Source organism: Taudactylus pleione, unplaced genomic scaffold (genome assembly GCF_031769625.1).
Source record: "Taudactylus pleione unplaced genomic scaffold, aTauple2 ptg000642l, whole genome shotgun sequence".
Lineage (NCBI taxonomy): Eukaryota > Metazoa > Chordata > Amphibia > Anura > Myobatrachidae > Taudactylus > Taudactylus pleione.
In genome coordinates, this window is record NW_028285044.1 from 3,793,738 (window position 1) to 3,937,916 (window position 144,179).

The window sequence follows — 144,179 nt, forward strand, 5'->3', positions numbered from 1 at the left end:
ACAAGAACAAGACAGGTTAAAGCAGTTCTGTAGACCATTGAAGTCTGAGAAGTGTCAGAGCAGGGCTATATTCGGTAAGAATGTAATGTTGCATGAAGTACAATAGTCAAATGCTATGTAGAGGAGGCTTGGTTGGGTGTAGACGAGGTGAGTTATTCCAGAGAGGACTCATTATTGCAGAATCATCTATTAAAGAGGATGCTCACTTGCAATAGTCCCAGATACAAAGGGAATATTTTAGAATAGTACTGCAGGTGTTCTATCTCTGAAAGAGAGTACTTTGCCACATTCTGATGCCCAGAACAGGACTCAGGACTCGCTCTTTTCGGACAAGGGGCAGACAGGGTTAATGATCCTGCTATCTGCTTCAGGAAAGGTTTTGCACATAGGTGCACTACATGGGCCTGATTGCTTTGTAGTGTGTGATGAATAAAAGTATTGTGGGATCTGGTGGGCGGGGCTTTCCGACGCTGTCTAGCAGCAAGATGATAGTTAGGGCTGGTGGGGCACAGCTACTGTGAGGAAGTATCTCATGTATATGAATGTGCTGTTATAACATTTGTAACAAGAAGCCATCTGACTGAGAAATCCAATGTGCAGAGTGGTTTGTTTGTAAGCAGATTCTTACAATACATATACAGCATTTATCATGTGTGAAGCATGGCAAACAAGCATTAAGCCATAAATTGTTTGGTTGAACATACCCAGAAGCCATCCCCTTGCCAATTCTTCCTTCGCAAACTTATATGAGGATGAATGTGTAAGGATATATAAGCGTCATGACAGGATAGATGGACACAATACTCAAGATCTGCATGTTTGCTTCATACATCACATTCAGGGAGTGGTAGTAGTGACTTCTCAGAAACACTGGGGGAGATGTACTAAGCCTTGAAAAGTAAAGTGGATAATAATAAAGTACCAACCAATAAGCTCCTAACTACCATTTTTCAAACGTGAAAGTTGACAGTTGATTGGTTGGTACTTTTATCACTCTGCACTTTATCACTTTCCAAGGCTTGGTACATCTCCTCTACTCTGCCTTGACCTCAGCACAATATGGGCCTTATCCTGAGTCACACTCAACCATGCTGATGATCACGTAGTTCAGAAATTATTTATAACTGCATGTGCAAAAAGTTCTGAAAACCCCTACGAGGCATGCGATGCACAGATTGTACGGACAAAGGTGCTGTTGCGATGGAAAGGCAGTGAAAAGTGATGGGTGTTCCTTGGCGATGACTGGGAGATTGTGTTAATGGTCAATTCAGTGGGTTTATTATGGGAGTTCCACGGACATGTCAATGCAAGTGGCTGCATTCTCAGACGCACAGCTGCAAGCATAGAAGGCCGTGGTCAGAGGAAGTGCACCTGCCATAGGCAGGGCCGGATTACTAATGGGCCGGGTGGAGCTCCAGGCCAACCATTCAAATAGGCCCAACGCAGTGCAGACAGGAAAAAAAAATCCCTGTGAACACTGTCTGCACTACTTTGAATCCGACATTGCAGTGATGGAGGATTCGAAGTCTGGTCCATTCACCCCCCTCCGTGCATCGGCAGTCCGAAGCTCCGTCACTGACTGTCCAATTTCTCTCCCTGGCCCTGCAGTCTGAGGCTCTGCCCCCATGCCGCCCGAAGCTCCGCCCCCATGCCGCCCGAAGCTCCGCCCCCCCGGTCGTACTAGCTTCCCTGACCATGTGAAATTGGCTCCGGTTCCCTGGGTCATCTGAAGCCCAGCCGTTTCACCCAAGGGGCCACTACTCCCCTCCTCCCTGCGCAATGAAATTAAACTATAAGGTTAGCCTTTTGAGCAGAGTGCAGAGGCTGAGCTGCTGTGAGAAGAAGCCAGCATGCATAACCAGCGTTCCTTCCCACAGGTCAGTGTAATGTCTGGCATCTATTAAGTGTGTGTATGTGTGTGTATGTATATATGTATATATATACACAAATGTGTGTGTATGTATATATATATAAAATGTGTGTGTGTGTATATATATATGTATATGTTTTTGTATATGTGTGCACATGTATGTAAATATATATATGTATATGTTTTTGTATATGTGTGGGTATATATATATATATATATATATATATATATAGATCAGTTGTTGAACCTGGCACTCCCATACTCGCAGTGGTGTATCTATAATGAGTGCAGTGTGTGCGGTGTGGGGCCCCCGGGTCCAGGGGGGCCCTGCACCGCACACACTGCACCCATATTTTTTTTAAACTTACCTGTCCGAGGTCCCGCGTCGGGGGTCACTGCTGCTCAGAACACCGGAAAAATGGCTTCCCCGCCCATTTTCCGGCGTTCTGCGCATTTGTAGTAGACTCCGGGCACACTCTAGTGCCCGGAGTCGACTAATGCTCCAGTGGCTAGCCAGCCGCGTCAGTCGGCGGCCAGCCACCAGGGAGAGAGGAGGGGGCCCCGCACGAGGAGTGCACACGGGCCCCCTCCTCTCTTAAAACGCCCCTGCATGCTCGTAAATAGAATTTGCGCCAGTGTCCTCCTTTATTGCCAACTTCTGCAATAGGTTGGCATCCACACAATTATGCCAATAAATGCGACCCTGATGGTGATTATGGACCACACAGGACATCCAATTGCTTTCAAAATACAATAACTCTTTACTTAAGCTGGGTACACACTGATAGATATATCCCCCATTTCACTGAACAGGCGATATATCCATAGTGCATCACCGTGTGTGTACAGCGGATATGTCTGTGAACGACATGGTTCACAGACATATCCGATCTGCTGTGCAGCTGTCAAGGCCGGGTCATCGGGCAGATGATTGGCAAGTGTGTATACACTGAAAAATCAGCAGGTCGCGGGTCAGTCCAACATCGACCTAGTGTGTACCTGACTTTAGGTTCTTTCATGATTAAAGAACCTAAGTAAAGAATTCTGAAACATTGAAAGCATCTTGGGGGTCTTGTGTGATCCACAATTGCAGTCAGAGTGTCGCCTTCACTGGTATTGGATGCGGTCATTATACCGACAGTCGGGATTCCGGTGCTTACAATGCCAGCGCTGGAATCCTCATACCTGTCAGAATCCTGGTCCCGGCCTCCTGACCGCCGGCATTCTGACTAAGTACCGGGCTTAGGGTTAAGCATTAGGGGGAGGGTTGGACACTAAGTAGAGAGGGTTAGGTTTACGGGTGCAGAGAGGAGAGGTTAGGATTAGGCACTATAGGATTAGGCACTAGGGGGGAGGGTCAGGATACTGACCAGCAAGTGTTGTTATCCTAACCCTGGCGGGATGCCGGCGCTGGAAACCCATACCCAACCCATTGATATATATATTAGTGTTTATATACAGTGTGTGTGTATATATATATATATATATATATGTCTCTGTGTGTATGCATATAGGGAGCTGCTGCATCTATGAGGGGTGATTATGATCAATCATAACCTCCAGAGGTGCCGCAGGCCGCGGATGGCAGCTGTGTTTGCACTTTCACAAAAGAAACAAAACTTTTTTGTTATAGCTCCACTATAAATTTGTTAAAGGTGGGCGCAAGTTTTGCCCCCATGGACATAGCCATGCCCCCTGTGTAGACCACATCACTGGTCACACTGCCACAGAAGTTATCACACTCCTCTGCAGCGCCACACAATAGGCCATTCATAAATTTCAGCTCCAGGCCCATGTGGACCTTAATCTGGCACTGGCCATAGGGCTGGTGCAATTTTTGATTGTAGTGTATAAGGATGTACCAATCAGTATTGCAATGTACACAGGCTCTAACTGTAGGTGTCTAAGTCCTTGCACATTCGGCCTCATGAATGTACACCAGGGAAAGAGTTTGTAGGCTATTTGCATAAACTTGCAGATGGGTGACTGCCAATACATGCTGCTGCATTCGCTTTTGCTTGCAAATCAAATCAGACCCTATATGTGCTGCCTATAGCTCCTAAAACATCAGGTATTCCTGTAAGCTTATAGAATGCTATCTTGTGCAAGTCTTTAACACTTATGTAAAGTGCCCTGAAAATGTCGTCTGTGTGATGCTCACAAGTCTGGACATCACAGACTGAAATGAGCCTAAGGCCATAAAATGCACAGCACACATTCATTCCTACAGCACAGACAGTGTAGGGAAGCATGATGTTACTGTACTATTACCTGCTCAGAAATATTTAGGAGGTTGCTAGGGTTGAGGAAAAACATTTGCATGACCTCCCGATATGAGACGGGGTCCAACGTCTATGAAAAAATACAGTGTGCCCATATTCTTAGAAACTACCATTTTCTAACGTTGTAGCCCACATTTTTATGTCCTTTATTATAGTGCGCCTATAATAAAGGACATAAAAATGTGGGCTACAACGTTAGAAAATGGTAGTTTCTAAGAATATGGGCACACTGTATTTTTTCATAGACGTTGGACCCCGTCTCATATCGGGAGGTCATGCATCAGTCCTAGCCCAAATAGCTGCATTTTGTCAGACTTGTCTATCACAACCATCTATTTTATGTCTTGTGATTTCTTTGAGTAATTTAGGTGGTTTTCGAAGACTGACAATAGATACATTTGGCTGAATTTTTTTTCTTTTGGTGAAAAGTTAATATTGCAATGTGTAGTAGTGTTGCTTTGTAAAACTGCTGATTTCTGGCAGTTTTCTAGCTGTTTTGCTTTTAGCGAATCACGTAGTCTTCACAAACCGACGTCGTTCACAGACATACAGTATCTGCTGTACACACTAGCAGATGCACTATAGATATATTGCCTGTTAATAACAATTATACTTACCTCTCTGGGGTTACATGTTGGCCAGCGCTGTGGACAAAAGTCACCAGGAAAATGGCGCGGCAGCCATTTTTCCAGACATTTGTGCATGCGCAGTAGAGAAGTCTCCGAGAACATAGCGCGGGCGTCTTGTTCCCAGAGACCTGCGCTGTAGCCTCTGGCACAAAACCAGAGTCTTCCGCACTGCTGGAGAGGAGGGGGCCCGCATGGAGGCTGCACATGGGCCCCCTCCTCTCTTAAACTGCCCCTGGTCTCTGCATCCCATTTTATTCTTCCAGTAACACTTTATTTCGGGTATCTCCTAAATGCCAGCCTGGCCATGCTTGACACCGGTACTGGTGGCAGATTCATGGACATCACCTATACACAGGATAACCATTTTGAATCAAGAGATAAACAAGCCCCTGTAAATTTGGAAACTGTAGATGGGTCTCCTTCGTCTTCTGGGCCAGTAGTTCATAAAACTATTCAACTCCAAATGATTATAGAGCAAAGACATGTGAAATTATAAGCTTTTATTTGATCACTTTGCACAAATTTCCCATTATTTTTGAATTTCTTTTGTTATTAATTAATCAACTCGTATACTTTCACTTTATTTGCATCAGAAAACCAGAAGGCTTTATCAATCTGGTACAATCAGTATTGGTTTAATGCAACTTACTTTGGAAGTGCGGAGTGTTGCTGAGTGAGCAACTGATGTGGCTGGCAGGAAGTGATTGACAATGGAAAGACAGGGGTGTTGGAGTACTGGAGGTGAATAAGAGTAGTACCAAGACATGAAGTCTAGGTTGCATTATTAAAAAATGGCTGACAGTTTTGGAGGTACAGTATTGGGATACTGAAAAATAGCAGACTGCCATTGCTGATTGCTTGAGGCACCAAGATACTATACAATAGCAAGGTGATAGAGCTAGAAACACGAGGCACTTGCATACAGGACAATAGCTGTACTGATAGAGCTGGAGGCATGAAGCACCAGAGTATAGGATATTAGAGGAAAGAGGCACTGGGAACAGAAGACTGTATACCAGGGCAAAATCACATGGTTCCACGGAGCAGGCATCTGAGAGGTGCAATCTACCACAGAATGAGGGGAAGGTGGGCCATTGGCAATATGGTCAAATTTAAAAGGAACCATGTGTGCACACTGGAGTCCCAGATAGTTGTGCTCTGGAAGGACTGGCCCTTCAGACAGCTCATCGGACCCTGGTAAGTAAGCCAGAAGGTCAAGTGTGTGACAATATCCATCTGAGTACTGTCAACTTAATTGTCATCCAAGGACATTATTCTCTGGAATTAAACAGGTCCCTGAACTGTCTTCCTAAAGATTTACTTAACTTGCTAGTGCACAGGTTCTCAAACTCAGTCCTCAGGACCCCACACAGTGCAAGTTTTCCAGGTCTCCTCACAGAATCAAGTGATGTAATTATCTCCACCTGTGGATCTTTTAAAATGTGTCAGATATTAAGGACTACACCTGTGCACCTGCTGGGTGACCTGGAAATTATGAACTGTGTGGGGTCCTGAGGACCGAGTTTGAGAACCACTGTGCTAGTGCAATGAAAAAGAACGCATATACTTCAAATTACCTTTACAACTCACTCTACCATTGAGCTGTTACTGGAAACACCCAATACCTGGATACATATTAAAGGAAGGGCTTTATTAATCATTCCACTTTTCCTGCTTGTGCAACTTTAATCTTCGTTAAATAGTCAATAAATTCCTGTGGTGACAATAGGGAGTTACGTAAGATTACAGGTAAAAAAACTTTTTTCACGCCCTTTAACTCTGTAATTGCTTGAGAGACTACAGAATGTTAAGGCTTTTTCAAAGCTCAATCTAAGTGCTGTTGATCATATTTGACCGGGTAATCAGTGAAAAATTGCCTTCATGACCAGATATGGACATATTAGGCCTGAGTCAGATACATGGCCAAAAGCGAATGTCTCATGTGATTATCAGCAGAGAGCACATGTGCCGAACCATGCATACACAGCTTGACCAAGGATGTCCACTCCATGTCGGATCACTCTGTCATCAATTAAATGGTTATTTCTGGGCGGGTACCTTGCAAACGCACAAAAAAAATCGGTGTCATGGGAGTGTCGTGGGCATGTAACAATTCTGAACACGGCTCGATTTCCAAAAGTACTTTGCCAATAGTTTCATCCAGCATTAATTCAGTATTTCCCAGTTTCCACACCGATTCCAGATATGAAGGGTAGAATCACTACTTTACAGGAAAGTCAAAAAAGGGTAATTAAGACTAGGAACATTTTAAATAAGCCGTAAATAGATACTTATACCCAATTTTCAGTTTGGAGACCAAGGCTGTCTCTCCACTGAATACGTTAGGCAAGCAATATCTTTTGATTGTTTCCCCTCCACTATACGGAATTATACTGTATACTATGGGCATATTGGATAAAGGGAGACCATGTTTTTTTTTTTTTAAACATGCCGAATTTGTCTCACCCTACAAAGTGCTGGGTATTACATCTGGCAATTTGGAAGGCCATGAGACACGGCACCTGCAAAGTCGCACATTTCCTCCTATGTGTTATGCAATAACCACACACATGGATACTACAAGTAAACATTTATATTGAATTGAAATTCAATTATTTATATCTATTGTATATTTTTAACAATACAATTTAACTGTAATTAACCAAACTAATTGGTACCAACTGTAGTTTGTATAATCAGTTTGTTCAGATAATTGGACCTGTAGGCTAGATGAGAAGCCTCATTTTCTGTCCACAGCAGAGTAGGTTATCCAGTAGGGGCAGGTATTTGGTATTTTTTCCCCCCTTAATACACCAATATAGGCAAATGCAGTATACAGTAAATTCTATAGATTGAAATTATTATTTTTGTGCTTTGGGTGGTAGCTCCTATTATGCCCCCATCAGTTCCCGTTCTCTCCTATGCTAAATATTTTCATGTTTCCTTGTGTCTATTATCTAAGCCATTTTTAGTGGCACTAGATTATTACATTTACTTTTTTTCTCTTTATTAACTTTTTACTAAAATGAAACATCAAGTTATTACAGTACATATTTTGTCTCCAGGAAGAACAAAGTCCATTACACATCAAGCAAGTCATGGATAATAGAACAATACTTCTAGTCATTTTAAAATAATAGGTATTAAAGTTCATAGCTATAGAAATAGCAATCAGTTTCTTGTCCAGGGGCTTGTGACATGTTCCAAATTATATAAAGTGATCAAATTGTGATTAGGGGATTACCTTCTAGGATTCGCAATTTATACAATAGAGTTAAGCTGGGTACACACTGGCCGATCAATTGACCCCCGGCCAGCGGCACCCGCAGCTGCCTGGAAGATGATGGTCATTCAGTGTGTATGAACGACCATCATCTGCAGCTAAATCTATGCAGTGTGTACCCAGCTTAAGACTTTGCTGAAATTGGGGTTGCATTGCAGGGGGGTGATGTAGTCAGGATGTTGACATCTTAATGTCGACATGATCTGAAAAAGGATGTTGTTATGTCCAGAATGTGAACATTATGAATGTTGAGGGACAGAATGTCGACACATTAAATTAGGGTTAGGTTGCAATTAGTGTTATGCTAAAATACAAGTTCTGGTATTCTGTTTCTCAACATTCATAGGGCAAAATTTACTAAGCGGCAGGTTCTAAACCCCAGTGGTTTGGTGGTGGTTTTGCTATTCGCCAAAAGCGCTGCAAAACTGCTGTCAAAACAAATTTTAGAATAGAATAGAGCAGGGCTGTAATTTAGAACCCGCCGCTTAGTAAATTTTGCCCATAATGTCAACATTTTGGACATGTCGGCATTACGTCAGTGTCGATATTGTGAATGTCGTCATGTAGAGAATCTGAATCTCTCCACATTCTGGAAGTTGACATTTCATACAACACACGTAGTGGGTAATGTGCCAATATAACTTTCCAGCACATTCCCCTATTAAACATGGTCTCTACCCAATCCATGCGGAAAATGTAAAATACTTTTTTTAATATACATTTAGAACACAACTGGTCCCATCTGAATCCATAGGATAGGTTTTTTTTTTTGCTGCTGATCTGATAGCCAATAGAAGCTTATTTATCATGGGGCAGGGGCAGATTAAGGTTTGTGGGGGCCCCAGGACAACTAACTTGTGGGGACCTATTCCTACCAACACAATTGTCAATAGGAAATGCTGGCGATATTAAAAATGATCTTGCGCAAATACTCCCAGCACCACAAATGTGTTAAACACACTGTAGTGGCCCCAGTTCACATTATTCCATACAGAAACCCAATTCACATATGCCACAATGCCCCCACATTGGTGATGTAGCTATGTTCGAAGGGGCCCTCGCCCCATCGTTAATCCAGCAATGATGGGAAGGCACCAAGTATCAACCATTATGGATTAAATGGGACACAATTTACCAGTTGAGTTTCTCGCCATCCCGTCATACTTGTAACCAGAATCTGTGTACCATATGTGTTTTGTGTACTAAGTTTCCCTGCGCCCAGCTTCAGCATTACACCACATATGTATTCCTGCACCATTCTGCCATTTCAACCAGTATTATACAACGCCTACAACAAATCGATGGGTTTTTAGGTTGTAATTTTAGCCTAAGTGCTCTATTTATTACAATCCGCATCCAAGATGCAGATGGGTTGTGATAATATCGAACAATTTCGCATTGCGATAACTGATTACAAGGATGTATCAAATATTGCATGCAGGGACAGAGCTTGCGAGTAAGCGCTGTCTCTGCTAATCCTATCCACACACTTTTCAGGGTATTTAAAAAAAAAAAACAATACCCTCATGCATGCGCCACCCCCCCCCTCCCAGGACCAACCCATTAGCCGCTAGAAATGGCATCAGCTGTTGACATTGCACATCCACCGTACTGGGCATGGCATTGGTCCACCACAAGGTGATTGCCTTCTCAGTCTAGACAGGGAGAGATACTGCTCAGCATGGCAGTATACCAGTCCACTTGTAAAAATGGGCAGCTCTACAATATTGCATTGGGTCAATTTCAACTTATGGCCCTGGAGTCCCCATGTGAGTGTTGCTGTTACAGTGTGCCCTGATGTACCTCGTCATTGCTAAGGGTTCATTGTGCCGTTGGTGGATGGGGTATAACGCGGCCCCATTGAGTCCTCTGCTGTTATGCACAACAAGTGTGTGTGAGAAGGGTTGGCTAGTCATTCTCCACATGTTGTTGGCTTGTCCTGCTTTGAGTGTGCTGTTTGCTTTCTTTGCAGTGTATACACTGATGTTTTCGGTCCACTTAAGATTTGAAAAAGACTGTCACCTTATACTGCAAGACTTAAAGTGTAGATGGACTGCATTGGACTTAACCCCTCGTCCTGTGGCCCTGAGAGCAGTGGTTCTGCCTGGCAAGCAACTGAAGCAGCTCTGGCTTGGAATGGTGACAGCCTCCTTGCATTTAATACCTGCCCCAACTCGCCCACCTCTCACCCTGCTGCTGCTAGTCTCCTAAACTCCTAGGTGTAAAACTGAGGACAAGATCGCCTGTTCTTTCTCCACTTCAACTGGCCATGCCTTGGGAGCTGCTCAGTGTCCATATGCCCCTTATAGGTTTTTGCAGCCATTCAGTAAACATATCTTTCTCCATTACAGACCAACATGAGAAAACTGTGGAATTACCATAAAAATGTTTTTTTCTTTTTCTTTTTTAAATCCACTCTGGATACATTTTTAAATGAGCTATTAACTTTTATAGTTACAATTGCTATTGTCTTCTATGTTGGATTATTTCTATAGAAACTTTCCACCAATTACTCTTAACACTTCTAGTTGCTCTTTCTTAAACCTGGTAGGAAAATCCGCTTAGTGAAACATTTAATGACATGTATGAGACAGAAATAAAACACGCAGACGGGCAGAAATAAATTACTTTAAAACTTTTTTTTTTTTTCACTTTTCTACAATTTTATTAATAAGATCTCTTCCTTAAACATCCCTTTAAGGGTGAAAATAAATAGAACCATTTACAAAGAAAATGATTTGCAAGTATTCATAATATATGATTATTAACATTAAATCATCATCACAGGCTTGCGAAATATTGCTGGACTAACACACAAATCAATATATTCCTTCTTTAACAAAATCATTTAAATCCCTTTAGTTGCAAGAGAGCTACAATATTCACTGGTCAAACAAAGGGTTAATTAAAAGTAAACACATGGGTTACTGAAAAAGTCGATATGGAATTTGTTCCCAATTTACATTTCCAGAAACACATTTATATTTTTATTATTGCTGCAACCAGGCAAGCTTGCAAATAAATCCATCTCCAAGAGGCTAAATTTCTTCTCGTTATAAGTGCAAACTTTTTTAAAAAAAAAATCTGGAACTCTGTGCAAATTCATTTGGTTTGAAACCCCATCTCCAAAAGCAGCAAACAACAGTCATTATGTATAGCCAGTAATATTTCCAAGAACTGGACATTCCAGATTTTTTACCCATTAGCACTGAAATTAATTTCTGCATTCTAGAACAAGTGGTAGGCAGAAGAGGCAGCTGCCTTTGGTGTAAGCAAGTATGGCAGTTGGGGCCTAGCAAAGAGTAGTTTATCTCCAGTTATAGAGCACAGATGGCAGATAATACTAGTCACAGAACATTCCGTATTGATGTTATGCAAAAGCAAGAAACATTTTGGCAATTTTTGTAAGAACACCTTGCCCCAACAAAAATACCTAATTACAACTTGGCTTATTGTATAACCTTCTCCAAACCTGTGGTAAATGTGGGGTGGTAAAACACTTTTGCATTTAGTCCTCCATAATAAACCCAAGACTGAGGGCTCATTGACACATATGCGTTTAGGAAATAACACACACATGAAAAGTAACATGCGCTTTAGATGCAGTTTAGCAATGTGTTTTGACTGGTCGGACTGGTTTTTTGGTCGGAATCGGCAATCAGTGAACCCAATACATTGCAGATTTTTTTACACAATCATCTGCAAAACAGGGAATTGCCCCAATTGGTTGCTGACTTATGGGCCCCATAACACACTTTCAGAAACATATGGTGCTACATGTTTGCAGAGGAATGCTGACATGTTTGTTACAGTAAACTGTAGATAATGTACAACAAGCTATACAACTTGTAGCATTTTGTTAGGAAGTGCTGCCTTGTTAAGTAACATTTCATTCTATTCGAATCATGTTTTATATCATACACATGATCTTTGACTTCTGCCAAAAGACATGCTAGGTTTTCCCACTCTTTTGGAACATTGACTAGAAGAGACAATAAGGTATACAGATAAACCTAGTCCATGCTGGTCTTGTCACTTAAAGCTGCACAACCACCTAAGGGAATATTTTTCCTAAGAAGGCTCCTAACCCTAACTGGAGCCCTGGGTCTGCTAATTGCAGCTGATTTTACCATGGATGTTCCGGTTCTGTAATACAGAACAAATTGATGCTGTTGACCAACATTAAATGATGAAGAGGAAGTACCAATCACTAGCCATGATCTCTTGAGTGTGACTTGTGATTGGTCTCTCCGGTCTGACTCCCCTCCACCACTTGATTAAAAAAAAAAAGTAATTAAAAATAGGTTCCCCCCTTTATAGTCTGCCATTCAATTCTAACATTTTTCCACTGAATTATTAAAGTACACACCCATATCTGGGCAACACTAATACATTTCTAATATAGATGGCAACATTTATGGATAGGTAAATCATTTTTGGTGGAAATTTTTCATCCAAAAGGGTCCCATTGAAGTTGATTACAGTGTGTTTTGTAATGATATGATTAAAGCCCAACAACCATATGGGGTATATTTCCATAAAAAAAAAAATCGCCATTTGTCGTCAGTTTTGGCAATGACATTTAAAACCCTGGAGTGTTTTACATTTAATATTATTGCCCTTTTAAATCCTACAGCCAGAAAAGCTGACAAGCTGCTACTTAGTAAATATACCCCTATTACAGACCTAATATAATTTACAAATATACTGCAAATGTTTATTTTTTTTGCTTTTGTAGACCAAAATTATATGGTATTTGAAACAAACATTAAAATAAAATAAAAAATTGGTCAAATTTAAATCAATGGTAACTTGTGTGTCTCAATTGTATGTGATTGTGCAGAAATGCAATCCTTTATTTAGAAACATAAATATAAAAGAAAATATACCCACCTGTCCTGCTTTAGACCATCATAAACAAGTCCAAGTACTTACCTCAATCCTCACCGACCTTCTTACAGAGTAATATAATTTCCAAATCTGTGTAATCTAGGTGAATTAGCTCAAATAAAAGTGTGTTATTTTAATTACATATAATGCATTAGTAGAATGTGTCATTTACTCATAATGTTGCCTACTACATTTGTCTAGACATCAGGGGGTATAGAAATGGAGGTGTTGCCCATAGCAACCAATCAAGATTGTACTTATTTCTCTAGCACTTTCTAGAAGATAATCGCTAGAATATGATTGGTTGGCAACATCTCCACTTCTATAAACCTGCACTTTAGTAAATATACCCCCTAATGTAATCATTGCTATTCACATAGACAAAAAAGGTTTAGTAAATGACTAAAGCAACATACAAAATTAGAAGGTAAGAAAAATAGCTGCAATCAAAACACTTTTCTTATGAAATACATTTCATGTATATTTTACACCACATAATAAACAGCCTATGTACTTTGTTGATCCTCTCAGAGGCTGATAGGGCAGGCTTGCATTTGTAGTGCATGAAGAGCAGATTGTTCAGTCATTTCAGAGCAAACTAGAGCAGACAGTATTGCTGGGCATAATGGATTAAGTAACAAACATAAGTTAATTCAGATACATTATTAAGCCTGGTGGTACACAACTTTGCTATAGACCAATTTCTAATTTACAACTTATTTAATAGGAAACAATGTAACATTTGCAATGTAATCACTGTATGGATTTATCTTCTCAGTTTATACTTTTTGGAGTGCAGTAACATCCAGATGTCTCTGTTGCAACTACTATCAACAGAGAACGTGGCCGCTGGCTAGAAGCTGTACGTACAAGCAATAGTGACACAAAAAATTATTAAGAAGATTTAGAAATTCTTGAAATGGCCAACTCCCAGCCATGGTAGTGCATTTATTGTAATCAGCAGAAAGAATGCAATAAGATCACTTGTAATTACTTTAGCTAAAAACTAAGAAACATTACACAAGTCATCATGGCCATTTTCTTTGGAATGATGGGTAAAAAAGCAAAACAAAAAATCCAGCAAACGCATTCACACAACACACTCAGTGATGATATAGTGCAGTCTTCAGACTGCAGCCAATCAATGCATCTGTTGACTACACGTTGTGGTTCCCAGTAATAAGGCTGATGTAGAGTGAGTACTACGCCAGTTGTCACACTTTGCATGCCCAGATAAGTGGGTGCACGCATATGTGCCCAAATAGCTTTTTTTATATCTGCCACTTATACCAGCTTGTAGGAACAGGGCCAAGTACCGTAAGGTTGTGTTTGTGCAATTGCAAACATATGCATACTGGGCAAAAGAAGTATGCACAATTGGGAAAGCCATATTATTTTTGGGCGGTTAGGGGAAGGTGCAAGTAGTAGTACGATGATGATGATGATGGGGGTCACCAGCACTAGTGAACCAGTTGTGATTGGTGGTTAGTAGATGCTCTGCTGATTGGTGCTTTCTTCAATCTTTAAATGTGTGACATACTATAGATATCTGAAGTCCAATCTACAGCAAGACGTACTGTATTGTACACAATAATAAAGATACGAGGCAACATTCATAAATGACTAATTTTCCAGAGTGATCAGGAGAAGGCCGGACTGCAGAGAGCCCAGGAGATCCTCTGGGATTCATGTGCAGTTGGTACAAACATCAGGAAATAAAGAGGTTAGTTTAGATGCTTAGCTGGACATATCGCACAACACTGTTATATACACCAGGTTTAGGTCAGTGGTAACAAGTGTATCGTATAGAAAGCACAGCGATGTGGCTTAACACTGTAATTAGTAAATGCGCAAGTCACATTACCCTATTTGTATACAATGTCATTGTGTAATGCAGTCGTATTTATAAAAAAAGATTAGTTTCTGAACAATGTTATTAATAAATGTACATTTACCATGTAAAAACCTAAAAGTACAAACACAAAACAAATTGTGAAATTAAATAAAATTATCAATTATTTTCCCCTTTAAAAATCTTCCCTGCTGAAGTCCACATTGAAATATCTATTAATGAAAATAAATGGCTTTGACTTCATATAAAATATTGCCCACAGTACTAAATGAAGTAGCAGCTGGAGAGGTGAATCTATAAACATCCAAATATTGCTGCTGATAGTCATCATCATCATCACATCTTGTTGTAACAGTGATCCAACATCTGTATCAGACGTTAAGGCAGGTGTGTATGTATCTGCCTACAGGTCTCAAAAACGTGAACACACTCTTACAGTACTTGATGTACGATTGCCGGCCTCTTCCCTCCTGGTTACACCTCTCCACTTGTAAAGAGTTGCAAGAGTAAATTAAGACCAAATCTGCATACTCATATATGCATGTGCATTTTTGGTGCTCATGCATAGTATGTAAAAGTTTATTTTTTCGCTAATAAAACAGACGCGGGTTCAAACCTGCAAGAGGTCCTCAATGTTTATACACATAGGGACTGATTCATAGTTTTGAGCAGTGTACCCTTGGCAAAACCAGGTTGCATGGCAGGTGGAGCAGATTTAAAATGTGCAGAGATTTAGATTTGGGATGAGTGTGTCTAAACTGGAATTTAAATCGCAGTGTAAAAATAAAGCTCTCCAGCATTTGTAGCGTACTTGATTCAGGGACTCTCCTGAATCTTGGGTGGCTCTCCAGGACGCCCAGAAGAGCAAGCAAGTCTCATGGAGGCCGCCAGCCACCCACCCATGGCAGTCCGCTTCCCGAGTGAAGTAGGTGGTCTGTGCGGCTGATTCTCATGTCATCGTGGCCCTGGCACCGCCCCCTGCGTGATAATACTGGTAATCATGCCACTGTATCGGGGGCAGTACCATCATGACGCGATTATGCTGTCACATCCCATGTGTCGCCCTTTTGTTCCACCATGCCCCCGCATTGCCCACTTTCTCACGCCACATCCCCTGCATAGCTGACCTAGCTGCCCTTTCCTGAAAGGCTACCCCATCCAGGAGGGGATATCCAGAAAGTCAGTAAGTATGATATGTGGGCTACATATATAAGCAGATAGTAATTGCCCAGCATGTAAAAAATAATAATAATAATAATTGTATTTGGATCCCTGCAGTGCATGTAAAGTTCCTCTTTTTTTTTTTTGCTTTCCTCCCAACTCTGAATCAATACAATAATATTTACACAAGTTTATAATACTATTAATGTTATGTATATATAGTATGTTCATGAAATCCATTATCATAATTAGTATTTTGTCTTAAGTAGGCTATTACAAGTACATACCCCATACTATAGACCAGGTATAGAAATGTTTTTTATTTGTGTGTCAGATGTACAACATTACAAACCAATAAAACTTCCGAAGTACTAAAAATGTTAGTGGCTCCCTGTACTTCCGTTTTTGAAGCTAGTTTGCTCAGGTCAGTTTAGTAATTTGTACTCTGGAGATAAGGACATGCGTCAGAAATTTGTACTGTTATTCGACTGAGCAGGACTGACTCACCAGAGTATGCAGGCCACACAGTTTAGAGATGGTCTAGCACTAGGGATGAACATTAAATAGCTCATAATCTTTGGATCCATTGATGGTGTCATTGCTACTTTCCACTGATGACAGGACGCCATTTATGGTTTAAACCATCCTTAGGCGGCACAATGGCAGACACGTAGTTTTGCGGCAAGCTAATCACAGCAGGGACGTCTGACAGGAGGACAGGGTTATGCAACATACGAAAAACCTGTTGTCATGTCTCAGGAAGCAGACCATCGATGTTTGCAAACCATTGGTGGTCTATACCCAACCCTAACTAACACTCAAATAAATGTCTCCATGAAGGAAGAAGGTGGTTTGTTATAGGAGAGACACAACGCAGTAGGGGAGGGATTGACCCTACTTTAAACATCCCTGAGTGCCACCTTGTGGCATTAATCATAAAGGCTGCCTACCCCTGCTATAGACTACATTTTCACTCTGGAATTCCATGACCAGCAACTGTGTATATGTTCTCTAACGTTCCTTTAATAAACAATGGAGTATACCGTACATTATACGCTATGTACTGTGAAAATTTTTCACCATTAGGGGGAAGTCAGATACGTTTAGTTACACAATCAAAACTCAAACAACTGTTGTGCAAGTGACAAAACCATGGCAAGAGAATGCAAGTCATCTCCCCTATCAACACAGTCAGCATGAGAGGGAAAAAAGTACACGATTCAGATGTTTACTCAAGATTAGAATATTCTTTTCTGACATGCTGTGATAGTGGTGCACTGGCACGAAGAGGTACAGCTATACATACTTGTTTACATATGATACATAGCTATGTTTCAAAACTCAAACATCAGTAAATACTTTAATTAGAAATAGTGTGAATAAATAATACTATCAAAGCACTTTACATCTCTTACCCCACGTAATGAATACTGAACATTCAAATTATTAGCATTCTTTGTAATGTATATAAATGTATGTGAATGTTCAGACAAACAAAATAAAGAAGAAAGCAGATGTATGACTGAAATGCAAGTTTCGGCTCACAGCATATCTTGAATACAAAGAAAGGAAGTTTGCAGTTTAAAGGGTAAGAAAATGCTTATCAGTAAGAAATACATACTTTGAGTCATTTTTTTCCACCCAACTATTTACAAAGAATTTGCAGTCTCTTCGAAAACAACTACATGTCTCAATAAACATTTGACACTTGCCAGTGGATGGTGTTTACTGTTAAAACAAATACATTCCTTTTATGCAATAGAATGTATTTTTTTTTATTTTTTAAAGCTGCAGTTCTACCTTGGTAAATGTTTATCTAAAGTTGCCCCTCAACACTAGCCAAAGCCCCAGGGGGTGCTGCATGCCAACCTTTTTCTCAAGGCTTTAATTACAGAATTAAGTATTGCTAACCAACATTAAATGGAGGTAGAGAGGGAATGTGAGCACTGAGCAGGATGACCAATCGAAAGCTGCCATCTCATGATTGTTGCTTGTGATTAGTCCTCACTGTTATACACTCTCTGGGCAGCTTTCAACTGGGGCTGTGGTTGTCTGGGGAGGATATCTTATACCCCTTTTAGACCGACCTAACAATCCCGGGTCAACCCGGGATCTTTGTCTGTGTAAATGGATCCACCCGGGTCCGGGGATCCAACTCTGGTACTTTGCAGGGTTGGTCACGGTCATTCCCGCGGCACCCTGCAATGTAAACGTCGCGATCCGGGTCACGATGACCCGGATCGTGCTACATACGGCACGATTGGCCGGCTTTAGTGGATGATATAATCTCCAAGCGTCCACTGCAACGCCAGAAGAGCGTCCACTGCAGATCCTGCTCCGGAGTGAACAGCGCCTACTCGGTAATAACCTGGGTCGGCGCTGCAGTATGAATGGGGCAAGTTCCGGGTCTGATCCGGATTGAAACCCTGTTCCAACCCCGGGTCAGTCCCAGAACTTTGGTATAAAAGGGGTATTAGTAAAATACTTACCTCTGTGATAGCACAGCTTTAAACCAAACCAAGATCTCAACTAGTCTTTATTGTTCAGTCTTCCCAGATATACGCACAAAGATTTATCAGCTGCCTAATACAAGTAGTCAATTAATATGCTCCTCACATCAGCAGTATAATGATATTATGGATGGCATTATGTGATTTGCAACAGATGTTTATGTCATATATATATATATATATATATATATATATATATATTTTTTTTTTTTTACTTGTATGAATTATGTTTTTTGCTATTTATTTTCGGGTGCATTTAATACATTTTTGTTTTTATATATCTTACCCTGTTTTGCTATTTTGGCCTATTACATTATTAAATGTTGTCCATTGATCAATCTGTCATAGTGTAGTTGTTTAGTAAAAGAAGGCAATATGCAGAGGAATAAGGTGCTCGGCAGATAAGGTTACATTAATACATGTAGGCAAGCTAATTCCTATTCCAAATCTTTAACCCAATACTTATTTTTCCAACTATTTAAACCCAAATTAAAAGAACAAGTTAGAGTAGCCCAAATTTCTATTTATATTATTAGGGGCCAAAACGGAAGTAAACTTTATGGCCTGAGAAAAGTTTAGAATACATTGGTGTACAGATTTTTCATTTCATGAGACATAAATGTTTTGCAGAGCTCAGTAGCATCTAGAGTTTTGTTTCAAAGCTTAATTTTCCAGAATAGCTTAACCATCTGGGTTCTCTGTTATGAACTTGAAAGTTTATGGGACTCAGGCCCTGATCCAGACCTGCTCGCAGCTGCTGGCTGCTCGCTGGGTCTGTGGGAGTTTTTTTTGTCCTCCGGCTGCTCGCACCATTGCGATAATCGCGACCATCGGCCTTGCGACGAAACCCTGCGGCAGGGTCTCGGCTTCCGCAAGGCCAAGTGGACTTCCTGCTCTAATAGAGCAGGAAGTCCACTACTGACATCAGTAGTGATGTCAGTTTGCCCGCCCTACAAACGCCAGGCGTTCCTAAGGGAACGCCTGCGTTTGTCCAGCTACCCCCCCTACCCACCCACAAAACAGGGCGAACTGTCACTCACCATCGATAGCCGCCCTGTCTTGTTGCGAGCCCCATAGCGACTGAACTTCAGTCGCTGAGCGGGGCTCGCGTACGCGCAGTGCACAAACATCGGGCTGCTTGCGAGCACACAGCGTTTGCGAGCAGCCCTGAATCAGCTCCTCTGTCTCTCCAGGTCAATGTCATTCAGAGAGGTGATTGTACAGGAAACCTGCATAGGCTTTTATGCTCACATTGGGTTCTAAAAATTTTTTCTCACACTGGATTACAAAGAAAAAAGAAATTACCATTGGATCATGAGGAATCAAGAGCAAAGAAAGATTAAATTTTCAAAAAAAAAAATTGATGAACAAGGGTTTGCGTGTATTTAGTCAGATAAACTAAATTGCAAATATGCAGTGTTGGGACAGCTATTTTTGTTTTTACTATTTTTACATAATGGATGAGGATATTAAGGACCTCTATGGGGTGGCAAAGTTGCCTCTCCAGTGGTCCCCATCTTTTTCATTATCCCGGTCTTGTAGAAAAGACTGAGTGCAATAAAAAGCACCAGTAGATCACATATATCACAATTTATTGCTGTTAAATACAATACTTGCACTTCCAGAAACACAATACATAGAACCATTTACAGGATTAACCAAAATAGGGTCCTCCTGCTGCGGTTTTTGAAGATGGGTTCCTTCAACAGACAATTGGAGAACACTACACGGATAATTTATTTGGAATACATATAGATTATAGGTGTTCCGATAACATTTGTGCTTTATGTGTGTGAAACATTCTGTCCCAGAATATTTTCACAACCATATGTATCCGTAATTATATTTTCTTTGTCTGAGAAAGTATGTGAACCTCTAGAATTCAGTAACTGGAGTGATCCACTTGAGCAGCAATGACTTCACCAACCACAAATGAAGAACATATTTAAGATGACTTTAAATGATGTACATATAGTACTGGGGTCAAGGTTTGTCTCCAACCTATCTGTGTAGTACGGGAGTGTTCTCCCCATGCTTGTGTGGGTTACCTCTGAGCCAGTTTTTAAAAATGACTGGAGCTGCTTGCATTACATTATAACTCACCACTTGGCGATCAATTGTCAAAATGACAATTATTGACAAAGCTGCAGTCATTTAAATAGGTCTCAGTGTATTCTGCTCCCTAAAAGGTTGTTATAAAGGTTGCATGTTAATTTACTTGAAACTGATGTTCTGGCAAAACTTTATTTAACAACTTCCCTTCTGCAAAATTAACAAACCTGGAGTAATATTCCACAGGCAGTTACTTTACTGATAGAGCCTGATTACTGCATAGTGGTGCAGATGTATGAAGCTCTGGGAAGTGATAAAGTGCAGAGTGATAAACGACCAGCCAATCAGCTCCCAAATGTCATTTTTCAAACACAGCCTGTAACATGACAGTTGGGAGCTGAGTGGTTGGTCGTTTATCACTCTGCACTTTATCACTTCCCAGAGCTTCATACATCTGCCCCAGTGGACTGGATGCTATTCTCAGTCTTTAAGTGTGTGGCTGACTATGGGCCTGATTCAGACTTGGGAATAGAGAGAGATATCTCAGCTGATCATCTTGGTGAAACCATGCTGCACTGCAGGTGGGGCAGATTTAAAATATGCAGAGAGATTAGATTTGGGAGGAGTGTTTCCAAACTGACATCTAAATTGTAGAGTAATAATAAAGCTGTGCAGTATTTGTGGGCTACATGCAAAAGCAGCCAGTATTTACCCCACATGTAAAAAAAATTTATGTATTTACACCCCTTGCATTGCAATATGGTTTGTTCAGGTTCACAGTTGAGAGATATATCTCACTCTATTCCCAACTCTGAATCAGGCCCTATATCCCCTGTGTGTGAGTGACATGTGAGAGGTGGGAAACAGAGCTATAGGGGAGATGTATCAACATACTTGCCAACATTCTAAATCCCCTCCCGGGAGAAGCCCCGGAGAGGAAATTCTGTGACATCTTCGGAGGGCGGGGCCGGACTGTATACGTCATTAGGCCCTGCCCCACTGCCGGAAAAAGGGCGCGATTCACGGGTCCACGAGCAGGGGTTGGGGCTAAATGACGCGATTCGTGCCAATTTTAGCCCCGTCTCTACTCGCGGAGCCGAAAATTCCCCGTAAAATCTCCCCATCCTGCCCACTTCACTAGGAACTGGGTGGGATGCGGAAGATATGCCTACTCTTCTACGGGTGCAGGGGGTTCACCGAAAAATTGGGATGACTATAGCACTACATATCATTTTATAGAATGTACTTGATAAATGCTATCGAGAAGCTTATTGATTGCTATAGGCAACTTCTCCACTCTTTAGGAGGCTTGATACATATACCTCATACTTGAACATGCCTTTTAACATTATTAGTCATACTTCCTTACTCTACTTAAATCAGGGCAGGACTGGTTCTCTGTCATTTCTGGCAAATGCCAGAAGGGCCGATGGCCTCAGGGCCGGCTCGAGGAGTGCGGTGTCGCTGCACAGGGCGGAAATCATATGCCCGACTCCGGAGGTGTCCCAGCCCTCTACCCCGAGCTGGAGTTCATGGTATGAGCTCATGGGAAGGGAAGGGGTGGCGGCAGTGCAGCACACGGTGCACATGATGGGCCGGTCCGGTCTTAAATCCTTGCCGAGCTGCACCGCCTTCCGTCGCTCTGCTCGGCCAAGATACTAAGAGACGGGGGTGTGCCGCGAGACCAGGCCCCCGTGACTAGCGGCACGCCCATGTGAAACTTAACCACGCCTCTTTTGCTAATGCGCACAGGGGGGGCATCTAAGTGATTCCGTGATACGTACCACTGCATAATAGGGGTGAGGCAGTGATGATACAATTATCCCTTTTTATACCGCGCTGGCCATCTGCTAAGTATGCTATCAGTCACGTATAACATACACTCTAAATGCCATCACTCTGTATTTGAATTGTAGTAAATACATTTCTACTTTGCTTTGACATGTGTGTGTGTGTGTATATATATATATATATTTATTTATTAATGACTAGATACTATAACCCTCTGTACCACATACTTTAAGGGTTAGTGATAACACACTAAAAGAGGATATGATGCTATATTTAAGTTTTGTTTGTAGCATTTATATCTCACAAATACAATATTACCACAATAAAATCTTGCCCACACTGCTTGGCTTTTGCAGCTCTGAGATAGAAATGTTTGTGACCAGAGTGTGCTCACTTCTTTGTGGGGGAAGGGGCACAGTGCTCCTGTTTTCACACAGGGTTGGGTCTGATGGGGAAAGGGCGACCTTCCCTTTCCTACAGGAAACAGGCGCAGAAATTGTATCCCCGAGGCCTTGTGTGTAGTAACAGTTGGAAAGGGTGAGAGACTGCAATGCGGAGCTTGGCTGCAGCCATCAATGCTAGTAGTATACAAAGTAACTGTGGCCTCTCATGGGCTTTAGAAGACAAAAACTTTAAGTAGCTAATTATTGCTTAAAGTAAATCAGACACGGATAGGAATAAGATCAGTTTTGTTCCAATACTGCTAGTCAGCTTATCTACACTACAAATAAACATTTTTTTAGATCAACAATTACAGAACTGCATATCTCAACAATTAAATGAAATGTACATTTTCTCAATGCACGTGACACCACATGTGAAACCTGTATTAAATTGGCTAAGCAGCCAACAATTACATCTGTGGTCAGGAGTTCAATGAAAGCAAATATGAAATGAGTAGGTACTGGCCAAACGACACAGTTGTGCTGCAAATCTATTATTAATACTAGTGGCTAACTGCCCCTAAAGCTGGGTACACACTAAATGATTGTGTACCCAGTGATGAGACCCATGATCCCAGCACCGACGGGCCGACATTGCGGCAGTCCGTACACACTGGGCGATCCCGGTGCTTGATCGCCCAATATGCAGGCCCATGCCGCATAGAGTTGCATGGGATCATCAGTTGGGGGGGGAGGGGGGGCACTACATGATGTAGTGTGTGCACAGTGCACGATATTGACGATTAAATCCAAATTGTTATCAATATCATGTAGTGCAGTGGTTCACAAACTGTGCGCCTCGGGACACTTACAGGGGTGGCTCAGATTGTTGGTCCAGCACCAAATCAAATGCTTTATGGTCAATGTAATGTAAGCGAAAACCTGTCCTCACCACATAACTGACCCTAAGGATGGCAGGTAAGCACAATTTACTTCATTAAATTTTTTTCTGAATTTCTCAATAACAAATTTTGGCTTAGGGGTGCCATGAAAACAATGCTGATACTCAAGGGCGCCGTGATTCAAAAAGTTTGGGAACCACTGGTCTAGGGGCCTTAACAGTCATTGCTAAATTACCTTATAAATGTATTTGTGGCTATATCAGTCGCATCTGGTTTATTGATTAGTTATGTAAAGTTTATAGCAGTGACACATGCTAACATATAGTACTTAGGACATAAGAGAGGTATTCTACAAAATAAATCAAACCATATTTGTATGCAATGCATGTCTGCATCATATTCAACAAGAACATTTTGATGATATTTTATAAACAAAAAACGACTGTGAATTTCCGTTGTGTGGACCCATTACATACTGTACATGCACGTATTCTGTTCAGATGATTACTTTGCAGAAAAAAATTACTTAGCAAAACCTCCATGACGACATAAGACGTCAGCTGTGGGCTGTTTGGGTTATGATGCTGCAGTTTTTCAGCTTCCACTACCCTAAAGGGCAAGTTAGGACACATCACAAGTCAGTCATATCTTGGTTTATCTCAGGAATGTGGTTTGAAGCATTTATTAACTCATTATTTATTTTATTTCCACAGTGCAGGAATACACTGGTGATGCAGCAGGTAGGGTGCTCTTTTTACTTTAACTGTTGGAGACTACAATGGTGATTAAAAGGATTACATTGTTCAAGATGGGATGGGGGAGGGGGATAATATCAGTGCTTAATTTTTTCACATCACATCCAAATAATAAGGACTGAACAGTCAGAAAATGATGGAGAATAAATGAGGTGTTTAAATTATTTCTATGGGGTATATTTACTAAGGTGCGGGTTTATAGAAGTGAAGTGCAACCCATAGCAACCAATCAGATTCTAGATAAATGATAAGTAGAATCTGATTGGTTATTTTGGGCCTCACCTCCACTTCTATAAACCCGCATTTAGTAAATATTACCCCTCCATCTCTGGAAACACCTGAACTCCAGGCCAAAATAGTCTGCACTATGTAGGGTTCTTTGTAGTTATTTTTCCCAGCGCTAAATATTGGCAGGATTTCCAAGCCTATGAGCCAGAATCAAAATCACAGGTTGTCATGAAGGGTGGGTAGCTATGATCCATTTTCTGCAAACTAAAGGCACACATCCACTAGACGATTAAATTGATCGATTGAACGATAATGATATCGTTAAATGGTTCAATAATAGTTTGCACTTCGTTTAAAAAAATGTCTAAAACGACCAGCAATGCGCGCTCCTGCTGGTCGTTTAGACATCTGTCATCGGGTAAATATGTTGTATGATGATTGATGTGCCTACATTGAACGACTGCCCGCTCAGTGTAGGCACATCACAGACTGACAAACGACTGCACGATTACAATGTCGTAATCGTGCAGTCGTTTTCATGTCTTCTAGTGGATGTGTGCCTTTAGTGATGACGCAAATCAGCTGCATACATGGCCGCAGTTTGTGTTCAGATAAAAATGTGGATCTTCGCCTCTATTTAGAGTTAACTCCATATGCTCGTAAAAGTAGCCATCATGAGTCTGAGTGCGCGTTGTACTTGCGCTCAACAATTACTATCCCGCAATTACACCTATATGCCCTCAGAACACCTATCCTAGGTGTGAACACCCAACTGTCGCTTAGTTACGATCATTCTCCCGCACATGGAGATTCATACTGTACTACTCCTAACTGCCCGCAGTTGCTCAGAGTTGCGCATGCTCGGCTATGGAGCATGCACAGTGCAAAGACTTGTAACATCCATCCACAAAAACGACTTGAGTGCAACTCCGGATCAGCTCCTAACTGTGTATTGACGAACATAGCACCAGTCTTTTCCTTCAAGTAAACCATGGATAATTAACAGATAAAATACAACTCTTTTACTTCAACGTATTAACGGAGTCCAGAAAAGAGTCGATGACATGTTTGGACGCATACAAATATAGTATGTGAATAAAGGATTAAAGGTCTGGAATGTAATTGTGCAATAATATCTGCAGAAATGTCATGTTTAAGTCAGAACTGAGCAGAAATTGTTAGCTTCTTTCCAGATAAGAAATTCAGTGAATCAAGCAATGTGAACAGGGATTTTTCAAAACAACTGTATGCATATATTCACTTTGCAAAACTGAAATCATATATAGAATTGTGTCCTAGCCACACGCAGATAGAAAACCCTTATTGTAAGTGAGATCAGTGGCTATTGTATGGTCACTTCAACACGGATGTTCTTTTCAGTAGGTTGTATGTATTTTACATACAAATAGCATAATTTTTCACTCTGTTTTGAACTACAAACAAATTGCTCCCCCCCCCCCCCAAAAAAAAAAAGTCAATGTGTACAAGCTGAAACTGGCCTTGCAGAACATTTAACATCCAAAGGAGACTAAAGCCATGCCTGTCCAATGTCTAAAAAAAGTAAATCACCAAAAGGAAAACCTTACAGAGGCTCATGTAGAGTTGGACACAATTTGCATCTAAAATGCAGGCGTGAAAACCACAAAGAGAAGATACATTTTGCAGAACTTGCATAGCTAGACACATTTTTACCAATGGAGCATATATGTCAGTTTTATGCTGGAAGACAACTGGGTAATGTGCCTGCTTTATGTCGGGAGACAATAGTGGTATATTTGCTGGTTTATGCCAGGAGACAACAGTGTTATATGTGCCTGGTTTATGCCGAGAGACAACAGTGTTATATGTGCCTGGTTTATGCCGAGAGACAACAGTGTTATATGTGCCTGGTTTATGCCGAGAGACAACAGTGGTATATTTGCCTGGTTTATGCCGAGAGACAACAGTGGTATATGTGCCTGGTTTATGCCGAGAGACAACAGTGGCACATATGCCTGGTTTATGGCGGGAGACAACGGTGGTATATTTGCCTGGTTTATGCCGGGAGACAACAGTGCTACATGTGCCTGGTTTATGCCGAGAGACAACAGTGTTATATTTGCCTGGTTTATGCCGGGAGACAATAGTGGTATATTTGCCTGCTTTATGTCGGGAGACAATAGTGGTATATTTGCTGGTTTATGCCAGGAGACAACAGTGTTATATGTGCCTGGTTTATGCCGAGAGACAACAGTGTTATATGTGCCTGGTTTATGCCGAGAGACAACAGTGTTATATGTGCCTGGTTTATGCCGAGAGACAACAGTGGTATATGTGCCTGGTTTATGCCGGGAGACAACAGTGTTATATGTGCCTGGTTTATGCCGAGAGACAACAGTGTTATATGTGCCTGGTTTATGCCGAGAGACAACAGTGGTATATTTGCATGGTTTATGCCGAGAGACAACAGTGGTATATGTGCCTGGTTTATGCCGAGAGACAACAGTGGCACATATGCCTGGTTTATGGCGGGAGACAACGGTGGTATATTTGCCTGGTTTATGCCGGGAGACAACAGTGCTACATGTGCCTGGTTTATGCCGAGAGACAACAGTGTTATATTTGCCTGGTTTATGCCGGGAGACAACAGTGTTATATGTGCCTGGTTTATGCAAGGAGACAACAGTGTTATATGTGCCTGGTTTATGCCAGGAGACAACAGTGTTATATATGCCTGGTTTATGCCGGGAGACAACAGTGATATATTTGCCTGGTTTATGCCGGGGAGACAACAGTGGTATATTTGCCTGGTTTATGCCGGGAGACAACAGTGTTATATGTGCCTGGTTTATGCCGAGAGACAACAGTGTTATATGTGCCTGGTTTATGCCGAGAGACAACAGTGTTATATGTGCCTGGTTTATGCCGAGAGACAACAGTGGTATATGTGCCTGGTTTATGCCGAGAGACAACAGTGTTATATGTGCCTGGTTTATGCCGAGAGACAACAGTGGTATATTTGCCTGGTTTATGCCGAGAGACAACAGTGGTATATGTGCCTGGTTTATGCCGAGAGACAACAGTGGCACATATGCCTGGTTTATGGCGGGAGACAACGGTGGTATATTTGCCTGGTTTATGCCGGGAGACAACAGTGCTACATGTGCCTGGTTTATGCCGAGAGACAACAGTGTTATATTTGCCTGGTTTATGCCGGGAGACAACAGTGTTATATGTGCCTGGTTTATGCAAGGAGACAACAGTGTTATATGTGCCTGGTTTATGCCAGGAGACAACAGTGTTATATATGCCTGGTTTATGCCGGGAGACAACAGTGATATATTTGCCTGGTTTATGCCGGGAGACAACAGTGGTATATTTGCCTGGTTTATGCCGGGAGACAACAGTGGTATATTTGCCTGGTTTATGCCGGGAGACAACAGTGATACATTTGCCTGGTTTATGCCGGGAGACAACAGTGATACATTTGCCTGGTTTATGCCGGGAGACAACAGTGTTATATATGCCTGGTTTATGCCGGAAGACAACAGTGGTATATGTGCCTGGTTTATACCAGGAGACAACAGTGGTATATTTGCCTGGTTTATGCCAGGAGACAACAGTGTTATATGTGCCTGGTTTATGCCGAGACAACAGTGGTATATTTGCCTGGTTTATGCCGGGAGACAACAGTGGTATATGTGCCTGGTTTATGCCGGGAGACAACAGTGATATATGTGCCTGGTTTATGTAACTTGATAGTGGTAGTAGTAAATGTAAAAGCTTCCATACAGAATTCATACACAATATAGTACTATAATATAGTAATCATGTATAAAAGTATGTGTATGTCTAAGTCGCATCTACCATGTAAAATCCGCAAATAAACATTAAAGTACTATGCAAGTTCAATTACAAAAACAAATACGTTGCCTTCCCCTTTAAAAAATCAAATATGAATTTGCCTACCTGCTGTGGGCCATTGGCAAATAGCAAAAAAAGTAATATGAATAGATCACAGCATTCACAGTGGGAGGGATCAAAACACTACCAGCCAGCCAGAATGACTGCTGACTGTCATCATCATCACTGCGTATTTTGCACCAGATTTCGAACATCCACAAGTGACACACCTTCTGTGGCCTGCATTTGTAAGAACACGCTTACTGTACTTGGCTAATGCTTGCGCACCCCTTTCTTCCTAAGAGGATGCAAAAAAATACATCAAAATCTTCATAGGCATGGATGTGCAGGAATTTTTTGTGGACATGCGTAGTACAAATAAAATATAACATTTGCATTAAAGAAAAAAAAAAATGCTCTTACTCCCAATTCTACATAAGCCCCACAGTGTTTAAAAGACCTGCTCATCTCACACACAAAACATTAAATATATGACAAATATACTCAGTTTGTAACTATTCAAATGTTCACGATCTTTATTTACATATAGCGACTTGTGTGTCTGTATCATTGAGAAATCAAAAATAGATTTTTACATATATCTACACATATACATTATGTACACACACCACTTATATTACATGCAATCATATATATGTCATTTTTTTGATCGCTGAACAGAAACTTTTTTTTTTCTTTTACATAATTTACATTGTAGGATTCTTCCTGCTGATTAAGATGCCAATTGCTGAGAGATAACATTCAAACGTTAAAGTGCACCCACGTCTGACACAGAGTGGAGACAGCTATTTTCTGTGCTGAACCACTATTCATAAGTCTGCAGTTCATTCATTCACTATGAACTAGTAACATCACTGAGCAACATGGCAGCTTCCACTGGGTGTAGGTGATGGGTATCCTTTATTATTTTGGCTAAACGAGGTCTATGGCAAACTATTACTTAGCGTCCGTCAATAACAAGGACGTTGGAGTCTGTAAAATCAGCCTAGCTTACCTACTGAGGTGGATGAGAATTTTAACGGATGATAAACAGTATTTCTCTCGAATGTGGTGAATTGAAAAGTTAACATAGATTTTACACAGCAAATTAAAACAATCACATTTTCATGACACTGTCCCTAGAATGTTTGACAGCTTTACAAAGAGGGTGTGAAAACTATAAATGACAAAACATAGTGTTGGAACTAAAGACCAAATGTGACGACATACAGTATACACACTGCTATTGTTTGGAGCAGGGCAATTGGAACGAACAAAGAGCACTTTGGTTGTTACAGTTCATTTGATAGGTTTGCAGAATTTCTTCAATTTTTTGGCAGATATCTGTAATACTGTACAGTTCCCTCTGACAAACATAATAAAGGTTTCTTTTGGATTCAACAACACCGTGCGTTTCCACACTACCCTCATCTAATAGAGAGCTAAACACTTAAAATGAAAAATGATATGTGAGGATAAGCCAAGTGGAAATAGCAGCCTTTCAGCCAGGAGTAACTTGAATCCCTACCTGTAAAATGATAGAACTCCCTTTAATAATGGTTCATATTATTGCCACATAGCTTTGGATTATAGATGCTGACAGCTTGACCGTGTAATCAGAGGTGAGGTTGAATAGTGCCTAAGCATTATCATAGGATGAAACTATAGTGCCAAACTCTGTTGGGGCATTGGTGCTATCAGCGAGTATATGTGGCACAATTAACAAGACAATTTATACCTCTATGGTGCTTTGTGCGCAAATGTGCTGTTACTTATAGCAACCAGATATTTGCTTTCATTTTGATACACTAGAAAAAAAACACTAGTTAGAATGTGATTGGATTACATGGGTACCTGCACATTTTTGCACCCAGCACCATTAAATAAGCCCCTATGTGTTGAATCTATAATGGATTCGTGATTAGGTTGGCAACACACAAACTCCCAACATCCATCTGCAGCTCAATACTAAATCAGCACTTGATAACACTGCAAAGACTTCGCGAACATAAATAACAAATATCCAACTATGGATAGAAAATATTTTCCTGGAATTAGCCTAAGCATGTATCTTCTGCCTTTATTGCATGGTAATCTACTGTCATAGGGCATAATTTACTAAGCGGCGGGTTCTAAACCCCGGCAGTTTGGTGGTGGTTTTGCTATCCACAGATTTACTAAGGCCAAAACCACTAAAAAACCACCGTCAAAACAAATTTTAGAATAGAATAGAACAAGACTGTCATTTAGAAACCACTCACAAACCCCCAGGGTTTAGAACCCGTCGTCAAACCGCCACCAAACCGCTGCGGTTTAGAACCCGGCGTTTAGTAAATTTTGCCCATAGGCTTAGATGAACGGTCATACAAGCATGCATTGATGTATGGCATTAGTGCATGTTTTTGTAGTTAGTTTGCTGCCGTGTTACTATATTCATGATATACTGTAATTTATATGGAAAACATTATTCATATTTCCTGTGTGGTTAGTGAAGTAAAGCACATTTGTTTTTGTTTTTTAGCAATATAAGACAATGTCATTAATTTGATTTAAAATTTGTGTTTTGAAAAAACGTACTAAGGTAATCTTGTCCTGCTGATGGAAATAGGTTGACAAGAGTTCATAAGTTCTTCATTTCAATTCAGAAGTTGGCAGAAAAATGATAACAAGGATTTGCAAATCAATTATTGGTGCCTAACTTTTTCCTTAAATGGTGGAAATTCCAGAAGTCATCACAAATGAATACCAAAATCCCTTGACGTGTCAATTTTCAATTAGAAAGCATGTTTTGAAAGGTGGAATGCAAATGACAAAACTCTTAGAAACCAATAAATGAAAGCTCAGAAAACAAATGTGAATTTTAAATCCAGACACAAAAATGCAAACGGAAATAGATAAGAACAAATGGCAGGATGAGACGCTTCATGTTAAGCTAACTCCTTCGCCTTGTGACATCCCTACTTAACAGTGTACATAGTAGTCAATAACACATCTAACACCACGAATAATGCCCACATCTTATCACTTCCAATTTATCATGACATCATCACTTTTCTCTCAAAGTTAAAATGCATTTTCTACATATACCAAATTGTCCCTTTCTTTTTGATTGTGGCTTCTACTGTTTAGTGATTCTGGGTGAGTTTTATCAAACCTTCCAAAAAGTGGAGGCATTTCCGTAGAAAACCAATTAGGTTCTAGCTACTATTTTCTAGGAAGCATTAGATAAATGGTAGCAGTAATCTGACTGGTTGCTATGGGTAATACCTTGACTTTTCATGTTTAGAAGGTTTGATAAATCTCCCACTATGTCACTCAAACCTGGCAAAATAACCTTTGCAACCAGAAGCATTATTCTCACCCATGTATTGGCTCTAATATGAGCAAACTGTCATATAATCGCAAATCCCTTTTAAATAAACCTATAAACGTGCAAACCAAAGATTCCCTTTGCAAGCATAGAATATAATATTATCTTTACTTAATCCACATTGATGCTGGACGCAGACTCTTCTATTATATTTATAATAATTTCTAAAAAGTGCCAAGTGACAGAGATATAACTTCCCGTACTGTCAAAGCTGCCTATTCTGACAGTCATATATTTAAAGGTTATTACAGGGTCATCGGTCTGGGCTCTGCAGGCCATGTAAACCAGATACAAAACGCTAAATCTTTCAGCTTCAAATGCGAAATTCAACAAACGCTTTAGAAGCGGCAACAAACTTGAATTTGTGATGTCATTTTTATCAAATGTAAACTGAAACTCGGAGTCCGATCTGGTTTTCTGCTTGTGTTACTACAGATGATAAGGTTGCTATAGAACAAACAGCAAGACCCATAAAAGACAAAGATTTCTCTATGTCAAAATTACATAATAACTGCAGTACGGATCCCTCCTGTTCCCCCTAAAATATGTTTATATTTTGATAAGGATTTGTACATAATGTACTCTTCTTATTCAACATTTGGCAGAAAACTAATGCAACAAAAGATAATCGCCTTGTGTAGGACAAAAAGGCAGTGAAAAAAGTGCACTATCCTTCCATATTTACCACTACACTGCCATTCTTTCCATCCCTCAAGGCCTGCAATGCATTGGCACCAATGATGATGAAGCTGGAGAAATCTAGCAACCTTTTAACTTGATCATGTTGCAGTAAAGTATAACAATGGATTTCCAGGATCTTGCTGCTAAGGGTTAATAAAATGTAACCCATTTGCTTCCACAGAGTGTCTAGAAACTATAGAGATTCTGGAAAATCCCCAAGGTGTTTCTAAAAGCAGGTTGTTATGTGCAATAGAACCTGGAAGTCCATAGTCACACACAAGTATATAGGTCTGGCAAAGCATTGAGGACTCCTTAAGACGAAAGAGTTAACAGGAAAGATATGTAAACATATAATGTTGCATAACAGATGCACTGACAAACAAACATTAGGTTGGAGTATTACTGTTGAAATACCGCTCACTTGTTGGGTAACTATTACCACCATCAATCTCCTGAGAATTTAACCCTCAGTTACAACCATACAAAAAAAAAATGTCGCCAGCCAGCATACCACTAGTCTCACTGGGTAAATAATATTACGTTCCTCTCTGGTTAGTGGCAAATCTCCTTTCCAGTGGATCCACGAGGGAGCAAATGAAGAAACAAACATAAGAAACCAAGTGTAAATTTGAAGCGGCTGAAGAGAATCGTACCATTTTCAGCATTATCGCTTTCTCAGCCATCTCAGCTATAAGGGTTTTTAAGTAAGTATCCAAAACGCTGGGGGTTTTCCATGATAAATTTTGGGGCATACATGTGCTCATGTGGGTCAGCAGCTGGATATTCTTGTTTGGTCCCATCAAACCAGCCCCCTGTCTTTATGAGCCATCTGATGTAGTTTAGGTCTCTTTTGTCTTCATAGTCCCCCCATCTTGGAAAATCCCCATTTTGTGCAGAGACCAACTTAAAATAGATTCCTTCTGGTGGGAAACACCAAGAGCAGTGCCAGCCAGCAGAGTGTACTTGGCTTCCCAAAGACCACTGAACCAAAATGTGCCCAGTTTTGTTCTCATACTGACGGAAGTTGGGCATTGTATAGTACTCCCGTCGGCGCAGGCGGATGCCGTCTGTGCCATACACGGAACGAAGCATTCCAATGGTGCAGCCAGAAATCACTTCCAAGGTACCCGGCTGCTTCCAAAAATAGCCATAGAGTGATTTGCGCATGTGGAAAGCAATGGGCTCTGTCCACCCATCATAAAGCTTAAGAAATAGTACTCCCTCTCTGCTAGGAATCTCATCAGCATCATCTATGATGAATAGGTCATCATCTCGCAAGTTGCGCAATCGATCAATACCATTGCGAGTCAGAAATGTCCGCAGATAGTCATCAGCTATCCACCCATCCTGCTTCCCACCCTCTGGGAAATGGTTTAAGAAAATATAGACCACCTTGGATTTAATATAGTCCAGGGTTCCATTTAGGAGCATTTGGCGAAATAAAAGAGGACGCGCCTCACCATAGGCTGTAAAGTTCGATTCACATATTAAAAAAACATCCACTGCCCCCTCCAGCTCATGGAACCGTGTCTCTAGAAGATCAAATTCATGGTTGATGTTAATGGCATTAATAACACGACGTGGTTTTAGACGTGGTGTTAGCCGGTCCTTTGTGGGAAGATTAGAGTGCTGAACAACTGTGGGAACCCCACAACTAGGTCCGTGCCAGCCAGGCAAACACACACACTCCACCCATTTCCTGCGCCGCTGTGTTTGCGGTTGCTGCTGCCGGGCAACACCAGGTGATACCTTACGTGGAGAATTTTTTTCTGGTTTCTCAGAAGGTAAGCGGTCCAGTGACTTTGTTCCTTGTCTGAAACATACACCGCCTGATTTAGTTCGCACAAAATACTCTGCTGTATCTTCCTGCAAAACAAATTCTTTCAGATGCAATTCATCTGCGTTGATAGCTTCATCATGTCTTAAAGGTGGTGACTTGGGTTGCTGAGGCAAGACTTGAGGAGGTCGGTAGTAGCCAGCAGTGCGCAGTGCCTGGGTGCCATCATCGGTCCTCTCTGAATGATGAGGCATCAAGGGGCGAGACTCCCAGAAGAAGCCAGATATGAAGTTGGGACTTAAAGCAACCAATTCCCGGGACACGGAAACGTAAGACAGGGCTTTCAGGAAGTGGAGGACAGAGATCACACACAGGCCAGCCATGCAAAGCAGCAGGAACATCTTGTGCCACCTCATCTTCATCCTGTGCATGGAGCAGAAATACAAAGATTTAGTAAGATCATAAGTAGCATAAGCACATCACACACATAGTTAATACTTCTTGTATACATTACTTTGAACTTAAATTAACATTTATTTCTGCCAAACTAATAATAGGTGACACTTTATGCTTGCTGAAGCACAGGCAAGGAAACTACTGCTTTAGATTTATATTGTTTAGCACACAGGTTCTCAAACTAGGTCCTCAAGGCCCCAAACAGTGCATATTTTCCATGTCTCCACACTGAATCAAGTGGAATAATTAGCTCCACCTGTGGACCTTTTAAAATGTGTCAGTGAGTAATGATTACACCTGTGCACCTGCTGGGTGACCTGCAAATGTGAAATGTGTGGGGTCCTGAGGACCGAGTTTGAGAACCACTGGTTTAGCAGATGCTCAGCATGGAGTGTCCAAAGCTGGGACATTGAAGCAATCAGTATTTGATAAGGGAAACTGAAATGGTTAAAGTTATGAATGAAATTTTTAAATCTTGGTATCAGCATAATCGAAGTATAAAAAAAAATAATTTAAGTAAAATGACATTTATCATATTGTGCTTGCCTGTTTCTGCATTGCTTTGCAAATGATAGAACAAGAAAAGTGAGGGGAGCTTAAATTCCACAGCAATGTGTTAAGGCAGAAACGTGTGTAGAGGTTCTATTGCAGAAGGTGGATCACACAGTAAATAAATTACACACATATGTTTGTGCTCTAATTTCTACTATGCTCTTGTACTGCACACAGTCTCCTCATAATAATCGCTGTTGGATCACCAATCAGAACAGTAATGTGTAGTTCAGTCAAACTAGATGTGTCAGCGTATCCAAACTCAATTAGACCTTGCTGCTATTTAACCAACAATATCTGGACATCAATTTATACTTAATATATAGAGCAAATTATTGCTGAGCCATGTTATTCAGACACAAAGCATAGCTGCATTTCAATGGATTTACTTATATGCAAAACACATTCTGCCATTTACTCACAAAAGCCTTCTGTACTATACTGTACTAAATAGCTGGTCTGGCAGCCCTACTTTACATACATACATTAGATCAGGGGCGTAGTGAGGGTGGCTCCAGTGGAGCACCTGCTCCAGACGCCTGCTCAGGCCAGGGCGCTGGAGATCAGCCATCCAACGAAGGGCAGAGCACCTTCTGAGCGTGAAACACATAAAGAGATCAGTGCCTCCAGATAGGGGGCATGGTGTAGACAGAGCGGTGCTTGTGGCTCTGACCACAGCACACCCCCAGTATGGACGCACTGATCTCTCTATGGACTTCAGGCTCAGCTCATCAGCAGGTGATTCCCCCCCCCTCCCCCAGTGGAATGGCTGATCTCCGGTGTGTGTGAAAGGAGAGGAGCTTTGTTAAGTGGAGGAGCTGTGTGTATGAGTGTGCGCGGGGGTTGGTCTGTGTCAGGAAGGGAGATCATTGTAAGGGGGAGAACTGTGAGCCATATTCAATAAGAGGCGAAGTTTTGTGAAGAGGGGGATCTGATCGAGGAGAAGGAGAAGTGAGGGTGGAGCGCTGTGTGTGTGTGTGAGAGGAGGCTGAGTGAGGGGGGAGAGTTGTCAGACATAATATGAATAAGGGGCACTACTATGGCATAATGTGAACTATGGACATTACTTTGGCATAATATGAACTGTGGGGACTACTGTGTAGCATGTGAAAAAATAGCCAAAACTGTGGCATAACACAAATTACTGGGCACTAATATGTGGCATAACGTGCATTGTGGCCATTATTTTCTAACAATGTGAATAAGGGGTACTACTGTGGCGTAACACGAATAAAAGACACTATTGTATGATGTAATGTGAATAAGAGGCACTACTGTGTGGCATAACATGAATTGTGGGTACCACTGTGTGGTTTATTTTTAATTGGTGTTATTACTTTAGTGGGTTGGAATATATCTAGCCCTCCATATCCCAATTTGATACTGCCCCTGTTTATTTCCCTTTAATTTGCCCCTACATGCTGCACATGCCCACTACCTGGCACACTTGCTGGGTGGGGGGGCGGGAGCACACACATGCTCTGGTTGCCATGGCTACACCCCTGCATTAGATGCCCATGTATGAGGGTAAGATGGTCAAGGAGACTGTAGAACAAATACTGTAACATGACAAGTTTATGGTAAAATTATAATGTGCTTTATGTTTTAACAAGACCTTTATGGGGAAATAAAAAACAGATGGTGTTTGAATAGAATAAATAAGAATCACTTCTTACTAAATAAGTTTAGGGGGTATATCTACTAAAGTGCAGGTTTCTAAAAGTGGAGATGTTGCCCATAGAAATCAACCAATCAGATTCTAGCTATTATCTTCTAGAAGGTGCTAGATAAAGGATAAGTAGAATCTGATTGGTTGCTATGGACAACATTACTACTTCTAAAACCTGCACTTTAGTAAATATACCCTTAGGTATTTAGCTAATTATTAGATAAAATAGGGAAACCTTTACACAACACACACAATGTGTCCTAGTGCAAGCACTCACAGATGTTTGCTACATAATAAGTGGATTTTAAAATCAATAAAACATATAATTATAAATCACTGCATTATAAAGCTATAGGAAATCAATACATTACACTTCTCTCCCACAGAGTTTTCATGGTACAAATATTTTAACACTTACACTAAAAGTCAACCAAAGTTCGGTAACACCTAAACACAATATTCACTGCATCCAATCCAAATAAGCCATTTAAACCTGTGACAGTCAAACATTCCACAGAGTGACATTAAATCAAACAGTAATTACATGGCCTTACATGGAGGCTCTTTGTGACCACCAACATTTCCAATTTTCCATTGTACTCCTTAGAGGTGAGCAGGAAAATTTGGTGATGTTTAGGTACCTTACTCTATTGAGATGTGTGCAGCCAAAATTAGCGGAGAATTGAATATGGGTTAGTAGTAGGAGGGGAGGCTCTTTAGAAACTGGTCAACATAGTGCAGCCACTATACTAAGACAAAACCAATGTGAGCATTTCACATTTATAAGTCACCTCCTGTTTAAACTCCCATTGCCTGGTACTGACCTCAGTTCTTTGCGATTCAGTTTACGGTTTTCTTTTCTTTAAGTGTCATTAAAACCAATATAAATTAAGTAAACAGGGAGACGAAAATAAAGAGTGATATCCAGCAGAGGTGTCAATATTTGAAAATAAATCCCAGAGATGAAGTTTCTGAGCATTTAGACATGTACAATACACAATACTGTAACTATGTCAGACATACACAATACTGTAACCATGTCACACACAATATGTCACAGAATAGTGTAAGCATGTCACGCACAGTACTGCTTGGAGTACTATAGCCAGTGTTATAGATTTTGTAATTGATTATAATTTCATTTTTTTTGTTTTAAATACTTTATAAAACTTATAAAGTCAAGAAAATAAGAATAGAACAAGTGCACCCACTATAGTTGAGATATTGAACATTATTTTTATACTTTCTAAGCAGCCAAATGAAACCTGGGAGAGGTTGACTGAACCGTTCTCAATGAGATTACTGCAAGCCATATTTGTCTAAAACGTCCAGAAGAATCACAAATCCCCATGGATTCCAGGTAGAGAAGGTCACTCACGGCATCCTGCCCACTTCCTAGTGAAATTGACAGGAAAGGCCTTCTGTGCAATGGTCCACAAATCATAATCAGCCCAGCCAATCGCACTGGCCACCTGAAGAAGAGTAATGTTGTGTGCAGGAAATATCTCCCTCCACAATCACAACCTTCTTTTAAAAATCTTAAATTTGTTTAAGCTCATCAAACTCTTCTATATAAATGACCTAGCATCATGGCCAGATTAACAATGGACCTAATGGGACTACAGTTCCAAGCCTCACATAAAAATAGGCCCATCATCAAGACAGCATGATCATAAGTATTACCATTCTATTCCTATTTTCCTCACAAAATTACGCATTCTACTTTTACGTATTTAGGCAGACATTGGGCCTGATAGTGTAGGGGTGGACAAGCCCACATGGCACTGCCCACACTGCATTGGTCACAGCTCCTCTGCTTCTTCCAACAGGACCCTGCTCATTTTCACCCCCGGGCCCTTGTGGCCCTACATAGAAGTTTAAGATTGGTGGTCTTTTAATGTGTTATTATTGTGCACATGATAATCCCCACCCTTACTACCACCAGAATACATTACCTTTGCTAACAAAACTTACTCCCTGTCACGCTTTCTATATACGAGTAAAACAATAAAACTATATACTTATATTCGGTTGTACTAAAATACTTCAGTGCTTTCTTTTATTGCAGACTTTAATTTTATAAGGAAATCTTTGAATCTTGTTGTTCTTGCTTGAAACAAAAGGGAAAATGGTGGGCTGTTGTTGAAAGCTGGACTGTCTGTCTCCATTGAGAATTCATTTAAAAATGCATTTCCAAAACATTGACTGGTGTGAGTTTTCCATTGCCAGAGTGCTAGGACAGACACTGAAGGAAAGTAAAGATCACCACTTGCCTACGCACATGTCAGTTAGCTATTATGTGAATTGAAGTGATTCCCAAAAATGCAGCTTTTCAATTCACACTAACCCAGTGACATCACTGACACACGTCACAACCAGCATCTACTGGTACATAGGCTATAGGTTCCATTGTGAGCAGAGTCACCCAATTTCCCGAGACAGGTTTTTAAAAGATGTGCCTCTAAAAAGCAAATTCTTACCATCTATTCTTAATCTCTAGGGTTTATAAATTAATATTTAACAGTGGTATATAAAGTGCTAAATAAGATATAATTAAATTCAGTAGACATATTTTCAGCTAGAGATTGTTTCACAAACTGCTCATATGCTGCAGCCGTCATACAGTATGTATCTTATAACAGGTACGAGCGACTCTGAGAACACAGGAGGAGCGATACTGCAAGGGGTGGTTTGTGAAGGCTCAGGGGTAGATTTACTAAAGTGCCGGTTTTTAGAAGTGGAGATGTTGCCCATAGCAACCAATCAGATTCTACTTATCATTTATCTAGCACCGTCTAGAAGATAATAGCTAGATTCTGATTGGTTGCTATGGGCAACATCTCCACTTCTAAAAAACCACACTTCAGTAAATATACTCCTCAGTGTGTGTGAGAGCAAAAAGACCAATCAGAATCACAGGCTTCTGATCCTCCTGCTTACACCCACATCTGAAGACATTATAAAGAAACAAAAATGAGCAATATTATTAAGTAAGGTGCCGCAGGCCTTTTGTGGAGCCATATAAAGGATAATAATAATACATATTAAGTACGGGCCGGTACACCTGTAAGAGGACAAAAATACTCCCCATCCTCCTATTCTCAGTGATGACCCAAAAAAGAGGGATAAACAGAATGCCAATGACATATGAAGCAGCACTTGTCCCCTTTCCCCACTCCCACAATCCATTCTGGCACTTCTCACTGGTGCAAAGCACTGACATGAATCATGTAAACTGCAATCAAGGATTCTAGAGAACTTCAATTTATTCTTACCAGAATCTGTAAAAATAATTTCCATGAAGCAAGAGTCCTTGGATACATTATAAACATATACATGGCATTTAGAAAAATCAGGTGAAAGCAGTCTTTAATCTCAAAACTGATTTTCTGGAATTCATTTATTACTAAATTATTAAGCAAACTGGTGACTAGGCCAGTCATAGCTACACCAACACCACAAGAGTAAAGATACTTAATACAGACTTCATATAAAATGAAATACGTTTCATAAATGTCAGCTAGGAATAAATGATTAAACTTGTTAACGACCCACTTATTTTGAGAGCCTTTATTTATATGCTTAGCCTCCTGTGAATGAATGACTGACATTTATAAAAGTTCAGTGTTTCCAAGTACTAGGAAGTGTTCGCAGCGAGCCTATGTTCTTGTTGCCAAGACAGTGTAACGCAGTAGTTCCCGAACCTTTTTGAATCACGGCGCTCTAGAGTATCTGGATTTTTTCTACGGCACCCCTAGGCCAAAAGTTTCTTATAGAGAAACTCCACAAAAATACGGAAATTATTCAATTAATTAAATTGTGCTTACCAGTCATCCGTAGGTTCAGTTATGTGGTGATAGGGTTGTGCACCTGTTTGTCCACATTGATTGGTAGCCACCAGTAATGGCTTTATTTTTTCACACTGACCATAAATAATTTGATTTGATACTGGACCACCAACCTGTGGCAGACCTGCAAGTGCCCCACAGCACCCAGTTTGAGAACCACTGGTGTAAGGGTTGCCAGGATTTTTAAACAGGAGCGGTCTATTTAATGAGGAATGAAAAAAGCAAAACACTTTTTAAAAATCTTTGTAAGAAGCAATAATTCATACACACATGCAAGAGCCTATAGACATAGCAGGGCTAAGGAGCACAACGATAAAGAAGATCCTGGACCTATATACAAGAGTGGATCAATAAATAAGGTAACATGACCTCTCATTGCCTAAATTTATTCAACTCGTACATATACGTATAATCAATAGTATGGCCTTGGTACAGATTATTTTTCCACATCGTCGCCATACCTGTCTAAGCATATGTTCCAACCAAGGCATCTGTCCCAGCATAGAAAAATCAGTGTTAAGCGTCTAAAGTCAGGACATGATGTCTTGCTGAACTTCGCCGTTGGTTGCGAATCGCCTTCCACCCAGGTGCTTCTTCAATGATCCAAAGAGATGGAAATCACTCTGTAGCAAAGATGATCCAATACCTTCCAATGGCAGCCATAATAACTCACGCGTGCTGTTGACTGAGTGGGGCCTGGCATTATCGTGCAACAATACGATGCCTGTTTGCAGCAACCTGGGTTGTTTTCGATGAATTGCCCTCCGCAACCGGCTCAATGTGTCACAATAGCAGACAGCATTTACAGTATCTCCCTTGGTGAGAAAATCAACAAGAAGCACACCCTTGTGGTCCCAAAACATGGTCGCCATGACCTTCTTTGTTGATGGAGTTTGTGTGAAGTTCTTTGAAGGTGGGGACGATGCATGTTTCCATGTCATGGATGCATGCTTCATCTCCCGTGTCCCATGATCCACCCACGTTTCATCACCTGTAACAATACACTGCAGGAGCTGCACTCCCTCCTCATGGTACTGCGTCATGTGCACGATAGACAATCCAATCCTATTGGTTTTGTGAACTTCTGTGATTTGCTTCAGTCCCCAGTGTGTTACACTTTTTCCTGTACCCCAGTTGCTCATGGATGTTACTGTGCACAGTACCCACTGAGATGTTCAGTTCATCAGCAATATCACTAACACGAATGAGTCTGTCCTCCTGAATCAGACCTTCAATGCAGCACAAATTGTCATCTGTGGTGGACATGCTTTGTTGACTGGATCGCAGCTCATCTTGAACCCCTGTCCTGCCATTAGCAAAGAGAAACCTTTTTCTGTGACATGACATTATCACCGTACACCTCGACAAGTTGGCAAAGAATTTCAGCTGATGATGTGCCCTTCAGATGCAGAAATCTGATCACACTACACACCTCAGTGTTTGACCATGTTTTCCGCCAGCCTCACCATCTTACAACTGATGTTGGGACAGTATGACTGATATGAGGCACAGTCTAATGGCCATGAGGGGAAGCAGGGGTCTACCTGCTATGGTCTGGCAGAAAATTCGAATGAAATAGAGAACATTACACACGAGAGGTCTTGTTACTTTTTGAACCACCCTGGTACATATGTGGTAATGACCTCCTCAATCTGTCTACAAAGAGATTTAGTAGCTACAATAAATAAAAGGAATATATATAGTTCAAGATCCTGTGTAGGACGGGTGATTATGGATCAGGATGGAGCATCACTGGGGAGCTGGGCTGCCATGAAAAATCACGGGCCTGATACTTTCAGAGAGCTACTCATGTGGTGGCATAGACATGTGTCATTGCGCATATTGAGCTCCAATGTGGATGCCATGCCACAGAAAAGCAGTGGTGAGATTCTGGGATATGGCGTAGACACGCAATCTTGGAGTCGTTGCTACACATCCATGGCTTGAGGGCCCTCGGAGAGGCATGGGCACATTTGTATTGACCCTAACCCCCCTTGCTGGGGAGTGGTTTGGCGATGCTTACACTGGAATTTCTAGTTGTTCCGTGACATACATGGTGACTGATAGCAAGACAAATGTTTCACAATTTCAGTCATTGCTACCTGGGAACTATGAAGAAATATCTTAGAAAAGCATTCATAGACTAGGATATCAGTCATACAATCTGACTAGTAATAGGGAGTTTCCAATTTATTTAAGCAAACTAAAAACAAAAAGTAGAACATTTGGTCTAAATGTGTCCACATACGATAAACAGTGATAGTTCCAAGACTCCAGTCATTACAATGCATCAGTGACTGAGGGTTCAGACACCCCCTTCTAGCACTTGCCAGTGCAGTCGCTTATGCTAACACGTTCCTCAACATCAGTTATTTCTTTCAGCCCATGATAATTAATTTGGGAATAGGAACATTTGTAATAAATAGAGGTTTCTGAGAAAGTTATATATTAAATCAGAAAAAGTTACTTTGTTGTAAGAATTGTACCTCAATATAGTGCTATCCATATATTTTATCATTGAGATTAGTTTTCTTGTACCGTGTACTAGGAGATTGGAGTGTTTCTTAGAGGCTGCATGCATCATTCTGAATAATATGTTTAGCATATTTATTAACGTTGAAATAGACAAGTACAGTTGAGTCTTTCACAAATTCCCTAGTGTGCCGGATTCCAATTTAGTTTCACAGGGGAAAAACGTTATTCCTAACCCACAAAATGACCAAATTCTTGGATATGTCATCATCATGTCCTCTTCTCACTTCATGTAAGAAGACATGCTATTAATTTTTAAATTGTTAACGAAACTGCCATCTCAACTTCTTGTGGTCGGAATTCCACAGCTTTACTACCCTTACAGTGAAGAATACTTCCCTACACTGGCAAAATCTTATTTTTTGCATTGGCAGCACTGACTGAAATTAAAGGGACAGCACTGGAACACCCTCAATATAGCCCGAACCTAGCGCCCTGTGATTCCTTGGTATTCCCAACCCTGACAAAAGAACTGCACGGAAAGAAGTTCTCAACAGATGAAGAAGTGAATTATGCTTCAGCTGTAACACTGACAGTGATGTCACAAAACAGTACTGTACATCTTTGAATTATTGTTGAAATGCTGCAAAAAATTTATTGAATGTAAAGGACGCTACTTTGAAAAATAAAAATGTTCAGATCCTGTGGAGTCATCAGATTCTGAAAGAAAAGTCTCATTACTTTTCAATCAACCCTCCTAGAAAAGTCATACAACCTTGCCGCGAGTACCGTCGATTGGCATTTTTAATTGAATCCCACTTTTTCCGGCTGCGCACATTTTGTCCATATATGCGAGTTTCATGATACAAAACTCGCTTTCACAAATACGCTCCTAATTGAATTGACCCCTTCGACTGAACCAGGTGTTCCCTATTTATATTACAAATACATCTTACACAAAATGGATCTATTCATAACTAAAATAGCAGTTACTAGTCAGTCCATGTCATAGATCTATTAGTGTATGGCAGCGTTTTTCAACCACTGTGCTGCGGCAGTCAGCTCAACGCACTTGTACTGTAATGTGTTTTATTCCTGAGGAGGCTAATGTAGTTTGTTGTATTCATCTGGAAACCAATGTGTGTGTATATTTTTATGTGGGAGCCAATGTTTAAGTTTTTTCATTGGTCACGCACACCGCATAGCCCGATAGTGTCCTTGGCAATTTTAAAATCTTGTGTAGTGTGCCTCTAGTTGAAAAGGTTGAAAATCACTGGTGTAAAGGGTTGCTTAGTCGGATGTCCAATTTAAGTTCAAAGTCTTGCCAATAAAGTAGTGGCAACACTGGGACTTTCTATGATGATGCAGAAGCACAGATTATGCCTGTGCATGCTATATTTTTTTAATATATTATATTTAAACAGATCCAGGTTCCATTGATGGGCCCTTGGGCTGTCACTGCAGGTGAGCAACACCAGCTCTAGAATTATATTTTTTATTTTAAATCTGTAGTGTGTTACCACCAGAAGCAACATTTAAAAGTGTCAATCTGCCTTGAGATGAGATGGCATAGTTATAGAAAATAAATCTTTATTACCCTCTCAATGTTGTAATAAATGTCTCTCCATGGAAGAACTAAAGTTAAAGATCTTTATGCAGCTTATCACTTTCACAGTGCTGCAAGTAAGTCACAATAAAATAAACAGTCATTGTATGACCGACTATATTCCTTTAACCAAACTTAAACTGCCCATACTGACGGGTAAAGTTGTTTCACAACAAATTTGCTGTACATATTATATATATATAATATATATATATATATATATATATATATATTTACAATCCTAATCAACCTCTGATTAGCATCAGCACTAAGGGGCCTATTTGTCAATTGATATTTGTGGGATACCAGCAAATACTAAGTATCCCCCTAATGTATCTACAGGGGATATCTGCTGCAATACCATACTTCGGTAGCAAAACCAGCCTCTATAGAGACCTACTAGGGCTGCTTATTTGCCGAATTTGGTAGCTAACGCTATCTCCAGATGGCCTTACTCATTGTAGCTTATGGGCTTACCGATCACAAACGGAACTGGAAAGAGATCCCCTGGAACTCTCCACTCACTCATGCATGGTCCCCACATGTGTAGTAGTGCGCCCAAAGAATTGATCACAACAATCAATTAATTTCTAACATACAGCAAGGACTGGCACTTATATGAGTGCCTGTCCCTGTCTGTGTATTGTAATACATTTGGGCGATCTTTAATTTCTTATTGCTGCAATAAGAGGTGTTAAGAAAGTCTAATTATTGGTTCTAGAACCCAATAATGAATAAATATGCCCTTAAATGACGATGGACGGTGACCTTGATCAAATAAAATGAGAGATCCTTGTCAGTCTTCAGTAATCTGGCTACTCACTTTTACCAGGTGAATCTGCCCAGTCTTTAGGCACAAGTGTATGGCCAAAATGGACATATATTAAAATGAATGGAGTAATAGCACTAGAACAAGCGGTGTGCAACTCTATCAGAGAAACATGTTACATTGACATAAACAAGCCACAAGCTAGTCTAAAGATAGAGCTAAAACAGTACAGAGAATGTAATGAAAGCACACAAACTAAATATTGGGGTTACTACAATTTCTAATGCATGGGGCTAAATATAGAGAATTCATATAACAGAGCCTGGGCAGAGCTAGGAATGTTGTTCCCAGTCACATTAGGAGCCTGAGAATGTGGTGTGCTGCATCCCCAGCTTTTTACACAGACTGAATTCTCCCACGTGAGGATAATTTAAAATAGGGAACAAAGTTCCAACAAGCCTTTGTATGCTCTTCAAGAAAATCCATCATTTCCACATCAACTGCAGCACTAGACACTTCTTCTGCCTCTCTGTAAGGCAGATTGACAAGGGCCATCTCTTTTTGCCATACAGTACTAGAATGCTGCTGAATATGTATCTCTTTATTCTATAACATTTAGCCTGTCAGTAACAATCTTAAAAAGGAAATATATGCATTAATGGATCTTTCCCCAGCCTCTAGCTCCCACTTATCACATCCACCCACACTCATACTGCACAGCTGCATCCTATAAGACAGCAGCTCGGTGTACATATCCTAAGACCTCAAATATTCCAAATTTACTAAGAAAAAAAAAATGACAGATTTTATAAATGCTTTCTTTCTTATGATACATTTTTTTCCCTATCTGAGTAAAAGTGAATAAAATGTTACTGTATAAACAAGTTGGAGAAGAGGCTATACATGGAACCTGCCTAAAAGCCATGTCCCAAGACTTTGGAAAGTTGCAGTACTCTCCCTTTAATAGAATATTACACACACCACATATAATAGCATCATTTGCACTTAATCATTACATTTTTATGAACCATTCCCTTACTGGAGCCCCAGGGAGTAAATGCTGCAATAGATTTTATCAGGGCTATTTCCTTTGTGTAGCAACCACAAATATGTATTGTTCATCACCCAAAATGGCTGCTAAGGTAGATGTGAGCACATAACACATAACCACGTCACCAAGTCTCTGTCCCTCCTGCCTCAGCAATCTCTACCTCGCCTATTTCCTGCACTCAGGTCCTCCTCTACACACTCTTGCCTCATGTCATCTGTCAGTTTCCCCTCTCCCCTAGATTGTAAGCTCCTAGGAGCAGGGTCCTCCTCCCCACTATCTCACAGCCTTCTTCTCTAGCACTTCTATGACAGCCTTCACCTTCCCAGCTGGATTGTGTATGGAGAATTGTGTTGCTAATTGTTACTTGTGCTCTATTTATAAGTTGGTTACTGTATTGTAATGTAATGTTCTGTGTACCCTTTACTGTATGTACGGCACTGCGGACCTCTTGTGGCGCCCTATAAATAAAATGTAATAATAATGTGAGCGGGAGCTCGTGATAGTGTCATTGACAGCTTTATTTACTGTTGTTCTACTATTGTCTCCTCCCACACCACCATACCGCAAGTATTGCTGACCACTACGTCATACACAATATCGTTTGGCATGCAGTGTCACTAGAGTTCTCTTAATGCCAGTGACACAAAACAGGAGCCAAAACTATAACAAAATAAGCTGTAATATACGAGTATGTACTAGCAGTGCTACCCATCACCGCCGAGTGATTATTAATTTTATTCAACAATAATAAATCAATGATTAAAGTATTATATGGATGGGGACTCTCTCATCTGGTTGTCAGTGGGTCAGTCTGCCTGCTTAGAGCCGTGCAGGCAGTGTGGAGGCCACCCCTTCTCGTTCCTTCAGGGTTAGGTCTAGAACAAAGTGCTGCAAAGGACCTCTCATGTACTCTCCTGCACTGGGGTCCTTCAGTCACAAGCTAAGCCCCCCCACCCCCAGATTACAGGATAGGAGATGCTGCTGGAAAAATCCCAGTAAGTTATCTCTGTAATGGCTTTCTGAGGAGAAAGGATTGGTGAGTGTTTGTATAGCTTATGTTACTCGGAGGATCTCAAGGCACATTTCAGTAAAAATCCAATCAAAATCGGTTCAGTAGTTCTCGAGTTTATTACAAACACACATAGAAACGAATATATCTAATATTATTGGGGGTGGGATTCAATTCTCGGCGATGTATTTAAGTGCTGATGTGATAGTCAGCACAAAGTCAGCGTGCAGCCACCATCATTGCCAATTTTCCCTCACACCCCATGGAGATGCTTAGGAAAGTTAGGGATGGTGGGTTATTATAATTCTCAAAAATATGTGCAGCCAAACATTGCGGTGGAAAATCCCAGTGGTTTGAGTCCCCCCTATATGTTTGATTTGCATTTGAAATGAAAGGTTGAATACTAGTAAATCAACACGAGAAATGCAGGTGTTGGTCATGGGGTTGTTAACAAGCATTTTTTAGATCACTCCATTGGTCATAAAGACTTTTAATTTCCATTGAATGGTGCAAACAGCATTCTGAAACCTGCAGCACTGCCACAGTAAAAGGTGCGTACACATGGTACGATATCTACAAACGATAACGATATCGTTCAACGATATATCAGTCATTTTTATGCAGTTGTCGACCATCGATGCGCGTTCCCGCATGTACGATAACGATATCTACGATTGTCTGTACATGCAGGCCCACTTGGACGATATTGCCAACTTTGCCTGTTCAGAGATGTGGCAGGATGACTCCCCTGAAAGATCTCTTTGAAAGATATCTTTCAAGTCGTTGGTGGTATAGATCTGTCAAATAATTGGATATGATCGCTGTACAATTATTATCTGACGATATAGTCGTCTATGGTCGGATGACGTGTTACTAGGACGCTACTTTGCGTCGGTGCAATCCAATGCGAAAAAATGCAAATACATAATACACATCACTGATGCACATAGCGCACACACACACACATATATATATATATATATATATATATACATACACACACACACACAGACACACAGATGTTCGTATGTATATTCACATACGTACACATAGACGCTCATATGCGTATTCACATTCAGTCTGACACATATTTACTATTTCAATACACAGATGCACATATGCGAACGCATACATATAAAATGGTTCCCAGACATTATAGTTAATAACCATAGTTATTAAAGGTATTTCGTTAGCTAATAATTATGATGTAATATGTACTTAAAGGAGATCTAAGGTTTAGAATACAGTGGACATGTCATGTTTGGTATCATACTAAATCCCTGTTTATTTGCAGACATCCGTTTCTGTCGGCAAAAAAGTCGCATCATGCGTCCGCTAGTTATGGATGATAGGGAGTTATTGAATAAAATGTTATAACTTGCAGTGTTGTAACCAGTATTAACCAGTTGTTCGGCGGGAAACGACACAATGTGACCGTTGGTAGACTGAGCCATACCCCTGATGACACCGTATGAACTGACCAATGACCAGAAGCAAGAACCAATAAGAACCTGTCAATTTGTCCCTTTGTTAACTCTGAAACCTGTAAGGTATATAAGCTGTGTGCTGACCTCAGTGTACAGGTATCTTCTTGCGACCGCAGACATCTGGACTGATGACTGTATACTGGGACCAGTGTGCACGCGTATGTGTCGGGCTGTACTATTTTCATTACTTTTTACTCTAATTGTAAAATCTTACATCGTGTTACCCCTTTTTACATAAATAATTTTTTGTGCTTTGGAACCACACGATTGGAGTGGAAAGCAATTCTTTCTTAAGCGACTTGCAGCGCTAAATAGCGACTTATAGGTATTCATAGATCGTACCGTGTTTATGCAGCTTACGTAACATTTGGATTTGGGGTAAGGTTTCCATGATCATATGCATTTTCATGCATTACAAGTGGTAAAAGCATTGATACAAGACCTGGTGAAGAGCAGCCAGAGCTATGATTGATAAAAAAAAGCGGACAGCGTTTTCTACATTAATCACCAACTGCTTATTAGTGTTTACTCTTTCCATTTGTCAGCTGGAGATGGCAGGGTGACGCCATTCTTCTTACCAATCACAGCAGTGGTGGATTAGAAAATTGTTCTGAACGCAGAATACGATCTATATTTGTATTAGTATATGCACAATGTTGTCAGGTGTGACTCATGAAATTTAACAAAGAGAAGAATAACATTTTATTCACCAACATACTCTTCACTCGACAAATCCTCTTGGAGGTATCAGTCAGTGTGCCAGAGTACAGGGACTGTTATGGGGATAGCAAAGGACTGCTATATTCAGCATAGTTATATATGAGGGCTGCATCTGGTGTATAAACATATACATTAAAGTAAAGCACCATAAATATACCATACCCTTCGTACAGCGTACCTGTGGTAGCATCTACACCTAATCACGCCATTTCTCCTTGTATTCACTACACAAAATTCAGGCCTGTCCTGTGCCTGCAACAGCCACACGTTCACAGCTTTACTGTCCCCCTGTTCAAACACTTAACAGCTTGGGGTATAGTTACTAAAGTGTGGGTTTTTAGAAGTGGGGATGTTGCCAATGCAACCAGATTCTAGCTATTATCTTCTAGAAGGTACTAGATAAATGTTAAATAGAGTCTGATTGGTCGCTATGGGCAACATCTCCACTTTTAAAACTCCACTTTATTAAATATACCCCCAAGTCTCTGCTCACTTTGCATCACCCACCAACAACAAAACTCATAGATTCACTAGCACAAAACAACAAAACTCAGATTCGCTCCTTTGTACACTAACCACTTCAGCCATTTCTTCCAGAATTACATTCCCTCCATGGGATAATATAATGTGCAGTTCTAAAAAAACCCAAGTGCAGTTGTAAACTCAAAATATGTACCACACTTGCCGACTTCATGGCTGTCCCCTAATGTTTTTGCTATCTCTCTGATGGGTTTGTTTTGATTTTTCAGCCTAATGATGGCTTGCTTCACTGATAGTGACAGCTCTTTGGATCTCATATCGAGAGTCGACAGCAACTGATTCCAAATGCAAATGTCACACCTAGAATCAACTCCAGACCTTTTACCTGCTTAATTGATAATGAAATAACAAGGGAATAGCCCACACCGGTCCATGAAATGGCTTTTGAGTTGATAGTCCCATTACTTTTGGCCCCTTAAAAAGTGGGAGGCACATATAGAAACCGTTGTAATTCCTACACCATTCACCCGATTTGGATGTAATTACCCTCAAATTAAATCTGAAAGTCTGCAGTTAAAGCACATCTTGTTTGTTTCATTTAAAAGCCATTGTGGTGGTGAATAGAGGCCAAAATATGAAAATTCTGTCAATGTCCCAATATTTATGCACCTGACTGTACTTATAAAACTGTTCTGAAGTGTAACATTAGAGCACTTAAGATTATTTCAAAATTCAACATATTCATATTCACTGTTCAATATTCACAGCACTTACATTCATTTCTTATACTGTTTAGTAAGAAATGTTTACACAGTGTCTGTTTTTGCACCCAGCTAGTTTAGGGTGCTAATAGTTGTATAGATCTGCATACATGAATGCCTTATTGCTTAGGGAAAACGGCTTATATGTAAATAAATGGTTGAATAGTTCTGGAAATCTCACTGTGTACCCTGAGTGGAAAGCTTAGTGTAGCTGACTTAATAACTATAGACACACAACAATGTGTAGCGAGGTCATGACATTCACAGTAAACTGCCAGAATGGACATTGACTTAATAGATGATGGGATGTATGTAAGTGTTTACATATTCAACAAACACTAGACTTGTGAGACCTGTCTTTTCTACAGCACGTGCAAGTACAGAAGTTATTAAGTGACGCTTTGTTACTCCTATTAAATCATGCCTTGTCAAGCATGATGCATAAAATACACATACACACATGCAGATGCGCTGATATATCTTTCGGATATATCGGCATCGGCTGTGCTGCAGGGCCGACCTGATATGTCTGTGAATAATGAGGCCTGGGTCGTTTTTTCAATTCCGGGATTCGGGATTGAAAAACACTCAATCCCCGGGATTGAGTCGGTCAATGGGGCAGGCGAGCGCGGCTGAAGGGGCGGGCTGCTGTAGGGCTGTGCAGCGTGACCTCTGACATCACGTCACACTGCGCACAGGTTCTCAGCGCTACCTGGCATAAAAAAGAAAAAAAACCCCACTAAACCGCACAAAAAACCCTAAACAGCACAATCGCTCACTAATCCCAAAATCCGGAATTGGATGCTCCAATCACGGGATTCAAATCCCGCCAATTTTTGGTCAAAATCCCTGGACCCAACCAATCCTGGGATTCGCCTCCCTATACATGAACGACGTTGTTCGCAGACAAAATTGGTGTTTACACCCATCAATCGAACGAGCAATATATATCGAAAAGTGTGTACCCAGCATAACAGTAGCTATTAGTGGTGATGAGGAGACAGCTGTACTCTTCACTTTTGACAGAAGGTTAACTTAAGGCCCCCATACATCAGAGATTGATTGCAGCAATCGTGCAATTTGCAATCGATTGTGTATAAAAATCTTTTCCTTTTTCAATCGATTGTGGCAATTCTGCAATCGATTGAAAAAGGGAAAGATTTTTAAACACAATCGATTGCAAATTGCACGATTGCTGCAATCAATCTCTGATGTATGGGGGCCTTGAGACATAAAAAAGGTTCTGAGTCTGTGATGATATAACGACTTAACCGACAGCTACAGAGAGTTAAATCCTTGATTACATATGCTAGGAAGATGTCGTAGGGTTATGACAACAATTCCTTTTGATTTTAATGTTCCCTATGCCCCTCCCACCCTACCTATTGTGTTTTTCCTATTTGTACGTTCTGTCTACTCCCATTATTTGTATATTTGAATATTGCATACTATTGGTAATGATGGCGACATTAGGCCTGATTCAGACACGTACGCAAGCGCATATCGCTCGCAAGCGGGTCGATGGTGGCCCAGTGCACACTGCGCGTGTCCCCGCTCCGTGGCTCACTACAAAAGGGGCGGCTGTCGATGTTGATCGACAGCTAGCCCCGTTTTGTAGGTGTGGCCGGGGGGGTGGCTTCACAAACGGAGGTGTTCCCAAGCGATCACCTGCCGTTTGTGGGCGGCCCCACGGACATCATCAGTGATGTCAGTGAGAGAGCTTCCGGCTCTATTAGAGCTAGTAGCTCTCTGGGGCTTGCGGCCACGAGACCCTACCACAAGGGTCTCGTCGCAAGCCCGATGGTCGCGATGGTCTTGACCATCGCGACCATCATCCTGGCCGCTCGCAATAGCTGTGGGTGGTCACCCACAGCTATGCGAGCGGCCAAGAAGCCGCAACTAAAAAAACCAGTGCCTGCCCTGATACAGAGCGAGCGCTCGCTTTTTGCGAGCACCTCTGAATCAGGCCCATTGTCTCCTTATATGATCAATAGATTACTTTATTGTTATATATGTGGGATTAATTCAAAGCTGGTCTTTGAGTGCTGAGTTTCAAATATATTCTCTAGGTCAATATTTTTCCCCACTATATATCTTTTGCTGTTACTATCTCTATTGAGGTGTGAAAATGTTATTGATTTTGCAATATGTTATTTGTAAAACTGCACAATTCACACCAGCTATGTTCTCTGCTCATACCATTATGTACTTGTCATATTTGTATGTTACGCTTACAAAAAATTTTCAAAACAAGATTTAACAAAAAACATAAAAAAGGTTCAAGGATCAAACATGTTGAGAGGTTTTAATCAAGAGAGGAAACAGCAGTATAGCCTTACGTTCCCGTCTGCCTCCACATTCTATTTTATATGGTGATGGAGGTCAGCAGGTACATGACATCTTTAGTGAGCTGTAACACGCTTTATTAATAATTTACCATTACTATACAACCACTAAAAATGTATGTGAAAGACATTACTCTAACAAGTTATACGAATGTCATAAAATGTACTACCTTGAACTTCTATCACATAAAATGTATCTGAACTCAACGTGCTGCGCCCATGTGTGAAAGCAAGGCTACCCTGCTACCTGTTGGGTATGGGATCCCGACCGTCGGGATGCCGACTACACCCCTTTGGTACAATACAGGTATAATTGATTCCTATGAAGTAACGGAGGAGTAACAGGGGTGTGCATACATGGGTTTTAGGGAAATGCTTGCTGCATCAAAAAGAGCAAACAAGTGCTGCATGCTCTACAATCTACCCGGCGTGCATTATCTCTAAAAATGTTTGTATACTGACTGTCCACAGCGTCATAGGAATCAATGGTTGCTCTTCTATCCTGTGTGGAGTTAGTGCTGTGTAACATGGGTATATCCATAATAGGTACAGGGTGTGCAATGCATACGGGCACCTGGGACCAGGGAGGCCCACACCACACACCCTGCACCGATACATTACACTTACCTCTCTAGTGCCGGTGCACAGAAATCACTGGGAAAATGTCAGGGCTGCCATTTTCCCAAAGAACTATGCATACTCAATAGAGAAATCACCTGAACATGACGTGGTTACTATGTACGAAGGGACCTACGCATGTGCAGTAGACAGGCCCAGAGTGTAGTACTCTGCAAATGCGCTGGTGATGGGGAGGGAGGGGTCGTAAGAAGAGAGCTGCACACAGGCCCCCTCCTATCTTAAATAGCCGCGCTGTGTAACATACTTCTTAAAGCAGGATGTTTAGATCATGTTCTATGGCAAAAAAATATAAAAAATATGAGTGTTTCATCAGATTCAGACTTACTGTTTGCATTGTCTTATTATTTTTAGGGCGTACAAGCAATATGGAAAAACAAGAGGGAGATGCAGTGAGGTGAAAGGGACACACAAAACAAGAAAAAATTAAGAGATGAGAAGAAAAATAGCACTTGTGTCCGAGCCCTCAGGTTTATCATGAATGCTTGGCAGATGCTGCACAAAGTGAGCACCAGCATTGTGATCTGCAGACAACCTTTAGTGGTGAAGAGTGAAGGTAATACATACCAGTGGCATAGCTAATGGGTCCTCGATAGTGATGGAAAATACGAGCTGTGACCAAACCTCCCCTCCCTGACACCCATACCTGCCATCAACACTAATCTTCTAGGGGTAGTCTGTGGTTTGCAAATGCAATTCAAAGGACATAGCCTCATCTAAGTTCTACATGGTCTATAATTACCCACACACACCCATATATATTCACAGATCAGCCTCACATTCATTATCTGTAAAGTTCCGAAGACCAGAAAGACTAGAATAAAGTAAGTTTCTTCTGCTGGGTTATGTCTGATCAGTAAATGCTCTATGGTCACACAGTGAGGTGCACTACTAAACACTTTAATGAGGAGGGAATGTCGGGAACTGTGGGAAGACCAAGGCTATGTTGAAATCTTTGTATGGATATTTTAGGCATCGTACTAAAAAAATTGCAAAAAATAAAAATCCCTTATGGAGAGATCCCTAAGAACCAGCCTTTTGGACACATTATTTTACACATCTGTACGTCATTCATCCACTCGGAGTCATTTAGAACATCAAGCACAGTATAAAACGGGTTAGGGATGGGAGTCCAGCACTCGGGATGCCGGCGACAGAGGAATCCCGAGGCTAAGAATCCGGACAGGGGACACGTAAGTACCCTAATCTTCCCTCCTTCACTCCCTAACCCTCCCACCCCAACCATCCCCATTCGTGCCTAAACCTAAAAGGTAGTGTCCAACCCTAAACCCCCCCTGTCCATAGCCTAACCCTAACCTCCCCCTCCTGCAGCCTAACGCTCAATCCCCAAACCTAACCCTCCCCCCACGTGGCTAACAGCTAAGGGCACCTACTGTACTTACCATCGGTATGCCGGCTTACGGGATCCTGGAGTCGGCATCTCCCCTAATGTCAGAATTCCGGCGCGGGTGTACTGTCCGCAGTTTGGTATTCCGGCGCCGGGATTTAGTCAGTCGGCATCCCGATGGTCGACAATTTAACTACATCCCTATAAAACACCTATAAAATGTGTTATGACATGTACCTGCGTTTTGCATCTTTACGCATTCTTGCTGTTGCTGCACATGGATTTATACACCAATATGTCAACTACTGCACAGGAGTATGACAGATAAAGTAAGAAACGCCTTATGGATAATGACATTGCTGCAGCTATGTCCTAAAACAAGGATTATCAGTTTGAACAAGATACATAAGTTGAAAGTGCTTATACAGTACATATTTAAAGGGATTTATAATTTTACATGCAACAATTATTGGTGCTTATTAGTTATATGCGCACAATTTGACTCCACCTACCTGGCACTTCTGTTATTAGAGTGACCGTATCACATCTTTACCTGAGCCCATGTTGTCAGCCCTTTCCACAACCCATGCTAAACCCACACACTCAGCCTACAACATTTTAAAAATCTCATTCAAGTAAATATGAGTAAGGCATCAGGGCACTTCAACTGGCATTAATATGGCAAAACATCCAAGTAACTTTGACCAGAGGATTAGAGCCTGAATCTATTTTTGCAGTGTGATAAAATGGGCTATAACTGCTCTGTAAGACATACTTTGTGTAGCATTATTTTTTTTAGCATCATAAATAGCTTCCATTAGTAATACTTTATTTATTCAGCTTGCCCTGATGATAGAGTTCAGCAGTACTGTGTATAAAAATGACCTCCTGTACACCAATATACAAACCATCTCCCAACTTCATTTCTTTTTCTAATTTCAATATTTAAGTGAACAGCAAAATCATAATTCATGTTCATATTGATACATACCTGAAGCACAACATATTTACGGCACATTGGAAATACTTCCCCAGTCTGACTTCATGGATCATATATGAAATATTACTTCTCCTTCGGAAGGATAGATTGCTTATTCCCTTTATCATTTGTGTCCTTTTCATTGATGCATATTTTAAGAGAATGTCTAGTAACGTTCCAGCCTGAAGGAAGTGTGGTGTGTTATAGCAAATGTGGAAGAAAATAGGCAATAGAGTAGGAAAAAGGGTGGTGGTTTTACTTTAGGCTGGAGTTAGTATGACAATAAAAAAATTAGTTCAAAAGGCGATCAGATAGCTTTGCTTTAAGAGTTTAAAGTTCCATCTGCTGCCAACACACATTTCAAAGTCAGTGTTCATTTGTACTTCCACAGAAAGGCAGAGCAACCTTATACACAAGCTTGCTGTTGCTCTGTGGACTTTTATTCATTAGCAAGAGATTTATGGTTGCAGCCAAGTAACCATCGCCGCAGTTCAGTGGTTCTCAAACACAGGTGTATCAGGCACATGATCTTCATTTAATACGGTGATCATTTGTGCCGGATTTCCTGATACATATGAAGAATTGAAAGATTTACCTTTAAAAGTCCATATCCCTGAACAATCTCCTATTTTTAATATGTGATCAACTTTCAAGCACCAAACATGTTACAATGCGCTCTAAATTGGGGAGGGGTGGGTATGAAAAGCAAATACTATCCCTTAAACTGGGACACTTATTACAAAGGTTCTGTGGCTGATTAAAACCGGGTGAAATGCAGGCTTGAAGTTAGCCAGTCACATAACCTGTGTAATTCATGAGTGTCCTGTTTTAAAGGGATAGTTTGGTAAGCCGACTAATATACTATTGATCAATAACAGGAACAGTCACTGACCTGTTTCACTCCTACTGCTACTTCCCACTTCTATACTAGCTGCACTAACCTGTGCTGAATCTATTCCCCATTGCCAACAAACACCTTACCAATGAATGAAATTAGAACAAATGAGTGTAATAAGAATGTAAGAACGGAAATAGAAAACCATCAAAGATGAGGAGAACTAGCTACAGACAAACTGCAAAGTATTACATGTAATAGTCTGCTATTAATGTAAGGGCTCACAGTATTATATTATTCCATATAATACCTTCAGGGTAGTGTTCCATTCTGACCCATGAAAGATTCCCTGTCACTGCTCATCATATGCACAATTATTTACGGCTGTTCGTTTATCAGGGTTGCAAATATTTTTATAAAAACTAGCAAAACATATAAACATTTTACGGTCACATTTTTTTATAATTATAACATGTTTATAAAATGTAAAGCAGCATGTCTTGAGGACCAAGTTTGAGAAGCACTATATTAAGTGTATTGCACATGAATTGACCTGTTTGTACAAGCACATAGATCAGTCATGAAAAGAGTTACATGTTAATCCTCCTGAACAAGCATATGTATGTACCCTTAAGGAATAAATGTAAATACTCCAGCCAAAATTCAAAGTGATTTAAAAGCAGCTGTGCTTCACCCAAAAGTGGGCATGTTGGGAGGGGTTTACGTCATGCTGATTTCGCATATTGAAATGTTGGTAGGTATATTTATGGCAGCAAGCATATTTGCTGTGATACCTGCTTTTCATTTAGATCTATAATATTGTATAATGTGCACCGCACAGGTATATTCATTACTCACTGATACATTTTAAAGATTCACAGGTGGAGCTAATTATTTCACGTGTGATTCTGTGAGGAGATCTGGAAAACATGCACTGTTTGAGGTCCTGAGGACTGAGTTTGAGAACTTGTGCTTTAGATCACGAGTGGTTTGCTTTTCATGTTGGAAGGTATGTGGCACATTGGGGAATATTTATAAATACATTCACATGGAAAACCTGTATGAAAACAGTTAAGCAGAACATTCATAGGCAAAGGGTCCTCCTTATACACACTGCACTGACCAATTTTACTAAATGTCCCCGAATAATGCTTTACACTTGCACGCGCCAGGTAAATGTCCCCGAATAATGCTTTACACTTGCATGTGCCAGGTAAGTGCACTATTAAGCTGCATACACACACAACGATTTTTTGAACGATTATCGTTAACGATATCGTTTATCGTTCAATTGTTGTAAAAATCGTTCACTTTCTGAGTTAAAACGATGAACGATTATCATTCATGCGCGTTCACGTTTGTAGTTCAGTCAGACTGCCCAACTGAACGATTTTCATTAAGGGAATATGCAAAAATCGTTTGTAGTTCAAAAAAATCGTTCATTACACTTTAAAAAATCTGACTGATAATCTGACAGAAAATCGTTCATAAAATCGTTGGTAACAAAATCGTTGTGTGTGCACCTTTAGTATTTTGTCCCAAGCTTCTTTTCTGTTTATGGGGGAAATTCCCTCTAAATGTTGCACAAATTTACATTTTATACAGAACGTGCACTATAGATGAAGATTGGCTAAAACACCATTATGGTGAAAGATTAATTTGCAAACCAGTTTTAGAAGTGCCTATGTATTAAGGTGCATACACACACAACGATTTTTTGAATGATTATCGTTAAACGATATAGTTTAACAAAATCGTTCACTTTCTGAGTCAAACGATGAATGATTAATGTTCATGCGCGTTCACGTTTGTAGTTTGTAGTTGTCAGACTTGTCAACTCAACGATTTTCATTAAGTTTATATGCAAAAATCGTTTGTAGTTCATAAAAATCGTTCATTACATTTAAATGAACATAGTAAATGAACAACTTTAGTAAACAATTTTAGTTCATTTTTTCAAGGTAGAAAATAGTTTACTAAAATCGTTCATTAACTCAATCGTTGTGTGTGTATGCAGCTTTAGATTGTCATTACACAAGAGACCCTTTTTTATGTAACTTCTTTACAACATTATAATCTGCTTGTGAAATCCTAACGTTCTAAGAAGCTGCAACACAATTAACCAAAGCAGTAAGTATGGGGAACTTGTATGCATTTATCCATAATTGGCCTGATTCAGATTGCACGCAAGTCAGATGTCGTCGCATTGTGGGCTCACAAATAAACGTGTATCTCTGGCCGTATCTATGCAGCTGTATCGCACCTATGCATCCGTTTGTTGTGAAAGTAGCCAACTCTATCAACGTATAGTTATACCAGCCATATCCTTGGTGCAAGGGATATGCAGGAAATTAGATGCATCGCTCTGTATGCTCAACTCTAAATAGCTTGCAATACCACCTACATGCCCAAGATATGCCCTCAGAACAGCTACATCCATTCAGTTGCAAGTGGAGATGCAGATGAGATGTATAGGACTCAGAATCTCCTGTAGTTCCTTAAAATTGTGTATACTGGATTTGGGTGCATGTGCAGTGTGAGAAGTCACAAGATTTGTCCACAAAATGTGTGCAACTCTGATACAGTCCCAGTATGAAGATTTACTGGTGATGCCAGAGCATACCAGTTACAGGAAAAGTTATTGTACTGTAATTGGGCAATACAAGTCTGATGGTGTGCAAATACAGACTACCTTTATCTGAGAAAATAGGGCCTGATCCCAGCCTAGTCCCCACACTGCTCCGTCCTGAACCTGCTCTGTACCACCCTACCCCCCTCTCCTCTGCTGTATCCCGCCTCTCTGTTCCCCCACCCTCCTGGCTTCATACTCTAATACCCTATAGACTGCGTTCTTATGTGCTCCAGCAGAAATTAAGGCCAGGATACCTATGGTTGGGGAATTTTATTTTGCAAATAAGTACAGGTTGAGTCTCCCATATCATAAATGCTTTGGACCAGGTATATCTGAATATTACGTATAAAGGAATATTTGCATACCATAATGAAATATCCTGGGAATGGGACCAAAATCTAAACACAGAATGATTTATATACACCTTATACACACAGCCTGCAGGTAATTTTATACTTTATTTTTAATAATTTTGTGTCTTAAAGTTTGTGTGCATTGAACCATCAAACAGCAAAGGTTTCACTATCTCAGTCATGCTAAAAAAAAATCCGTATTTCGGAATATTTGTATATGGGAGACTCAGCCTGTACTGTGGAACTTTACAGAAAATAATGTAATTTATGTAATCATTATCTGTAGTATCTAAAAATGTACTTTATATATACATACACAATTTTTTTTTTTTTATTTAAACTTACTTTCAGATGATGAAGGTACAACTTATCTCATTAGATTTATTTGAAATACATGAATTTTCTTTTAAATACCTTCGACAGTTATAACCTTTTCTGGGGCCCAAATTAGAGTATTTAGAAACACATGGCTTCTGAGGAGGAAGATCTGTGAACATGTGAAAGCATTTAGACTTTGCGTGTCTACAATCTAATTTTATATTCCTGGAATGCTCCTAAAGACACTATGTAAAACGCTAAGGAGGTTTCCGTAGGTCACAAGACAAATTACATGGATCACATAAGTATTTTATTTACATAAATTTTGTTATTTTCTTTCTTTTCTTGCAACTACTCCCATGTGTTACATATTTATTTCCAGAATGGGAAAAGAGACAGTCACGTCCTGCTCTGATAACCCTGGACATGGTTCCCACACACATTGTGATCTTGTCATCTGGTATAATGACAGCAACAATGAGCAATATGGCAAAAATACACTGATCCTGTAATAAGCAGCATGAGTAAACAACCAAGCCACACTTTTGCATTGCCGAAACCATTTCTAGGAAGGACGGCAATGCCAAATGCAGCAACATGGTTTATCATTATACACAATCAAATTAATTCTAAAAGGATCAATTTTCGGGTATAATTGGTGGTTGGTAAATTTCCAATATGTGATGATGTAGTGTGTACTTTTTAAATACTTATTGCAGTTAGCTGTGGCACCTGAAAAGTGTCTGGTAACTGCAACTGGGCGGGTATTTACATGTGCCCACCCAGTTGAGCTGTCAGTCACTGACGGCCTCTGCAGCAATTGTACGGGCGGCCTGTACATACAGCATGATGCTCCAATATATCTGCAGATATACTGGCTATGCTGCACAGCCGATGTGATATGTCTGTGAACGATGTCGTTCATAGACATATCGTCTGTACATACTGGCAGACACAGACACAATATATCCGCCAATCAATTGAACAGCTGATATATATATCGGCCAGAGTGTACCCAGCAGAACTGTCATTTTACAGGCTGTTTGAAAAATGACAGGAGCTGATAGCTTGGTAATTTTTCTCTCTCTAAGCTTGATAAGTCCAGGTGCTGTATGCCAATTGTAAATATATATCTTTAGAGTAGTTGATTTATAAAGTATTGCCAATTTGATGATTATTTCAAATGTTAATTATCCTGCCCTCAGGATTATTAACATAAATGTTAATTAACCAATCATTTCATTACTTGAATGAACGCCACCACTTAAGGTGGGTACACACTATAGCGCTATATCTGCAGATGATGGTCGTTCATACGCACTGAACGACCATCATCTGCTTGCTGCAGCAGGTCGGGTTGGGGGCAGGTAGGGTGTGGCCTCATCGCAGAAGATGTGGCCACGCCCCTTTCTAGGGGAAAAAAACATTCACGACGCTGTGTGCCCCTCAGCCTGGCGCACAGCCAATGGGGGACGCGATCAGCGTGACTGCTTCCCCCCTTTGGCATAGGAGACTGCTTCGGCTGCTGCTTTAGCAGCCTCAGACAGTCTCCTAGTGCAGCCCAGCACACAGCAGCTGATTGCCCGTACACACTTACCGATGGACAGATATGTCTGCAGACATATCTGTTCATCGGCTGTGTAGCACAGCCAATGCGATATGTCTGTGACCGACGTCGTTCACAGACATATCGTCTGTACACACTGGCCGACGGGGGCACAATATATTGGCCAGTGTGTACCCAGCATGAGGTTGCTCAGGAATAGAGTAACTTCCCCGCAATCTGTAAAGGACAGCGGAGTGAGCGACTCCGATCAGAAAGTGATCAGAAATGCTAAATCAGGTTGTTCATCATGTTGAATTTCAGCGATCAATCGGAACTATAGATTAGGGTGTATGAAGACAATCTGCTGATTTGCAGACCATTACTAGTAAAATGATGAGCGTTTCAAGCGTGGCTGAAAATGATCTGCAAATCACTGAAAAATATCTGTAATGTATGGGCGCAGTTTGGTGGATTTGAGAATTTTTAAGGAAAAAAAATCACAGAATCTGTGAATTGGTTTAGTGTATAGGAGCCAACTGTATAAAATATGGATAGCGGCAGCACAATTATTGGGGGTGATCAAGCTAATTCTGCACCTACATGCAATTCAGATAACTGAACCTTAATTCTGGCAATATGTGTGTCAATAGTGTACAACTGAAAAGCTGTACTAAGCAAGTGATTATCTTTGCGTTATCTTTAAACGGAGAGCAGATGTTTGTGTAGCCACAGCCCTGGATCTCTGTAAATAAGTAGCCACACAGTTAACTGCTGTTGATCATAAATGTGCATTCCACATATGTCAGCTGATACAGGTACTGTAGTGTACATAGACAGATTTATATTTTAAGTGCCAGGAGAAGTGAGCACTGATCATTAGCAGTAGTGAAACACAGGAGCTTGTTAATGAAAGATAATCTCACAATTCACTGAGTATTAACAATTATTTATATAATGCACACATATTCTACAGAAAATATGTAGTCATTCACTTTAGTCCCTGACCCAGTGGAACTTTCATTCTATATTGCCTATAACACTGGCCACATACTGATTTATTATTGTCAGAAGCCATAAACGTCCAGTATGTTGTTAGATTGTGGGGATAAAACGAGGATACAAGAAGGAAATGCACACAACACCAGAACATCTTAAAATCTACACGGATAGGGGACTGGTTGGAAACTGAAGCCATAACCTCATTGTTGTGCACCAACAATGCTAACCACTGCTCCACCATGCTACAGTTTCTTTTGGTGGTTTTGAAAAACAAGGGACAAAAAATGTGCTAAAAATTGGTGAAATCAATAAACACCCACAAATGGCTAAAAACTGCAATCATGGGAATTAAGAAGCAGGTTAGTAACAATGAGTATTAAAGTCATTATGCAGCTTTAACATATTATTTGCTTCAGAAAAGTAAGGGAAGAATGGGACTGTTATTATTTCAATGTAAATATCTAGTGCTCGCAAATAAAAACCTTTTACAGTAAGTTTGTCCCAACTTTCATCCCTTTCTCTGGGGGTGGGGGACAGGTCGACAGTAGGGGCTGTGACAGATGCCCCAGTGCAGGGGGTGTCATCGTGGCCCACCCCCCGCTGTACAGTGCCGAGATCACAGGCATTGTACAGCAGGGGACAAGGCTACAATGAAGCAATTCAGAGCGGATTGCATCTTCCCCCGATTACCCCCCCCCCCCCGGAAAGCCCATTTGTGCTTGGTAACTGGACATCTTCGGATGAGCATCGGACGGCTCTGGGAAATTTGCCCACTCTTTCGGGCGGTCGGGAGCACCACCCAATTGGGCAAGTATAAGGTAATTGGCCTCTGAAAAGTAATCCTACCATATCGCTCAGTAATAGGGAATATAGGATATAAACTCCACTGGGAAAGGTACAGATGTAAATGATTTAATACTCTCTGTAAAGTGTTACATAATATGTAAATACATTACTTCAAATTACATGTTTATTTTTCCTATTGCCAATATTAAACACATTGTTTTACAGAGAATGTTTTTTAAACCTTCAAAACAGTCTCTTCCTCAGTGGAGCTTCGCACACACTAGAGTCTCCAGCCAATTAACCTACCACTATATTTTTGTAAGTGTCGGAAAAAACTGGAGCGCCCAGTGGAAGGTCATGCAAACACAGGAAGAACAGAGAAACTCCACACAGATGGTGTTAAGGATGAAATCGAATCCCCGGGTCGGAGCCACAATGGAAATGGGGTAAATCGCAGGTGTGACCCGGCTTGGTGGAAAAGGGGTATTCGTGTACATCGATGCATTGCACACATTTGTCAGATTATTTATTTAAATAAATAAACAAACAGTTGTCAATATGAAAGCTTAATTCTTCCCCATCCCCTTTAGAATGTAAGCTCTCACGAGCAGAGACCTCTTCCCTCATGTGCTTCTCCCTACTCTTTCTTCTACTCCTTACTCCTCATAAGGGCACCTAACACGTGACTGCCAACTCCCTGCTGCTTATTGTGCGTGCTCTAAATGCTATTGCAGCAATGTATATAAATCATGTCCTTCACTGTAATGTACTGTAAGTTACTTGTTTCTTGTTCACTTATTAGTTTTATGTACTATGTAAGGTGGTGCGGAACACTTGTGGCGCCATATAAATAAAGGATAATAATAATTATTCTTATATATGCACATATCACACAATTGCTTATTAACTGGAATCGGAACCAGAGGACACTTTGTACCCTGTACAATACAATATGTCCCTGACTATGTGCAAAATGTTTGAACCATAGAAACTGCTCAGCACTGATATCCTCCTGTGTACAGGATGAATACTGCCAGTCTGCCATCATAACAACATGAGTGTTAGTGGCACAAGAGTCCAGCAAATATATCTAGAGCTCTACATTCCAGCACTGGCACCTAAACAACAACTATATTGCTGTAAATAAATGAGTAATAGTAGTCATTTATGGCAGGTGATACCGTTACTTTATGTGTCCATATTTAATTTGTTTTAATGTAAAATTGACGTGAGGTCTCGATATTTAACATTAATTGTGGCTGCAAATGACAGAACCTACCCATTGGCAGCATGGTCACTTCCCCACAACATGGCAAAACCACCCTTTAAAGCACCATCCTAGACAAAAGGTAGAAGTGGAAGATTTCTCTAATCTCATTTTTCTAAAGATTTCCATCAGATTATGATCAGACATTGCCAGATAATGGGCCAGAGTCAGTCACACACACTGCCGATGTTCATGTAGTTCATGTAGTTGTTCAATCGTCCGCTAAAATCGTGTAGAGGATGTCCCCCTTTAGCAAAATGGTCCGTGTTATGGGAGTGTTGTGGGCATATTGCTGAACCAGATGCGTACACTGGCCCTGATTCAGAGCCGGCCGCTCTGACAGAGCGCTCGCTCTGAATCAGGGCCGGCCCTCTTACTTTTTTGAGCGGCCTCCTGGCCGCTCGCATAGCTGTGGGTGACCACCCACAGCTATAGCGAGCGGCCAAAATGATGGTCGTGATGTTCAAGACCATCGTGACCATCGGGCTTGCGACGAGACCTTTGCGGTAGGGTCTCGCTGCCGCAAGCCCTGGAGTGCTTTTGGCTCTACCAGAGCCAAAAGCACTCCCACTGACATCACTGGTGATGTCAGTGGGTCCGGCCCCAGACGGTAGGCGTTCCCATGGGAACGCCTCCGTCTGGGCAGCCACGCCCCCGGCACGCCCACCAAAGGGGGCGTGCTGTCAATCACCATAGACAGCACGCCCCCTTTCGGGTCTCGCGCATGCGCACGACGGAGCCGCCTCCGTCATGCGCACTTGGGCAACATCGACCCGCTTGCGAGCGCTCAGCGCTCACGAGCGAGTCTGAATCAGGCCCACAGTCTTTAACCCCTTACATTGGAGGCCATACACAGACAAATAAATGCACCTGCCTTAGGACTGGTGCAAGTTTCGATGATGCATCTAAATATGCACCAATCGGTATTTCAGGGCCTATTATGCTGAAGTTGGGCGTCTCTGTCCCTGCACACTCAGCCGCATGGATGTACACCAGGCAAGGGCTTTTTAGCGCCATTTGTATGAAGTCGCAGACGGGCATCCGCGTCTCCATCCACCTCTGCATCAGCCCCAATTGTTCAGAATTGTAGTGTACTCTGGTCATTCTAATAAATGAATAGTAAAACGTGGCAAAGTGGGGGCTTACATTTAAAAAAAAATTTCTCATATCTACAGCTAATGTTTCATAACTCATAAATTATCTATGATCAATAAGAGATGCATAGTAGTGGTTGGAAACATTTAAAAAAGTTTAAATACTTATTCATTATTGAAAATTATTATTTTAATGTTTAAACAATATAAATATTTTGAAACAATAATTTAAACCAGAAAGTGAGCTGCTAATAATCAGGGTCAATTGCTGATCGTACAGATAGCCTGATTCTGACCCGTTCGCTATATGCGTGCGCTCGTTCTGCGCATGCGCAAACTACTCACTGCGATCGCATACCGCTCGCTCGCCCAGGGTAATGAGTGACAGGAGAGGCCATTTGTTGGTTTTTAACAGGGGCAGCACACTAATAACGGGGGGTTGGTGATGCGAACGCAGTCGTGGCCAGGTGTATCAACGCCGTTTTAGAGGCGTGCATAATTAACAGGCAGCGTCATAGTACACGTCACTTGCCATTTTTTTACACTGTTTTCCTCGCAATGTTTGCGGTAGGGTAAAGCTACCTCAAGCACTGCGTTCACATCCGATGGTGCTCGATGTACCAATGTTTTAATACACTTCCTGGAGATGACGTGTTGCTGGTGGGCGGCTCTGCCTGTGCGATTGGGCGTACGCATACACAAAGTGGCCTCACGCTAAGACATGGTGGGCGTGCTTATGCCTTGGCAAGCGATTGCTTCCCGTGGCGTCACTTAGAAAAATTTGCATACCCATGTAGCGAGCGTACGCAGATAGCGACCGGGTCTGAATCAGGCCCAGAGAACATGTTCTTTGCCAGTGAACAGGTGAAATTGGTGTGCGTGTGTGTGTGTGTGTAGGTGGGGGAGTGATGCTGACAGGGGCACTGTGGACATGGGGGTAAAAGTTCACATTTCCTAACAGTCACAGAAATCTGCAACAGAATGGAGATCTATTTTACAGATATAATTTTTACAGCTTTAGCCTTATGCTGGGTACAATACACACTGTACAATATATTGTTGGTACAGCCGACAAAACATTATTAAGTGCATCTGCGGGTGGGTACACACGATATATCTGTGAACAACATCGTTCACAGTTATATCGCGTTGACCGTGCAGCATGGCAGATGCGATGTCTTCCAGATGGCATCTGCTGGTGTGTACACAACGCCAACCGACTTACCCATATGCTGGCACAGGAAGCAGTGAAACTTATGTCAACACTGCCTACTCTGGCCAGGCATATCAGTGGTACGATTGCTGAGTATATATGTACTGCCGCAGACTTACCGAGTTGGCTGATCTGTCACTGCAGTGTATACCCCACATAAATCTCTCTCTCTGTGTGATCTGGCAATGGTTGTAGTCTACAGCCAAAACAAACCAACAGAGACATTGTGTCACTTCTTAGGTTCAATGGCTGTAGCTTTATTTTCTTTCTGGATAAGGTGGCATGTATTTTGCACATCCCATAATTCTGAAAATTACCTTTAACTTTAAATACGTAAATGATTAAAAACATCACAATAACACATTACCAAGAAGTTGGGAAATATTTTTTCCTGCAAGAGCCTGAAAATATGATGAGTCCACCTTTAATGATGGATACAGATGTGTCCTCATAAATCTAAGCAAAGGACACATACTGTAATTTGCATATTTAACTTAAGGTGCCCATACACTGTGTGATGCACCGTGTAGGGCGACTGCCGATTCATCGGCAGACGGATCGTGCTATCACCGCCGGCAATCGTGCGGTCCCCGCTGACCGCACGATATGCCGGCTCCCCTCTCCTCCATCCGAATTGGATCGTACATTGCATGCCAGATCAGATGAACCTGCGGGAAGATCTGGGGATGCAATATACGATCCCGCAGGACCGCACAGCACGATATCAGGTACGATATCGTGCCCATACACTGCACAATATAGCACCTATATCGTGCAGATCCGTCAAATCGGTACGTATATCGTGCCGTGTATGGGGGCCTTTACCCAGCAGTCCCTTGAGAAATTCCAGCCTGAATAAATAATTGGTTTTGGATTAGAACAATGTGGTTGGTTTACAGGTAGGAATATTCTGGGAATATTTGTGCTTGTCTATATATATTTTCATATTCTCCATTATTTTACAAGCTCGTGGGAAAATGCGATATCCGTTCAATATATGATGCGAGGTTATACAAAGAACAGACAAACTGTCACTTAGGAGATACGCCCATCATATAAAGCTGGGATTGTATCATCAGATATAGAAATGTCTACAAACACTGAAGATATTGATCTGTATATTTTTTGTAATAATTATTTAAATATACTGGTTCACTAGCTGACCCATATGAACCTTATCTAACCAGATATAGATATGATCTAGATAATTTATGAACTTTGGGCCGATGTTATGTCTTACATTTTACGTGGACCCAGTCTTACAAATATGGTGTTATGAACATGAACTGATTAAGCACAGGTCAATACACTGATATATGACACATTATTTTTGAAAATATTTTTATTCATTCACATATTACTCACTTCTAGATCTCTCAGCTGCCTTTGACACTGTTGACCACTCTCTTCTCATAGAAACACTACAATCCCTAGGTCTTCAAGAGGTATACGTTTATGCCGACATCTCCACTACAGAATCCTGGCGGGGGTTAATTAACCTACGCCGGGAGACCGGCGCCCGGCATCCCAATCGAAGGGATGCCAGGCGCCGAGTACGGCCAGCCGTTTTAGGTTTAGGGTTCCGATGGGGGACTTAGGGTTAGGCACCCCCCTGGAGATTAGGTGTAGGCTAGGAGCAGGGTGGGTTAGGCCCCCCCGGGGGGAATTTAGGGTTAGGCACCCCCCCGGGGGACTTAGGTGTACATGGCGGAGAAAGGGGGGTTAGGTTAGGGCACTTAGAGGGGGGATTAGGTTTAGGCACAGGGGGGGAGGTTAGGGTTAGGCACCCTATAGGAGGGTTAGGGTGTAGATTAGGTTAGGAAATACTTACCTTTAGGACGATCGGGATTTCCTTTCAGGTTGGGCTGGCGCCGGCGGTGTAACATACCGATCCCCTTCAAGACACAGACCTTTCTTGGTTCTCATCCTAACTATCTAATCGCCTTTTCACTGTTCACTTTTCTGATTCTACCTCCACTTTGCTACCTCTATCAGTTGGAGTACCGCAAGGCTCAGTCTTAAGTCCTCTGCTTTTCTCAATCTATACGCTGTCACTGAATATCTCTCTGACATTTCATCTTGGATGGCATCTCGACACCTCAAACTTAATATATCTAAACAGAATTAATTATATTTCCACCAATAGTAGTTACCAACCTGATATCTCTATCACTATTGACAACTCAACAATCAACCCACAAGCTCGCTGCCTAGGTGTCATCCTTGACTCTGAACTGTCCTTTGTTCCCCACATTCAATCCTGTTACATACATTTAAAAAACATAGCCAACATTCAATCATATCTTACACAAAGCACTGCAAAAACTCCAATCCATGCACTCATTATTTATTGCAATAGTCTCCTTACTGGTCTTCCCAAAAACAGACTCTTACCATTACAATCCTTTATGAATGCAGCTACGAGGCTAATCTTTCTCGCCAAACACTCATTGTCTGCTGATCCACTCTGTCAGTCCCTCCGCTGGCTACTGGTCTTCTACCGTATTCAATATAAAATACTTACACTCACACATAAAGCTATTAACCAAACCATACAACATACATCTCTTCACTCATCTCCAAATATCTCCCAACCCCACCTCTCTGCTCAGCACAAGATCTGCATATCTCATCCCCACCTATTACTTGCTCCCAATCACCGTTACAGGACTTTTTTCGGGCTGCACCCACCCTGTGGAATGCCCTCCCACACACAATAAGACTTTCCGCAAGTCTCCAAACATTCAAGCGTTCTATGAAAACTCACCTCTTCAGACTAGCTTATCAGATTCCAGAATCACCCACATAACTTTCATAGCTTCCCTATCTAATTACATATTTTCTTACAGCCAACATATTTTCTCTTTCTTCAATTTCACATCCTCTTAACCCTAGGCCAACATTCCTGTGTTACTGCATCATACAGCTCACCAACCTGACTGGACCAATATGCAATATGTAGCACCTATCCTTGTGTATCAACACCTATTTCCCTATAGATTGTAAGCTTGCGAGCAGGGCCCTCTTACCTTTATGTCCGTCTCTTACAACCCAGTCTTGTTCTATTAATGTTGTTTCAAATTGTAAAGCGTAACGGAATATGCTGCGCTATATAAGAAACTGTTAATAATAATAATAATATTTAGACGTTGAGTGAGGGCATTACACACAGTCTATTTTATTTATTCACTTCTTCCTTTCACTTTCTAATTTTACACTTTATTTTAATTTTTAATGTACATGTTGATATTAAAATGTCTCCAATAAAAGTTATATGTTAAAGTTAGTGCACCACAATTGACACTTTCAATTTTTTTTCTTTCCTTGTGTCTTGTATATGTTCATATGTGTTAGTGGTAGCACCCCTCTACATTAACTTGATTCTATATTTTAAATGAGGGGGCCTGAACTAGTATTAATACTCTCTAAGTAATCCTGTGCAACTGAATTCTCTATATTTTTGTTCCTCATAAATCTAGCCACAATACGCCACGCAGCACGACTTGCCTGTTGAGAGTGAACCGCGAGGTCCTGTGAGACTCTGATAGCGCCAGTCATCTTTCTTTGCCGTAAAATGCATCTAATGGTGCGTACTATTTTTATGAACGATACCGACATCGTTCAACGATAAATCGTTTATTTTTATGCAGCGAACGAACGATGCGCGTTCCCGCATGGACGATAATGATATCTATGGTCGTCCGTACATGCAGGCCACTTTGGACGATTTCATCACGATTTGCATGTTAAGAGATGTGGCAGAATGACTTCACTGAAAGATATCTATCAAAGATATCTATCAGTGTGTACACCCAAAATTGTTTGTCCTACACTACAGAAAAGTTCAAGGGAAATCGTTCAACGATATCGTTGGTTGTGCAGATCGTACGGTGTGTACCCAGCTTTAGTCGCAATGAGAAGCAACTACTGTAGGACGCACCAGCAATCTGTGCTGATTAATTTGATATGCGACACTTGTACAGATGTGTCCACATACATCTAGTCTTCTTGCGTATTAAACAGCCCTTCTAGTCGCGCCACGCCATGGTGCGACTTGGTAGCGCTGAGTGTCTTTTCACAGTGGTGCGAATAGAACGCACCAGCAGTTTCGTTGCAGTGTCACAGCCACTGACACTGTAACGTAGCATTTCGCATGCAGATACATCCGCAGTCGCATACGGAACATAGGCATGGCGCATATCATTTAATCAACAGAAGCTGCTTGTACGTTCTATTCCCACCGCTGTGCATATAAGAAGCATTTGAAGGTAAAAACTCACACAAAAAGACGCTTGGCGTTACCGAATCACAAGGCACTCCTGCGTTATGTGTAATGCGACTTGTAGCGCACAGAGGATAGATGTATATGGACACATCTGTATATCTGTGTGCATCTGAGTATGCATATGAAGCACAACGGAGCTTGGAATGACAAAAGCAGATTCAGAGACTCAGGGCCCGATTCAGACCCGCTCGCGAGCGCATTGCGCTTGCAAGCGGGTCGACGTTTGGGCCCTGCGCATGCGCCGCCTCCGGCGTATGCATGTGCGAGCCCCAGCGAGTGACGGCAGCTCCGTCGCTCCGGGGCTCACTACAAGACAGGGCGGCTGTCGATGTTGATTGACAGCTCGCCCCGTTTTGTAGGCGGGAAGGGCTGCACAAACGCAGGCATTCCCTTAGGAACGCCTGCCGTTTGTGGGCGGCCCTACTGACATCACTCGTGATGTCAGTAGTGAACTTGCTGCTCTATTAGAGCAGGAAGTCCACTCGGGCTTGCGGGAGCTGAGACCCTCCCACAGGGTCACCCACAGGCTGTGGGTGACCATTGCCAGGCCGCATTCACAAGCTGTGGGTGACCATTGCCAGGCCGCTTGCACAAGCTGTGGGTGGTCACCCACAGCTGTGTGAGCAGCCTGGAGGCCGGTGAAAAAAAAAGGTACGCCCTGATTCAGAGCGAGCGCACGCAAACAGCGTGCACATCTGAATTAGGCCCTCAGTCACATACAGATATACAGGTGTTGCATATCAAATTAATCAGCACAGTCTCCTAGTTGCATCGCATTGCAACTTAGACGCATTTTTTGGCAACAAGAAAAGAGAAGAGACAAGAGGGGCTATTTGGTGAGACTGCAGCAACGATGTGTAAGGACACATCTATAGATATATATTTTTAATTTGAAGAGGGTTAGATTTCTAATCATATCTCATTACAGAGCTATCTACCACTGGGCAAATTGTTATTTGTTCTATTCAGTTAAAAAAGAAGAGTCGGACATAGCTAAAAATAAGAAAAAGGATATATTTGAAATATGAACCCTTTTTTAGACTGACTACCATACCTTGACAAAACAATGATTTCTGTGGTTTCCATATGCTCGAATTGTGTATGTTGGCGAATAGATTTGTTGTGTCCTGTGTATATTATATATCTCCTGCTGCCAGATACCAGAATGAGCTAAAGGAGGGAGTGGAGCCCCCCAATATGTCACACACTATGTAATTGTATTTGCTGTACGGAAAAAATGTCAGATGAGCTTATAGGAACTTTTTGGGATGTTGTCTTTATTAATAATATTTAGAAGTACTGGACGAAACCAAATCTGTTGACAGGGTATAAACCCCACATTGTTACATACTTATTAAGTGTGGGAATTGTGATATCAAGGAATGCATGCATGTATGTATGTTGTTCTTGAGTTAGTGCAAACGGATGTGGCTGAGACGGAGGCTAGGAGTTATACTGCTTGTGGTTTTCTGATATTTGTCAGAAACACAGCTGCCAACTGCTACAGTATCACAGACATTTGTCTAGTTACACATACATGTCTCTGGGGGCTTTACTTCCTCACAATGTACATGTTGCTTAATCTACAGAATGTTATAGTCTGAAATTATTCATGTTCTCTGTGGTGATGGACTTACTAAGTCTACAAGTCACTATGTCCACAGTCACTATATAGACTGATCTGCATCCGAGCTGCGTCTTTATACGCAGTCGCTTCGATTTGTGATGCCACTGGTGGGCGTCTCAATAAAATTCCCCGTGGCTGAGACATTTGCATATTTTCGCACAGCCCCCGAGTACAGATTCACAGCTGCAGCGACATTAAAGTGCATCTTTGAATCGGGACAATAGTGACTGTAGACTTATCATATGCATTCCTCTGTAAGTTAAAAAGACAGTAATGGCAAAAGCAGTATTGACTGCTATGTTATGTTATCCCGTTGTGAAGGTTATGAGCAAACACAAGGGATTGTATCTGACATATCTTTGCTCTCTGCAGCATTCAGTCCTTTATGGAGCTGGCTAGACCCCAGTGATGCCATACCTGCCTCAATAGTGTGGTATATACAACTTGTCACTATGACATCCCCTAATCTAATACAACCGTAAAGTAAAACCACATCTCAATAAGAGGTAACATTCCTGATGGGAAAATTGGGACATATAGGCCAGGCACACCCAAATAATGCAGTTATGATGATGATGAGGAAGGGAAAACATGGAAGAAATAATTTATGGCATATTTGACAAACTTCTGCAAACTTTAGAAAAATAGCAAGCAATAATAACATAAAATCATGGTTAAGAGTCCCTATCAAAAATACAATGTACAGATGTGTCCTTGCTCTTCCAGCCTCAATATACCATGCAGCGCGATATGCCTGGCGTGAGTGAGCCATTAGGACCCGTTCAACTCTGCTAGCATCGGGCGTCATTTTTTGCCTAAGTCACAATACAATGTGAATATATAGGACGCACCAGGAGATTGTGCTGATTAATTTGATATGTGACACTTGTATATATGTATGCGACTGAGACTAAACCGAACTTGGTGTGGATAAAAGCTGTGGCCGCTGTATCATAGCACTTTGCATGCTGATTCAGAGACACAGGTGCAACAAGTGTCACATAGCAAATTAATCAGCACAATCTCCTGATTAATTTGGGCATGTAAAAAAGACGAGTCTCGCGGGACCATGCACGCCAAGAGGGGCTGTTTGACGCGACTGCAGCAAAGACAAATAAGGGCACATCTGTACTTGTGCTAACATGCCCATTAATTATGTCATGTGAGTTTACAGGGCACTATTTCCATATGCCCATGCAAATGATGACAACTATGAGATCTTGGCATCGGGTTCGAAAAGAGAAAGGGTCAATTACAAAATATCAGGCCGATTCTGCCAAATATGCCCCCTTAAGTGGTACTCTGCCAGGCACCTACCAATGTGGCCTGTGATTCACAACATGGTGTGGTCACGCCAACACATGCTGGCAATGCCATCTTTATACTGTGGCTTGCAATTTGTGATGGCAGCCATGCTTGGCATTAGCCATGCTTTTGTTTGGTGTCACTATGAGTGAGAATAACTACAACAATTCACTACATTTCACATGAGAGGCAAGTACAGGGTGACTGATTATAATGTTTATTTTTCATGTAGGTATTTTGTCTTGTAACAGGCAGTGGTATGGTTTTTTTTACTATAAAAAAAGCATTGGTACTTGTCTAAAATTACACATGATGGCAATGGCTGTTGCAAAGAGAGGATTTATTCGCAAAGTGAGCGACAGGTAGTCGGCGTTTGGGGGAGGTAACGGAGGTGATTAGAAAATGGCAGGCGTGTCGGGAATGTTTTCTAGTTGTGCTCTAGTGTGGGTCTACAAATTTGTTTGTAGCTGCAAAGGCCCGGGCTTAGGAGAGCTGCCCTGTCTGAGGGCCTGATTCAGCAAGGATCGCAACTGAGATTACGCACGCAATCGGCAGATTGTTGCTTTCTGCGTATGCGAACCAGCCATTGCGATCGGGACTGCAGTGACTACAAAGACCTGTGACGTGCGGTGAGGTCAATGGCTGGGGAGTCAGGCACACATGTATAAAAACACAGTTTTTATATCAAAACTCTGGTGCATGACAGGGAGTATGATAGGGGAGGGAGTATTGCCTACCCTGACCCCACGTCCCTGACGCAGACCCATCACAGAGTGATTGACAGTAAAAAACGTTTTGTGCTGGTGACAGGGGGGTGGTCGGCGAAACACAGGCGTCCCAGTGCGTTTGAACGCTGTTGCAGGGACGGGCATAAATTAGCCATATGCTGCTTGTGTACTCACTGCGTGCGGTGAGGTTAGCAATTTCTGAGTAAGGTCAGAGCTTGTGCAAGTGTGCGTGAGGCTGCGATTGTACTCAATGTTACCAATGGTTTTGCAGTCTTGCTAAGTATTACGGATGTGTGTAAGGTAAGGTGGGCATCCTTATGTTGTGCTGCGACGGCCTAGCGATCTCAGTGGATTAGCATATCTTCGCAGTGAGACTGCGTGCGTAATCACTATTGCATTCGCAGTTGCAATCCGTACTGAATCAGGCCCTGAGACAGCACAGGCTTGCTCAAAAGTTCGATGTGCGACCGATGTTTCAGATGTTGCCTCTTTATACGTGAGCAGCAGATGTCAGACGCCGGAGGTGGGAGTCTCAGTGCACAAGACGGTGACCGAGATAGTAGCATATTTTCGCAAGTCTACTGTGTATGGAATCGCAGTGGCAAAGGGATTTGCGTTCATCTCTGAAACAGGCCCTTTGTACCACTACCAAAAAAGAACTAGTAACGGGTATGTGAGATCAATGTGTTGATCATTTTGTTGTGTCTATGAAGGTATTCCTTTATGTTTTCTTGTGTGATACTTTTAACGTGTCTAGCTCTGCATATTGCAATAGAACAGGAGAGAAAATAAGCCAGGATATACAACAATCATCTTTTATGTTTTTGTTCTTTTTAACTTACCTCTAAACACTAAGGGCCGTATTCAATTAGGTGTGAAAAGCCGTTTTCTCCCATTTTTGCCTGAAATTTATCTCCGTATTCAATTCCAATCCATTTTCGCCTATGTGAAAAGTCAAGGCACTGAAATAGGCGAAACTTTTTCTCCACAGAATAGCAGGAGAAAAAAGTGTAAAATCTATATTTAGGGGTGCAGATGTTGGGAAACCACCAGAACCCTTGGTACTCCCCTTCCCCCATCCCCCCAAAGGACAATTCACCCCAAAAAAGTATAACAAATTCCAGGAACACCCCAAAAAAAGCCTTACAAATTTGGGGCAAAAATGAAAAAAAGTGGGGGGGACAACTTCAAAAACTAGCGAAATAAGCTTCTGGGGGTGCTCTAAGAAGGGGCCAAGTGTTTTTGGGTTTGCAGGTGCTTCTATGCAGGAGAAATGTCACTTTTACAGACATTAAAATATGCTATTACCCATTTTCAAGCACCCCAAATTTGATGGTTCTACTTATTTGCTCCTGCTTTATTCCAGTCTTCACCACTTTTACCAAGACGCTAATGGCAAGCAATTACCACCACTTACATACCCTACGTAGTTCAATTAGGGCTAATACTAAACTACCATAATGATTTCCGAAGTCAGCCCATCTTTTTCTGGGACACAAAGCGATTCCCCCCTATTCAACCTACACTTTTCGCCTAGATCACATTCACCGGGTCCCGTTTTCGCCTGTTTGGCAATTGAGTACGGAGTAAATCGGGAGCACGCACGAAAAGTTTGGGCGTCCAAAACATGCGAGGGCGGCAAAAAGTCAGGCAGGCGGAACTTTCTCGCCAATACGAAACTAATTAAATACGGCCCTAAGCTGGTGTTTTGTGGCAAACATACCACCTGTCATAAATAGAAAAACAAAATCTAGCAACCCTACAGGGGCCTATTTATCAATGAAACACCTGTTTTCAGGGGTACCAGCGTATATTAATTATCCCGTGTATGTATCTATGGGGAACTGCGGCAGGTATCTCCCATATCTGCTGCAATCCTCCCTTTTCTAATATAAAAGCAGTCCCATAGAAACCTATGGGGGCTGCTTAATTCCCAAACTTACCAAGCACCGGTTTGCAAAGCATTCCAAAGCCTGACTCCTATAGGTGATGCCACGTCCTGATGCACATCTACCGTCTGAGTATGGCCTCATATGTCTGTGTCTGCTACACAGCCGCTTTTACTGACACCTCCATGACACTCCCATAACACAGCCACTGAACAGACCATTTTTGCCGGCATTTCTAGCAACCTCCCAGCAACACCCATCACTTCTATTTCAATTCCGATACCGTGCATCTCTATCGCAACAGCGCCTTGCGTGTATACCCTGTGTAACACATGTACCGTATGAGGAATGCGGCATTAAAAAAAAAGAGCTTAATTACGTTACCATTGTCATTGCGTGCGCATCTCAATCAGGCGCATCGTGTTACTTTCGCAGTGACCTATTGTTAGTTTTATTCCTGTATGTAAAATTGAGCAGATGCTATTCAATGTACAAGTATTCATCAAGCCATGTTGCTTACAACACAAATAGACATATTAGGAGCTCAGAATATACAGTACATCACATTATAAAAAATTTACTCAATATGTCCATTTGATTATATTTCTCTAAACGATGACAGACCATTTTGATACCTAGCATTCCTCCTTATCCAGGATGACCTCAGATGTTGTCAAATGAAGTAGATGACTGACGCCTTTGTGTACGGATGTGATAATAGCTGTGTGTTTGTTGTGAAACCTGTGATTAAATGTGTGCAGGCAAATAGTGATTGTGTATTTAGCAACATATAACCCCATGAGGTGCTGCAAGTATACTCCATACAATCATTAATGTGAATATCCGTGGTGTTACTTTGTCTCTCTAATCATGGTGTGCAGTAATAATGTGTTAAAGTAACAGCATTAAAATGTTCCCTTGGGTAATTTTCATAATGTACTACCTATGGGTGTGCCTTGCAAGTTACATCTGTGGAACAGGCTCTAGGTGCTGTATTTTCTAAAGTGCTGGTTTTTAGAAGAGATGTTACCCATAGCAACCAGTCAGATTTTAGCTATTATCTTATCTGATTGGTTGCTATGGACAACATCTCCATTTCTAAAAAACCTGCACTTTAGTAAATGTATCCCATGGTCTTATTTTCCCTAATGTTTTCCACCTGCAGTGTTGATTGCAACATATGAGTGACAAGGAGGCTAGATTGGACAAAATAATTTTCGCTTTCATAAAGGAACTGCTGTCTGTGTTAAGAAAACCGTATTCTATTAATGTGTAAAGTATATGGGGTGGGATGCATCAAGCATTGCATTTTGGATAAGATGCATTCCACCGCTAATCGCATGCATTCCAGCGTTTAGTAACACCGTATCTATGAACAGTTAAGCAAAGGACAGCTTTACCTATAAGAGGACGTCCAGGTCTATTATACAGAAATCCATCTGGTGTCCTTCTGCGCATGCAATGCCATTGGTCACCGCATGCATCAGCTCCTAGACTTCTAGTAGACAACGCTGTCTGTAGGAGCAGGAAAAGGCCATTTAAAGCTCTTCTAATCCTAAAACATACTTTGATCCAATGAAAAGGATTTCTGTGACTTTCAGAAAATGGCAACAGGCATAATAAAGGATACATCAAATTGTAAATACATGCATGTATGTGGTAGAGGCAGGCCAGTAACTACAGCTGTGCGAGAGGCAACGGTCCAGGGCACAAAGAGGAAGGGCGGGTGCAATATAAAAAACACAACGTCACAGCTGTAGGCATGTTCTGAGACTGAAATGATGCACACCTTCACACAATCCATTTTAATTACAGGTTGTGAGGCAGCAAAACATGAAAAATACTTTTGCAAGGTACTGTAAATCCACTGGGAGTGTAATTCACTGAGGAACTACCATCCTATCGCTGTTACACCAGGATTGGAATGTGTGGCTGACTTTCTACACTGGCGCTAAGCTAAATTGATGGTGGGGAGGCTACGTATAACATCTTTACTAACGCTGGGCATACACTATACAATTATCTGTCAGATATCTGTCCAATCTGGCTGGTTGGAATGAAAGTCTGGTAATGTATGGGAGCAAATGACAATCGATCATATGGTTTTAAACACTGGAAAACAGACAAAAACGATTGTTCAAACAGGTTAAATTTGTTTTATTTAACCAATTTGGCTGAATGCCCATTTTTGTCTGTTTTCCAGTGTTTGTGAATAAATGTTCGATTGTCACTTGCTCCCATACATTACCAGGTTTTCATTCCAACCAGCCAGATTGGACAGATATCTGACAGATAATGGTATAGTGTATACCCAGCATTAGACACATTTTTTGATATATTGTTCTACTATTGGAACTTTTTTTATCAGTTGATCTAAAGAGACTCTTTCTCTACAATAAAGTACCAAGAGCATAACACTGTTACTTGGATGCATATATTGGTATTAGTGCTCAAACACTGGGATTTATTTATACTTCAATGTAAACAGGATTATCTCTATCGTAACGGAGCACAGTAGCAAAAGTGGACACTATTCTGCGATTAAGACGCATTTTGGGTGACCATTGCTGACAAGCAGTCTGGTATGGAGGTGACCACCTGTGATATGCAGCGTGGGTTGGAGGTGACCACCTGTGATATGCAGCGTGGGTTGGAGGTGACCACCTGTGATATGCAGCGTTGGTTGGGTGCGAACACCTATGACAAGCAGCCTGGGTTGGGGATGACCAAGTGTGACATGCAGTGTGGGTTGGGAGTGACCACCTATGACATGCAGTGTGGGTTGGGAGTGACCACCTGTGACATGCAGTGTGGGTTGGGAGTGACCACCTGTGACATGCAGTGTGGGTTGGGAGTGACCACCTGTGACATGCAGTGTGGGTTGGGAGTGACCACCTGTGACATGCAGTGTGGGTTGGAGGTGACCACCTGTGACAAGAAGCCTGTTTTGGGAGTGACCACCTGTGACATGTATCACCAGCAGATGTCAAACCTCCCATATGTATGAGTTGTATTGTATGGCAGGATTGTACTCAGCAGGATTATAATACAGGAAGTTATCTCATATATTCACATATACACATAGGATCTGTGATAAGTTTACGGATCCTATGTGTTATGGCGGGCTCCTGCCTGAAAAAGCATGTTCATCAGGGATTTTTTTTTCAGAGCCACAAAGAACAGGCAGCATCCAAACAGCAATTCCGTTCCCGACCTGTGGAGCAAGTATGTATGGGGACCCGACAGAAAGACAGATCAGATGTGCGTAATGGTCTTTACCTAGAAAAAAATCCTTTTTTTTTGTGTTATTATTCTGTATTGTGAACTGTATTAATTGGAACTCACAACTGCACCAGCTCATTTCCTTGTTTTACTTGTTGTATAGCCACATGGCTGAAAACCAGGTTTGTGTGGTGTTTTGAGGAAATGAACTTGAGGATAAGTGAGAAGCTGCACTCAAGGACATTGGCACTTCTCATTGGTCCTACCACTCACACCCATGTCCGCAATCATTTTAAAGTAGCGTACAAAAATGATTTCTTTATGTTGTAGGGCAGCTTTAATACCATTTTACAATGAATAGAATACTACAGCACAAAATCATGCCTAAGTATTCTAGATGACGTATATGGACATATTGCAGCAACAAACATCAAATAGAACAATCAGCATTAGATAGCGATATTGGGCGTTGTATTTGTATGTGCCGTTTGATCCTCCCTGTTTACCTCTATTGGTTTTCTTGCCTTGTATCTTTTTTCAACTTCCTGTTGTTGATCTATTTTCAGCATAGTATCTACTGTGCAATAACTCCACCTGCTATCAATATCACTGGTAGCAGAGGTGGGCAGACTTTAGCGACCTGGCATCAATGTTTGTTCACTCACTGTGCAGTGATCTACCACCTTCTCTGACCTTACTTTGGTGCAATGTGAACCGAGCCGACCTACATCAGTCCCAAAAGAACACATAAAACAGGATACTGGTAAAACCAGTCACTGCTTACTAAAGAAAACATTCCAGCTTCTAAATAGAAAAAAAAACAAAACATAAAAAACCCTTCAAGGAATACATTTCATCAGTCTAAAAATTGTTTAACTATTCACTTACAAGACAGCAAGCAACCACTAGAATGTAATTAATATAAACAATCTAGCTGCCCATAGAGGCAGGATTCGTCGTGTCCTAAGACTGGGCCTCGCTGCTTTTACTGTAAATGGAATCTTTTGGGCCTGTCAACATACTGCCGACATTTTGCAAAATCTGCGTCTGTGGCTTTGTATTGGTCCACAAGACCATACAGCATACCGCAGTGGTTCACAGTTTCGACTTTTGGTCAGGGATGAATGATGAGGCCCCAGGAAATTCACCGCCTGGAACAGTCTTTGGTCTCCGTTTGGTATGGTTTTTTTTTTTTTTATTAGGAGTGTATGTTTTGTGATTTATTTATTAGGAGTGTATGTTTTGTGATTTATTTATTAGGAGTGTATGTTTTGTGATTTATTTATTAGGAGTGTATGTTTTGTGATTTATTTATTAGGAGTGTATGTTTTGTGATTATCTTCACCACTATTGGGAATGCAGTTTTGAATAAAATAAGCTACTAAATCATGAAGAACTGAAAATTATTTGTGAATATATGGGACAACTTCCTGTATCTAATCCATCTGAATACAATCCTGCCAGCCTGTACTAGAACTCACACTCACGGGTGGTTTGACACCTGCTGGTGATACATTAGGCTGCACTGCATTTTTCTCAAAACAGTGATCTGTTGGATTGCATTGTCCATACCCATCACACTTTCTCTAAATGACAAAGTATCTAAAATATTATGATGTCGTATACTAAACCAGGACATAAGCTGGCCATACACCTGTCCAACTTTCCTCCAACCATCCAACTAGGGAAGCACATGATAATCATCAATTTGCTCTTAAACACCAGAAAACATTAAAGTTGGTTAAATCTGTTTGATTTAAACAACTTGTCTGAACAACAGCTTTCGTCTGTGTTCCGGTGTTTTGGAGCAAATGGCTGATGGTAATGCATGGGAGCAAATGACAGTTATTTCATTCCAACCATCCAACTAGTTGGATGGTTGGAGGAAAGTTGGACTGGTGTATGGCCAGCTTAAGAGTACTTTAACAGAACATATCAAATGACTGGAAATTACATGGAAAGTTGTAAGTGTGCATTATTTATGTCCTGCTATAATAATATAGTGCAGGGCTCGACAAAACCCTGGGGCCAGGTCGCCATGGCGACCAGACTTGGCTGCCTGGTGACCAGATTTGCAGCAACCCCCTGCCGCCGCTGCACCCGTCGCTAGTGTAGTGCAGACCGCTCCACCCGCAGCAGGTGATGGGAGAGACGTCATGACGTCTCTCCCATAGTGCAGGAGAAGAGCGGGCCGGGACTCTGGGGGTCATTCAGACCCGTTCGTTAGCGCCGATGCGCTCGGACCGGGTCGATGGCCCCCCACAGAGTATGCGCACGACGGCGCACATGCGTGAGACCCGCTACGACCAACAGCGCCGGTCGTAGCGGGTGTCGATCCAAAGGGGGCGAGCTGTCGATGTTGATTGAAAGGCGGGCCGTTTGGAAGGCGGGCCGGGGGGGTGGCAGCCCAAACGGAGGCGTTCCCATGGGAACGCCTACCGTTTGGGGGAGGCCCCACTGACATCACTAGTGATGTCAGTGGAGAGCTTCCGGCTCAGACAGAGCCAGAAGCTCTCCGGGGCTTACGACAAGTGAGACCCTACCCTAGGGTCTCGTCGTAAGCCCCGATGGTCGAGATGGTCTCTGACCATCGCGACCATCACCCGAGCGGTCGTTAGAGCCTAACGACAGCAACAGAGGCGGCCGGTCAGGATGCAAGTGGCCGCCCAGTTTCTGAGTGACCGCTTGCATCCTCCGACCGCCTCTGAATGAGGCCCTCTGAGTGGACAGCGGCGATTGCATTAGGAGTGGGGATTCAGGTAAGTTCTGTGTTTTTTTTTTTGTGTGTGTGTAAGGGGCACTGCATAGGGGGGTGACCACTACAGGGGGCACTGCATAGGGAGGGGTGACCACTACTGGGGGCACTGTATGGGGGGCCGCTACTGGGCCACTGTAAAGGGGGGTCGCTACTAGGAGCAATGCATAGTGGGGACTACTACTGGGGCCACTGCATAGGGGGTACTACTACTGGGGGCACTGTATAGGAGGGGCTACTACTTGGTGGACTACAATCAAGGGCAGTGCATAGGGGGGACCACTTCTGGGGGCACTATATAAGGGGCAATACATAGGGGGACCACTACTGAGGGCACTGTATATGGGGACCACTACTGAGGGGACTGCATAGGGGAGACCACTACTGGGGGCACTGTATATGGGGTACTGCTGGGGGCACTGCCTAGGGGTACACTACTGGGGGATGTTTACCTGGGGTACCCCGTTAGTGGTGTGGTCATGGGGTTAGTTGCCTGGGGAGTAGGTGCTCAGTAATGCTGCCCCAGGGGAAGGGGGTTCTAGCTTCTACACTTTCATCCTTGCTCCTAGATTTTAGAAACATTTGTCAAGCCCTGATATAGTGTCACCTTGACATGCAAAGATGTATATGTGATAGATTTGTTATTTTAAATACACTGTATATACAGTCAGTGGGCATTTTATTAGGGTGTAGGACCCCCTTTTATCCCCAAAATAATCTTAATTCTTCATGGCATTAATTCAACATATATGAATTTAGTTTATACATACTTTGTACAATATACATATTTTATAAGTTTACCACCTTTTATAAAAAGATAAATTAATAATACAAATCATTTTCTATAATTTGATGTCCTAGGAAATATGTTATGGATTGGTAAGGATGAATGCACATTCATGTCTTTAGATTCAATAATGTAATACTTGTTCACATTCATAACTGGGAAAACGGGTAAACTGCATGATAACCAGTGTGCACTTAGGAACAGTGGCGTAACTAGGGTATTTGGAGCCCAGGGCAAATGTAAAAATGGATCCCCCCTATGTGCGCGCGTCCAAAAAATGGGAGTGGTCACTTAAAAATGGGGTGTGTCAACATGACCCACACCCCTTTATCGTCACTCTGAACATTCCTTTCCATATGCACCTTAACCCCAGTAGTGCCCCTTATACAGTATCCCCAGTATGCAATGTCTCCAGTCGTGGTCCCTCTTATGCAGGCCCATAGTAGTGCCCCTTATACAGTACTCCCAGTAGTGGTCCCCCTTATGCAGCAACCAATTAGTTCCCCTAATACAGTTCCCCCAGTATGCAATGCCCCCAGTAGTGGTCCCCCTTATGCAGCCCCTCATTAGTTCCCCTTATTCAGTACCCCCAGTAGTGGTACCCCTTATGCAGTGCCCCATGTAGTGGCTCCCCCTTTGAAGTGCCCCCAGGAGTGGTCCCCCTTATATAGTGCCCCCAGCAGTAGTCCCCCCCGCATGCAGTGCCCCCAGTAGCGGTCCCCTTATGCAGGCCCCCAGCAGTGATCCCCCTTATCCAGTGCCCCCTGTAGTGGTCCTCCCTATTTAGTGCCCCCAGTAGTGGTCCCCCCAGTGTAGTGCCCCTAGTCGTAAGCCCCTTATATAGTGCCCCCAGCAGTAGTCCCCCCCATGCAGTGCCCCCAGTAGTGGTCTCCCTTATGCAGTGCCCCATGTAGTGGCCCCCCTATGAAGTGCCCCCAGTAGTGGTCCCCCTTATGCAGTTCCCCCAGCAGCAGTGCCCCCAGTAGTGGTCCCCCTTATGCAGTTCCCCCAGCAGCAGTGCCCCCCCTTATGCAGTTCCCCCAGCAGCAGTGCCCCCAGTAGTGGTCCCCCTTATGCAGTTCCCCCAGCAGCAGTGCCCCCAGTAGTGGTCCCCTTTATGCAGGCCCCCTGCAGTGATCCCCCCTATCCAGTGCCCCCTGCAGTGGTCCTCCCTATATAGTGCCCCCAGCAGTGGTCCCCCCAGTGCAGTGCCCCTAGTAGTAAGCCCCTTATATAGTGCCCCCAGCAGTAGCCCCCAGTAGTGGTCCCACTTATGCAGGCCCTCAGTAGTGATCCCCCCTATTCAGTGCCCTTATACAGTGCCCCCAGTAGTGGTCTCCTAGTAGTAAGCCCCCTATATAGTGCCCCCGGTAGTAGTTCTCCCTCCCCCCCCAGTAGCAGTCCCGAGTTGAGGTTCCCCTTCCCGATGCAGTGCCCCCGGTAGCAGCCCCCCCCCAGTTGTAGTCCCACACAGTTGTAGTCCCCAGTAGTGCCCCATCCCCAGTAGAGGTCCCCCCCAGTAATGGAGCCCCCATTAGTAGCCCCCCCTCCCCCCACCCGATGTGCAGACACACAAGTAAAAAAAAGATTTAAAGAATACACTTACCTGAATCCACGCTCCGGCTCCAGCCACTGCTCCCGCCGCCGCACGTCAGTCCTCCCGAGCTGGCGCACTATGCATTATGGGAGAGACGTCATGACGTCTCTACCATTACCCACTGCAGGAGCCAGAAGGGAGCCGGCTCTTGCAGTGGGCGCTGCAGCAGTCAATGAAAGTCTGTCTGACTATCATTGGCTGCTGGTTAACACGCACATCGCTGATGGCGATGTGTGTGTAAACTGCACAGCCTGAGCTCGCCTCCCACTCTCCTCCTGGCGCTATTGGGTAAGCGCTCAGAGGGAGGGAAGGGGCTCGGCAGCACAAGACCAGCGCTGGGCGCGGGGAAGCCTAGCGCCGTTCCTGTGTAAATGTGTAGCGCTGACCGCACACACTGCGGTCGGCGCTACACTGCCTAACTAAGGCGGGCCGGTACCTTGGTGCCACCGGTCCTACGGCGCCCAGGGCACACACCCTGCTTGACCCCCCTTAGTTACGCCACTGCTTAGGAAGCATTTTAGAGATGCATTTTAATGCAGTTGTCATGCACTTGTTATGCGTTGGACTTCTATCAATACAATCTATTGTAACACATGGGAATTAGGTTGTACCGCTTTCTAACATTTTAAATGTAATGGTAAAATTTTGGACACAAACATTGGAATAAGCCCTATAGAAACCATTCAAACATCTCTAAAGGGTGTAGGTGTGTACTAGCCCCAGAGCCGTAACTAGACTTTTTGGTGCCCTGTGCCAGAGAGGGCATTGGCACCCCCCCAATTTTTTAAAGAGGGACATAAGATAATGCACCTGAGAAAGGACCATGGCCTCATGGGGAAGGGCCAGGGAAGAGATAGGGGAGGCCAGGAGATGCTGGGGATAAAAGAAGAGGAAGCTACAAGTGAGAATTATAATAAACTTGAAAATTGACAGGCCCAAACAGCGCCCCCTGCCCTGCGGTGCCCTGTGCCATGGCACAGGTCGCACCACCCTAGTTACGGTCCTGACTAGCCCTCAAACTCTGCATATAAGAACTGTGATATGAATTCTGCAGAGCATTACAAAAAATTATCCTTGAAGAGGACAAAATCAAGTAAGGCATGATATAACCTTGTGATTTCCTTCCTAAGTGATTACTTCCAAACTGAAGGAACTTCACAGATAAAAAACATCTGGGACACTGCTTAACAAACAATATATGAGTGCAAGCAGTTACGATCTCCATCTACCATCTACTACATCCAAAGACTGCACTTCTCACTCCCCCCCCCCGCCATGCACAGTGTAATTTTTTGTTTATTTCTCTATATGCTTTATTTTCATTATTCCATTGCCAGTTTAAGCTGGGTACATAACTTTCAGATTTAACGTCAAGATATTTCTTGCAAGGAAACATTTCAGGGTACAGCAAATATTGCACTGTGGGCCAAATTCAATTGGATCACTATTGCGATCACAACTGCGATTACGCACGCAGTCTCACTCCGAAAATATGCTAATGATTGCAATCGCAATGCCGTTGCAGCCAAACACATCCGTAATACTTTGCAAGACTGTGACATTGACTATCATCTGAGTAAGGTCAGACCTTACTCAGAAATTGCTAACCTCATCGCACGCAGTGAAAGCCCAAGTTGAGTATGTCTAGATGAACTCTCTCAAGGTCATCGCGAAACGTTTTGGCTGCTGGAGGCTCTAAAGGGAAGGGATCCTGCACTGTCATCTGGGAAAAGAGGTACTGTAGGTGCCTTTTTTTGCTACCATCCTGTGATATATAGGAGCCGGCACCTATATATTTCTGCACATACCTCTCTGATGTTTTTTTGTCTTAGTGCAGCTCCCACTCTCTTTTTTTGCACATTGCAGCACACTTTTGACAAGTTGCCATTCATTTTTATATTTGTTTAAATTACTCTTTTATCCATTTTATGTGATGATATATCGAACCTTTTTATATAATAAATGTATTTGACACACACAGGAGTACGAATTGCAAGATGTGTGAGTACGGGTACGCACAAGCATATATCTTGTTCTACATAGACCCAGTTCTTCACCTGAGTTTAATACGCTTGCACCATATATGTGTAAGTTAGGTGCATTATTTTGACATTTGGAGGATTTTGTGGGGGTATAAACCAATATTTTCCCCTTAAAGAAACCGCTACTAGTTTAGCTCGAACCTTTTATATGTGAGTTAGGTGCATCCCCATCAATTATAGGGGAACAAATAAATTACTCACCTCTCCCAAAGATAATAATATATACATATATAGGATATATTTACATCTCAAGGGGACTAAAAGATTGAAATCTCCCTTTGACTATCATTATGTATCTCTGAAAATAAGAATAAGAGATTTGATCTTGAAAAACAATATTTTTATATTATGTCTATTTTTATATGTATGAACAACCCGATTTGGAGGAAACTAAAGAGAGACACCGAGTAGAACCTCCAGAACACAAGGATAAAAAACTAACCATAAACAGCAGGAAATAAGTATTATTCCCTTGTTACACAAATGATAGAGCAATTTATTCACACATACTGTACTTTGTATGATTCCCAATGGTAATAGCCTGTGAGAAGTGATCTGGGCGGCTGGGATTGAGATTCGAAAGTTGGACTGTCCTAGAAAGCAACTGTGTGCCGAAAATATCATCTTCATAACTGAGGATTTAACTAGGGGTGAGCGGGTTCGGTTTTACTCGGTTTTACTCGGTTCTTATCGCCACTTTACCGCAAATTTGGCTCGATTTTATTCCCTATCCAAAACACATGTTCGGCGATAGCCAATAAAAAGATCCGGGTAAAACCGAGTAAAACCGAACCCGCTCACCCCTAGATTTAACCAGGTTAATTTTTTATAGTATCTTAATGCACGGCTTGACAAATCCCAGGGGCCAGGTCGCCATGGCTACCAGATTTCGCTGCCTGGCTACCAGATTTTGCAGTGAGGGAGGAAGCAGATCCTCATCAGCCCCTGCGGAGATTCGTGCCTATAGTATTGCAGCATTTATTTAATTCACAGGAGTGCATGTGCTGAGTGTCGTCTGCGGTGACTGCTGTGCCTGTGTCCGTCCTGGCCTGCGCTGACTCCTCCTGTCCGTCCCATCCTGCGCTGACTCCTCCTGTCCTGCTCTGACCCATGCTGTCTGTCTCAGTCTACGCGTATCCTCCTGTATGTCTCGGCTGTCTACGGTCACCTATCTCTGGCTGCATAGAGCTCCCCGGTAATAGGGTCTATGCGTGGCCAGGGATTGCAGAGTGGCTTCAGAGGGATTGCTGTGTGACCACGACGGGAGGGGGACTTTGTTGTACTTTCTGGCAGCATTGTTTTATATGAAATCTGGTCTGTTGTTACTGGAGGGTGGGGGGTGGAGAAGGGGAGCTGTGCAGAGCAGTGAGGGGGCCTCCATGTTACTATTTCCATTCAGCTGCAACCATTTTGTGGACTAGTATAGTGTGTATAACAGTTGCATAACACACAGAGCTTTGCTCCTCACTCACTCCAGTAATTTTTTTGGGGGGACAGTGATCTGGCTAATACACTTTCATCCTGGCTCCTTTATTTTAGAAACATTAATGACAGTATGGAGTTGGAAAGTAATGATACTGCAAACTACTGCGCTTTACGTGTGCCCAAGACAGCTGCAGAGATGGTGAGAATACCTTCTCTATTGACTCTTGCCTAATTAATGGTTATTAGAAAGTTTAGAGATAGCTATTGTGCATCTGTCAGACAATGACACAATTGTTGTATTCTGAACCAGGCTATAGGGCAAAAATAAAAAAAATGTTGGCACTTGTGTTCTTTTCAAATACATTTATACCATACATCATTAGTAAACAATTACTGATGTGTTAAAGGGTCAATGAATGAAAAGCATTACACTTTCATTCATTGGTATTGTAAATTGGATATATTTCCTATGTTGTTGAGCCTGGGCCAGTCATTAATTAAAAAAAATATGTTTTTAAATATTTATTTAAGTATTTGACATTCTTTTTCATTCACACTTGATTTAAAATTAGCATTCAAGGATCTCCATCCACAATTAAAAACGGTAACATGTATCGGTTTCATCTTGAATGTGTTCAAGATGGTTTGCAGGGAATGGGTATGTAATGCCGGCTGTCGGCATGCCTTCTGTCACAATACAGACAGCGGCATCCCGATAGTTGGTATCCCGACAGGGGTTGGGTAAGTATACTTACCCTCCCCCTTCTCCCCCTAACCCTCCCTTTTTGTAGCCTAACCCTCCCCATCCAATCCCGGCTTACCTTCGTTTGGGGACGCATCCTCCTGGATTTCGGCATCGGGATTAAGATAGGCGTCGGTATTTCGACGCCTATCTTAAATCCCTTGTTGGGATTCAAGTGTCGGGATTGAGACTCTCATAACTACATCACGGTTTGCAGATATAAAAACAAACTCAACCACAGGCGAATCTGCCCGCCTTTGTGGATTGAACTTATTTTTTTTAATTGATGAAATAGATGAGAACTGCATATCTAGTAACAAAGAAACCTCCATCAATTAACTTTTTCTCTCAAATAAACTCAAACTTCTGGCAATAGCAGAAACATGCTTCACAGAATCAGATGCTGCTCTTTCACATGGTGGTTTCCAGGTCACCCACACCTACAGGCCTGAAAGCAGACAAGAAGCTGGAGTTTGACCTCTCATTTCTCTCTGTTGCACATTCACAGTTCTAACAACTGTTGCATCACTTTTATTCCCATCTTTTGAAGTACATACCATTCTGATTTTCTACCTCTTCTCTCTGTGTGTTGCTGTGATCTATCATACCACTTGAGAAGCTCAACAGTTCAGTAAACATTTCTGTTCTTGTATATCTCGTTTCTAATTGTCTGACATTCTTGGGAAATTTCAACATCCCAACTGATTATCCATATTCTCCTTCAGCCTCCAAACTACTCTCTCTAACCTCTTCTCTTGGCCTTTCTCAGTGGACTGACTCTTTTACTCATCGCCTTGATCTAGTGTTCTCCATTGCTTATTTCAGGGTGTCACCTTATCATCTGTAAACTTTCCTCCACCACTTCTACCTCTTTGCACTCTGAAGGCCACTACACACTACACGATATCACTAACGATTTGTCCGATTCCGACGCATCGGAACAACAAATCGTCAATATCGCGCAGTGTCTATACACTACATTGTGTAGTGCGCGCTCCCGTGGGGTCGTCAGCTGCATCGCTTGATCTTTTGTGCATGCAGTAAGATCAGGCAATGCGGCTGACGATCCCATGCAGCGCTATGCGGCGGGGGCCGACATGTCGAGCACCGGATCGCCCAGTGTGTACGGACCGCCCGATATGACGGCCCGTCGGCGCTGGGATCGTGGGTCGTATCGTTGGGTACATAATCGTTAAGTGTGTACCCAGCTTAACGCTACCAAGCCTTCTAATGCCCTGCAGAAGTCTCAGTTAAATGAATTTTCAACAACTTCTCTCCCCAATGTCTACATTATTTTGTCCTATTTGGCAGGGCAGCATAATGCCTTTAAAATCTATCCAGCAAAGTAGAGACATTAGAGAAAGTCTTGTACTTCTCATTACTTTCTCAAGTATATGGCCATCTACGACCACTACCAAACAAATCTATGAACATATAGGCCTCCTTCCAATCTTGCTTGCTCCATTAAAGCGGCTAACCTTAACAGCATTTTTTTTTTAACAATCACTGCCCAAGATCATGCTTTTTACTTCAAGGACAAGCTTGCCAAAATCCAACATTAAATGTGATTCTCTTCCCTTAGCGAGAATCTGATCAATTCCTCACATGCACCTACTCTTCATTTCATCCCACAAATGATGATGAAGTGTCTACTCTCTTCTCTTCCCTTGCTAGGTGTTGTGAAACTATAAGCCCCACCATGCTCTGCTAGCTATTAGATGGCAGGTTATGCTGGAAGTTGTAGTTTCAAATAACCCAGAGAGCACCAGGAATTCCAAATCTGCTCTGTCCCCTCACAAACCAGTCTATTGTATCCAGGGCCCACCCCAGCATTAACTAACATACAGTGCCTTGCAAAAGTATTCACCCCCATTTGCATTTTTCATGTTTTGTTGCCTCACAACCTGGAATTAAAATGGATTGTTTGAAGTTGTCCATCATTTCATTCACAGAACATGCCTACAACTGTGAAGTTGTGTTTTTTTTTACTATTGTGATTCATACAACATTTAGGACAACATAACAGAAAACTTCAGCGTACATAACTATTCACCCCCATAAAGTCAGTACTTTGTCGAGCCACCTTTTGTGACAATTACAGCTGCAAATCGCTTTGGATAAGTCTCTATGAGCTTGCCACATCTTGCCCCTGGGATTTTTGCCCATTCCTCAAGGCAAAACTGCTCCAGCTCCTTCATGTTGGATGGTTTCCGCTTGTTTCCGCTTGTGAACAGCAATCTTCATGTCTGACCACAGATTCTCAATTGTCTTGAGATCTGGGCTTTAACTAGGCCATTCCAACACATTTAAATAATTCCCCTTAAACCACTTCAACCGCTTTAGCAGTATGCTTCGGGTCATTGTCCTGCTGGAAGGTGAACCTCCATCCCAGTCTCAAATCACAGGCAGATTGAACCAGGTTTTGCTCAAGATTATCTCTGTATTTAGCACCATCCACCTTTCCCTCGACTCGAATCAGTTTCCTAGTCCCTGCTGCTGAAAAACAGTCCCACTGCATGATGCTGCCACCATAATGTTTCACTGTGGGGATGGTGTTCTTGGGGTAATGAGATGCGTTAGATTTGCGCCAGACATAGCGTTTCCCTTGGTGGCTGAAAAGTTACATTTTAGTCTCATCTGACCAGAGCACCTTCCTCCATACATTTGGGAAGTCGCCCACATGCTTTTTGGCAAACTCAAATCGTGTCTTCTTATTTTTATCACTAAGTAATGGCTTTTTTCTGGCCACTCTTCCATAAAGCCCAGCTCTATGGAGTGTATGACTTATTGTGGTCACATGCACAGATACACCAGTCTCTGCTGTGGAACTCTGCAGCTCCTTCAGGGTTACCTTTGGTCTCTGTGCTGCCTCTCTGATTTATGCCCTCCTTGCCCGGTCTGTGAGTTTTGGTGGGCAGCCCTCTCTTGGCAGCTTTGTTGTGGTACCATGTTCTTTCCATTTGATGATGATGGATTTGATGGTGCTCCGGGGAATCATCAAAGATTTGGATATTTATTTATAACCCAACCCAGAATTGTACTTCTCAACAACTTTGTCCCTGACTTGTTTGGAGAGCTCCTTGGTCTTCATGGTGTGATGCCTCTGTCTTAGTGGCGTTGCAGCCTCTATGGCATTTCAGAAAAGGTGTTTATACTGACAGATCATGTGACACTTAGATTTCACACAGGTGGACTTCATTTCACTAATTATGTGACTTCTGAAAGTAATTGGTTGCACCAGAAATTTTGAGGGGCTTCATAACAAAGGGGGTGATTACATATGCACATGCCAAGTTTCCGAATTTTATTTATAAAGATTCTTTTTTATATATATTTTTCTCATTTCACTTCTCCAAATTAGACTATTTTGTGAAGATCCATCACATAAAATTCAGATTAAAAAAATAAATACATTACAGGTTGTAATGTAACAAAAAAGGTAAAAAGCCAAGGGGGGTGAATACTTTTTCAAGGCACTGTATGTAATCTCTCTGTCTACACTGGAAGGTTCTATCATTACTCAAGCATACAATTATAACTCTGGGAGAGATGTATCAAGCCTTGGAGAGAGATAAAGTGGAGAAGTTGCCCCAAACAACCAATCTACTTGGTCATGTATCTGGCACAGTCTATGAAATCTCAGTTAGAAGCCGATTAGTTGTTTTGGGCAACTTCTCCACTTTATCTCTCCAAGGCTTGATATATCTCCCCGTAATAATATTAGAAAAACCTCATCCAATCTTTTTCTATTACATAAATCTAAAAAACATTTCCAGTACATACACTTATTTCACACAAGACAGTAGAAACCTTTAAATAATGCACTAATAATCTCCTGTAGTGATGACTGCAATTCCCTTCTAACTGGTCTTCTCTAAACCAGACTTTTGCCCCTACAGTCTATTTTGTAGTCAGACTTTTTACAGAAAACATTGGTACTGCTGTTCCACTCTACCTATGTCCCTACATTGGTTGCCTGTATAACCCTCTTCACATACCTTGACTATTCTATCTGATTACCACAACTCTACGCAGTTCACTCAAAACTTACTTTTATTCTCCTTCTAAACCCTAACGACTGATCTCTAAACCAACATATGTGACAGGATTATATTGCACCACTAACATACGCGCACGCAGGGGGGGGTTTCCAAGTATCTAGATACCCCCCTGCCTATTGCTCCATTTGCCAGGCGCCCGCTGAGATTTTGTTACCAGCAGGCACCCGGCTCCTTCCCTGCAGCGGCAGCCGGAGGCTGTTGCTCACTCCTGAGCTCCAGCTTCCAGCTCCCGCAGTGAGCACTATCGAAGAGATGTCATCATGACGTCTCTCTCATAGATCCGAGGATTGGTTAGACCGGGCGGCAGCGGACGCAGGAGTGGGGCTTAAGGTAAGTATTGTGTTTGTATTTTGAATTGTATTTATTTTTGTTGGGTGGGGGGGGCATTACTCCTGGGGGCACTACCAATGGAGGCATTACTACTGGGGGCCCTACCAATAGGGGCATTACTACAGGGGGCACTGCTAATGGGTGCATTGTCACTGGGGACATTACTATTGGGGGCACTACTGCAGGGGGCATTACTACAGGGTGCATAGGGGGCACTACTAATGGGTGCATTACTACTGGGGGCACTACTACTGGGGTCACTGCATAAGGGGCATCCGCTACTGTGGGCATTGCATAAGGGGCACCACTACTGGAGGCATTGTGTAAGGGGGACTACTGCTGTGGGCATTGTATAAGGGACACCACTACTGTGAGCATTGTGTATAAGGGGCACTACTGTGTGTCATAACATTAATAAGGGCTTCTGTGTGGAGTAAATTGCACTGGTAGTTTAAATTTTGTTCGTACATACTGTTACACATTGTGCATAAGCAAGTTTTATGCCCAGATGCCTTGTTATTTATATTATTTATTGTTATTTATATTAAAACAATTGATGTACACAATAAAGTGACTGTTGCAGGCTTATTCTGGTTAGACTTTTTTGTCATTGTTTCTGTAACCAATTATTTGGAAACCCCCCTTTCAAAATCCTGCGTTTGCCACTGACTAAGGACTTTTTACAATCGCAATCTGATTGGAAAAAAACAAATAAACAATGTTGCGCAACAAACAGCCCCCAGTGGAGACATGGTAACATGTTGGCGCTACATGCACAGAGACCCAAACATGGGTGTTTTTGCCTTCACTTCTGCTTTCTTTTTGTTACATAATTCAAGTATTTGTGAGGCCAGAATTGAGCAATTTAAAAACAGAAGTTCTATAATCACACTGGCAATAGTGACACAGTAGTAGGATGAGTTTGAACAAGTAACTATTAAATTATGCTTGAAACTATTGGACATGAGCCACAGGGACAGATTTCTATTTTGCCGCCACCCACCCATGTTGTTAGGAGACTGTCAGGGACCGCTTCCCAATCCCTACAGCAGGGATGGGCAATAAACGTCAATCCAGCTGTCATTTTCTACAAATCCCAGCATGCTTTGCAACAGTTTTAGCATGGCCAAAATAGCAAAACTGTGGCAGGGCATTCTGGGATTGATAGTTCTGCAACAGCTGGGGGCCACTTATTGCCCACCCCTACCCTAGAGGAACAGAGCAGAGGTGACGATGACGGGAGCACCCCCATTACAAATACATAGTTGGCCCCACGTGCTGCCTACTGCCCTATATACAGTCAGCATGAGGCCTCTCTTTTTCCATGGTGGACGCAGCTTTAAGTTCCTGTTGACAAGTTGCGACCTCCTGACCTCTGCCCCTCCTCCCCACCTGGTGATGATCACTTCTGGCTGTTCCTCAGTGAGTCCTGCACTGTAGTACAGTTCTTGCACTCTTACTCCATCCTGGTTTGCTCATTCTTAAACCCATACATTAGTGGCATGCAGTACACCTCCTGCCCCTGTATGATTTATTCCACAGTGTTTCTGGGCCTGATTTAGTGGTGGATGGAGCTGCAGTAGCAGCAGCGACTGTTGTCAATTGCAATTGTCAGTTGCACAATTATTTTATTTTAATATTTTTTCCTAATAGAGCTGATGAATCTTACCACCACCTGTTGTTTCCCAAGCCAATTACACAAGTATTGTGCCACAATGCCTATTCTGTTAATAGATAACAGCTTAAAATGATTGAATAAAGGATATTGTAATGTACAGAGATTTTAAGGATTTTTTTTAATGTTATTTTTACACTTTTTTTCCCATCTTCATGGAAATGAAAGGTTAACTACTTTGTGCTAGTGTCACCGATTATTATTATTATTTATTTATATGGCGCTACAAGTGTTCCGCAGCGCCTTACACAGTACATATACAAATAGGTTGACCAGTGACTTACAGTACAATACAATACAGGATGAGGACATGGATAATATACATGGCTACATTAGTGACCATAACACCCAGATAAGCAACAGAGCAAAGCAACCAAGTGTTAAACTGCGTACACACGGTACGATAAAACTGATCAATTTTAACTATATCGTTCATATCGTTATCGTTCAGTTTTTGGCCCTTTTCAACCCTCCAATGACCTGTGATGCGCGGGCACGTATGGACTAGCGGTATCGTCCATCGCCCGTGCATGCAGGTCAACTTGCTCGATATTGAGCAGGTTACTATAGGGACCCGGTAGTTATAGTTGGTAAAGTTGGTGGTGTGTTGGATGATTGATATCGATCATCCAGCACACCAGGAGGGGGTAGGACGATCAGACAGCGATATTATCGTCTGACCGCTTCGTGTGTACGGAGCTTTAGGTTCCCTAGTGGGGAGTAAGAAGTAGATAAAAGTAAAGTAAGGAGAAGAACAAGAGGGTAGAGGGCCCTGCTCGTAAGAGCTTACATTCTAAAGGGGAGGGGGATGTGTATATATATATATTATTTTTTTTAAATGTAATTGTGATGGGTCTTTTTTTTTAATTATAGTAAAAGACCTTAAAATGTCAGATTTACAGTTACACAGCATATTTATATTGTAGAGTGCTGCAAGGATGCTCCTGAGATGCAGCAGAGGCAAAGCTGACTGGCCAGAATACAAGCTGTAAGGTATTTGGCTTTAAGTCAATAATATGTCACTTATGTTAGTGCCTCTGGCTCTTCAGGGTTGTGGAACTTCAACGCACAGCATGTTCTGCCAGATGCCAGAGGGAACGCTGGAACTTGAACCTCAAGTCCCAAAATAGCTGTAGCCATACCAGGGCCAGATTTAACAATGGGGAGGATGGAGCTTCAGCTCCAGGCCTCCCATCAGAATAGGCCCACGGCAACTGCTCTAATGTTTCTGCTGCTGTACACAGAAAAAATAAATCCTGCTACAGCAGCCTCAGTGGACATTTCAAGCCCCGGCCCCCCAGCCGCAACACCCCCACATCTGTGTCCTCGCTCCCAACCCCCAGCAGCTGCACCTGTCGATCAAACTCCGGAGCCGACTCATATTGGATAAACATGGCGGCGCAGAGGGAGGCTTCACTAGCCCTCACTGCGCCGCACACCCACACGCAGTGACCCGGCACGTCCTCTGCCCCATGTGATGGCAGGACATTTGAAATCGCTATGGTTCCGCCCCGCCATCACCGTTCCCCCGAAAGAAGCAGCAGCACACTGAGCACTGCAATCGCAGGGAGATCCGTGAAGGCTGCCTCCTGAGGTAAAGTGTCCACCCTCCTTACTGCCAGCCTGGATGCTGCTGAAACAGCAAGTTATTCAGTATTATGCACTGCTAAGGCTGATTTTGTGTGTGTGTGTGTTTGTGTATGTATATATATATATATATATATATATATATATACAGTCAGGGACATTGACAGAATTTTCATATTTTGGCCTCTATTCACCACCACAATGGATTGGAAATGAAACAAACAAGATGTGTTTTAACTGCAGACTTTCAGATTTAATTTGAGGGTAATTACATCCAAATCAGGTGAACGGTGTAGGAATTACAACGGTTTCTATATTTGCCTCCCACTTTTTAAGGGGCCAAAAGTAATGGGACAAACTAAACAATCCTAAATCTAACTTTCACTTTTTAATACTTTGTTGCAAATCGTTTGCAGGCAATTACAGCCTGGAGTCTGGAACGCATAGACATCACCAGACGCTGGGTTTCATACCTGGGTGATGCTCTGCCAGGCCTCTACTGCAAATGTCTTCGGGTTCCTCGTTGTTCTTGGGGCATTTTCCCTTCAGTATTGTCTTCATCAAGTGAAATGCATGCTCAATCGGATTCAGGTCAGGGAATTGACTTGGCCATTGCATAACATTCCACTTTTTAGCCTTAAAAAACTCTTTGGTTGCTTTTGCAGTATGCTTCGGGTCATTGTCCATCTGCACTGTGAAGCGCCGTCCAATGAGTTCTGAAGCATTTGACTGAATATGAGCATATAATATTGCCCGAAACACTTCAGAATTAATTCTGCTGCTTTTGTCAGCAGTCACATCATCAAAAAATACAAGGGAACCAGTTCCATTGGCAGCCATACATGACCACACCATGACACTACCACCACCATGCTTCACTGATGAGGTGGTATGTTTTGGACCATGAGCAGTTCCTTTCCTTCTCCATACTCTTCTCTTCCCATCACTCTGGTACAAGTTGATCTTTGTTTCATCTGTCCATAGGATGTTGTTCCAGAACTGTAATGGCTTTTTTAGATGTTGTTTGGCAAACTCTAATCTGGTCTTCCTGTTTTTGTGGCTCACCAATGGTTTACATCTTGTGGTGAACCCTCTATATTCACTCTTGTGAAGTCTTCTCTTGATTGTTGACTTTGACACATATACACCTACCTCCTGGAGAGTGTTCTTGATTTGGCCATCTGTTGTGAAGGGGTTTTTCTTCACCAGGGAAATAATTCTTCTGTCATCCACCACAGTTGTTTTCCGTGGTGTTCCGGGTTTTTTGGTGTTGCTGAGCTTTCCGATGCGTTCTTTCTTTTTAAGAATGTTCCGAACAGTTGATTTGGCCACACCTAATGTTGTGGCTATCTCTCTGATGGGTTTGTTTTGATTTTTCAGCCTAATGATGGCTTGCTTCACTGATAGTGACAGCTCTTTGGATCTCATATTGAGAGTCGACAGCAACTGATTCCAAATGCAAATGTCACACCTAAAATCAACTCCAGACCTTTTACCTGCTTAATTGATAATGAAATAACGAGGGAATAGCCCACAACTGTCCATGAAATAGCTTTTGAGTTGATAGTCCCATTACTTTTGGCCCCTTAAAAAGTGGGAGGCACATATAGAAACCGTTGTAATTCCTACACCGTTCACCTGATTTGGATGTAATTACCCTCAAATTAAATCTGAAAGTCTGCAGTTAAAGCACATCTTGTTTGTTTCATTTCAAAGCCATTGTGGGGGTGAATAGAGGCCAAAATATGAAAATTCTGTCAATGTCCCAATATTTATGCACCTGACTGTATATATATATGCAGAATGGACCGCGGCACTCAGTTCAATAAATGAGTCAAACAGCAGGTAAGTTTCTCCAACGTTTCGGAGCTATGTTTTCTGCTCCATCTTCAAGTACATTGAAGATGGAGCAGTGTAAATAGCTCCGAAACGTTGGAGAAACTTACCTGCTGTTTGACTTATTTATTGAACTGAGTGCCGCCGTCCATGCTGGATATATCTGGGGCTTGTGCTTTAGCCTAATACGGAGGGCACAAGCGATATTGTGTCTTATTTAACGGAGTGCAATCCTAATTGGACTGTAAATAAATAAATATATATATATATTTATATACTGTAGCATAAATATATATGTGTGTATATTAAAAAATATATAGTGCATCTGTTTTTTCATGTGTATATGTATATATTATAAATATGTATGTGTATATTTTTAAAAATATATACAGAGAACATGTATGATTTGTCATATGTATTTATCTCTCTCCTCAGTATGAGAGAATATCCATATATTGCAGGTGCCCTTCTAAGCTGATAACCCCACCAGGAGGTCAATGTATAGTATAAGTGATCACGGAGACATGCAGGACCTGATTCAGACCCGTTCGCTAGATGCAGCCGCTTGCTACCAGCATATGTAAATTCAGCTAAGTGATGTCAAGACATGCGCTCGCACGGGAAGGAGTAAGCACTCCCACTATGTCTTAGCGAGCGATCAGTTTGTGCCAGTCTGCGCCAAAGCAAGACCTGTACTGCGCATGTGCAGTACGGGTCCTGCATGTTAGCACGCAGAGCGGCAGCAGACTGTCAGTGATTGCCAGTCTGCTGCCGTTTCTGGGTGGGGAGGGAGCAGCGACTGCCTCCGTTTCCCCAAACAGAGGCATGTCGCTGTCATTGGGGAGTGGGAAGAGGCCAGGATCTCCATCGGCTGATGGAGATTTCCTGGCCTTTTTTGAGCAACTGCATTCGCCAGCTTCAGTGATCTCATGGTCACTCGAGCCGGCAAAAGATCACTCCGATGTTCCAATTATGCGTCCATGGACGCAGCTCAAAACAGTAATGCAGCAGGAGGTATGGTAGTAGCTACGAAATCAAACCTGTCGGCCCTAGAAACACCCTCTAAGTCAAGAATTGTATTAGTGGTCACGCACCAGAAGGGCATGTATGTATTCCTTTCTATAGTCTCCATTGGAAATAATTCCTGTTTATTAGGCATCAATGGATGGATGGTAATGGCCACTGAGAAGTGAACTATTTCCTATCCCCAGTACGTTTGCAGTTGGCTGATATTTATGTGTAATACACGTGGATATAATGCACTATGGGCCTGATTCAGAGTTGCATGCAAAGCTGATGTTTACGTAGTTGAGCGATTTTCCCCTATAAACCTGTACAGTGCTTGTGTTACATTGTGTGTACACACAAAGGTGCTGTGTGAATGAGCTATTAGAAATATCATGAAAAAGTGATGGGCCTTCCTGGGCAGAGAATAGGAAGTGGCTTTTAATCTGGGCAAAAATGGTCCATCTCATGGGCGTGTTATGGGGATGTCGCCAAACTGTTTTCATACTCAGACGCTGCAGCATTCATGCTTCAACTTGCACATACTGTATATATTTTTTTTATTAAATTATTTTGCTCAATAATATAACAGGTGGTGTATGCTTCATATAAGCAAAGAGACGGGAGATTGAAGTTTTTAAAGGTAGGCGGTAGCTTTGCCCTCCGTGGTGCTGACCACACCCCCATAGCATTGGCCCCCACATCACTAAACACACCCCCAGCCCCACATCACTAGTCACACCTCCGCCATGTTGGTTACACCTCCTGCGACAGCACAAAATAGGCTCTTCTTAAATGTCAGCTCCAGGCCCATGTGGACCTTAATCTGGCACTGAGCCATACTGTACACGGGTAGAGTACATGGGGGCTGATTCAGAGACTGACACTGGACCGATTCGGTTGCATCTGTGTAATATTTTTTTTAACTGCGCCTGCACTGGAGCTGCAGTGCACATGTGCCGCGATACTGCCGCTGCTCTGGACGAAGTGTTGGGGAAGCCGCAGCCTGACTGGCGTTTGGGGGAGGGGATGGAGACCGTTGCACAAAACTGAGGTGTGCCGTCTTCGTTTTCTGGGAGTGCCAAGACCAGTGGCTGCTTCTTCTGATGCAGAATTAATGGTCTCTGAAATCTTAGGGTTACTCAATGCCTGGCCGATGGTGATATGATACTGCGCCTTCAGATGCAGCAGCAGATCATAGAAGTCCGCGGTGAGCGTCTTTTTACACAAGACTCATCCTGCTGCTTTTGCATATTTTTGCACAGGCGCTGCATACAAAATTGCAGTGGTGGTAACAATAGTGTCCATCTCTCAGGCCCACAGCCAGCCACATAATACACATTAAGTAGACCTTCAACCACACTCATGGTACCTAAAAAGAGATGGGCCACTGGGCCTCATTCAGAGCCGCTCGCTTGCGCTGTGCGTTCGCAAGCGGCCTGATGTTCTGTGTACGCGCATGCACACGCTTCGTTCTGCACGTGCGCAAACTACACACTGCAATCGCATCCCTCTCGCTCACCCAGCAAAGGCAGCCCTAGGGTAATGAGTGACAGGAGAGGCCGTTAGTGGGTGGTAACAGGGGCAGGACACTAATAATGGGCTTTGGAGATGCGAACGCAGGCGTGCCTGAGTGTTTCAATGCCGTTTAAGAGGTGTGCATAATTAACAGGCAGCGTCATAGTACACGACACTTGCCTTTTTTTTACACTGATTTCCTCGCAATGCTTGCGGTAGGGTAAAGCTACCTCAAGCACTGCGCTCACATCCGATGGTGCTCGATGTACCAATGTTTTAATACACTTCCTGGAGATGATGTGTGCTGGTGGGCGGCTCTGCCTGTGTGATTGGGCGTACGCATACACAAAGTGGCCGCTCGCTAAGACATGGTAGGCGTGCTTATGCCTTGGCAAGCGATCGCTTCCCGGGGCGTCACTTTGACAAATTTGCATACGCATCCAGCGAGCGTACGCAGATAGCAAACGGGTCTGAATCAGGCCCACTGTTCACCAGACCAAAATGTCATAGTGCCTAGGTGCACTATAGTTGCATAAACACTGCCTTCCTTGTGCAACTGCATGTTCTACATGGGCACGCCACCACCCTTTGGCAGCAGTTCACATGCTTCTTCTGTGCAATTTCATGGGCCTGTAACCAATGCAGTAATCCAATGGTCCCTTCATGTCAATATTATATTTACTTCACTTGATCTTGTCCCTACGTGCTGGCCACACCGCCTCCCCTTATACACTCCAGTACTGGGAACCGTGTGATATGGCATTACGCTACACCTCTTATTGCACAATGCAGGGCGATCACAGAGCACAGCCAATCCGAGGAGGATGAATGAGTGTGCTCTCCCACCATCCTGAGTACGCAGGCTACAGCTGTAAAGGTATGTGGGGTAGGTGTCAGAGTAGGGGTGGGCAATTAAGTGGCCCCCCCAGCTGTTGTAGAACTACCCATCCCAAGATGTCCTGCAACAGTTTTGCTATTTGGCCATGCTAAAAATGTTGCAAGGTATCTTGGGATTTGTATTTCAACAACACCTGGAGGGCGCTTATTGCCCACCCCTGTGTTAGAGGCATGGTCTTATGTTATTGTAAGTGCATGTAAGTGACACTTAGGAGGTCTGGAATGCATGTGGGGAGGTCTAGGATGCACAGATCCCTGCAGTATACATATTTTGGCTCTTTGCCTACAGACGTGTCCTTATAGATCTTTGTTGCAGTCACACTAAAAAAACCCTCTTGCCGCGCCAGGTCCCGTGAGACTGATAGTGCTGGGCGTCTTTTTTTCACCGAAACTGTGTGTAAGTCGCAATGCGATGCGACTATTATGCACCAGCAGACTGTGCTGATTAATTTGATATGCGACACTTGTATATCTGAGTATGACTGAGTTCCTGAACCTGTATCCGAAGTGTTACAGTGTAGCGGCTGCAGCTTTTTTCATTGCAAGTTCCGTGGTGGTTTATATACAAACTCAGGTGAACACAGATATAAAAGTGTAGCATATCAAATTAATCAGCACAGTCTACTTTTGCGTCCTAGTCACATTGCATTGCGACTTAGATGTATTTTCTGTGAAAAAAAGACACCCGACACTAGCAGAGTAGCACGTGACCTGGTGGCTCGCTCACGCCAGGCAAGTCGTGCTGCATGGTTTATTGAGGATAGATGAGGCGTATTGAGTCATCATGTATGGAGACACATATATATATATATATATATATATATATATGCTTATATGTTGGGATTTGAACATGAATTTACCATGTGTTCAATTACACATATATGGGCAGATGTACTAAGGGTATGCAGTCAGGAAGCCATTGGTCAAAATGCCGACCGCCGGCTTCCCTACTGTGCAATCATGACAAGGGACTAATGATAGGTGTCAAAATCCTGATGCCTATCATTATCCCTACGCCGGGAGCCCGACGCCCGGCATACCAAACGGAGGTAAGCCGGTCGGTGGGCGCGGACAGGGGGGGCTTAAATTAGGAGCTCCCGGTGTGGAACCAGGAGGGTTAGGCTACGGGAAGGGGGGGGTTAGGATTAGGCACTCCCCCCCCCCCCCCGAGAGGGTTAGGTTTAGGCTGCAGGGACGGGGCACTTAGGTTTAGGCACTTACGGGGGGTGTTAGGGTTAGGCACTAGGGGGGGAGGTTAGGGTTAGGCACCCCTAAGGAAGGGTTAGGGGTGGGAGGGTTAGGTATAGTTAGTTTACTTACCTGTCAGGTTCTTCACTGCTGCCGGTCTTCCGGCGTCGGGATTTCATTCATTCATACCGATCCCATACTAAGCTCTGGAAAGTGATAAATTAGAGAGTGATAAGCCACCAACCAATCAGCTCCTGTTATTTTTCAAACACAGCCTGTAACATGACAGTTAGGAGCTGAATGTTTATCACTCTCCACCTTATCACTTTCCAAAGCTTAGAACATCTCGCCCATTATACTATACTAATTTTTTAAGCTGTATTCTGTTAAAAGAGTTATTTACTCCAAAGATTGAGACCATTGGGCTGGCCCAATATGAAGTGCTTAATGCTGTACTACCAACATACAGCTTTTTCCCAGAGCTCTGACAAATGTCTCTAATACAAAACTGACAAGTGAATTTAGATCACCACCATGAGATATTAGAGGAATGAAGACCAATGAAAAGCATCAATCGCAAGTGCAGCTTGTGATTCGTACTACCACTCACCACCCCCCACACTACACATCATTGTGTTCCTTTTAAAAAATGGCGTTTTAAAAGGAACACAAGAGCTTCAAGAAAAACAAATGTGTGTTGCAACCCCCATGGCTCTGGTTAGTTAAAGAAAACATTTTTAGGTGGTAGCGCAGCACTGCAGCTTTGCTCTCATGAAACTCCTGTTTTCATATATACTGCTTACACCCAAACTTTTCTATTACTACACTTTGTTACCAAATGTAAAATGATGCTCTGTATGCTTGTAATATATAAATAAATGTTAATAATCATATTTTTAACACAGCACAAGCTATACCAGTGTCTCATGACATTATAAGAGGTCATAGACCATCTACAAATGTTGTGGTTTATGTTTGACAATTCTGTACATCCGATATTACAATTTATACATACTGTACCTACCACAGCATTCAATCCAGCAGATTAGGCTAGAGGGGCAATTTGGGTTGGTTGTAGGAGGATAAGCTTTTATCATTAGTTCAGACAGACACATGCGCCTTGGCAGTATTTCAGATGCAACTTATCTAAAGATAAAGCTTGATAGCGCTACAGATGCAACAAATCAAAAGTAAAACTAAAGCAATGCAGATATTTTGAAAGTCTTTACACCAACATATTGGTTTCTTTACTGTCAGCTTGATACTGAAGAGACCCGTATCTGATACTTTCAGTTATATTGGTTCATATTTTGGTTCACACTTTTCCAAACCATAGAACCTACTTAGGTGTTTTACCCCGCCTTCCTATGTAAACCACTGACTTGACCTCTGCACCTAGAATTTTTTTTTTAGTTTTGGTTTATCTGCTTGCTATATTATTTTATTCCTATTACTATTGTGTTTTACTTGGTTTCATTTCTGGTTCTTATTTGAATTTGATTATTGTTTAGGGATCTGACATGTTTACTGCTGATGGTGTTTATTATTATTCTTAATATTTATTAATAATTGTGAGGTTTTGCTCTTGTCATATGCTCACTGACCAATAATAGTATCCCAATGATTATTTATACCACAGGTTGTTTTATTTTGATGTTATGAAAATTGATAAAAATTGTTTTTCAATTAAAAAGAAAAGCAATGCTGATGATTATTACAGATTTGGAAGCCAAATAACCACTTTTGGAAGCCTGTTGACAAGTGTATCCATACAACTCTATACAACAGACACAAAGCAGAGATGATTTGGATGGGGAAAATGTATAAGGGGGATTTAGGTAAAGATCAGATAGGAGGTTTGTATAATATAATTATTTTTTTATTATTATTATTATTATTATTATTATTATCAGTTTCTTATATAGCGCAGCATATTCCGTTGCGCTTTACAATTTGACACAACATTAATAGAACAAGACTGGGTTGTAAAAGACAGACATAAAGGTAAGAGGGCTCTGCTTGCAAGCTTACAATCTATAGGGAAATAGGTGTTGATACACAAGGATAGGTGCTACATATTGCATATTGGTCCAGCCTGATTGCAGATGTTCTTGGTGAGTTGTAGTATGATCCAGTCACACTGGAAAGTTGGCCTAGGGTTTCATGGAAGAAGGCCCATTGTGCCTGCCCAAATATGTAATGGTATGTGACAAACCTACCGAATAGAACATACAACTAGCATTATGAAGAAATTCTCTGTTGGGTTTCAGAAAGTCCCTGGACCTCCTTCTACAATAAATCCACTACGTAACCTGTAATCTACTGTATAAACAATTGTGCATTGATATCTTCAATAAACAGAATAAAAAATATGCCGATGTATGCATATATGCGTGTGTGTGTGATATATGTGTGTATATATCTATATCATATCATCTTGTATCTTCTTTACCCATAAGAATTACAGTGCAGAGTTTAACATTTGAAGGAAACATGGTAATAGGACATGCCACCTTGTGCTGACCCTAACTTTGCGGTGAAAGAGTACAGTGCCAGCATTAAATATACCAATGACGATTAGCAGGCGAGTGCTGATACACAAGATTAACATGTTAATTGCACATTAAATAGATCATATCATACCATACAAACACAGTCCAGCCTGACAATACTCCCCATCCCCCCACCCCCGATGATGACCCCATGCAGTGTCACAGTGCAAATAACCATATCATGCTTCCTAAAATAAAGCTTTGGCAGTGGAAGTGTCAGCAATTTCTAAAATACTCCAATACACCTGGTTCACAAGGTCATGCAATATCAGGGCTGCTGTGGTGCCCACAACAGGGAGGGGCAGGTTCTTCCTGCAGTAACTTATTGCGCATCATAGTAGCATTATACACGATTCCATGCATGATAATAATGGACATCATATAGAATGCTCCCAAGCAAACCACAGTCTGAGATAGGAATGATCACAATCAACATCCGGATTGCTGAACACAGAAATAGCCGCTAGAAATCAGATATGGAGCCAAGCCTTGCTGTGATAGGAGGCAAAGGCAGTGTGCAGAAAGCCTTCCCCATAGAAATAAGAACCACATCAAGCTGTAAAGGCTAGCCAGCAGCTACTCAGTGATGGAAGCACTTGGAATAGCACAAAATAATGGTGGCTATATGTGAGATGTAATAACCTCTACAGAGAGCAGATAAGAGATGTATGGTAATATAGGTAAATGATCATACATTGAGGGTGTCATAAAATATATATATAGAGAGATCTATATATATATAATATGAAAGAGAGATTATGCTGATACATACAGTGTAGGGTGAAGTGTGGGGGTGGGTATAACACAGACACCCGCCCCCTGTGCATTTAATCCACAAATCCCCCCGTCCCCCCATTCCCTGTAGCCCCCGTAAGGAGCCCCCCCACTCACCCATTGCAGAGAGTGAGTCCCAGGCGGCGGATCCTCAGTCTTCTCAGTCAGGACGGGAGGGAGGGGATGAAGCCGAGAGTACCGGGGGCATTAACACCCAGCAGAGCCCGGGCTCTTCTCCAACAACCCCCTCCTCAGCCTGGAGAGACCCTCAGCTTCTGAGCCCATATCCAGCGAGTAAAGGGCGAACTACCCCCGCTTTATAACGTGAGTGGGTCCAGGTCTGCCAGCAGCCACACACAGCGCCCTATGCCATGAACTCTCCTGTGTACCAGGCTGCTGTGCTATCAATTGCTGCTCCTGCGGATAAACAAAGAGCCGCTCTCTGTGTGTATTACTGCAGGTCGTCTATGTCCCTGGTGTTTTAATCAGACTGTCTGTCCTGCAGAGACTTCCCCTGTGTGGATGTGCTCTCTCTCTCTCTCTCTGGAGATGTGTCCCCTCTGGTCTGGAGTGTGAGAGAGACTGCTGCTGGGTATCTCCTGTGCTGCTGCTGTGTGTAGCAGTATCTCCAGCAGTCACTCTCTGCTGCTTCCCTCCCCTTTTTCCTGTGCAGCTATTTGATGTGTAGGTATAGCTATATCCTGCCCGCTCTATCTCCCCGCACTCTCCTTTGGTATAAAACGCCTATTTCAGTCATTCTTGTCATAGTGACCTGTCTGCAGCACCATCATCTCCTTTCTGTGCACGCAGCACAGCACTTTGTTCTCTCAGTGTTTTACATGGCTGTCTCATGATGTATCTGGCTGCTCTCTCAGTAACCCGCAGCTATTCTCTCTCTCACACTCTCTATCCCTGTCCCCCATTTCTCTCAGCCCCCTCCCTCTTCTTGTTTTTGCTCCTAGCCTATCTGGAGAGTGTCTATTCTCCCTGCTACAGTCCAGTCTGAAACGCCTCCTTCCCTCATGATAAGTCAAATCAAGTGAAATACAATGGAGACAGCAGCCCTTCTTAACTCCTACCATACATTGTATAAAATACATAAATAAAATTTTCCTACCAACATCCCAGCAAATACATGTGTACATACACACAGGAAATCGTGTGATGGAGACTGGAAGGAGGCGTTAGGTGTTTCTATTTTCAAAATGGGCAAAAAATGTATTTAAAAAAAAATCTCCAATTTGGCCTAGAACAGTATAAGATGCGATAAGTCTTAAACATTATATTTAAATACAATTATTATATTTACCGATTTTATTATCTTAATACTTTGCACATAGGGCTTGATTCAGCAAGGATTGCAACTGCGAATGCATTAGCGATTATGCACGCTAATCCATTGCGATCCCTATGCCGTCGCAGCACTATATAAGGACGCCCACCTTACCTTACACACATCTGTAATGTGTAGCATTGAGTGCCATCGCAGCCTCACGCACACTTGCACAAGCTCTGACCTTACTTAGAAATTGCTAACCTCGTCGCAAGCTGTGAGTAATCAATCTGCATATGACATCGCAGTGGCTAATTTATGCACGTTCAAACGCACTGGCACGCCTGCCTTTCACCAACCACCTCATCGTCACCTCCCACAAACTATTCATTCTGTCAATCACTCCAGTAGTCGCTGCGATCGCAGTCCCAATCGCAGTGGCTGGTTCGCGCACGCGCAATGCATATGCATGCACAGAACACAACAATCGCCCGATTGCGTGCGTAATCGCAGTTGTGATCCTTGCTATATCAGGCCCATAGACAAGCGTTTTTTAACCTGGTAAATTTTAATGGTTCAAAAAATTATGAAAGTGAACTTGATGTTCCCTGACGCTTTCACAAACCCGATCGCTAAGTAAAATATAATGACATTCTATAGATTGTAAGCTTGAGGGCAGGGTTCTCTCTAACCTCTTTGAGCCCCATTTATCAAGGATCGCTTTTGCAATGCGATCAGGGCATGCCAGTAACGCCCCTGATCGCATTGCAAAATGGGATCCTAACGGCTGGATGTATTATCCGGGGCATGCAGGGAGACGGGCTCTGAAAGGAGCCCATCCCTGCGATGTCTCCCGGAGGGCAGTCAGGGCTGCTGCGCATGTGCAGTCCCGCGGACTGCACATGAGCGGCTCTCATTGCCGGCGGAGGCTTCAGTGAGATCCCTCCGCTGGCTAATTATGCGGTAAGTTGCCATAGACTACAGCGGCTAATGCTATCTTCAGATGGCGTTAGCTGCTGGGGCCAATATCGGGAATGCTTTGCATTCCCGATATTGATACATTTTGCAGCATCGCATCCCCCATAGAAACCTATGGTGGAGGCGGCTGCCAGCGGCAATGGAGGGATCGCAGCAGGTATCGGAGATACCTGCTGCGGTCCCTCCTTCATACATCCGGGGGATACTTAGTATTTGAGGTAAACCCCCGAAAACAGGTGTTTTCGGGAAATTTACCTCAAATTCACTTTGATAAATGGACCCCTGTGTCTGTTATAAACCGGTCATGTTTTATTACTGAATTTGTTCCCTGTTGTAAAGCACAACGGAATATGCTGCTGCTATATAAATGTTAAAAATGACAAAAACAAATGCTTATTAAGTAGACAGTACTCTATACTACAGCAAAGATTTTAGGTGTGTTAATGATGTGCTTTGAATACTCCCTTAAAACTGGGAACAAAATACAAGCTTTTATCTACACTATTCGTACATATGTACAAGCTCCAACAGGCAAGAAAATGTTCATATTCTACTACTTTTGGTATTAGGGAAATTTATTTAAGTTCTCAATAGAAGATACTAACTCATACAGGCAGCTAGCAACATAAATATATATATATATATTTTACCATAAAAATGTTACCATTAAAAGTAGCAATTATATTTTGCAATTATTGTTTTCTATACATCATCGATGGTCATTTACTCTCCTAAGTGTAGGATTGCTCGAATGCCGAAGATGTTAGGGATGGGAAAGGCAAAAAACTCCTCAAGAAAAAGAAGGGAAGTATGTATAGTATCATGACAAAAATGAGAGTTTATGTGAATCTGCATGTACATACAATGATAAGCAGTAAAGCGTAGCCACTGACTATAAATAATCTATAAAGCAAAGAAAAAAAGAAAATAGTTAATGAACAAGAATAGTTTACAAAGATAGGTAAGAAAATGGTATTGGATGAGTAATAGAGTAAAAGGATGGAGTAGTCTACCCTACTCACAACTACAATTTAGGTTCACTTAAAATTTTACCTGCAGATGACTTTCATTTATGTATTGCCTTACAAACAATTGCTCTGTGGTTACAACTTGTCTAGTGCACATGGTATAGCTTATCTGTGTTGTATCCATGGGCAATAATAATAAAACTATCCTCTTTTGTGAAAAACACAGAAGCAATGCAGAGAGAATCATGTATTTCCTAAAAGGCATGTGTAGAACCAGTGTTTGTGTCTGGAAAATAAAAACCTTAATGTAAGGAAAATAAAAATATTTTCAGTACTCAATTCAGTTGCAATCCTGGACATTTGTATTATTAGACTTGGTGAATAGAGACAGGGATTAGCATAAAAGTAATTAATGCCACCCAGTGTGGGGGTGGGGTCTATTGTAGCAAGTGTTGAATTAACATGTCATATTAATCCCAGTCCCCCTCAGTTTAGTTAAGTACTTTGATGTTAATCCATGCCTTCGTTTTGGCAAGTGACACTGTCAAAATCTCTAGGCCAGAACAAATTAATGTTGTTTATAGAGCAGGTAATGTTTCAGCACAATGCCCCTTCATGTGCAGGGCACTCCCATTACATGTGAACAAAATGGCTTCCCTTTTTCAGAAGCATTTCAAGCACAAATGGCTGGAATGGCGTAAAACTTTTTTTTACATTTTAGTACGTTTGAAAATATTAACTCATGGTCACTTGATTACATGAATACACTTATTACAGAAAATCAGCAGACCTTAAAGCTGGGTACACACTGGGGAGATGTGTATCCGGAGGATATGGTGGCCTACGAGCTGACATATCGTATCCGCAATACACATCAGATTATGTAATAAAAGTCAGAACGATCCTACGTTCGGTCCTTCATTACCTTGCACAGCGTCACATGTGATATCATCCGGCTGTCTGTGCAGCACGGGCGACCGGAAGATATCGCCAACGACTGCGGGAGCGCGCAGATTGGCCGTATTCACTGAATGCTTTCGCCAATGTGTCGTTCCGATTCGCCCGGAAATGACATATAGATCCAGTGTGTTCCCAGCTTAAGTGTCTATAAAATTGCAACTTGAACATCGCTAGAAAATGCAATACTAGCTCATGACATTTAAGTTGTTCAATTTCTGAGGAACCTGTTTGTAAAATATCAGTTTTATGCCTGATAGTTAGTTGTTTCGTAATATACATTTTATTTGTTACTCTGTTCATATTAATGCTACAAATGAGTGGAACATTTTCATGCTGTTTATTAATGGTAAGCGGATATTACATTACAGGTGTTAGAATTCTCCAGAATGCGACAGAAGCTACAATATCATTTATGGCCACAAGGTGGCTTAACTGAAATATTAATTTATTTATTTTCAAGACACTTGAGATTTATTCAGCAATACACATTGTTCTTCAGAAGTTCACCAAAATATTAATATGTGCTTTTATTATTAGCTATGAATATTTAGAATAATATAGAATCGATTGCACCTAATTATTCATATTTTGTAGATAATACTTTTAAAAGTATTTTTTTGTATTTTTTGTTAGTGATGTGTGAGATTATGGTATATTTAACAATCCAATGAAAGGGTATTTCTCAAAAAGCTTTCACAGAATTTTTTCCCAGACTTGGTGCCAACATTCATGCCAGACCTGTAGAATCATGTTTTTTTTTTCTAATGGAGACTTTCCTGCCAGCTAAATATGTTACAAATTGCAATATTTTTTTCACAAAAACAACACTATGCTTGTTAATGGTATGGACAGGTTCCATATGCCATAGCTTTGATGTCTGAAAAATAGCATTATTTTTGCCACTAAAATTTTCCGATACACAGCGTACAATTAATATTGTGTTCTATCTCCCAAACTGAGACCTTTAGCCTGAACTATGCATGCCTGAAATGAGTAATATCCTCTGTGACTAGGCAGCAGAACAGGCCATGCAATCTTGTCCTTGTGCCCAGTTTACAAATGACCATATCTTTGATAAATTTGTATTTAGAGCCAAATTGTTCAAATCTGGTTGCTCAGTTTTCAGGTCAAGAGACTTCATTACAATGTCAAAGGCCAGTGACCTCATATAAGCAGGACAAAACTGATTTCCCATTTTCATTAATAAGACTGAATCAGCTTTTAATAATACTAAACGGGATATTTTTTGTTACTGAGTTATATCCACTTAGCTTGTAAACTTAAACTGATGTCACTTCAATACAAGTGCTAAAAAAGGAAAAATGCAATTTAGTTTATTATTATTATTATACGAGCTTCACAAAATATATAATTATATTTAACTGCGTTAGCGTTGCTTTATATAACTTTATAACATGTGTATGGAGGAAGCTACTACAGTATGTATGTGTCATTCTTATGGCGCACATCCACTAGCAGATATTACTCAGCGATTGCACGATTACGACATCGTAATTGTGCAATTGCTCAGGAATCGTGCACAAATCGTGCACTTTTATGTCGGAAACGACCAGCGAAGCGCGCTCCCGCTGATCGTTTCCGACATCAATTATCGGGTGAACATGCTGGTCAATCTGCCGATAACGACAGATTGGGCATGTTCACAGATGATTGATGTGCCTGCACTGAACGACTGCTCATACAGTGTAGGCACAGCACAGACTGTGAAACGACTGCACGATTACAATGTCGTAATCGTGCAGTCGTTTTTTGGTCTGCTAGTGGATGTGCGGCATTAGTTGTGTGACCAACCCATGTGTTTTGAGAATCTATTACTGATTGTCTGTGTGGAATGCTTCAGACAAATGCCACAACAATACTTCATATAAAATAACATAACATCTGGCTGTGGTTTACCAGAAAATGTATTATACAACAGTACTGTCTTCTTTAATGTACCCAATATCAATATATATTCATCTGTTCATATGTTTTTCCATAAGTAACTTTATTATTAGGCAGTCATTAAATGTTTGTGTTTATATTTGCATATTAATAAATGTCAGTGATGTGCATTGCTTTTAATTCACAATGACGATAGTTTCTTACATAGCCCATTTACTATTCATGACTCAGGTCATTCTCTCCTCTGCACAATATGGGACCACAAAGGACAGCATTGTGAATATGTGGGCTAGGGAGGGGGGATTGATAGATGAGGAACTTGTGGTCTGAGGGATCATCTGCAAATATCTAACTCTTTACGAAACAAGAGGACTGCCCAATGAACAAATCTGTCAGACACCATTGTGCATCTACAAGGGAAGTTACACAGTGCCGAGTTAGAATAGCAACTAATAATTATTTTCCCCCTCTTAATATTTTGTGTCTGAGTGGACTACAAACTTGCAGTGTAAGTGAAAACACTGAACAACAGATATGATCCTGGTCAGACTGGACATTAATTTTAAAATCTCACAAAGGAATTTAAAATGTGCTCACATGTCTCCTTGTCAAGGTGCAGCGTTTTCTGTCTGGGTGGTGTGATTCAGCTTCCGTTTCTTGATTACTGAGCCAACTGTTTACTGGGGCCTTTTCATTGTGGTATTTGTATACAATTTTCCTGATCTCTGCATATTTAGCACTTGCCCTCCAACTTCCTTACGCACATGTTCCAATCTTGCTCTTTGGCTTACATGCAGGGTGACAAATCGGTGGGTAAATTTGCAGACCTTGCCTTTCCGCACTATGACCACTTTAAATTGTTAGTTTAGTTAGCAGATGTATGCATACACAGAATGAGGGGGGTCACCTGCAACTGGACTTTTGAGAAAGGGTGATCTAATCCATATTCCAGTGGTTACCAAACTGGATGCCATGATACCCTGGGGTGCCTCAGGGCCCCTTGCAGGGGTGCCTCGGGTTGGTGATCCAGTACCAAATAAAATGATTTTAGTCAGTGAGATAGGCCAAACCAGTGCTAGTGACTGCTAATGCAAATATATGTGGACAAAATTAAGTGCAGCCCTGTCACCCACCACATAACTGACCCTAAGGGTGACATATAAACGCAATTTGCTTCATTTCATTTTTGCTTAATCTCTCAATAAGAAACTTTTGATGCAAGGGTGCCATGGAAAAAATGCTGATACTCCTAGGGCACCGTGATTCTAAAAAGTTTTGGAATTGCTGCCATATTCCATTATTATTGGGCTTGCCTGTGAGATCTACGTCCCTAAACTGCTTACCCTTTTCCTAGCATTACCAGGCTTGCACAGTTCGCTGAAGATTTATGAGCGTCTCTGATCCAAAGCATGATTTGCTTTGATCGCTGACATTCATACTACGTCCATGAACTTAGTGCACCATGTGAAAAAGGAGACCATGAAAGCACAGGGTGAGGTTTCTGAAATAGTGGATGTGACTTATCTAAGGTGGTGTGGCTATACCCCATTTTATACATATCAAAGCAAAGGACCTCACTGAAGTTAAATATACAGTATAGTGTAGCTCCAATCTGATTGATAGACAGTTGAGTGGCCAGACCACACATGACCATTACACAAACTCAGCCTATAGATGTGTCCTCATACACCTTTTCAACACATGGTGCGAAATGCTTGGCACGGGTAGCGAAGCATACTTTTTCCTAAATATTGCACCTTAGTTGCATAGTTGCCATATACAAAGCCGCTCGTACTGCACCAGGGGCACTAGGTTTCCACTTATGTTGCAAAGGGATTGGTATAACGTGTAGAAAGTACGACATGTGGTGGGAGGAATGGCCACTTGTTTCGGAACCGTTATACAGATTTGCAATTAGTACACAGAAGTACCAGTACCTGCAGCGTGATGCGGTGAGGATCCCGTCAAGCAGGACGCCATCTGCCAGAACCCCGGCATCGGAATCCCGAACGCGGAGACAACACCGGCGTCAAAATCCCAACATGACTCGGGATGCCGACATCGGGATCTTGACAGATGGCATCCTGATTGTAAGGACACCTCGGAAAAGTGAGTATCAGCCGCGGGGGGACTTTGGTTTAGGCGCCCTGGGGGGTGATAGCGTTAGGCTCCGGGAAGGGGGGAGGTTAGGGTTAGGCTCTGGCCAGGGGGGTTAGGTTCAGGCACCACAGGGGGGGGGTGGTGGTAGTTAGGGTTAGGCACTAAGGGGGAAGGGTTAGGGTTAGGCAGCTAAGGGGGGAGGGTTAGTTTGCGGGGTAGGGAGTGTTAGTATTGGGGTACAGGAAAGGTGGGTTAGGGTGTAAATATCACAGGGGAACATTACTTGCCATTCCCCTGTTGGGATTTGAACTATCGGGATGCCGCTGTCAGTGTACTGACAGCCGGCATCCCATCCATCGAGATTTCATACCAATTCCCTGCCAGCCCCAGTGGTCAGTGTATGCTTGTAATGTACTGTAGTTTTGTCACTTTAGTGGAGCAAATAAAATACAATTTATAAGAAAAAAGACACTTGGCGCATAGTCGCATATTCCATGGCGTTCTAAAAGTGGCTATTTGGCGCGATTCCTGCATGTTAAACACAATCTATCTGGTCTGGTAATGTGTCACAGTTTTCACAGGGTAGTCCCAGTTTAAACTAGAAACTTTAAACTAGAAACCTTTAACCAACGGCCCTGACTCACCAAAGGTTCAGAATCCTGTGCACATAGATAAACAGTACTAGGCAATAGGATTCTATACTTGCTTTACTGCATGTGGCATCCACAAAGATACATTGGGTACATTTTAAAGAGCCACTACACTTAAAATGCAGGTTGCCTTATATAAACAAACTAATAACATTCACCAATACAGCGTATGTCATACTTCCTAAAGCAAGACATAATGTGATATATTAAGTGCAAACTTTTGATCTATATGATCAGCCAGTTCATTCTGTGTGGTTAGTCTATTGTCCATTAATGTGATTACTGGACAGGAAGTTTGCTATGTGTAGTCCAAAGTTTATCTATATAATAAGCGAGAAAGCATGTCTGTCTGTCTGTCTGTTTGTCCTTCATGTGCAGCCAGAGTGTTGGAGCTTTGGCATGGTGGTGTAGTTTGACTAGGAGTGGGTTTTTGCCTAGGTTTGAACTTTGTCAGGGCCATACACTGTCACACAATGACTAAATATTAGGACACTTTATATTACACAGGTTCCAGGATTGGCTCCAGGGAATATTCGCAGTGAAAGCTACAAACTTACTTTCAACCTCACAGGCTGAGCAAGTGTAAACTGTATGACTCATGCAAGTTTATATTAAATTCAGGGCCTGATTCAGACCCGCTCGCGAGTGCTGAGCGCTCGCAAGCGGGTCGATGGTGCCCAAGTGCACATTCGCACGACGGAGGCGGCTCTGTCGTGCGCATGCGCGAGACCCGAATAACGATGGCCAAGCCGTTGTTATGGGTCTCGCACCAAAGGGGGCGTGCTGTCGATGTTGATTGACAGCACGCCCCCTTTGGTGGGCGTGCTGAGGGCGTGGCTGCCCAGACAGAGGCGTTTCCATGGGAACGCCTACCGTCTTGGTCCGGCCCCACTGACATCACCAGTGATGTCAGTGGGAGTGCTTTTGGCTCTGATTATTTTGGCCGCTCGCTATAGCTGTGGGTGGTCACCCACAGCTATGCGAGCGGCCAGGAGTCCGCTCCAAAAAGGAGTAGGGACGGCCCTGATTCAGAGCGAGCGCTCTGTCAGAGCGTCCGGCTCTGAATGAGTGCCTCAGTTAGTCCTTTTTAAAGTGACCATATATATTAATCAGCCCTCTGTGTTTGCATGCAAGGGCATACATAACTAGAATTTTGTGGGCCACACAGGAAGATCTTAAAAGGGCCCACCAGAGGTAAAAAAAACACTTACATTTTTCCCCACACAGAGCCCATTTATGTTATGCCATGCATAGTAGTGCCCCTTACACATTATACCACACAGTAATACCCTTACAGATTATGCCACATAGTAATAGTGCCCTATATAACACATTCCACACAATAATAGTGCCCCATACACATTATGCCCCCCCAGCAACTTACCTCGCCGTGTCCCTCCAGCAGCCTCTCGCCCCCCCTTTTGTGCCATCAGCAGCCAGAAGGTGTGGATTTGCAGGGCGATAGCTAATTACAGCTGGTGCACTGGCAGGCAGCAGCAGACATGGACAGACAGCTCCAGTGCAATTTGCATCTGGCACCAGTCGCGAGCGAAACGGGGCTCACGGTCCGGCAGCCAATCTGGAGCTACCACTGCTGAGTGGCTACCGGTCCACCAGCTCTGATTGCCTCATGACCGGTGGCGCTGTCTCTCTGTCTGCCTATCCATGAGCCAGCAGGCCAGCACCAAATCAACACCGCTGACAACTGGACCCCCCTTGGTGGCCCTGACTGAACCTGGACTACCTTGTTTGCATTACTGGGTGCAGGGAGGATCCAATGAAGATGCCAGTGGGACAGGATGCCAGACGTCCGGATACCACACACCCATCAGAATGTCAACGCCGGCATCCCAAAGGTATCAAGATGCCAACATCGGCATCCCGACCGCCGGCATCCTGAAGGTAAGTATGCCGGTTAGGGTCAGGCCGGGGATGGGGGGGTTAGGTTTAGGGACCTGCTGGGGTGGGGTAAGCACCGATCGGGTAGGGTTAGGCTGCGGGGAGGGGGGATTAGTGTTAGGCACCACTGGGGAGAGGTTAGGGTTAGGCACCGCCTGGGAGAGGTTAGCGTTAGGCACCACCAGAGGAGGGTTAAGGGTGGAGAGGAGGAAGGTTAGGTTGCTTACCGGCCCCTGTCTGTTTTCACCATCGGGTTGCCACTGTCTGTATATCATATGGATTCTGCAGGGGGAGTGGTGGGACACAGAGGCAGCTCAGGCACCATAGCAGCCACACCCCTTGCACCCACAGTAGTTACGCCACTGTTTACATGCAATTTAGCAAACAGTGGGGTCCTTTCAGGATCAATGGAATGCGGTTATAGGTGAGGACAATGTAAACAGTGGCTGCAGGTGTGCTTCGGGGTCCAGTCTGTGGAATCTCAGCTAGTCTGAAATATCTTAATTTCTAATAAGCTCTTAAAACTTGTACATAATATTAGTAAATGTTCTCAATGGCAATTTACATGGACAGTCTAGAATTTTAGGTGAATTTGTCCTTAATAACTAACCAAACCATGTCATGTGGATGTCCTAGATTTTCAACAGTCCCATTATGCTGCTCTAATGCTTTCCAGCTGAATACATGTACTTCAACTCATGCACCTAAAGCTCATTTGGGAACAACTGGGGTTCCCACTGCTCCAGGTTCATGGCTGGAGACCTGGTCATACTAGTGTCTTCTACTTGTACTTACTCATTGAGCTTACTGGATTTTTTTTATTCCATATAGCTGCATTGTGACCCATTTATTTATAAAGGCCTTCATAATTCATAATTTGGATAACAGTTCTAAGATTCAAAAAAAGCTCTGTTGTCTATTAAATGTACATTCACCTTCAGTAGTACCAGACCTTTAGGTGGAAGAGCTTCAAGACGGCATCATAGCACAGTGTCCTAACATTAGAAAGCAAACAAAGTTGCACTACTGCTCTATTGGAGAGGCAGCTTGAGTAGTTCCATTGACAAAATATATGTGACGCAAAGGGGGAGTGTATAAATCTCCTAGAGAGTGGATAAGTGGACAATAGGAGAAGTTGCCCCATAGCAACCAATCCACTTTTAGCTAACATTTATCAAGTATAGTCTATAAAATGATAGAAGCTGATTGGTTGCTTGGGGCAATCACTCTACTTGTCCACTTCACTTTTGCTCATTAATCGTGCATGATTCGTGCACTAAAATGTTGGAAACGACCAGCGATGCACGCTCCCGCTGGTCTGTTCCGACATCAATCATCACCCGAACATGCCGGTCAATCTGCCGATAACGACAGATTAGCCATGTTCGGGGATGAGGGAGGGTGCCTACACTGAACAACTAATCGTTCAGTGTAGGCACTATAGGGGATCAGGAACGATTGTACGATTACAATGTCGTAATCATACTGTTTTTCCATAGTTGGGTAGTGGATGTGCACGTTAAGATTTGTTATGTAGTAACCTCTGCCTAGACTTCTTAAAAAGAAACATCATGATTACAAATAATTGTTACACATTTAGCAAAATAGGAATGTGAATGAAAATTATTGGTTCATTGTAAAAGCAATTAAAGAGGTGTAACACACAAACGGGACAGTGGGCCTGATTCAGACCCCGTCGCTAAGCTGCACTAGCTCGCTGCCAAAAGGGGCCGGGTATGCAAACTCTGCGATCACACTTTCTGGCTTAAGGACGCCGTCTATGTCTTAGAGGGCGATGGCAGTGAGCGTAAGTAGGAGTATAAAGCCGCCCACCTCTCTCTCTTAGCACACGTCATCTCCAGGAAGTGTGTGATTAATCGGGAACATCGAGACCCATCGGAGCTGCACGCAGCACTTGAGGTAACCCCTACCCCACCGCAAGCACCACGATCAGTTCAGGCTAAAATACAACCAAGTGACGTGTTCAATGATGCTACTTTGCTTATTATGCACACCCATTAACTCCGTTTTGATGCTCAGACACTCCTGCGTTCGCACATCCACTTACCCGTTCACAAGCACCTTCCCCTGTCACCACCCACAAACGGCGCTATCTGTCACTCAAAGTAGTGTCCAGTCTGTGTACTACGAGCGCACGATTCCCGGCCACAGTGACTGGTTCGCACATGCGTGCTTTGGTGCATACGCATGCGCAGATGTGCGATAATACTTACGATGCTCTATTACATGAAATGTCAGCAAGAGCATTCCAGACTTCCCAAGTAGTGTAATGGCCGTGACGGCTTATTATTAGCTCTTCATGTATCGTGCTTCAATCTTTCTCGCTCTATTTTTGTTTTCAGGATTTTTAGATATAATATGTAACATTTTAACTATCATTTGGCAGCTCTGTTTGTTCTTAAGGTGCCTATCCACTAGACGATTAAATTGAGCGATTGACCGATAACTATATCATTATTGTTCATTAATCGTTTGCAAATTGTTTAGAATAATGTCTAAAACAACCAGCGATGGGCGCTCCCGCTTGTCGTTTAGACATCTGTCATCGGGCAAACATGCTGTACAACCTGACGATAACGTCAGGTTCAGCACGTACAGGGATGATGGATGTGCCTACACTGAACGACTGCTCGTTCAGTGTAGGCACATCACAGACTGACAAATGACTGCACGATTACAATGTCGTAATCGTGCAGTCGTTTTCATGTCTTTTAGTGGACAGGCACCTTTTAGATGCCTCAACTATCTAAGGCTGATTTACCTGCACAAGAGGCCAAGATGCATGTAATTGTCAGACAGCATGCACATGGTTAGTGCTGTCTATAGAAAATACTCCACTAAAGCATAAACTATAGGTCAACTCCTCAACTTTGCAGGGTTTGTTGAACTACAAGATCAAGCATACTCTGTCTACATGTGAGGTGTGTGGTAAATTTTGTCAGCGTTCACAATGTCGACATTCAGAATGAGAATGTCGACATGGTTGTAATGTCAACATGTTTTTCATGTCAACATGATGCAATGCTGTTAGGCTAATTCTAACCCTAGCTCTAACCCTAATGCTAATCACAACCCTAAACATAATGGAAATGTTGACATTATAACAACATCAACATTTCCGAGGTCGACATAACATGATGTTGATATTTTTACCCACGTCAACATCAGCAATGTCGACCTTCTGCTGTTGGCATTGTGAATGTTGACATTATAAACATAGACATTCTAACTGCATACCGTCTGTGAGTGTATGGTGGGATCTGTAGTTCACCAACATCTGGAGATTCATAAGCTGGCCAATCTGTAGACAATTCTATAGATAGTAATTGCACTACTGCTTCCAGAATGGCTGCAATAGGATGTCCAATCTATACTAATATGCGTTCGCTTGAATAGGATAGGCTACATGGCAGTCTGTGCACAGCAGGGTGAGCGGGGCACGTGCCCTGGGTACTGTGGGACCGGCAGCATGGGGGAAGGGGGGGCGCCGCCGGCCACGGTACCGACCCATCCTAGTTAGCCAGTGTAGTGCCGACTGCAGTGAGTGTGGTCAGCACTACACATTTACACAGGACCGGCTTCCCAGTGCTGGTCCTGTGCTACACAGCCGAGCCCCTTCCCTCCCCCTGAGCGCTTGCCCAATAGTGCCAGGAGGGTGGCAGGCGGGCTCATGCTGTGTATTCTAACACACACATCGCCGCCAGCGCTGGCGGCGATGTTTGTGTTAATCAGCAGCCAATGAGAGTTTGACAACACTCACATTGGCTGCTGCTGCACATACACTGCCGCCAGCGCTGGCGGCGATGTGTGTGTTAAACAGCAGCCAATGAGAGTCAGATAGACTCTCATTGACTGCTGCAGCGCTCATTGCAAGAGCCGGTTCCCTTCCGGCTCCTGCAGTGGGTAATGGGAGAGCCTCATGACGTCTCTCCCAGAATGCAGAGCGCGCTAGCCCGGGAGGATTGACATGCAGATGGTGGTGGGAGCTGGAGCGTGGATTCAGGTAAGTATTTTTCTTTTATTTATTGTTTTATTTTCATTGTGTATTTGTTGGGGGGTTTCTATACTGAGGGCACTTATACTTGGGGCACTAATGGGGCACTTATACTGGGGGCACTAATGGGGCCACTTATACTGGGGGAACTTATACTGGGGACACTTATACTGGGGGCACTAATGGAGGGGACCTATACTGGGGGCACTTATACTGGGGGCACTAATGGAGGGGACCTATACTGGGGGCACTAATGAAGGGGACCTATACTGGGGGCACTAATGGGGGGGACTACTACTGGGGGCACCGCATATGGGGGCTACTACTGGGGGGCACTGCATAGGGAGGACTGCTACTGGGAGCACTATATAAGGGGCACTGCATAGGGGGACCACTACTGGGGCAATGCATAGGGGGGTCTACCACTGGGGGCACTATATAAGGGGCTTACTACTGGAGGCACAAGGGACACTGCACTGGATAGGGGGGACCACTACTGGGGGCCTGCATAAGGGGGACCACTACTGGGGGCACTGCATAGGGTGGACCACTACATGTGGCAATGCATAAGGGGGATTACTACTGGGGGCACTGTATAATGGGCACTACTGGGGGCCTGCATAAGAGGGACCACTACTGGGGACATTGCATACTGGGGGTACTGTACAAAGGGCACTACTCGGGGCCTGCATAAGACGGACCACTACTGGTGTGAGCGGGGGCATCAGTACAGGGCCCGATCCAGCCTGAAATCCAGTGTACACTGGACCGGCGGGCGTCGGCGGATCGGGCATCGTGGTGCGGCGGCCAGAGACAGGGCTGGACGAGCTTGCATCTGAAAAGATTCAAGCTCTTCCAACCACCGACGTGGATTTTGAATTTGGCGCTGCTTGCGGGCCAGTAATGGCTCGAGGGCGGACAGCCAATCCAGTTCTGACACGGCGAGCCAATCATGGCTCGCCGCGTCATGGCTCCGCCCCCTCGCGGCTGCATAATTAGGTGCTGCTGAGCGGGGCGAGTCAGTCCGTCGGCGGAGAGCAAGTCAAGAAGACTGTCCGCGGAGAGGAAGAGTTCCAGAGGCGCCGGAAGTCGCCGCGCTCAACTTCAGAAGACGGAGGCGCTGTTGCTGGAACAGGAAGACGGCGGCGGACGGCGGGCAGCGGTGCCGAAGCTGACAACCGGAGAGTTCTGCAGTGGAGGGAAGTTAAAGAGCTCATCAAAGTTCCCCACTGCAGGCTCTCCCAACTGAACGGGTAGGCAGCCATGAGCCACCTTTACTTATATTTAAAATTGGTTCTGGTCACCTGTTGTCAGGCTTAAGGCCCGTGGACATAGTCAGGCACTAGGCCTGTGGCCATATAGGAGGGGCACAAGGCCCCGGGGCTATCAGGGGGCATTAGGCCCTATAGGGAATTATTTGTCCTCCGTTGTCAGCGACCTGGGTACTAGGCTCAGGTCATTTGGGGCTTAAGTAGGCGGGCACCAAGCCCGTGCCACCCGCCAGGCCCAAGGCCTGTAAATAAGAGGCGGCCTTGCCTATAAAGTGGTCTGGGCATTAGGCCCAGGCCACTAAGTGACCACCAGAGGCGGCCTTGCCTATAAAGTGGTCTGGGCATTAGGCCCAGATCACTAAGTGGCCAACAGAGGCGGCCTTGCATATAAAGTGGTCTGGGCATCAGGCCCAGATCACTAAGTGACTCCCAGAGGCGCCCCTTGTGTAAAGTGGTTTGGGCATCAGGCCCAGACCACTAGATTCACTAGAGGCGGCCCAGCATCAAAGCAGTCTGGGAGTTAGGCTCAGATCCCTAGGGATTGGCCACCGGAGGGTGGGCCTGAACTGAAAGGTGTTCTGGCAACCGGCCAGAACACAGGAGATTGTCCACAAGCCGGTGAGCCTGCGCAGAAGAGTGACCGGCGCTAGTGGTCTGCATCGCTGGGTAACGAGTGCTGGTAGGTGGCTTGTGGAATAAGTAATCCGAGTATTAGACTCAGATCACCTGCGTTGGCCCCACTTGGTGGGATTGAGTACTAGGCACAGGGTATTGAGTAAGTTCCCCTCGGGAGTCAGTGCAAGGGGTTGTGCGGCTGCGGTGCTTAACCCCTGTAGTGAGAACTCTGAAGATTCAGCCTAGAGAGTAATGGCAGCGGTGTTTTCTCTGAAGGGCACAGACAGGGCTGGCCAGCCGGCCGGCCGGCCGGCCGGGAAGAGAAAGAGAGGGACAGCCGTAACGTGAGTGTTTTTGCTAGATGTGTATTGTTTCCAAGCCTAGTTCATATAGTGTGTAAGAAAACGTTTATTTGTTGGTCGCATTGAATCTTCTCGTTATTATAGCGGAGAGTTTGTGGAGAGACGTATCCTACCTGCCCACCTAGTTTCCAGAAGTGAGGTTCATGCTTTCGGGCATACGATCAGTTAACCCAGTTGGTACAGCATTGTATGCGTGATTTGTCCGTGAAGGAAGGGGGATTGTTTTGTTTGTTTTTCAGGGGCGGCGGACGACTCGTCAAGGTGACAAGAGGTCTAGTGTGAGTATCTCTCAGTGTCTGTCTGCCTTTCACTTGAGCGTCAGATACAGGATCTCTTACAGCGGTGAGAGATCCAAACATTCTATACTTTCTCTTCCTCTGTCTGTTCTTCCCTTGAGCACCAGTTAGGGGATCTCGCACAACAGTGGGAGATCCAAATTACACCTGAGTGTGTGAGCACTGTATAGGTGAAAACTGGGTAGCTGAGGCCCCGTGCCGATGATGACCATTCACCCAACCGGTGAAGGTCACGATCATCCCTAGCGGTTATAGTGTCATCAAGCATAGGAGGATTGTTATTGAATACCCCATTCTCTTACAGCTTCAGGCTGGTTTGAACCTGATACTTAATCGGTGAAGAGGATCCGGATCGTAGACCAGCTGGTAATTTGGGAACGAAGGCTCTAGGACCCTGCCGTGGGAAAGTGGTGAGTGTTGGCTAACGAGTTTTCGCTACCCCTCACACTGGGGACATTACAAACTGGGGGCACTGTATAAGGGGCACTACTGGGGTTATGGTGCATATTGAATGGAAAGGAATGTTCAGAGTGATGAGAAAGGGGTATGTGTGTCATGTTGACACTCCCCATTTTTAAAGTGATCACGCCCATTTTTTCGCCACACTCGCACATGGGGGGGCTCCATTTTTACATTTGCCCTGGGCTCCAAATACCCTAGTTATGACATTGGTGAGTGCTGGGTGAAGGCATTGCTGCCACCAGCCTGTATAGCGCTGCTGGTCACGTGGGCCAATCCCACAACAGGGCCCCTATGCAAAGCAATACAAATCTAACACCTCAAATAAAGAAAATGTTAGCAGAAGCATTTTCATCATGGGTGAAGCCGCGGACAACTGCTACTTCATAATAAGATGATCTTTAGTTGTGGTTTTTAAACATATTGTATCCTTATGGATAAAAACTAATTATATAGGGTGCAATTTGAAAGGGAAGCAATCGGGAAGCCGACTGCCTAAATACCGGCAGCCGGCTTCCCGACTGTCATATCCCAGCAAGGGTGAAATGCCGGGCGTCTAGATGTAGACGCCCACATTTCCCTGACGCCGGGAGACCGGCGCCCGGCATCCCGATCGTAGTGATGCCAGGCGCGGCGAGCGGACAGCCGCAGGGGGGGAGGGTTAGGTTTAGGGCTCCCGGGGGGGACTTAGGGTTAGGTACCCCCCCGGGAGGGTTAGGGTTAGGCTAGGGGGAGGGAGGGTTAGGGTTAGGCACCCCCGGGGGGGACTTAGGGTTAGGCACCCCCCTGGGGGACTTAGGTTTAGGTAGCGGGGAAGGGGGTGGTTAGGATTAGGCACTTAGAGGGGGGATTAGGGTTAGGCACTTGGGGGGGAAGTTAGGGTTAGGCACCCCTAAGGAGGGTTAGGGTTAGGGGGATTAGGTTAGGTTAGTAGATACTCACCTATCCACGATCAGGATTTCCAGCGCTGTCGGGCTTCCGCTGCTCGGAACTCTGCTGATGTCGGCCTGCCGCTGACGGGAATCGCATGGCCGGCGGTATTTCATACCCATTCCATTTGAAATATTTGATTTGTGAAATGAAATAGGTCTGTTATCACCATTGTGTTTGATGTAAATGCATGCATTTTAATATTTGTATTAATAAGGAAGGTTTGCTCAGCAGTGATTTTGTGGGTGAAGTGTTAGCTAAAGCTAATTTCTGTTTACGTGTGAACACTTTTATTGGAGAGTCAATAAGTTATTACTGTTTGTATTCATGAAGATGACACCATCTTATTTGTAATTAACTCAACCTTAAGTACTTGCATTTCATATTAGAGTTGTTACTTTAGGCTCATTAAAATTGCTACAACTATTAATGATGTCATCGGCAATCATTGTTATTAATTATTCTGCTTTTGTGTGACAAACGACATTTAAAATTACTAGTTTCTCTGCAGCACAGACTAAGAAGTATAAGAAGATTAGAAAGTGAAACAAATGTGGTGACAGCGCAGGTGTGGGTGGGTGTATGTATATGTATAGAATCACTATACAACAGTATATTTACTGTAAATCTGGTCTGTAACTAGGGGGTGCAAACGGCGCAGTCGTATCGAGCTCTGCGGGTGGCACTATCACCGACCCACGGCCCTTGCTTCTGGCTAGCAGGGTGCCTGGAATGGCAACCAAAGTGGCCGCTCCTTGCAAGCCAGGGAATGCCTGGAGCAAATACAAGGTACGGACCCCCTCACATACACACACACTTCTACTGAAATGTGCATCCATCTCTCACACACAGCATTCACACTAATTCACGCACACACACACACACCTACACACACCTACACACACCTACACACACCTACACACACACGCACTTCACATCCCCAGGTGCCGGGCCATCGCTGTCACTGTCAGGCTGCGGCTGCCGGCACCCTCCAGAGTGTAGTGCTCTACTCAGCTGAGTAATGGTTGGGCCGGCTCTGGCTGCATCCCATCTGCCGACCACATGACATCATCAAACACACCAATAGCTATTAATGCTTTATCATGACCCCATGCATTAAGGGCCGGCTCTTGGGGTTTTCGACCAGTGCGGTCGAACAGGGGCGCCACCCCATAGAGGACGCACCCCCTCCCAACATCCCGATTTCAGCAGGACAGCACTGTCCCGCTGTTCCACCCGTGGGCTGAAGTGTCCAGCAGGTGGTCAAATCAGGAGGTTGGACTCCCCCACCTCCGCAGCTGCAGTGGTGCCGGACCCCGGAGTAGCTGAATGGATGCTGGGCGCATGCACTGAGCAGGCACAGGGCGCGGCTACCCGTGGAGCTGGCCCTGCATGCATTAATATTAAACATTTGAAATTTTTTAAATTCATTTAAATTAATTGGTGACTGACATCATCAAGCTGTTGATGATACCATAAGCCATATACAGTCAGGTGCATAAATATTGGGACATTGACAGAATTTTCATATTTTGGCCTCTATTCACCACTACAATGGCTTTGAAATGAAACAATCAAGATGTGCTTTAACTGCAGACTTTCAGATTTAATTTGAGGGTAATTACATCCAAATCAGGTGAACGGTGTAGGAATTACAACGGTTTCTATATGTGCCTCCCACTTTTTAAGGGGCCAAAAGTAATGGGACTATCAACTCAAAAGCTATTTCATGGACAGGTGTGGGCTATTCCCTCGTTATTTCATTATCAATTAAGCAGGTAAAAGGTCTGGAGTTGATTCTAGGGGTGACATTTGCATTTGGAATCAGTTGCTGTCAAAACAAACCCAACAGAGAGATAGCAAAAACATTAGGTGTGGCCAAATCAACTGTTTGGAACATTCTTAAAAATAAAGAATGCATCGGAGAGCTCAGCAACACCAAAAGACCCGGAAGACCACGAAAAAAACTGTGGTGGATGACAGAAGAATTATTTCTCTGCTGAAGAAATCAAGAGAAGACTTCACAAGAGTGAATATAGAGGGTTCACCACAAGATGTAAACCATTGGTGAGCCACAAAAACAGGAAGACCAGATTAGAGTTTGCCAAACAACATCTAAAAAAGCCATTACAGTTCTGGAACAACATCCTATGGACAGATGAAACAAAGATCAACTTGTACCAGAGTGATGGGAAGAGAAGAGTATGGAGAAGGAAAGGAACTGCTCATGATCCAAAACATACCACCTCATCAGTGAAGCATGGTGGTGGTAGTGTCATGGCGTGGGCATGTATGGCTGCCAATGGAACTGGTTCCCTTGTATTTATTGATGATGTGACTGCTGACAAAAGCAGCAGAATGAATTCTGAAGTGTTTCGGGCAATATTATATGCTCATATTCAGTCAAATGCTTCACAACTCATTGGACGGCGCTTCACAGTGCAGATGGACAATGACCCGGAGCATACTGCAAAAGCAACCAAAGAGTTTGTTAAGGCTAGAAAGTGGAATGTTATGCAATGGCCAAGTCAATCCCCTGACCTGAATCCGATTGAACATGCATTTCACTTGATGAAGACAAAACTGAAGGGAAAATGTCCCAAGAACAAGCAGGAACTGAAGACATTTGCAGTAGAGGCCTGGCAGAGCATCACCAGGGATGAAACCCAGCGTCTGTTGATGTCTATGCGTTCCAGACTTCAGGCTGTAATTGCCTGCAAAGGATTTGCAACAAAGTATTAAAAAGTGAAAGTTAAATTTAGGATTGTTTAGTTTGTCCCATTACTTTTGGCCCCTTATAAAGTGGGAGGTACATATAGAAACTGTTGTAATTCCTACACCGTTCACCTGATTTGGATGTAATTACCCTCAAATTAAATCTGAAAGTCTGCAGTTAAAGCACATCTTGTTTGTTTCATTTCAAAGCCATTGTGGTAGTGAATAGAGGCCAAAATATGAAAATTCTGTCAGTGTCCCAATATTTATGCACCTGACTGTATTTAAAGTCCCTGCATCAATATACATGCATACTTTGATGCAGCCACATACTTGCACAACGTTTCAAGTCGCAGATCACATTACATGATAGGCCTTAACTTGTCACTCTACGTTTATGTGTCTTATGCCCCCAAATCTGGCTGGACTTCATCAGGTTCCTCCTGATCAGGTTCCTCACGTAAAGCCATATTTGTGGATTTGTGGGCATAAGAGACGAAATGCGCTGAGGGAGTAGCACTGTATCCAGCAGCTCTCTGCAAACTTTCCAATCTAATGTAAGACTTTTGTTTTTCCTTTTGATGTGATTTTTAAGTGGTGTGTGTGGTAAAAATAAAAACTCCTAAAGAAGTTGATATAATTGGAGCAGTGATGTGTGGTCAGGTGAGGCAGGTTAGCAGAGCCTTTACTGTCATACTGTCATAGGTATATTCCAAAGTTTTAACTAAAAAAAGTATAAGAAAAAATTAAAGAACATATAAATATCTTCTTTGTGTTATTCTAATGATTTTTATAGTCAAAACGCTGAAGTAAAAAGTGTCTGGCAGGTGAGGCAGTGCCTCCCCTGTCTACCTTTTCCGCACATCCCTGATCAAAACTCACCAAATTTCCAGCACTATACAGTATACTGCTGCTCCTTTGTATAATGCCCACATGAAGCCTCTGGTTCATATATGGATCTATAAATCTGGCTCTGATACCAGTTATTGCCCCCCAGCCATTAACCTCACCGCACGTCACTGCATTGGGGATATTATTTTGTATCCACATATTTGTCACACACTGAGGGGCTGAACTAAACCAGTGACAAACACGAAGGTCCCTGTAGAAGACGTCGGGTACACCCTGTATATATGGCCCAGTGACACACTCATTGATCAGAAAGATATATTTTGATGATGTACACATATCACTTACTAATTAAACAAACCTTATCATTTATTTATTACACTACTAGAGTGCGCCTGTTTTCTCACCCTTTCCTAGCATTCTACAACTATAGGGACATCATAACAGGCTGCCACCTGAAAAACACAGTGAGTATTTACAAAGTGAAATCTTTTGCAGGACTATAAATGAAAAAAAGACATTACAACAGATATGTAAGGTTGTAACGCTAATAAACTAGTACTATTGTATGTATGTGTGTGTATATATATATATATATATATATATATACACACGGAACATATATACACAGTTTGAAATATAATTGTGAGTGCTGGGGTGATTTTTTAATTTTATTTAAAAGGTGTGGTCACATACCACAGGCGCCACAGATGTTTGAGTGCCGTGGATCAAAGCCAATTGTTTACAAAGTGAGTATTTACAAAGTGAAATCTTTTGCAGGACTATACATGAAAAAAAGACATTACAACAGATATGTAAGGTTCAGAAACAGACAAAATCTCAGGTGCACAACTCCAAATCATCAATAATATATATAAATGCAATAAAATTTTGCAATCAATAGAGGTTTTTAGCATAATCATGGCCAAGCTTATGGGCCTACCCACCATATCCAGGTAACCACTTTCGGGTAGGTCCCTAACATACTTAAGGTTCAAATCCAGAGCGCAGGACCTCCCAAAACCGGCCAGGCTAAGCCGCCCCAGGGCACCACCATAGTATCTCTTTACATTGCACTTTTCTTACTATGGTGGTGCCCTGGGGCGGCTTAGCCTGGCTGGTTTTGGGGGGTCCTGCGCTCTGGGTTTGAACCTTAGTATGTTAGGGACCTACCCGAAAGAGGTTACCTGGATATGGTGGGTAGGCCCATAAGCTTGGCCATGATTATGCTAAAAACCTCTATTGATTGCAAAATTTTATTGCATTTATATATATTATTGATGATTTGGAGTTGTGCACCTGAGATTTTGTCTGTTTCTGTGCCTGCAATTAGTCTCATCAGGTAGCACCTCCCATTGTATATATAGTCAGGTTGTGCAGTCCAGAAATCTTTTCCAGATATGTAAGGTTGTAACGCTAATAAACTAGTACTATTGTGTGTGTGTGTGTATATATATATATATATATATATATATATAAATATATATATACGGAACATATATACACAGTTTGAAATATAATGGTGAGTGCTGGGGTGATTTTTTTATTTAATTTAAATGGTGTGGTCACATACCACAGGCGCCGCAGATGTTTGAGTGCCGTGGATCAAAGCCAATTGTTTATGTTAATTTTTTGTGGTCACACTTGCTCTTGCAACCCAAGTTCTCATATGCAAGTCAAAGTTTGTCAGCTTATCCCCCAGGTGTCATTAAATAGTGGGCTTGGGTGTGGTTCTGTCTCTTTAAGCCAGTGAGCCAGCACCTAAACCCATGGAAGAAGCATAATGTGTATTTAAAATCTATGTGATACCTGGAGGAAAATGATACAGAGCAATGCTCATATTTTTGAGAGTCAGTGTAGGGGCTGACCAGAAGGGAAGACCATGACGTGGTTGGTGAGCTTGACAAATTATTGCAATACTTTGGAACTAACAATCCCTGGTATTAAATGAAGCACTGTCTGGAATATAATGGTGAGTGCTGAGTTTGCATGATTTTTTTTATTTACACGGTACGGCCACATTCCACAGGCACCCCAGATCAAAGCCTATATATATATATATATTGTCGAATCCGGATGATTGGCTCAGACCAGATCTTAAAATTAATATCGAGCTATGCCATTTTAGGTTGCCTCTGATGACGCCATCTTGCGTTGTCAGCATGAAACCATGGTGTGTGATGCTAATATGCTATTATTAGCATCATGCGATCCCATTACCACTGCTTACTGTTTAAAACCCTATCATACCCCATACGCACGGATACACATATATATATAATTAAAGACTTCATATATGCAGTGATGACAGACTTGTCTTGTAGACATGTCTGTGACAAATAATCAAGAATACAGAAAGATACTGTGAGTGTTTACTTCAAATATATACACAGTATGTCTGTGGCAATGGAAATATAACCCAGACACTGATATGCACAATTGAAGTGTCCTAAATGTAGATTAATAAACAATTGCCAGACGTGTAGCTATTGTTACCAAATATCCAATGCTGGTGTATTTAAGTTGTATTAGGGGAGCCTTTTGTAAAAATTATCAGATTGTTTTCCAAGGCTTGCTCCATCCATGAACAGGACAAAACCCCATTGTCTGTCATTCCTTTAGCCCAGACAGAAGTAAAATAAATAATGACCAGTTTGAGGATATACAGTATATATGTGAATGTGTGTATGTATATATGTATATATGTGTGTGTGTGTGTGTATATATATATATATATATATATATATATGTGTGTGTGTGTATATATATGTGTGTATGTATATATATGTATGTATGTGTATATATGTACATGTATATACACTTAAACGATCACATGGGTATCCACAATGCGTGCACACATAGATATACAGTTGCAATTATAAATAGAAACACACAGCGCACCTATTTCCACTGCATCAAAACACACAACGCATACTTACATATAATCATAAATATACACGCACTCATAAAAGGTTCCTGCACATTATGGTTTATATTAAAGTTATTAATTATGATATAAAATGCATGTACTTTATGGTATACAATATGATAAACATGGCATGTTTGGTACTAAACTGACACACTGTTTATTTCCAGATATCTGAACCTATCAGCGAAGGAGTGGCATTTTGCGTTCGATGGTTATGGAATATAGGAAATTATTGGTTAGAATGTGTACACTGTAATGTTGTGTCTCTATCTAATTTAAATCAATTAAAGAACGACAATGTAATCTGGAGAATTGGGACATACCCCTATTGAACTGCCCTATGAACTACAGCGTACTACAAAGACCAAGAGCAAGAACCAATGGAATTATGTTTGTCTGTCTACATTGTTGTTATCATGATCTGTTAGGGTATATAGCCTGTGTCCCGGTCCCAGTTAGTAGCCATTCTCTGGGATGACCACAGACCTCTGGATTGATGACTGTAACTGGGACCGGTGCGCTTGCGTATGTATCGACTATACCTTGTGATTGTATAATTTGTTTGCGCTAATTGTATTTAGATCACAGCGTGTAACTATCTGCTTTTTGGTGAATAATATCTTTTTGTGCTTTGGAACCACAATCAAAGTCTGGAGAGCAATTATCTCTCGTGCGACTCATAACGCTATTTAGCGACATTTAGAGTGTATAGATAGGTAGGAATCAATAATATATATATATATATGCATGTATGTGTATAAATGTATATATATATAATTATGTGTGTATATATATATATATATATATACAGTTCTGAAAAAAAGGTTAAAAAGACATGCGCCTGTGTAATATTGTTATTCAAAGTGGCAACTTGAATAGCAATATAATAATCTATAATGGGTGCAGGGTGTGCAGGGCACATGGGCCCCTGGGTCCAGGGGAGCCCCGCACCGCACACCCTGCACCCATAGTATTACTTACCTCTCCGGAGTCCCACATCGGCGCGGGGGTCCGGCACTGTAAAAATGACTGGAAAATAGCCGCCGCGGCCATTTTCCCATCGTTTGTGCATGCGCAGTGCAGGGAAAATGGCCGCCACAATCATTTTCCCGGTGACCTGCGCATACTCTATAGACTCTGGGTGCACTCTCAGTGCGCTGCCAGCCGCCGGACAGAGAAGAGGGGGCCAGTGTCGGAGACTGCACATGGGCCCCCTCCTTTCTAGAAATGCCCCAGCGCAAACAATATATAGAGCATCACGGTGACTCTTTGACACGTTGCTTAAATCATTCCTGAACAATTTTTGGCGTGAAGGGGTGTAGGTGGTCTGCAACAATATTTAGGTAGATGTTACATGTCTAAGTAATGCCTCTTGTGGCTTGTCTTCTTTCTATACCGAATCCTGGTGCTATCTCTTCTTCAGGTAAACCACAAACATGCTCCCGGTAATCCACAAAATATAAATGAAAAGGTGATTCATCTGACCAGACCACCTTCTTCCATTGCACGATGGTCCAGTTCTGATGCTCACATGCCCATTGTAGCCGCTTTTAGTGAAGGAAAGGGGCTGCAAGGGCACTCTGGCCAGTCTGCAGCTAATCAGCCCCATATGCAGCAAGCTGCATGTACTGTGTGTTCTGAGAACTTTCTATCATACCCAACATGAACTTTTTCAACAATTTGTACTACAGTAGCTCCTTTGTGGGATAGGATCAGACAGGGCTAGTCTTTGCTCCCCACACAAATCAATGAGCCTTGGCACCCATGACCCTGTCACTGGTTGTCCTTCCTAATCACTGCATACTAGGAACTCTCCACAAGACCTGCTATTTTGCAGATGCTATGGCCCAGTCGACTAGCCTTCACAATTTGGTCCTTGTCAAAGTAGCTCAGATCCATACACTTACCTCTAAGACGGCAACTGCAGGAACGCTCCCACGATGTGTATGCAAATTGTGTAGGCAGTGCTATCGCACAGCAATGCATTGGCATACCCAGTATTTCTTAGAGAGCGATCACATAGTGTATGCAGACACCCACCAGTCTGTTTTAAGATGCCCACTTGTGCACGTTATGTCCAGGAAGTGTATGCAACCATCGGTACATTGGGCAACATTGGATGCTATTGCAGCGCTTGAGGTTGACCATACCCTGCCGCAAGCACTGTGAGCACTTCAGTGTAAAAACCAACCAGGTGACGTGTACTATGATCAGAGCCGAAGCTAGGATTTTTGTCACCCGGGACAAGACAGTAATTTAGCGCCCCATCTGGTAATTCCCCCATAGTAATATCCCCTGCAGCAGTGCCCCTATAGTAATGCCCCCTACCGCAGTGCACCTATAGTAATGCCCCGTAGTGCCCATATAGCAATGCCCCATAATAATGCCCCTGTATTAGTGCCCATATAGTAATGCCCCTGTAGTAGTGCCCATATGGTAATGCCCCTGTAGTAGTGCCCATATAGTAATGCCCCTGTAGTAGTGTCCATGTAGTAGTGCCCATATGGTAATGCCCCCATAGTAATGCCCATATAGTAATGCCCCTGTAGTAGTGCCCATATAGTAATGCCCCTGTAGTAGTGCCCTTATGCTAATGCCCCCATAGTAATGCCCCTGTAGTGCCGCTTACACAAATTAAAAAACAATACTTACCGTAAACTCCGCTCCTGCCTCTGCCGCCAGGAGACGTCATGATGTCTCTCCCATAGTGTGAGAAGAGCCAGAAGCTGGAGTTCCGAAGAGAACTCCAGCTTCCAGCTACTGCGGCGCTGCAGGGAAGGAGCCGGGCGCCCGCTGGTAATAAAATTTCAGCGGGCATCCGGCTTGCAGCTTCCCTGCGGCGCCAGGCTGGAGGACACTGGCGGCGGGTGCAGCGGCGCACCCGGTGCACGTGCACCTCCAGCCCCCCCCCTAGTTGCGGCCCTGCTATGATGCTGTCTTTTAATTATACACACCTTTAAAACGCCATTGAGATGCTGAGGTACGCCTGCGTTTGCACCTCCACTCCCCCGTGTTTAATGGCCAGCCCCTGTTACCACCTAGAAATGGCTTCCCCTGTCACTCACTCTGCTAGGCTGTCTATGTGCAGCGAGCGAATGCATTGTGAACTTTCGCTAAGGTATGCACACACGCACTGCGATGCATGCGCACAATTCATACACACTGCATACCATCGGCAGCAGCGAGAGTATGCATCTCAGCGAGCGGGTCTGAATGAGCTCCTGAGTGTTTACTTGCAGCCTAATACTGTATATCCCACCTCTTGACAGGTGCCTTTGTAACCAGATAATCAATATTAGTCACTTGTGGTTTTAATGTTATGGCCGAACAGTGTGTGTGTGTGTGTGTGTGTGTGTGTGTGTGTGTGTGTGTCTGTATAATAGAAATATGGACATGGCGACACTTGCATGAAATAAAAGACAAGTAGGAGTGCTGCCTTGTCCATATTTCTATTATAGATACTGTTTACAAGGTGGTAGCATATATACATGGTACAGTAAATACATGTTCGAGGCCAATAAAAAGGGATGGGGTGGACAAGACAGGGCAGGGGTTGCAGGGTGCCTGTGCTCTTTATCACCAATAGAGGTAAAATGATTAGCTACAACTCTGAAAAGTACTGTAGGACTTTTGGACAATGGTTGTAGAGGTGGTTGTACCACATTGTAATATACATATCAAGCTATGTATCTTGGTGAATGTATGGGGGGGGACGGGGGGGACTGCCAACATGTGAAATTGCACCTTGAAGATGCCACGTCAGTTTGCCATAGCAATGCTGCGTGGCACCAGGATGCACCAAGACCCTCCATTTGGCTGATGCTATGAAGAATGAATGAATAATAGTGATCACCAAAGCATGCAAAAATATGAGAAAAAACAGCTAAAGAGAGAAATACGGAGCAGAGGAACAGGGAGAGCTAGGGCTGGTGATAGAACAGGTTGTGTAATCATAAGCAGTAATGAGGCTGAGCTCTCTCACTCTCTATCTCTCTCTCTCTCTCGCGCTCTCTCTCGCTCTCTCTTGACATGAAACTGTCTTCCACAACCAGAGTTTGGCTGTTCCTCACCCAGTTTTGAGCCTACATATGAAAATGATGATCATTATAACCTGTTTGGTATGATTTGTTAATCATACACCTAACTATAAACTTCTGTTCATTCACATTGCATTTTGTTAATTGATAAAAAATTTAACTATTAACACTATTCTTGAAAGCATTCTTACTTTGCAGCATTTTTTTCCACACCTGCATAGTATGGAAACACCCTTATAAAAAGGAGATGAGTAAGGAAATATTAGTCCAGTGTCTGCACACATGATATAGGAGTGGGAAGAAAACTTTTTAGGGTATGGTGGGCATCTTAAAGTCGGCCATCTTGGATGCAACTCTATTTTTTTAATTGGGAAGGTAATCATGTGACATATCAAACAGATGCAGAACTTCATAAGAAATATAATGGTTTTCTTCATTTTTTTTTAACATATCTTTATTCAATCTCAAGTTTTCTTTTGCAGGTAGTGACATCTGAAAAATGAAGCACACGTGCTATTGCATATAGTTTCAACTAATATCACCCAAATAGGCCAACCATTACTCACAAAGCAGTTATATATACACATATATATACACTCACTAGAGCGGTGCACTCCTTCATGTTTTGGTTTTGCCAAAACCACCCTCAAGTGTTTTGGATTTGGATTTCTTTCAAAATTGATAAAACAGCTAAAATTTAATTTGGGACTATTTTTGTTCCTACAGTATTGTAGACCTCAATAACAATAATTTCCAGTCATTTACACTTAATTTTGACCACCTCACAATATTGTTTTCATCAATATTGGCCAACAGCTGCAGCAAGCTGACTGGCTAAACTAAGCGACAGAAAAAGATTAAAGCACATCTAGGAAACATAGAGGCACTGCAGTGGCAGACAGAATGGCAGTTTAATATAAACTATACAACACTATTTCCCAAAAAAAAAAAGTGTCCAAAATCCTAATAAGCTTGACAGATTGATTAAAAATTGTTTGATTACAGTACTAATATAATATAACTATAATATCCAAAATTCCAATTATATTTTTAAAGTACAAACTGTGGGCCTGATTCAGAGGCGCTCGCAAAAAGCGAGCGCTCGCTCTGAATCAGGGCGGGCGCTGGTTTTTTTAGTTGCGGCCTCCTGGCCGCTCGCATTTCTGTGGCTGACCATTGCGAGCGGCCAGGATGATGGTCGCAATGGTCAAGACCATCGCGACCATCGGGCTTGCAATGAGACCCTTGTGGTAGGGTCTCATGGCCGCAAGCCCCAGAGAGCTTTTGGCTCCAATAGAGCCGGAAGCTCTCTCTCTGACATCACTGGTGATGTCAGTGGGGCCACCCACAAATGGCAGGCATTCGCTTGGGAACGCCTCTGTTTGTGAAGCCACCTCCTGGCCACGCCTACAAAATGGGGCGAGCTGTCGACAGCCGCCCCTTTTGTAGTGAGCCACAGAGCGAGTACATTTTGCGCTCGCGCACATGCAGTGCGCATGCCGCACGTGCGCACTGGGCCTCCATCGACCTGCTTGCGAGCGGGTCTGAATCAGGCCCTGAATCCAAAATGCAATTACAGGCCTAAGAATTTGTGTCAGATTAACAGCGTAGTTTAATTAAATAATTAATTGTAAATTATATTATTTGATGGTGCTGCTGAGAAGCTGCAGATAAAGGGGCCGAAACACTTGGAGGATGGATGGATGGAATTTGCAAGATACAAATCAACATGAACACCCTAGTACAGTACAATAATATACACTGCCTGTTAAACGCACACAATCATGGCAAAGACCTAAATGAGAAGTGGTGCACAATGGAATTGTCCATGGGCATTCCCACCCAGTATTATGTTGTATTTAAAAAAGGATATGGACAGTTTAACAAACCAAGCACTTCAGCAACAGGGATTGCCACAATTGTGGCTGAAGTGTTTGGTTTGTTTGGGCCCCCACAAAACAAACTACCATTGGGGTTAAGGTGGCTAATAGTGTTGTTAATCATCTCTACAAGTGGAAGAATTCATTATCATCCTCACCCTCAACAGTGTTAATATCATCATCACACTATATTAGCTCATCCACACTGGAATCCACCGCTACAAAAGTTTATGTACTTTGTTGTAATTTCCGGCAAAGGTCTTACTCATAGAATTTGTAGTTATTTTTTATGAACATCAGGTTTTTCACATTTATCGGACATAGCCTCCTACGCCGATAACTCACATGGTTCCCAGCTGTGCTAAACACTGTTTCCTAGTACACACTGGAGGGTGGGAAGCTTAAGTAAAACAAAACTAGTTTGTACAAGGGACTCCAAAATGCCTTTCTTTCCTCAAAGTATTCAAAGGGACTGTGTGACATGCTAATTTGTAAATTGTCATTAAAATAATCCTCTACTATTTTGTTGATGCTTACTGTATTAGATGAGTCATAGTGGAGATGTTAATAATGTTGCCTGACCAGATGTTATATTGATGTTTAACTTTGGTGCATTGAGTTGACTTATCCTCATCAGCAATGGGTCTCTTGTGAAAGGTCAGTTTTGTTTCCTGGCAGCAATTGCAGCAGAAACTGAAGCAGAAGACATTATCGTGTCATGTGACACTTGAGCTGACAACTTACTCGCAAGAAGCTCTTTGCATCTCTTAATATGTGTGTCAGTTGGAAAGAAAGACATTACATACAACTTAAACCTGGGATCCTGCATAGTTGCCAAAATGTAGTGATCCAATTGCAAGATGTTGCAAATCCTTTGGACGTAGTGAAGGGAATAAAGAAGTTGATTTACAAGTTCAACATACTTAGCGGGATTGCTTTATTTAATTTCCTATAGTTTTTATAGCTGCTGTTCCTGTAGTTTAATTTACGGAATCACCTGACTCAGGCTTGTTTCTGAACTCACATCATCGGTAATCATTTCAAATGGTTTTAGTATCTTCAAGGGCGCCGAGAGGGGGGGGGAGCGGGTACAGTTTACCCAGTACTGGGCTTGCTAGAGTGGCCCGGTGGGGCCTGGGTCCAGTGTTGCCCCCCCTCTCTCACAGTGGCTCAGCACACAGCTTGTGCTGGGCTGCTGTGTGAGACTGCTCGCAGCTGCTGCATCAGCCGGAGAAGTCTCCTATGGCTGTAGGGGGGCGTGATCACACTGATTGCGCCCCCCTGCTTAGCACCAGGTTGGGGGGCTTACAGAGCCCCCCTCCCCAGCCCGCAGCGCCGCTATGCGGCGCTGAAAAAGTAATGATTGTTTCTTTTTTTATTCAAGGGGGCGTGGCCATGCCTCCCGCGATTAGGCCACGCCCCCTCCTTTACCCAGGTCTGCTCAGGCTCTCAACGGCCCTGAGTATCTTGCATAAAACAGAGAGTATTATCCACTCCGCTTGAGTAAGTTACACTCCTCCTCTTCTCCCTATGTTATGACTTATGTAGGCTTGGATAGCTTGTTACTATAGTTGCTGAAGCATAAAAAGTGGAATTCCACCTGGTTACTACTACCTGTTGCTTCATTTGGTGGAATGACAAATTGAACTGTTTTTGCAGCTGCTGCAATCTTTTACATGGAGTTTCTGAATGCAAAAAATGCCCAAAAATTTTACGGGCCACAGACAGCATGTCCTGCACGCACCTGTCTTTTTTTTTTTTATTATAAACCACCTGTCACACTTGTTTGATATATGTTAGTGGACCTGAGCTGTAGTCACTGGTAGGTGAGAGTCCAGGAGTGCGTGTCAGGATTCATGTGGTGTTTCCCTTGTATGATCATACTTGCAGTAAACAATGCTGATTAAGGTGAGTTAGTAAGATTTATTATCATACAGGGTGGTGCAATATTTAAGCAGGAAGATAAGCAAACATATAACATAGGTATTTCTGAGTAACTGGTATGCCATGGTAATACAGTACAGCATAATGCAGGGAATAGAAACAGACTTTAGGATGAAGACAAATGCTTCCTCCTTGAAGAAGGCACCTGTGCCGAAATGCGTTGGAGACCCTCACATCAAACCCGACACCGATCCAGGCTGACCTCCACTAAAGATCCCCATCCCCACCAGGGACCACCAGTGCAGAAAGCTCTCAGCCCACCCGCCTGCTGGTCCGCACCGCTCACACCTCCAGTGACCAGCTCCACCCCGGACCAGCCCCTCTCCCCCCCTGCTCCCAGGCATGCTCAGCAACTCACTCCTGGCCAGGGGTGTCTCCACCGTCGATCCCCATTTCCACGAGGGACCGTCAGTGATAAGAGCATCCCGCACATCCGGCCGCAAGTTCGCCCAGCCAACATCGCCAGTGACCAGCTACATCCCGGTCACACTTTCCACATCCCCCCTCCTCCCTGGCTTTTTTTGAATCAGTATCCCGGGCAGACCACCCCCCAGGGGTGGTCCCAGCACACACGCTACAGCCCAGCCTCCCAGCAGCTCACCCATCCACACCTTTGGCTCCGCACCACCAGCGGCACGACCAAGAGACAATTTCAGCTGCATACTACGGTCGCTGACCTCCGCAGACCAATCAGAACAGCCGTGCACTTGCAGCACACCAGCAACACGCTGATCCAGTTCACCAACAAACCTGCAGCTTCCAACCTATCTGCAACGGCCGCAACGTCGACCTACATCACCATAACAAAAAACCTAACGGTAGGTAAGTACTGCCAAGACTCACACCAACACGCGGGATGCCGCACAGGTGTTCCAACCCACTCTGCAAATCCCCCCACCCCCCGAGACTTCCTAGACTGTCGACCATAGGTCCAGCAGGGGTGAGCCCCCTAAAAGGGTCCACCTACCTCCCCAGTCTCATCACCACTCATCACTGAACCCCACCCACCTGCCCGGGATCTTAACAGAGCAGCATTGTGACTACTCAATAAAAGATTTTGCCCAAAATTACTGTGTCTCGCTGGCCTCATTTTGATTCTATTCCATTCCCCTTTTCACATTACTCCAAACTACACTCCATACCCAATCACACCCTCCTCACTCCCAAAACATCACCACCACCAGAAGAAACATTCTAATTAACACCACTCACAAACACACACAAGTCAACACCATTACTAGCAGGAAGAGCGCACCTTACCCCCCCTACCCCCATACGTTTTCAATGCAGGAAAGGTACTCCCACACAAAGGTGCAGCACCCCGAAACAACAACACACCACCCCCTGGTCAACGAGAGCGCAGTTCTACCACCCATCTTCATAAATGCTGGATGAAGTATATGGATACACAAAGTCCTGGTTGACAAATAAATAGCAGTGTTGACTGAAATGTCCAGAATATATTATAAAGTGCAGGTACACTAGGAATTTGATTAACCAGAATGCACAGGTGAAAACAGATGATAGGAGGCTCTGATCTAGAATGCTGCAGAGAATCTGAAAGGCACAAGTAATTCGGAAGAATATGCCTTGGTAAACCCACTGGATAGTAATACAACATAGTCCTGGATTGTAAGTGCAGTTTGTCAAGCAGGTGAAACAGTAACTGGACAAGTCCTGGATAGTGGAGCTCTGGTGAAGCAGATAAATGTCCCAGACAACTTACATGAGACGGAAGAGGATATCTGTGAGGTTCTGGTTTTGTTGTGGACTAGGGGTGGTAATAGGAGCAGACACAGGAGCAGACACTGAAGCAGGTTTAAAGGTAAATGTGGAGTTTTTAATGAGTGGCTTAACAGACATGAATGTGGTAAAACAGAAAGTCCGGGCAGTGGCGTCACAAGGCGGGTGCGGGGGGTGCGGCCCGCACCCGGGTGTCACCCGCCGAGGGGTGACACCAAGGTGCAGGATCCCCCTCAGTGACAGGAGCTGGGTGCTGCACTATAACATTAAGTGCAGCACTCGGCTCCTGTCAGTGAGGGAGCCGGCACTGCCCATGCCCGCACCTCCTGCACCCCCGCCGGGCATCACCCCATTGATACCTAATGTATCATTTTGTTAACCACGGCCACGAGCCGGGTTCGCGCTGCGAGGCCACGCCCCTCCCGAAGGCCCGCCATGCGACGCCACGCCTCCAACACACCCCCTCCCGAAGGCCACGCCCCCATTTCGGCAGGTGCCGAGCGCATGGCGTCCCTCCCCACACCGGGTGTCACCGTGGGGAGGGACGCCACTGAGTCCGGGTATAGCACTAAAGTGCACTTGGGAGCTGTAGTGAGGCAAATGTCCAGGTAGTGACTGGTTAATAGAAAATGTCCAGGTAGTGGCAGACAAAATGTCCAGGTAGTGGCAGACAAGGGGAACTGTCCAGGTGGTGACTGATTAATGAAGAATGCAGACTTGAGGAAGAAATATCCAGCAGAGTGTCAATGGAGGCAAGGTGCAGGGTGAACAGCAGGACTCAGGTACTCAGGCAAGGGGAAGGTAATGGAGGCTGCAAGGTAGTCCAGTGGGGTTGGAGCAGACAAGCAGGCGGGCAGGTAGCATTTCACAGGTAACAGGTGGTGAGCACAGAGAACTCTCAGCTATGCTGAGGTACACGTTGCACTGGCAATGAATTGAGGCTCTGAACCTCCCTAAATACCAAGTGCTGTGCTGTGACTGGCCAGAGAGAGCATGTGACAAACCAGGATTGGGCGAGGAAATCACTTGGCCAGAGGCAAGATGGCGGCGCCCATGCCAAATGGAACAGGAACACTGCCAGGCCTTGACAGCATGCTCACGCAGAGCCATGCACAGCCAATGCCCCTCGCCATACACTAGCACTACCGCCAGACGCCCCCCGCGTTGATGATTTCCGTGATGGAGAAGGGTCCGATGAACCGGGGAGCAAATTTAATCGAAGGTACTCTAAGGCGGAGGTTCCGGGTGGACAACCAGACTTGTCTCCAACATGCATGCAAGGTACCTCTCCTATCAGCCTGAAGTTTGTAGCAAGAGGATGCCTTCTCCAAATCAATACGTACTTGTGACTAATTAGATGCAAATCTTCATACGGTATCCTCCACAGCTGGCACATCAAAGACAGGCAGGCTTCAGAATTCAGGAATCTGAGGATGAAGACCATAGACGATCAGAAATGGGGTTTGATTAGTAGAGGAATGGTAGGAGGCATTATGTGCAAATTCCACCCATGGTAGCAACTCAGACCAATTGTCTTGCGATGATGACATGAAAATCCTTAGGAAGGTCTCAAGGTCTTGATTGACCCTCTCTGTAGATCCATTGCTTTGAGGGTGATAGGCCGTGGAAAAGTTCAACTTTACTTGTAAAACATAGGGCTCTCCAGAATTTTGCCACAAATTGCGTACCATGATCAGAAATTATTTCAGTAGGAAGTCCATGGAGGCAGAATATGTGCTGGACGAACAAATGAGCCAAGTCAGGAGCAGTAGGCAGTTTCTTTAGAGGTACATAATGCACCATCTTCGAAAATCGGTCTACCACAACCCAGGTGGTGGTGTAACCCTGAGAGTTCGGTAAATCCATTACAAAGTCCATGGAGAGATGCGTCCATGGACGTCATGGAATAGGCAGTGGCAACAATTCGCCAGATGGGGCTTGATGCGAAGACTTATGCTGAGCACATTAGGTACATGAGGAAATAAACTCCAGCACATCAGCCTTCATAGATGGCCACCAGTAACTTCTTTTTAAAAGTTCCAGAG

General features: G+C 42.9%; 1 protein-coding gene across 1 annotated transcript; it reads right to left on the reverse strand.

The window, feature by feature from the left end:
* Positions 1-29,003: 29,003 nt before the first annotated feature.
* MGAT3 (beta-1,4-mannosyl-glycoprotein 4-beta-N-acetylglucosaminyltransferase) lies at positions 29,004-108,030 on the reverse strand. Its single transcript, XM_088455085.1, has 2 exons — positions 107,474-108,030; positions 29,004-34,721 (listed from the first exon to the last, which is right to left on the reverse strand). The coding sequence occupies exon 2, from the start codon at positions 34,718-34,720 to the stop codon at positions 33,206-33,208; it is 1,515 nt and encodes a 504-aa protein (XP_088311211.1). The 5' UTR covers position 34,721; positions 107,474-108,030; the 3' UTR covers positions 29,004-33,205.
* Positions 108,031-144,179: the final 36,149 nt, after the last annotated feature.

What these genes read in the sequence shown, in the direction of transcription:
- MGAT3 (XM_088455085.1), bottom strand. Translation starts at nt 34,720, where the DNA reads ATGAAGATGAGGTGGCACAAGATGTTCCTGCTGCTTTGCATGGCTGGC.